General features: G+C 34.1%; 5 protein-coding genes across 12 annotated transcripts; 2 read left to right on the forward strand and 3 right to left on the reverse strand.

The window, feature by feature from the left end:
- Positions 1-10489: 10489 nt before the first annotated feature.
- On the reverse strand, positions 10490-17519 carry LOC128245641 (EF-hand domain-containing protein D2-like). Its single transcript, XM_052963845.1, has 4 exons — positions 17202-17519; positions 16753-16900; positions 16051-16188; positions 10490-15361 (listed from the first exon to the last, which is right to left on the reverse strand). Exons 1-4 carry the CDS (start codon positions 17363-17365, stop codon positions 15206-15208), a joined length of 606 nt encoding a protein of 201 aa, XP_052819805.1. The 5' UTR covers positions 17366-17519; the 3' UTR covers positions 10490-15205.
- An 85-nt stretch (positions 17520-17604) lies between these two features.
- LOC128245642 (uncharacterized) lies at positions 17605-55947 on the forward strand. 8 transcript variants are annotated; one of them, XM_052963849.1, is made up of 5 exons: positions 17605-17664; positions 33511-33643; positions 45003-45203; positions 46323-46489; positions 50943-55947. In XM_052963849.1, exons 3-5 carry the CDS (start codon positions 45034-45036, stop codon positions 52250-52252), a joined length of 1647 nt encoding a protein of 548 aa, XP_052819809.1. In that variant the 5' UTR covers positions 17605-17664; positions 33511-33643; positions 45003-45033; the 3' UTR covers positions 52253-55947. The 8 variants fall into 8 exon arrangements, with proteins under 8 accessions (XP_052819809.1, XP_052819812.1, XP_052819808.1 ...); XM_052963852.1 differs by lacking the exon at positions 17605-17664 and adding an exon at positions 23005-23023; XM_052963848.1 differs by lacking the exon at positions 17605-17664 and adding an exon at positions 23065-23161.
- Positions 55948-58433: 2486 nt separating this feature from the next.
- On the reverse strand, positions 58434-77011 carry LOC128246869 (CTD nuclear envelope phosphatase 1-like). Its single transcript, XM_052965369.1, has 7 exons — positions 76797-77011; positions 74222-74288; positions 73609-73727; positions 71258-71329; positions 70561-70677; positions 69189-69300; positions 58434-66738 (listed from the first exon to the last, which is right to left on the reverse strand). The coding sequence occupies exons 1-7, from the start codon at positions 76893-76895 to the stop codon at positions 66557-66559; spliced, it is 768 nt and encodes a 255-aa protein (XP_052821329.1). The 5' UTR covers positions 76896-77011; the 3' UTR covers positions 58434-66556.
- Positions 77012-77086: 75 nt separating this feature from the next.
- On the forward strand, positions 77087-92883 carry LOC128203438 (uncharacterized). The gene is made up of 6 exons (XM_052904851.1): positions 77087-77370; positions 78354-78573; positions 79656-79841; positions 82872-83021; positions 84527-84622; positions 84825-92883. Exons 2-6 carry the CDS (start codon positions 78381-78383, stop codon positions 87011-87013), a joined length of 2814 nt encoding a protein of 937 aa, XP_052760811.1. The 5' UTR covers positions 77087-77370; positions 78354-78380; the 3' UTR covers positions 87014-92883.
- Positions 92884-97214: 4331 nt separating this feature from the next.
- Positions 97215-108687, reverse strand: LOC128203735 (acetyl-coenzyme A transporter 1-like). The gene is made up of 9 exons (XM_052905262.1): positions 108555-108687; positions 105400-106030; positions 104648-104802; positions 103473-103657; positions 102429-102613; positions 101994-102114; positions 101496-101604; positions 99592-99698; positions 97215-98727 (listed from the first exon to the last, which is right to left on the reverse strand). Exons 2-9 carry the CDS (start codon positions 105978-105980, stop codon positions 98563-98565), a joined length of 1608 nt encoding a protein of 535 aa, XP_052761222.1. The 5' UTR covers positions 105981-106030; positions 108555-108687; the 3' UTR covers positions 97215-98562.
- Positions 108688-109717: the final 1030 nt, after the last annotated feature.

Here is a 109717-nt window from a genome sequence, read left to right on the forward strand (position 1 = left end):
GCTCTACATATGGTAAACATTAATACCAGGGGCGCTACATATGATAAACATTCATATCAGGGGCTCTACATGTGGTAAACATTCATATCAGGGGTTCTACATGTGTTAAACATTCATTCTAGGGGCTTTACATATGGCAAACATCAATACCAGGGGCTATACATATGGTAAACAATCATACCAGGACCCCTCTATATGATAGACATTAATACCAGGTGCTCTACATATGGTAAACATTCATACCAGGGGCTCTACATATGGTAAACATTCATACCGAGGGCTCGACATATGGTAAACATTCATACCACGGGCTCTACATATGGTAAACATCCATACTAGGGGCTCTACATATGGTAAACATTAACACCAAGGGCTCTACATATGGTAACCATTCATACTAGGGGCTCTACATATGGTTAACATTCATACTAGGGGCTCTACATATGGTAAACATTCATTCTAGGGGCTCTACATATGGTAAACATTCATTCTAGGGGCTCTACATATGGTAAACATTCATACCAGGGGCTCTACATGTGGTAAACATTCATTCTAGGGGCTCTACATATGGTAAACATTCATTCAAGGACCCCTCTATATGATAGACATTAATACCAGGTGCTCTACATATGGTAAACATTCATTCCAGGGGCTCTACATATGGTAAACATTCATACCAGGGGTTCTACATATGGTAAACATTCATACCGAGGGCTCAACATATGGTACATATTCATACAAAGGGCTTTACATATGGTACACATTCATGCAAAGGGTCTCTAAATATGGTAAACATTCATATCAAGGACTCTACATCTGGTAAACATTCATTCTAGGGGCTCTACATATGGTAAACATTGATATCAAGGACTCTACATTTGGTAAACAAACATTCTAGGGGCTCTACATGTGGTAAACAATCATTCTAGGGTCTCTAAATATGGTAAACATTGATATCAAGGAATATCAAGGACTATACATGTGGTAAACAATCATTCTAGGGGCTCTACATGTGGTAAACAATCATTCTAGGGGCTCTACATATGGTAAACATTGATATCAAACGATCTACATATGGTAAACATTGATATCAAGGACTCTACATGTGGTAAACAATCATTCTAGGGGCTCTACATGTGGTAAACAATCATTCTAGGGTCTCTAAATATGGTAAACATTGATATCAAGGAACATCATGGACTCTACATGTGGTAAACAATCATTCTAGGGGCTCTACATGTGGTAAACATTGATATCAAGAGATCTACATATGGTAAACATTGATATCAAGGACTCTACATGTGGTAAACATTCATTCTAGGGGCTCTACATATGGTAATTATTCATTCTAGGGGCTCTACATATGGTAAACATTCATTCTAGGGGCTCTACATATGGTAATTATTCATTCTAGGGGCTCTACATATGGTAAACATTCAAACTAGGGGCTCTACATATGGTAAACATTCATTCTAGGGGCTCTACATATGGTAAACATTCATACCAGGGGCTCTACATATGGTAAACATTCATTCTAGGTACTCTACATATGGTAACCATTCATACTAGGGGCTCTACATATGGTAACCATTCATACCAGGGGCTCTACATATGGTAAACATTCATACTAGGGGCTCTACATATGGTAACCATTCATACTAGGGGCTGTACATATCGTAAACATTCATACCAGGGGCTGTACATATGGTAAACATTCATACCAGGGGCTCTACATATCGTAAACATTCATACCAGGGGCTCTACATATGGTAAACATTCATACTAGGAGCTCTACATATCGTAAACATTCATACCAGGGGCTCTACATATAGTAAACATTCATACCAGGACCCCTCTATATGATAGACATTAATACCAGGTGCTCTACATATGGTAAACATTCATACTAGGGGCTTTACATATGGTAACCATTCATACTAGGGGCTCTACATATGGTAACCATTCATACTAGGGGCTCGACATATGGTAACCATTCATACTAGGGGCTCGACATATGGTAAACATTCATTCTAGGGGCTCTACATATGGTAACCATTCATACTAGGGGCTCGACATATGGTAAACATCAATACCATGGGCTCTACATATGGTAAACATTCATACCAAGGGCTCGACATATGGTGACCATTCATACTAGGGGCTCTACATATGGTAACCATTCATACTAGGGGCTCTACATATGGTAACCATCCATACTAGGGGCTCTACATATGGTAAACATTAATACCAAGGGCTCTACATATGGTAACATTCATACTAGGGGCTCTACATATGGTAAACATCCATACTAGGGGCTCTACATATGGTAAACATTCATACTAGGGGCTCTACATATGGTAACCATTCATACTAGGGGCTCTACATATGGTAACCATCCATACTAGGGGCTCTACATATGGTAAACATTAATACCAAGGGCTCTACATATGGTAACATTCTTACTAGGGGCTCTACATATGGTAAACATCCATACCAGGGGCTCTACATATGGTAAACATCCATACTAGGGGCTCTACATATGGTAAACATTAATACCAAGGGCTCGACATATGGTGACCATTCATACTAGGGGCTCTACATATGGTAACCATTCATACTAGGGGCTCTACATATGGTAACCATCCATACTAGGGGCTCTACATATGGTAAACATTAATACCAAGGGCTCTACATATGGTAACATTCATACTAGGGGCTCTACATATGGTAAACATCCATACTAGGGGCTCTACATATGGTAAACATCCATACTAGGGGCTCTACATATGGTAAACATTAACACCAAGGGCTCTACATATGGTAACATTCATACCAGGGGCTCTACATATGGTGACCATTCATACTAGGGGCTCTACATATGGTAAACATTCATACTAGGGGCTCTACATATGGTAAACATTCATACCAGGGGCTCTACATATGGTAACATTCATACCAGGGGCTCTACATATGGTAACATTTATATCAGGGGCTCTACATATAGTTATATTCATATAAGGAATACAACATATTGTTTAACATGAATACCATTCTAGGTTCTCTAAGTATGGTAAGAATTATGACCAAGGGCTCTACATAATTATGGTAAACATTCATTCCAAGGGCTCTACATATGGTAAACATTCATACCAGGGGCTCTATATATGGTAAACATTCATTCTAGGGGCTCTATATATGGTAACATTTATACTAGGGGCTCTACATATGGTAAACATCCATACTAGGGGCTCTACATATGGTAAACATTAACACCAAGGGCTCTACATATGGTAACATTCATACTAGGGGCTCTACATATGGTAAACATCCATACTAGGGGCTCTACATATGGTAAACATTAACACCAAGGGCTCTACATATGGTAACATTCATACCAGGGGCTCTACATATGGTGACCATTCATACTAGGGGCTCTACATATGGTAAACATTCATACTAGGGGCTCTACATATGGTAAACATTCATACCAGGGGCTCTACATATGGTAACATTTATATCAGGGGCTCTACATATAGTTATATTCATATAAGGAATACAACATATTGTTTAACATGAATACCATTCTACGTTCTCTAAGTATGGTAAGAATTATGACCAAGGGCTCTACATATGGTAAACATTCATTCCAAGGGCTCTACATATGGTAAACATTCATTCCAAGGGATCTACATATGGTAAACATCCATACTAGGGGCTCTACATATGGTAAACATTAATACCAAGGGCTCTACATATGGTAACATTCATACCAGGGGCTCTACATATGGTAACATTAATACCAAGGGCTCTACATATGGTAACATTTATATCAGGGGCTCTACATATAGTTATATTCATATTAGGAATACAACATATTGTTTAACATGAATACCATTCTAGGTTCTCTATGTATGGTAAGAATTATGACCAAGGGCTCTACATATGGTACACATTAATACCAAGGGCTCTACATATGGTAACATTTATATCAGGGGCTCTACATATAGTTATATTCATATTAGGAATACAACATATTGTTTAACATGAATACCATTCTAGGTTCTCTAAGTATGGTAAGAATTATGACCAAGGGTTCTACATAATTATGGTAAACATTCATTCCAAGGGCTCTACATATGGTAAACATTCATACCAGGGGCTCTATATATGGTAAACATTCATTCTAGGGGCTCTACATATGGTAAACATTAATACCAAGGGCTCTACATATGGTAACATTTATATCAGGGGCTCTACATATGGTAACATTTATATCAGGGGCTCTACATATGGTAAAATTCATACCAGGGGCTCTACATATGGTAACATTTATATCAGGGGCTCTGCATATGGTAACATTCATACCAGGGGCTCTACATATGGTAACATTTATACCAGGGGCTCTACATATGGTAACATTTATACCAGGGGCTCTACATATGGTAACATTTATACCAGGGGCTCTACATATGGTAACATTTATACCAGGGGCTCTACATATGGTAACATTCATACCAGGGGCACTACATATGGTAACATTTATATCAGGGGCTCTACATATGGTAACATTTATACCAGGGGCTCTACATATGGTAACATTCATACCAGGGGCTCTACATATGGTAACATTTATATCAGGGGCTCTACATATAGTTATATTCATATTAGGAATACAACATATTGTTTAACATGAATACCATTCTACGTTCTCTAAGTATGGTAAGAATTATGACCAAGGGCTCTACATATGGTAAACATTCAATCCAAGGGCTCTACATATGGTAAACATTCATACCAGGGGCTCTACATATGGTAAACATTCATACCAGGGGCTCTACATATGGTAAACATTAATACCACAGGCTCTACATATGGTAAACATTCAAAACAGGGGCTCGACATATGGTAAACATTCATACCAAGGGCTCTACATATGGTAAACATTCATATCAGGACCCCTCTATCTGATAGACATTAAGACCAGGTGCTCTACATATGGTAAACATTCAACCAAGGGCTCTACATATGGTTAACATTCATTCTATGGGCTCTACATGTGGTAAACATTAATACCAAGGGCTCTACATATGGTAAACATTCATATCAGGACCCCTCTATCTGATAGACATTAATACCAGGTGCTCTACATATGGTAAACATTCAACCAAGGGCTCTACATATGGTTAACATTCATTATATGGGCTCTACATGTGGTAAACATTAATACCAAGGGCTCGACATATGGTAAACATTCATACCAGGGGCTCTACATATGGTAAACATTCATACCAAGGGCTCTACATATGGTAAACATTCATTCTAGGGGCTCTACATGTGGTAAATATTAATACCAAGGGCTCGACATATGGTAAACATTAATACCAGGGGCTCTACATATGGTAAACATTCATTCTAGGAGCTCTACATATGGTAAACATTAATACCAGGGGCGCTACATATGATAAACATTCATATCAGGGGCTCTACATGTGGTAAACATTCATATCAGGGGTTCTACATGTGTTAAACATTCATTCTAGGGGCTTTACATATGGCAAACATCAATACCAGGGGCTATACATATGGTAAACAATCATACCAGGACCCCTCTATATGATAGACATTAATACCAGGTGATCTACATATGGTAAACATTCATACCAGGGGCTCTACATATGGTAAACATTCATACCGAGGGCTCGACATATGGTAAACATTCATACCACGGGCTCTACATATGGTAAACATCCATACTAGGGGCTCTACATATGGTAAACATTAACACCAAGGGCTCTACATATGGTAACCATTCATACTAGGGGCTCTACATATGGTTAACATTCATACTAGGGGCTCTACATATGGTAAACATTCATTCTAGGGGCTCTACATATGGTAAACATTCATTCTAGGGGCTCTACATATGGTAAACATTCATACCAGGGGCTCTACATGTGGTAAACATTCATTCTAGGGGCTCTACATATGGTAAACATTCATTCAAGGACCCCTCTATATGATAGACATTAATACCAGGTGCTCTACATATGGTAAACATTCATTCCAGGGGCTCTACATATGGTAAACATTCATACCAGGGGTTCTACATATGGTAAACATTCATACCGAGGGCTCAACATATGGTACATATTCATACAAAGGGCTTTACATATGGTACACATTCATGCAAAGGGTCTCTAAATATGGTAAACATTCATATCAAGGACTCTACATGTGGTAAACATTCATTCTAGGGGCTCTACATATGGTAAACATTGATATCAAGGACTCTACATGTGGTAAACAAACATTCTAGGGGCTCTACATGTGGTAAACAATCATTCTAGGGTCTCTAAATATGGTAAACATTGATATCAAGGAATATCAAGGACTATACATGTGGTAAACAATCATTCTAGGGGCTCTACATGTGGTAAACAATCATTCTAGGGGCTCTACATATGGTAAACATTGATATCAAGAGATCTACATATGGTAAACATTGATATCAAGGACTCTACATGTGGTAAACAATCATTCTAGGGGCTCTACATGTGGTAAACAATCATTCTAGGGTCTCTAAATATGGTAAACATTGATATCAAGGAACATCATGGACTCTACATGTGGTAAACAATCATTCTACGGGCTCTACATGTGGTAAACATTGATATCAAGAGATCTACATATGGTAAACATTGATATCAAGGACTCTACATGTGGTAAACATTCATTCTAGGGGCTCTACATATGGTAATTATTCATTCTAGGGGCTCTACATATGGTAAACATTCATTCTAGGGGCTCTACATATGGTAATTATTCATTCTAGGGGCTCTACATATGGTAAACATTCATACCAGGGGCTCTACATATGGTAAACATTCATTCTAGGGGCTCTACATATGGTAAACATTCATACCAGGGGCTCTACATATGGTAAACATTCATTCTAGGTACTCTACATATGGTAACCATTCATACTAGGGGCTCTACATATGGTAAACATTCATTCTAGGTACTCTACATATGGTAACCATTCATACTAGGGGCTCTACATATGGTAACCATTCATACCAGGGGCTCTACATATGGTAAACATTGATATCAAGGACTCTACATGTGGTAAACAATCATTCTAGTGGCTCTACATATGGTAAACAATCATTCTAGGGGCTCTACATATGGTAAACATTGATATCAAGGACTCTACATGTGGTAAACAATCATTCTAGGGGCTCTACATGTGGTAAACATTCATTCTAGGGGCTCTATATATGGTAAACATTCATTCTAGGGGCTCTACATGTGGTAAACAATCATTCTAGGGGCTATACATATGGTAAACAATCATTCTAGGGGCTGTACATGTGGTAAACATTCATTCTAGGGGCTCTATATATGGTAAACATTCATTCTAGTGGCTATACATGTGGTAAACAATCATTCTAGGGGCTATACATGTTGTAAACATTCATTCTAGGGGCTCTACATATGGTAAACAATCATTCTAGGGGCTCTACATATGGTAAACATTGATATCAAGGACTCTACATGTGGTAAACAATCATTCTAGGGGCTCTACATGTGGTAAACATTCATTCTAGGGGCTCTATATATGGTAAACATTCATTCTAGTGGCTCTACATGTGGTAAACAATCATTCTAGGGGCTAGACATATGGTAAACAATCATTCTAGGGGCTGTACATGTGGTAAACATTCATTCTAGGGGCTCTATATATGGTAAACATTCATTCTAGGGGCTATACATGTGGTAAACAATCATTCTAGGGGCTATACATGTTGTAAACATTCATTCTAGGGGCTCTACATATGGTAAACATTGATATCAAGAGATCTACATATGATAAACATTGATATCAAGGACTCTACATGTGGTAAACATTGATATCAAGAGATCTACATATGGTAAACATTGATATCAAGAGATCTACATATGGTAAACATTGATATCAAGGACTCTACATGTGGTAAACAATCATTCTAGGGGCTATACATGTGGTAAACATTCATTCTAGGGGCTCTACATATGGTAAACATTGATATCAAGAGATCTACATATGGTAAACATTGATATCAAGAGATCTACATATGGTAAACATTGATATCAAGAGATCTACATATGGTAAACATTGATATCAAGAGATCTACATATGGTAAACATTGATATCAAGGACTCTACATGTGGTAAACAATCATTCTAGGGGCTGTACATATGGTAAACATTGATATCAAGAGATCTACATATGGTATACATTAATACCAAGGGCTCTACATATGGTAAACATTCATACCAAGGGCTCTACATATGGTAACATTTATATCAGGGGGCTCTGCATATGGTAACATTCATACCAGGGGCTCTACATATGGTAACATTTATACCAGGGGCTCTACATATAGTTATATTCATTATATGGGCTCTACATGTGGTAAACATTAATACCAAGGGGTCTACATATGGTAAACATTCATACCAGGGGCTCTACATATGGTAAACATTGATATCAAGAGATCTACATATGGTAAACATTCATTCTAGGGGCTCTACATATGGTAAACATTGATATCAAGGAGTCTACATGTGGTAAGCATTCATTCTAGGGGCTGTACATATGGTAAACATTCATTCTAGGGGCTCTACATATGGTAAACAATCATTCTAGGGGCTCCATATATGGTAAACATTGATATCAAGGACTCTACATGTGGTAAACATTCATTCTAGGGGCTCTACATATGGTAAACATTGAAATCAAGGACTCTACATGTGGTAAACAATCATTCTAGGGGCTGTACATATGGTAAACATTCATTCTAGGGGCTCTACATATGGTAAACAATCATTCTAGGGGCTATACATGTGGTAAACATTCATTCTAGGGGCTCCATATATGGTAAACATTGATATCAAGGGCTCTACATATGGTAAACATTAATACCAAGGGCTCTACATATGGTAAACATTCATACCAAGGGCCCTACATATGGTAAACATTCAATACCAAGGGCTCTACATATGGTAAACATTCATTCTAGGGGCTCTTCATATGGTAAACATTCATTCTAGGGGCTCTACATATGGTAAACATTCATTATAGGGGCTCTTCATATGGTAAACATTCATTCCAGGGGCTCTTCATATGGTAAACATTGATATCAAGTGCTCTACATATGGTAAACATTAATACCAGGGGCTCTACATATGGTAAACATTTATTCTAGGTGCTCTACATATGGTAAACATTCATACCAGAGGCTTTATATATGTTAAACATGCAAACCAAGGGCTCTACATAGGTAAACATTAATACCAGGGGTTCTACATATGGTAAACATTTATTCTAGGGCCTCTACATATGGTAAACATTCATAAAAGAGGATACATATGGTAAACATTCATACCATGGGCTCTTTGTATGGTTAACATTAATACCTGGAGCTCTTTTTATGGTAAACTTTCATACCAGAGGCTCTACATGTGGTAAACATTTATACCAGATGCTTTACATGTGGTAAACATTGATATCAAGGGATCTACATATGGTAAACATTCATTCTAGGGGCTCTTCATATGGTAAACATTCATTCTAGGGGCTCTACATATGGTAAACATTGATATCAAGGGCTCTACATATGGTAAACATTAATACCAAGGGCTCTACATATGGTAAACATTCATACCAAGGGCTCTACATATGGTAAACATTCATTCTAGGGGCTCTTCATATCTCCTACACCAGGACAACGCCCCCGCCCACAAGGCTAACTCAACCCTGCTGGAAATCAGTCTCCTGGAGTTTGAGACCTTGGTGCATCTTCTTTACAGTCCTGACCTTGCCCTGATGGATTTCCAGGTATCCCCAGAAGTTAAACGGCAACTGAGGGGACAGCACTTTGACAATGTCGACAAACTTAAAATTGAAGCGCAGAGAATTGTTGGGTCATTTCCAGAAGACTGGTACATGGAAACATATGACAAATGGATCTCACGCCACAGAAAATCCATGCAACTAAATGGTGACTATGTAGAAAAGTAACACACGTTTATGTACTTTTTGACATCAAGATGTTTTTTTTTTCGACGTCGCGCTCCGGGTGTCGTTTATGTACTGTATTAATTCCATTGTTATTTGTAAACCATTTGATGTAACTTTAATTTGTTTTCTGTATTATATTTTATTGATGTTGATAATCATGCCCATATAAATTTCATAACGATATTCAGTTGTTTTTACCTTGAATAAACGTCGTCCGCGATCTTATCATACAGCCCTCGTATATCATTAATATTAATACAAAGGGCTCTCTCTACATATATGGTTAACTTTATTTCATATGTATGTCTGCATTTAAAATGCCCCAATACTATCCATGTAACACATTGCATGTAAGCCTGAAATTTGGATGCTTCCCTTGCAGTAATAGCCACTGATGTTGGGTTTGAAGATAACACAAGACAACAGTTAATGATACAAAACTTATTTATTAAATGGCCAAACTGGGCAACAGGAATTAACAGCAACAACATTGATGAGATGAGAATAGGCAACTAGGGTCAGTTTAATATGCGTAATGCTGATTAGATGCAACATTGATGCACACCTAAAGCTTTCTAACAGGGACTAGCACGTACAGCTAAAGCCTTCTATAAGGGACTAGCAAATACACTAATGATTAAAAACACTAAATATCTGTATCTGGAATTTGGGGGCCATCTCAACAACCTGCGTGTGATAAAATCAAGAAAAATAATTTTAACTTAAATATTATGTCAAAGTTTTTTGAACATTTAAATTGAATTGAATGTTTTAAATGCAAAAAGTTATTAACTATTTGAACTGATAAATTAAACTTTAACTCTGGAAAAAGATTATTCCACAAAAATATTGATTCAAAAAAAGTGATCATACGCTAAGATTGCTGGTAAGATGGCCACATTAAAAGTAATTTCCACATCAGATGTATAGCTGTAACAAGATATCACTGTGCATTTGAATCTTAGACAAAATATATGTGTATACAGTGCTCGCTGCTCTACTCTTGTGTGTGAAGGTTATAAACTTAAAACATACAGGCATCATTGATATTCATGTTTAAACATAAATATAGGTCAGACCGTGTACTAAACTGAATTCTAATATAGTCTATTGTACAAATGTTGTCAGCATACAGGGTAAGAATCTATTAGGGATAACATAATGATAATGAAGTGGATGACATGACATTTTTATACAATTGCATTCCAATAAAGAAAAATTACCCTCTTTAAAAAATTTAAGACTCAACAATATAGTTTATATATGCTACACAAATGTATTATCATGTGTATTTGATTCTTCTCAAGTAATTTACCAAGTATATACACACCAGATCACACCCTGAATCACGAAATGAAAGATTTAAGGTAAAATTATAATTATCATGAAATTCATCATATAACAATACTACATCAAAACCGATTGACTAAACGATGCTGATCTCCACTTTGTCCATTCAATATTAATCTTAACAAAGAACAGAAGCCTTTTACAATTATAATTGTATTTAGCAGGTTATACATAAGGCCTTATAACTAAACCTAGAATGCTGAGGACCATAAAATTAATGTTAATGCTTGCCAGTTGCTGGTTTTTCAGTCTAACAAGGTGCACAACTCATTATTATAAAAGCCAGAATTATGGGCCATCCTCAACATGTGCGTATTGTATCTGGCAACAAATGTACTAAGTTTCATTGAAATATATTCAAACAGTTTCTGAGTATTGTCCAAGGTTAAAGTTTTTGCACTTTGAAGCAACTGCTAACAACATCAATGCTATCAAAATACCCTGACTTCTTTTATTAAAAAAAACAACAAAACTGCTAAATACCAAATGTTCTGCAGCCACTCCTTATTGGTTGTTTGAGGTTTGATGTCTAAAGTTTTAAAGTCAATGGATTGGAGTATATAACAATGTGTATAATTCATTATTATTTTCCGCCTCAATTAATGATTGAAATTGAAGTCTCGGGCCTAGTTTCTCATACAATCTTAAGTCCTTTATAAAATGATCAAGCTAAATGTTGGTATAATTTGTGTAGCATTTGTTTCCTTACATCCTATATGTGCTTGTAATGGAGCACTCATTCTTTATAACTGCTTCTTATGGAGCTCCCTTTTTGGAGTTCTGAGGTTTTAAAAGAAAATATCTTATGTTGATCACAATGAGATATTTTTCATTTTGTTCAATCAAGTATTACTATTAAAGTAATCGACCAGAATGAATTCAACTTAAGCTTGTAAGGTTTAAGATTTTTCGAGAAAAAAAATCCTGGTTACTTTTTTAGAGGGGTGGGTATGAAAAAGTCAGACCACAAAAAATGTAGGCAAAATTTAAAAAAATATAACAACATGTCCAATTACAACAAACATAGCAGGAAAATAATGACTGAATTTAGATAGTTCTCCATGTATTATTATGGCAAGTGAAAACAAACCTTGTTATTAACAATTGACTAGCACCAGTTAGTAAAGAATACAACAAAAATATAAGAATCTAAACATAACTAACATAGGTATACATTACATGGGGGAAAAATGATAAATTTAACAGCAAAACGAAAACTAACAGCTAAAAGAAATTTAACAGTTTAATGAAATTCAACAGCTAAATAAAATCGAATAGAACCCCAAATTATAATAATGAATTGCAACTTAACAAGATAGTACAGTTATATTAACTTCACAAAAATCTCCCCCAATAGAGTTGGTTGCATATTTTTTTTAATTTACTGTGGACATTTCATTCTTAGCACCAAAATACCGACCAGAAACAGACAAAACCATAACCACAAACAGTTTTGCTAAAAACAACAACATAAATACAATTTAAAATATTTTGCTAAAATTGTATGCTTCAGATCTGATATGAGAGATACATTTATAAATATATTATAGAAATTATCAGAAAACTATCACCTAAATAACTGGAAAAAAGGTCTGCTAAAAAAGATGTAAATTCTGAGCAAGAAGTTGTTTTTGAAATGCGCAATAAAAAGTTAGGCCCTATACATTGAGTACCGATACATGAAAAATAAACTGAATTTAAGTGTCTTCACATAAAAAATACTAGCACTTCAGCACTTTCCAACCACCAATATAGCATGCATATACTGTTCTAGTAACAAAACTTCTGTGCACCAATGCCAATGCTGAATTCATTCAAACAATCATTGACTGTTATCCGAGTCTGTCTTGACAAATTGAGCATGCTTTTAAAGGAACAAGTTCACATTTTACAGGGTCCAACATCAAACAAAATAATTTTGTGAGTATCGTTGTTGTAGCAATGATAAAATATAATCATAAGCTTAAATTTGAGCTTTAAATTCTATTATTTTTTTTTAAATGGGTCAAAAGCACTAGTAATATGTTTCAATTGAAAGCGTTTAGGCTAGGAATTAAAAAAAGTCTGTTCAAATGAGTACATTGTATCTGTCAGTGGCTGTTTGGTGTTGGCCCATAAAAGTACATAAAGCAGGTCAATATCATCAAAGTTAAAAACAACAACCTTGTTGCCAACATTAAAACCATGAGGGAGTCCCTTTACGATAAAACAACAAAATAACTGAATACATTCATAGTTTTCAAGTTTCTTATACTACAACATTTACCACTGAAAGAGCAGTCTCCCCCCTTTAAATGCAAGACTTCTTCATACAACTGAATTCTTGAGCATGGCTTAAATAATGTTCATTTTCTGCTTACATTTACATGAACATGTATGCACAAATTAATACATGTTCAACAACAGTAAAATGGCATTCAAACTGAAATGTAAGGCTATGAAGTACACAGCATCATTTACTAGTCAGAACCATTGTTTAAAATGGGATAGGAAAACGTGAAGTAGATGAATGGAGATGGCGGATACAGAAATAACAGAAATAAAATAAAAGTTTAAAATAAAGAAATATTTAGAAAAAGGTATTAATATCATAAAAGGTGAGATAAGTCAGTGACAGTAAATCAAGCAATAAATTATAAACAACTTTTCATTTAAGAATGATAAGTATGAGATTTCTAGGAAGAAAAACAGTACATTTTCTATTAACAATTTGTAAACGAATTGCCCTTACAAGTCACAATAAAATGTACACGAGAGATAGTTATAGATGTGAAATACAAATTTAGGCTGTACATATCAGCATTGGAAAATCTCCTCATAACGAGTGTTACAGTGTAATGCACCATTTCTTTAAAAAGCTGTTAGGACAGAGTTACTAAGTGCTGACAATAATAAAAGTAAAGAAAGCCAGGGCCTGTATTCATAAACGATCTTAAGTCAGATTTTTAACATTTAAGTATGTGTTTTTCATAAGTTGATAAAAAATAATATATAAAAAAAAATTATGTATTTCAGAAATTATTAAGTATAAAATCATATCAATAAAGAATTGAATTAAAACAGTCAATTAAGTAAGGAAATGACTTAAAATGTGTAAAAACAATTATGTACAGACCCTAAAAAACTTTTTTCTGGATTATACAACATACATGGTATCCTGAGAAAGGGATTAGTTTGTTATGACACAAAAATGTAAGATCCATATATTTCCATGAAGTATAAACAACAAAACAATTTAAGAAAATGAAATCAGGAACAAAGTAAACTATTACATAATAACAAAAATTCTAACAAGATTTTAGTTTTGATCATTAACACACTGGCACAATTTTTGTTTAAACAATTCAACGTATTTATAATGTTATTTTTCGGACAAGAGCTACCGATGGCAAGTACACAGACTAAAGTGACTTACAATATCTTCGACCAATGTTAAAATTGTGAACTTAAAATATAAATAACTTAAACACAATATAAGGTTTATAAATAGTTGGGCTACAATATTAGGTCCATGATTTAAATCATGTTAAAACGGTGAATGTAACGAAGGTATACGCTTTTTAAAAGTACATTTCGAAATGTAAAAAGGTGGTTAAAACGGATAAACAATCCATGTTATAATGTAACAAGTTGAATCTCATATAGATGAAAATGAATGAATCTTTTAACCACATGGTAAGAAATAAAGGTAGTGAACTTTTACACAGTCAATCTCAAAAGAACATTGATCAAATAACCTCACTTTGACTCTTGACACCTCACATCATAAACAGATTAAACGGCACTACACAGCTATGATTTCTGGGCATCGGCCTGTTCTTTGAAGTAGGTTGCCTTGTTTTTAAATTCAGCTCTCCGCACTTTCTTCTCCTCTGCTTCTTTTTTACGCTCCTCCTGTTCTTCCCTAATCTCAGCCTCAAACTTGGTTGATGCAGATTGCTGCTCAATCTGGTGTGAAAAGGGAAAGCATGATTTTACAGTAATTAATTTGTGGAGACAGTAGAAACAAACTCTAGGAACATTGAAACCGAAGAAGTAATTTGCTCCATTATCCTTTCAATAAACAAAATTCCGAAAATGATTATTTAAGATTTAAGGCTCAACAATATCTTATACATAGTAACACTGTAAAAGACAGGAAGAATTGTCCTTAAAAGCAAAAATACAAGAATATCTGAAGACGATGTATGAAAGTAGCAGTCACAGCTCGTCCGATTGTGTATATTCAATTACATAGGGTTTAAGCCAGGTTTTAAAAAAGGCAGGATGCTGCAGAACAGAGAGAGGGGTCCAAGAGAGGGCACTTTTTTGTCAAGGGCCGCGAAGAACTTGGAACATCATGATTTTGAAGTAATTTAATATAAAAACATGATTACCATATGTATCTAAATCTATAAAGGCAGAAAGATGTACTTGCTGGTTTCCATGGAAAAGAATGGTACTACCAAAGAAGTACACATTGCAGCACCCTGCCATAACTGAACTTTTTAGCTCAAACCCTTATCAACAGCAATGACATTTGCAACATTGTCCAAACCTCAAGCAGCATTCCATTTTCATGAACACATTATAAACAATGATTCTGAAAATACCAGAAATAAATAACAACACTACAATATGTAAACAAAAAAGCTTGCCTTAGCCGTGAAGAAGTTTTTCGCTCCTTTCACTCCGACCTCATCAACATCAATTTCTGAAACATTATGATACAACTCTGCCAACCCGCTGTCTTCTGCAAGCTCGCCGGCAGCTGCCTTTCGGAAGATCAGTAGGAACTGAAATTATCATAGTAACTGTTTAATCAAGAACTAATTAATTATGAAGTTGGTAGTTTATTTATTAAGTCATTAGTTTATTAACAACTTCCGACACATTATGATACAAATTTGCAAGACCACTGTTTTTTCTCTTTTCTTTACTGAAATTCCTCAAAGTATGAACAAGCGCTGTATTATGTTTCTTCATACAATAAAAGTCTGGTTTGGCAAATTAACAATTTTAAATCTCTGAGTACCAGGCAGTATACATTACCCTGAAACAAAAGGGGGAAATATGTCGACCAGGAACAAAAACTTGTCAATAAGTCCATTTTTATGCTCATGTACCATTCAGGAAGCTACAAAGAATTGCAGACACTTCCTTCTACAACAAGAGGAAGATGACTGATATGTTGGATCTAGACTGGGAGTCAAGATATTAATCCCAGATCTTGATCAGAAAATGAGTCCTTATGCTGAGGGGTTTCTCTGAAGCTGTTTACTATCAGTATGCATGGTGTTGCTTAATTATGCCCAAAACGGCAATAAATTATTGATCTTATATACACTGATGCTTTATACCTCTCTGAAGCTGATTTTGCCATCGTTATCCTCATCGACCTGTCTAATCATGGCCTTGAGTGACAGGTGAGTCTGCGGGACTCCGAGCTTTTCCATCATGTGTTTTAGCTCTTCAAAGTCAATAAACTTATCCTTCCCTGTGTCATATCTGTCAACAAGCAAATTAGTCATACATGTAAAGGTGGTGATCAATTGGTAATAAAGATGTCCGGATTGTCAATCACTTGCCGAAGACAATAATTTCAATACTGTTAAAAATAACCTGGTATGTTCAAAATGTTAAATGTTGTATTAACAGTAATTTGAATTTAATATAATTAGGATTACAATTTCACTTAACCAGTTATTCACTTTGGTCATTCCCTTGATACTGTACTGTCAGTAAATTAAGCCAAGATATAACTTTATTTCCAATTAACTAAAATATAAACAATAAACCATTTACATACTTGTTAAATGTCTTCTGAAAGTCCTGAATTTGTTTTCTGCTGAACTCCTTAAACTCAGTGTATGGGTTGAACACTGTGCTTTGTGGAGAAAGTGAACCATCTTCCGCCCCTTCATTTAAGTTGCAGCGTCTCTCCAGTTTTTTTGCAAGCTCATCGGTAGCCATTTTTGCTTCTAGTTGTTGATAAAATAAGATGAATCTAGTTATTAACTAAAACCACTGACTTTCATGCGCAACGTGCTGTGGAAATTGTAAATTAGGCTGAGAGATAACTCATTTCCTGGTTTAGTTGGAAAATCCCTGGATCACGTGACTGCTGTAGTCTGCTGTTTGTAAAAACATGTGACCATGGTACAACGACTTTTGATTGGATGCTTAATAAGGGTGTCATGTGATACATAGTGATGATTATGGTTTGCCAAAATTGAGGTCAGTGTGTCGTTTTTGAAGTGGAAAGAAAGCCGGTAAGTTCAAATGTTTAAAATTATATATGATACATTTCAAATAATAATTTGCGTGCCTTGTAGTTTGAAATACAGGTTTATGTTTGTGTAAGAATGACTTATTTTTAATCTGTTAATTAATATAAAATAACAATTAACTGACTTAGTGACTACTGTAGTGTAAATGTACATATGTTCTGCACCTGTGTTCTGCACCAGTCCAGTTGTAACCACGGCCCACAGGTCCGGGGATTAGCGGGGATTTTGATTTTCGGTCCAGCCGACCCCGGCTAAAATCTCCACCTGCGGGGACGAACAAATGTAAAAATCCCTGCCAAATGCCCATGCACCCACACCTCAGGGACCCTAGGTAAGGCCCATTCCCCGCTATATTTAAAGCGAAGACAAAGCCACCGCATTCATCCGGCACTGCAGGGCCACCTGAAAGGTAAAAACACGGCCCATTTCCCCGACCATCCCCGGTAGACCCCCGGACCTGGGGGGGCCGTGGTTACAATTGACTGGTGCATTAGTGATTAACTCACCAGAAAGCATCCACAACCAAATTCAATGCTGTATTTAAACCAGCCCTACACTGTGCTTATGGAGGAAAGTGTGATGTGTGACTTGCACTCATGACCACAGAACTGCACTACTGCTAACATTTGTTTTGAGAAGTGGTTGCAAACTCTTGGGGTTGAAAAGTCCGGCACCCCTGCGAACAGATACATAGGGACAGAGTCTTTTGACGATTTCTTCTACTATGGCAGATTTGAGACATAAGAAATGTCAAAATAATAAAAAAGTATCCCTGATCGCTCATTATTGCAGCTAAGAGACAGGGTCGCTAACCTACACACATTCATACTAAAGTTAACAGGGGCGGCCCTGGATTTACGTAAGTTGGGGCATTACCTTTTGACTTGCGCCTCACCCTCAGAACCGATATTGATTTGGTTCAAAGTTTTGGAAGGGGTTTGGGGGGGGGGCAGGTGCACCCCCTGGATCTGCTAGTGGTTAATAATTATAATCATCACCTTTTTTGAATTCTGATTTTGTTGCATCAACATACAGATCAGAGAAAGAAGTAATAAAGTAATAAATAAGACCTGTTAGCTGACCTACTGGAGACACTACAATTATTTCAATTTTCAAGGAATTATTGTTAATCACACGGATGGCATAGACATTATAACTTTTAAAGTAGTGGTAGAGCATCTACCACTGGTGGGGGAAGTTGCATGTTAAACCTCTTGCTGCAGCGATATAAAAGTTGAATAAAAAACAGAACCTTTTGCTCCTTACCCTGGGGCACTCAACTTAAGGGGGTAGTTCTAGGAAAACTGGAGTACTCACTATTGAGTACAAGTTGAACCAATGAACCTCTTGTATGGCATACCTGCTCTGACAAGTGTCTCTTCCATACGACTTTGGACCTAATTGAACCATTTGCTTCATACCCTTGCACTCGACTTAAGAGGGTAGTCCTAGGAAAACCGTAGTACTCACTACAGAGTACGAGTTGAACCCATGAAAGTTCTATCCCATGTATGGCATACCACCTAGACTCAAGAACTGCTAACTGTTTCTTCTGCTCTGCCCTGCATCTCTTCAATAACAACTAAAGGACTCTATTGGAAACAGGTGATTTCATTATGTCTCCCCCTCTCTGGGGGAGACATATTGTTTTTGCCCTGTCCGTCAGTCCGGTAGTCCGTCAGTCCGTCCGTACGTCACACTTCGTTTCCGATCGATAACTGGAAAACCGGATGACCTAGGATCACCAAACTTGGTAGGGAGGTTGGTCGTGAGGTGTAGAGGATCCCTATTGTTTTTGGGGTCACTAGGTCAAAGGTCAAGGTCGCGGCGACCCCAATATAAAAAACATTTCTGCTCAAAATCTTGAGAACGGTTTGACCTAGGTTCACCAAACTTGGTAGGGAGGTTGGTCATGAGGTGTAGAAGATCCCTATTGTTTTTGGGGTCACTAGGTCAAAGGTCAAGGTCGCGGCGACCCCCAATGTAAAAAAACATTTCCGCTCAATATCTTGAGAATGGTTTGACCTAGGTTCACCAAACTTGGTAGGGAGGTTGATCATGAGGTTTAGAAAACTCCTATATTTTGGGGGGTCACAAGGTCAAAGGTCAACGTCGCTGTGACCTCTAATGTAGAAAAATATTTCCGTGCAATATCAGGAGAATGCTTTGATCTAGGTTCACCAAACTTTGAAGTGAGGTTGGTCATGATGTCTAGATGATCCCAATTGTTTTGGGGGTAACAAGGTCAATAGTCAAGGTCGTGGTGACCTTCCATGTAAAAATCATTTGCGTGTAATATCTTTATGTCTCCCCCATTCATGGGGAGACATATTGTTTTTGCCCTGTCCGTCAGTCAGTCCATCAGTCTGTCAGTCAGTCAGTCAGTACGTCACACTTCGTTTCCGCCCAATAACTATAGAACTCTTAGACCCAGGAACTTCATACTTGGTATGCTAGTTGGTCATGACTAGTAGATGACCCCTATTGAATTTGGGGTCACTAGGTCAAAGATCAGGGTCAACGTGACCTTGAGGTGAAGAAACGGTTTCCACTCAATAACTAAAGATCCTTTGGGTCCAGGAACTTCATACTTGGTATGCTAGTTGTTCATGACTATTAGATGACTCCTATTGATTTTGAGATCAAAAGGTCAAAGGTCAAGGTTACCTTCAGGTAAAAAATGTTATGTTGGCAGTGACCTTAAGCTTAAAAATGGTTTCTGCTCAATAACTAAAGAAAGCTTGTACCCATGAACTTCATAGTTGTTCATGACTAGTAGATGACTCCTATTGATTTTGAGATCAGTAGGTCAATGGTCAAGGTCACCGTGACCTTGAGGTGAAGAAACTGTTTCCGCTCAATAACTAGAGAACGCTTGCAACCAGGAATTTCATACTTGGTATGCTAGTTGGTCATGACTAGAAGATGACCCATATTGATTTTGAGATCACTAGGTCAAAGGTCAAGGTTGCCATGACCTTGAAGTGAAGAAAAAGTTTCCGCTCAATAACTAAAGATCCTTTGGTTTCAGGAACTTCATACTTGGTAAGCTAGTTGTTCATGACTAGAAGATGACCCCTATTGATTTTCAGATCAAAAGGTCAAAGGTCAAGGTTACCTTCAGGTAAAAAATGATACGTTGGCGGTGACCTTAAGCTTAAAAATGGTTTCTGCTCAATAACTTAAGAACGCTTGTACCCAGGAACTTCATTCTTGGTACGCTAGTCGGTCATGACTAGTAGATGACCCCTATTGATTTTGAGATCAGTAGGTCAAAGGTCAAGGTTGCCATGACCTTGAGTTGAAGAAATGGTTACCGCTCAGTAACTAAAGAACACTTGCACCCAAGAACTTAATACTTGGTATGCAAGTTGGTTATGTAGATGATCCCTATTGATGTTGTGATCAGTAGGTAAAAGGTCATGGTCACGATGACTGTGAGCTGAAAAATGGTTTCCGATCAATAATTGAATAACGCTTGCGCCCAGGAACTTCATACAATGCAAACTTTGTTTACATTTTCCATGATTAATCAACAACACTTTCTTCTCTTCACTATTTAATATAATCGAATAAACCAAACTTCACTGTTGGTTTGTCTCCAGTCCAAAGTTACAAATTTCATGTCCATCATTTATTTTTTCTCAGCTACGACCACACAATAGGGGAGACAAGCGCTTTTTCAAAAAAGCAATCTCTAGTTGGTTATCATAGATAGGAGGATTTAGAAATATATACATGGTCATGTATACATTAATATCAAAGCAGATCACCAGATAAGATTTTGTGTGGAAGATTATTTTACCCCCAGATTTGTTATCCAAAGAGTTTGTTATGCTCTGTTGTTAATTTAGGGAGTTTTCATTGACATGCAGAGAATATTGACCAATTAAAACAGCAATTATCCAAAGAAATAAAGTCTTGTTTGAGTAATAATAAATTAATTTCTAAGGTAGCCATAAAACAGGTTGCAAAAATGACATCTTCCTATGCAGTGACCTCTCTCCATAAAACTGAATATAATATCAAAAGTTTACCCTTCACACTTGAATCTTGAAAATTTAATCAATTAATACCGTAAGCAATAAAGAAGGACGTTTTAATATGTACTGGTAAAAAATAAATTGTGTATTTAAGCATTTTTTGCATCTTATCTTGTGCTCCACAATGTTTGAGAACCCAAGCTTGCACATGGATTTGTGTGACAATGATTTATTGGTTGTAAGATATTTAGAAAAACCCTCATGAAGACAGAACTTTTCTATATTTATAATTTTCCTCATGCTTTTAAACAGTGCTTTAGCCATAATATCATGCAAGTACGAAACAAATAGTCTATAAAAAATCATATTGGACATGTTTCTAAAATGTCACAGATTCAGTAAAAACAACCAGCCAGTCTGGGTATCCAACCCTGCTTGCAAATCAGGTACTCTGTGAGATGAGCTTACCAGTCTGGATATCTCACATCTTTTCTGACCATAGTGTGATTCTGCAGGCGCGCACGAGTATGCGACTGAATCCACATGGTTCTGACAAAAAAAAATCAGCCAAAGTTGCAATATGCATACTTGACTACATTATCTTAAAACTGTCCATTTTCCTGTACTAAATAAAGCAAAAAAAACCTAAATATTTTCCGAGGGGGCATGCCCTGAACCCTGCGAGCACAATCATGAATCCACATGAATAGAGGGCTAGCTACGCCTCTGTTCTGTACTGTAACATTACTTTTGTAGAATCATTAGAGGATTTGTAAGAGAAGATTCTTGATGTAAATCTACAGTGAGCTGCATCTCTGATTCATTTAAAAGTCATACCTACATCATAATGATTCAATTTCTGTTGTCAGTCATCCGTTTTCATAAACAGTTTGATACATTTGTTCTCTATAATGTTTTTTTCCTCGAACATTTTTTGGAATGGGGCCAAGGCTTTTCTGATAAAATGTCTTAAATCAGCTTGATTTTGCAGGTTTGTGGTTGCAATTGTTTTATGAATCATGAAAGAACCACTACAATAATGGGGAATGTTATTTTTAAATTTTGGAAAAAAAATGGACATGATTTATCAATTTCGTAATGGGGCTTCATTTCATCCCAAATTTGGTCAGAAACAAAAAAGGGTGCTTCAATTTTGATATAAATTTTCAAATGTTCACTCCTAGCACTTTTTTTTCAAGAAGATCCATGTAAAACATTTTTGCTTTTTTAGGTCAACGAATTGCAAAAACCGGAATTTAAAAGAAGAACTGAGGAATCATATGATTGTGAAGTGTTTTCAGCATCCCCCATCAGCTGCTACTCCCGGTTTCCAATACTGGTGCCCCTCACATGTTATTGTATGTGCCACCTTCGCTACATATCTCAACATTCTCCATGTTTCCAATCAATACTATGACTCGTAACTGCCGCAAAATCTTACAGGGAATATGCCACACATGATTTGTTTTGTGTTTTTTTGGATTAAGATAATATTGGTATGGACTTGTTTTTCATGATTTAGATGACAGAATTATGACATGTTTGTTGTGAAATATATAAAACTATATCTCTTGTTTCTTAGACCACAGTCAAGGTATAAGAAAGAATTTGGTTAATTGTTGATGACAGCTATTTTTATGACAGATTTTTTTTATAGAATTTTTGTATGTTTTATTTGACTAATAATTGTGTTTTACGTTCAATTACATGTTTAATTTCAATTTGTGTATTCAGTGTCAGAAAATGGGAAAGCAAGAATGAATAGTGATTACAATTGCATAATTAATTGTCTGGCAGATCTAATTATGATAGATAATTATTGCACATGTAGCCATCATTAAAGTCTCGATTTTTGTTTTATTTTCAACTTCTTGCATAATCATGATACAATTCTGTTTATCTCATTTTCATCAGACTCAACTGCGTAATTGAAAATCATTGGCCAAGGACACGTTCAGATCTTTTGTTGGCAAAATACTGTACAAATTGCCTTAAAATGTCTCGTGAATAATAAAGGGAAGCCATTTCACATGTTGCTGTAAAATGTCTTGTAATTAAGTAACATTTACAATTACAAATTTTTACTCCTTTAATTCAAATTACTGCTTTATCTAACATTTATGATAAGTGCTGTGTTGGCTGGATTGAGTTAATTAACTGTTTTTTGGGGGGACAGAAAATATTTCCAAATAAGATGCAGGATCAAATGAAGTTTATTTGCTATCACAAATATGTTTTAAAGTAGTTTTTTTTAAAAGCTTTCTGTACAAAACTACAGCGATCACTAATGTCCACAGGAAAAGCGTTGTTAAGTACGTATATTAACGTGCTTGCGATAAATAGATGTTATATCCTTAGTTAACAACCTGTTTTTGAGAGTATTAAGAATGGGTTGCTAGATTCAGTGGCTTTCAGCTTTAGTGTTAGTTTAAACATGATATATTTTACAAAGATTGTGAAGAAAGTTATGATAACTTATACTAAGTCACTCTCGTAGGCACGATGTTGCAAGAGAGTGTGGTCTGGTGTTGTTGGGAAACCGGAGTACCTGAAGAAAACCCACTTGTCCCGCTTGGTGACCACTAACCAAAATCATAGCCCCCATGCTGGGAATCAAACCTGGGTCGCCTTTATGAGAAGCGAGAGTGCTTACCACTGCGCTGATTGGACAACTAGTTTAAGTGTTGCAAAAGGGTGCTGCACCCTGCCCTTTTCTGGTAGCAACCTTCTGTCATCATGGTGACCAGCATGTTTACACTTCTGACTTCATAGAATTAAATGCTTGAGATATTCAAAATACCTTTGTTTTGATTAAACCTAATGCAATTATCAAAACATACAAACTTAACATACTTTGCAGTTGAAACCAAATTTTACCTCACTTAAACACAATTTCTAGCATTTTCTGTCATAATTCATAATATGTTCTAAATTCGATATAGCAAGAAACAATGTGCTCTTTTTCCTTATAGCATCATCTTAAAACCTTGCTAAAAGTCAGTCTCATGTTGTCATAGGTGGGAGTTCTTTTGTTACTTTGTTACTAAAACTTCATGAAAAATCTTGTCTTCAGTTTGATTGGAAAATAAAAGCATAAATCCAACATTTTTCAATTTGTGATATTCAAAATTTTATGATTCAATTAGGTTACATAAATTCACAAAAAAATTATATCAGAATAATGAAATTATGGCACTTATTTTATGTCAACTTACAAAATTACATAATAGTTAGATGATATGAATTAAAATCTTAATGATTAAGAATGGGCGGAATGAACGAATCATTAAATATAATTCAGGTCATCCTACTGACTTAGAACACAACCTAATTGGCTGACACATTAATTGTCAACGCAAAATCTGATGCAAGGAGTGTGTATCCGATGCGTAAGTCTAAGTAGGCAGACCTTAAAACTCCTGCGAAAGTTGAAAATTTTAATGATTAGGCCCAGTACTAATTATTGCCTATCTGCAATTTTATTGGCTGTAAATGTAGGTTGTATTCTTATACAAATAAGATCATTAATGAAACCAGCCCCAGGTCCTAAGTCAATGATCAGAACAATCTAGAATAAAATGCAGTATTTCTGAAAGAAGGAATCATTTCTATAATACTGTCAGACTGGCCGAGAATAATTATTGTACATGTTCATCATATTTCAAGGACTCGAATTGTTTTACAGGAATTCTAAGAACATATGAGCTGTAAGCATTCATATTTGAGTCAATAGCAGCAATAATGAGTAAATAGAACTCAGTGTTTTTTCTGGTAGACCGAATTGTTTTACCTGCTGTTCTGATTATCATTGTATCAGCCTTGATGGGCCTCTTGAGAGTTGTTTGTGAGGTGAAGTAGCGATAACCTTGGAAATGGGGGCTGACTGATTTACTCACAAACCATGGGAAATCTTGTAAAACATATGGTCCAGGAATGCTGGGGAAAAGTGCCTACTAAACTAAACTTCTTTCAGTTTTTCATGTTTCTTGGTTTGGCAGTGTTAAGCTTGGCAACCTTAAACCATGAATATTGTTGTTCAGAAAATTAATGTTGTTGTAATGTCTACTGGGCTAAACTTCAGAGTTCTCTCTTTCTCAAGTTTCTTTGAAAGTTAATAAAAACATGAAGTACGGGTAGTGAAAGTTGGAAACTGCCATTGTAAGGCCAACTTCGGAGTTTCGATTACTTTGGAGTTTTTTAAGAATGTGAAGTAGTGATATTTTTGGACATGGTGACTGACTGATTTATTTACAAACCATTCGAAAATGTTGTAAAACATATGGTCTTTGAACACCTTGTAATATTTATACTAGCATAAACTTCTATTTGTTCAATCTTTATTAACTCGTCTAACTCAATTATATGTCTTAAAGGATTGTTTGCAGTGCTAAGGAGTTTATTTCAATGTTTTTGTTTTGAACATAGTTAACTGTATTTTTTTTTTACTTTGCGAGTCTGAAGTCACTGCTACCCTCACCAAAGTTGTACAATAAAACATAGCGTAATTCCATTCATCTACATGTGTCTATTGTAAAAGAAGTTGCTTTGCAGTTTGTATTACCTATTTTTGTGTTCATTCAAGATCTATATTTTTAATGTGCCCCTTTTAATATTCAATTTTTATTGTAAAGAAAAGATCATACTGAATGGTCTTCCCTCTCATTAAGTTTGAGTAGCAAACTGTTGCATGCAGTAGTCCTATATACTTAGATGTAAAAATGCCATTAGTCATGGTGATTATGCTGCTCCTATAGCCAATTGTTATCTTGGAGGCTATGAATGTAAGCTGAGTAGAAAACTTTGGCATCCTTAGTAGTTCACTTTAGCTCATGTATATTATCTGCATTCAAATAATGTTGATTCTCTATTTCAGTAATGTCACCTTAAAGCCTGGAAGTTTTGTAGAGTAGAAAGCTATGGCCACGTTTGTAGTTCATGGCTGTAAGAATTGCATAACTTATGCCTGTTGTCTGCTGCAAGAACTCTATTGTTTCCCCAGGCAGTTGTCATGTGAAGGACCAGAAGTTTAGTACAGTAGAGAACTGTCGCCACCATTGTAGTTCATGGCTGTCAGAATTCCATAACTCATGCCTGTTGTCTGCTGCAAGAACTCTGTTGTTTTCCAGGCAGTTGCCATGTGGCAGACTGTAAGTTTGGTACAGTAGAGAGATATGGCTTCCATGCAGTAGCCCTGGTAGTAGTTCATGACTGTAAGAATGCCATAACTCATGCAGATTATCATTGCCTGCTACATTATCGCCTGTCTCTGGTATGTAGAATGTATCTGTCAATTACTGCAGCCAGTTTATTGTTCCCAAGGAATAGTTTTGTGTTTGGATATGCATGAGTGAGTTTTATGGCTATTTAGTAAGTTTTTACTTGTAATGGCTTTGAAAATAAAAGCTTTAAAACACAGCAGATGTAAGGAAATCTATATTCATAATAAAAGAAGACATTTTTACAGAAACATTCTGAAGTTTAAAAGCTTCAATTTTGTATAGCCACGATTGTTTTCCCATACTCTGATTTCATTTGCACATAGATCCATTTAATGTTGCTGTGCTTTTGGGTGAAGGCAGTGGGGGGGGGGGGGGGGGGGGGGGGGGGAAGTTGTATTTAATTGAGGGACAGAAACTCTATTTATTTTAACCATAATATAATACTATACAATTATAAAAAGTTCTTAAACTGAAGTTGTCAGGGTTTTCTTAATGTGAAAAGAATGATGTAACAAAATTATAATCGTCGCAATTGAAATAGTGGAAATTCTTCTTGTAATATTTATAATATTTACATATATATAGGATTAAAATTATATAATATTTTGCTGTAAAAGTTGAAATACTTACGTGCGATTTATGTCTTGTCCATTTGTCTATTTGGTGAACCCAGGATAGCTCTTAGCTGACCAAATTATGATCCAAAAATTATAGAAGTGTTAATATTTACTCAAGTTATAAATCCACTGGCTTTATTTAATTTTGGGGTGGAGGAGTCGACATTAAGCTGGCGTTATGGGCTTTGCTAGTTTTATTATTTTAAATCTGAGATCCATAGTATTTAGTTAATTGTCATGGCTTGAACCACTCTGGCATTGCTGTTTCTGGTTTGCAGTCTGATTATCTATATGTTATTGAATAATAATTGCTTGTGGTGGATGTTTTTTAGTTGAAAAAATGTGATTAAAGTTTGATTGTGAAGGCAGTAATATTAAAATTTAATATGGATAATTTTTGAGTCCCTTTAGTACTATAGAGAGGCGATGTGAAATTTCTAGTTCCACAGGGCCAGTTTTCCTGACGGTAGTTGATTGCCTAAAAATTTCATATTCAAATGTTTAAGGAAAAGTACAAGAATTATTGACTAGTAAGTATGTATTTTACTTAAAAGACATGAATTAAGTGATTTTTGATCCTATTACCTTATTACCTTTGGAAAATGACTAAGTTTGGAGATGTTTTATTAACAGCAGCCCTGGTTGGTGGACCCTCATACAATCAACAAGACTTCTATCAGCTGCAATAAGTCTATAGTTTGCAATATGTTCAGTTTCATTCTGGCCTGATTGTGACCAATACATTAAACCGTGTCCAATATAAAACCTTAATTAAGCTACACTCTCACAGATCTTCTGACTTTTTTGTCGTTTGTCTTTAAATGAGTCAATTTTTGTGTAAATGTCTAGAAAGCAGTGATATAAGACTGCTGACAAAAGATCAGATAGTAGTGTATCATATTAATGTTTAAAATTGTTTTTTTATGGCTTAAAGTGTTACTAAACGACATTAAGGGTATGAACTTTTGGCAGTTTTACCAACATTTGAGATTTTTGTCATCAAAGGCTTTGAAGCCCAAATCAGCAGATTCTGAGACATTTAAGTGTCAAAACTGACAATCTGTGAGAGTTATTCTGAAGCAGCTTCAAACAGAATTACAGTGAATATCTTAATAGAAGCGGAAACCCTGATTGACGCACAGGGGGACTTTCTGTGGGTTTATTTTCCAATTCTGCAATGCTTACCCTACTCTCAACCTAAAAACAAATGTAATTTGCGTATCTTCATTCTAAAAAAATTAATGGGAATTTAATTTCAGTTTGGTAAACATACCCAATGAAATCATTAAGTGTTTCTTGAGTAACAATATATTGTGCAAAAAATGGTAAAGCATAGACGGTTCTGGTAAGGTATAGACGGTTCTTAGGTAATTGTTATGATAATGTTAGATAATATTGGATCAGAGACATTTCCCTAAAACAATTTCATACAATAGTGGGGCCATCTTTTTGACAAGCTCATGACAAATTAAAGTAAAAGATGAAGTTGCAAAATCAAATTAATTATACTCCAGACAAACGAAGTTTGAAGGGGGTACATTGGAGTCACCCTTTGGTCAGTCTGTCGGTCGGTTGGTCGGTCGGTTGGTCAGTTTGTCGGTCGGTCCGTTGCAATTTACTGTGTCCAGAGGATAACTTAAAAACTACTGGATGGAAATGGATTTAACTTCATACAATGGTAGAGCATAATGAGAGGAAGTGCAGTGTACAATAACCATAACTCTATTCTTGCTTATTACTGAGTTATTGCCTTTTGTTACTTTTTTTTGTCCGGAGTATAACTTGAAAAGAACTGGATGGAATTCATTGTTACTTCATACAATGGTAAAGCACAGTGAGAGGAAGTGCAGTGTTCAAGAACCATAACTCTTCCTAAACTAATTACTGAGTTATTGCCCTTCATTTGTTTTTTTTTGCTGTCAATTTTTTTTCCAGACATTAACTTGCAAACTACTTGATGGAATTTATTAAAACTTCATACAATGGTAAAGCACAATGAGAGGAAATGCAGCGCACAAGAACCATAACTTTATTTCAGCTAATTACAGAGTTACTGCCCTTTGTTACTTTTTTCTTGTCCGGAGCATAACTTGAAAACTATTGGATGGAATTTGATTAAACTTGATACAGTGATAGATCATAATGAGAGGGAGTGCAGTGTACAGGAACCGCAATTCTATTTCTGCTAATTACAGAGTTACTGCCCTTTGTTACTTTTTCTTGCCTGCAGCATAACTTGAAAACTATTGGATGGAATTTAATAAAACTTCATACAGTGATAGATCATAATGAGAGGGAGTGCAGTGTACAGGAACCGCAATTCTATTTCAGCTTATTGCAGAGTTACTGCCCTTTGTTACTTTTTTCTTGTCTTGAGCATAACTTGAAAACTATTGGATGGAATTGAATAAAACTTCATACAGTGATAGATCATAATGAGAGGGAGTGCAGTGTACAGGAACCGCAATTCTATCTCAGCTAATTACAGAGTTACTGCCCTTTGTTACTTTTTCTTGTCCGGAGCATAACTTGAAAACTATTGGATGGATTTTAATAAATCTTCTCAAGTGATAGATCATAATGATAGGAAGTGCAGTGTACAGGAACTGCAATTCTATTTCAGATAATTACAGAGTTACTGCCATTATTACTTTTTCTTGTCCGCAGCATAACTTGAAAACTATTGGATAGTATTTAATAAAACTTCATACAGTGATAGATCATAATGAGAGAAAGTGTAATGTACAGGAACTGCAATTCTCTTTCAGCCAATTACAGAGTTATTGCCCTTTGTTAGTTTTTTCATGTCTGGAGCATAACTTGAAAACTACCGGATGGAATGTAATAAAACTTTATACAATGGTACAGCACAATGAGAAGGAGTTCAGTGTACATGAATCACTACACTATTTTAGCAAATTACAGAGTTATTGCCTTTTTCTGTGCTTTTTAGTGAAAACTACTAGATGGAATAGCATAAAACTTCATACAATGATAAATCATAATGAGAGGCGGCGTTCAGGGGTATTAATCACCTTCAGTGATAGCTCTAGTTTTGTCTAAAATGACCAGTAAAGTTATAGGTTTTGAAATATATATATTATAATTGCCCAGAAATATTGATTGAAAAAAGTGATTGTATGATATTTTGTGTTGATCGATGTCCCCTGTATATAGAGTAAAGATCAAAACATATCTAAATACTGAAACATTTCGTATATCAATGTACTGTATACACACAACAAACTTCATTTACTTTTCACTCCTAAAAGTAATAATTTCATCAAGTCGTTCTTTGAATAAATCAAGTCCAAATATTTGTTTAGTGATACTAATATCTTAAGTGTGAGGGGGATTTAATAAATTTATACAACGTTTTATAGCCAGCTTTGGCTTAGGCGATTTAATAACTGCGGCAAGTCATATTAGTAACTTTCCTACTATATCTGCATTGACTTGTTAATAACTACTACAAATTTTCTTAGCGTATTAAATTCAAATTAAAAACTTTTGACAAAAAGGGCTTCGATACTTGACAATTTGTGTTTATGGATAGGCATCACATCGCTGTTTCCTGGTATGTTTTAAATTAAATAATTTAATTCCATATGATTTATGTAAGGTATTGCGAAATGAGTATTAATGTTGATGCTGTAATAGGCTTTTAATGGATATAGATCTGATCAATTAAATCAATATCCCATTAGTAAATACAGCCTTTGTTAAATGCTCAAATAGATTTATTTACATATTTGTATGCAACCAGATACGATATAATTGATCTTTTGTGGAACTGATGTTCACATCGACTTTCGTTACGTGGATTTAGAGATTTATTTTTCTGTATAATAAAAAAACGTCTTAAGTCATGCTATATATCTCCTTGTCAACTTGTGGATATCAGTGATACAGCTAACTGCATTGTTTGTAAAACCGATTGCTCACCGATTGTTCGTTCAGCTTGTACATTGTCAGAGGAAAGTTATCAATGTTATTATCTTGAACAATTTGCATTGTTTTGTAATGTCAAAGATAAAAAACCCAGCCTTAGGGTGCAAAGTCAGTGATTTTGTTTCAATTGTTTTGTTTAAGTGAGACAGTCAGACAGTTCCATTTGTGAAAAAGTGAAAAAAGTCAATTAAGGACTATCTGTTTGTGTTTTATTTCTTTATGGACTTCATTAGTGGACAAGTGGGATGGAATGTTAATTTGTTTTTACTGGATTTCAGATATTGGTATGTATTAGATCTTGTTTTGTTAATTCTCTGTTTGAATGTTGTTCAGATGTTTAAGTTGCGAAAATAAATGTTTAAGGACATCTTATACAAATTCATTAAATCTCACATTTTCTATTTACGATACCTTAGGTTGAGGTATTACAATGCCTTGTAACTTTTGAAGTATTGCTTTATAACATGGATCTCTGTCTTAAAAATAATCAATCTTATGAATATTTTACATGAAAAGAAAACATGAATAGTTCAGGGAAGACTCATTATTCTGTTTTCTTCTGTTTTTTTACAAACTTAAGCATCTTTAGTCATTCTTAACTTAAAAATCATTTTCCTGAGTTAGGTATCTCATTGCATGGTCATTTTATGTAATTACTTAATAATATCTGTTCACTATCAAAAGTACTTTTAATATTTGGATGGATTGTATTAAATATACAAACTTATAATGTTAATTTGAATTTAATAATTTGAGTTAGGAAATGACTTAACATTGTGTATGAATACCGACCCAGTTCTGTTTTAAAAATATACTTGTTATGTAATGCAGATTTTGTTTGCAATTGTTTATCTCTTCTAAAGTTCTGTGGTACATCATAAATCCTACATGATCGCCAAATAGGAAATAATTTTATAAAGATTTATCAAAATACATGGCAAGATTTTATTTTACTTCTCAAATGGCCTGCAGAAATGTCTAGGTGATCAATTTGATAAGCAATTTTCATTAATTATACACATACATGATACAGATATTGATTGCTTGAGTTTGTTTTTACAGTAATTAGAATAACATTTGTAATGGATCGGTGAAAAAAGTATCGCTTTCAAATGGGAAACGATATCAATCTTTTATGGTCTTGAGTACGTTTTGGGGGGTTCAATGTCATGGCTAAACTGAGACCTTTGTTACAAGAATTGAGGCCAGGACCGAGACAGAAGCAGACACTATCTCCTATTAATCTATCTGGACAGTAAAAGCTTGTCAACCCCCCCCCCCCAAAAAAAAAAGTGTAATGCATACTGTTTGTGTATGTCTGAGATGAAGAAACAAACTTTCATTTCCTTTTGTATCTTTGTTTATTTTTTAAAGCATTCATGTTTGATTTTTTCATTTCATTGTGATGATTTTCCCCCATTCTGAACTTGATTGGTTATATATTCATGGTTGTTGTTGTTATATTCTGCCATCTGATATTCTCGTACAGGCAAACATTGTATAATATACAATGTCCCACACCAAGTTTCAAGGTTGTTATCCATGTACAAAAATGTAGTTATTAGATGAGAGATCATTAGGGTTATCAGCATTGATCACCATTGATTGCAATAAATTCTAGAAGTGTATCCAGTCAGCATCATGGAAGCTGTGTATTAATTAGTGCCCATCCAATAAGTTATTAACTTATTGATTGATTTGTGACTTTCCAACAATATGTCAGATTGCTGATGTGTCTCAGTGCTTGCTGTAATAGATTTCATGTGAATTCAGGTGGATGTTGCTTTGTTCTGGGGTAAAGGGTAAACTTTCAATGGCATTGCCAATAAAAAGAATGCATGCAAATTTTATTGATACAGCCACGTAGGAAGAAGTTTACAAAGTCAGCTGTTTTTTGTTTGTATTAAGGATGTTTTGATCATATTACAGATGTTTTGCTAACAAACTGTTAATTGATACAGGTATTGGAATACTGCTTTCAGTTCTACTAAGTCTTGTAAGTAAACAATTAGACATGTCACTCTGTCTTAAACATGTGTTCTCTTTGCTATGTTTCAGAGATGGGAGTGACCTTGAACACCCAGATGACCTTGACCTTTGGAAACACCAGTTGGGCCCAACAATGATGCATGCAGTGTGACCTCTGAACCCTTAACCTTTTACAGAAGGGGCCATTACTGGGACCAATCAGGTTTGTTTGGCAGATATTTCATCAAAATATTCAGGGTAATAGATTGGCACAAATTGGGTGGGGTGGTGAGCGGGTTGGCAATTTGGTGTCGATATGAGTTGGTGTTTTTTTCTGTGTCTCGAACGGTTTTTATCTGATCAGAATGATACTTGGACAGAATGATCCTTTTACTTCATAGAGAAGTGGCCACGTGTACAATGGCCACCTCCAGTTAATTCCCCCTTTTTATAACTAATTAGAGTTAAAGGGCATATCTATGAGGCTTTGGATAGAGGAGTAAAAAGGCATACCTATGAAGGAAAGGATAAAGACGAGTGTGAAAATGGGTCATATCTGGTAAAAAAAACTAGGTCACTAGGTCAAATATGAAGACAATTTTTATGTTAATGTTTCTTATTCCTGTCATTAATTCAACAGTGTTTATCCAGTCTCAAGAAACTCTCAGCATGATATTTAGCAGCAGTGTGAATATGTTTCAGCGGCATTTACTTTTTCCCCTATAAACATACATTCTGCTACAAAACATGTGTACATGCATTCGTCCTAAAGCAGTCTTGAAATGTAAGATCTGAATTTACAAACAAGTCAGGCTAGTCATTTACAAATCTAACTCACTGGGAATTGAATTAAACATGCCTTATGATGTTTGTGAGATTTGTTTTCAAATCACTGAACTAATTAATGGGAACGATCCTTAGTCTAAGGCTTTTCCAAAATCTTATTATTGTTTATTATATAAGTATGATATTTTAACTTGCACATCATGCTTGTTTTATTTTTATAAATAATTGAGTTTTCTTAACTCTTAGACAAGTGCCAATTTCTTCCACTGCTAAAGGTACTGCTGTTGCAGAAGGAAAGTTGCGCCAACATTTCTCAACACCATTCAGAACTCCGCTGCCATTTTCCATCGAAAACAACCTTGGATGTATATGACAGGGTTACAATGTCAGAAATCTGCAAGTAGATTGCCTAGTGATAATTTCATTTAGCAGTTAAACTTAAGAATCTTAATTATTTATGCAGTAACATACTTCACAGGCAATCGTTAAACTTAGATATACAGTAACAAAATCCACATTAAAACACTATAATAAATAAATACTATTTAAATTTTACGAACTACTTCTACTGATTTACCGGCATACATCTGAGGTTGGTTTTGATGGAAAATGGCCAAGGAGTTCTGAATGTTGTCAACACTTGCCTAATATCTTGAAAAATAGTAACAGCAAACAGTAATTTATACTACTGGGACATTTTCTTGTTAGTCTGGCATAGACATGAAATGGAATGTATTGTCATGGTTTAAGTCTAGCCTAGGTGTCTCTAACAAGATGTAGCTAATCATTGTTCATACATTAAGATTGCACCTACCTACTCTGCCTCCTGTATGCTTGACCTGTAAGTTGATTGGTAAATCAGTGATTACTGATAGCCAGCATGTACATTATGGTAGATAGGCATCAGATTTGTCAGCCATATATTGAGACCATGTGGTCTGGGGTGACTTCGGGTAAAGGTCAGAGTGCTGCAGGTACCTGTCATGTCGGCTGTGTTATAACATGGACATGCCAGAGATATTTATCATTATGGTAATTACTTACATCTATTGTTTATGACAATAAACTCAATAAGTGCTTGTAACTTGCTTAACATGTTGTTTTAGTCAGGTTATTTAGTTTTTTTCCCAAGGTTTTATTTGAAAATGACAAATACTTTGAATTTGTCATTTTTCACAGAATTTGGAATTCTTCATGAATAATTAATTATGTAGGCTGCTCTTTTTTACCTGTTATTTGTTGGCTTGAATAACTTATATAATTACAAACTTTTTTTCTCAAACAAAACTTTTTCTAAAAAAAATGTTTTAAATTTTTTGATTTGGATTTTTATTAAACATTTAGTACCCCCACCCCCCATACTTTTTAAAGTTGGGAATGTTAAAATTGCTGAAAATCTTCTACAAACAAGTTCAGACAAATTTTTTGTTAAAAGTCAACAGTAAATGCATGTATCACAAATGTATTTTGCAAAACTGTTCTATATTTTCCAAATGCAATGTACCATTTAGTAGACATTATAATTTGGAAGGTTAATATATATCCATGACAAAAATGTTTTCTCTGTTCTGTGTATTTTCTGAAGTGATGAGTTTTATAGTTTTATAGTGTCAAAGGTCCTTAGTATGATAATGAAACTCTCCGTTTCATGGTTGACCTTGAGGGGAAAACATGTTTGTAATGTACACTTCGCGTGGTAAAAGCGTAAAGGTTCTAACTAGTGCTTTATTTAACATCAATTAGAACATTTTCGCTTTCTTCAGTTGTTTTGTACATGGCATAAATTGTTATAGGATTTTATTGCTTGTACTTAGAAAACCAACCATCATAAACATTGTTACAAGGCAGCTAGGCTGTGTGTTTGACCCCAGACAAAACATGCATTTTTCTTTGGCTTTGAACTGGGAGCTGCTTGTATATATCATAAAGTTATAAAGGGGGGTTTGATGTTAGATGTTTTCCTTTTTGTATAATCATGAAGTATTAAGAGATGTTTGATGGATGAATTGTTTAATGTAATTTTTGTTGATTAAAAATAAGGATTTGCATCTCCCAATGTATGTATATTTTCATTCTTATGTAAACATATTGTTTGAATGCTGCTTTCTAGTTGCAAATATTTAAATAAATGGTTGTCATGAAATGTAATTTTTGCGTTGCGCAAACAGAAATTTCATTCGTGTCTGACAGCTGTCTTATAGTTCACAACTGAGCTCTGGCCAATCAGAGCTGAGTATATTTTGCACTCTATTTTAGTAATTGGTGTATGTGACTCATATATTGGGCCGTGACATCGTTTATAATAAGCTACTAACCTGAGTTTCAAGGTCAGTTATAGTTTATGATTTACAAAGTAATTCATTAATTAAATTTATTCCCTGGGAGAAACAGCCTATACTTGCAAGCTTGATATATTTCTGTTCTTCATGCATTATGCTTGTCTTTAGCTGACCTCACACTGCGATTGCTCGTGGACGTCGGGTACTGAGCTAAAACCTTGAATGATCTTATGTTTCGAACGTCCCAAGTTTCCATTTTAGTCTATGTGAAATGATGACCTCAAGTTAGTTATAAGGTTTTGCGTTTGAAAATAGAAGGAATAATGGTCGGGACTAAGCCTTGACTGACTGCTGGTTTTCGAACGCCAGCCTGTACGATCGACCACAGTTTTACTGTAGTACTACTTATACTTAACTTAACTTATACCTTTCTTTAAATCGTATGCCAATGAAAGATGATGTTTAGTTCTGTGGTAACTTGTGTTGCATTCTTCTCAGAAACAGTAACTTCATAAATGACATTAAAAACTGAGAACATGCCAATTATTAATACAGTATTTTGCTTGAATTTTACATGGTGCATTTACATGAGCGAAACTCAGCTGCAAAATTCATTAGAATATCAAGTTGACTGGCGGAAAATGTATTTTCCCAGCAGATGATGCTCGATGATAGGCTGTTTTATTGGAGAAGGTAGAAACCACTTAAATCCAGGTTTGCATATCTAATGCATGTCTAATTTACAGTAACAAGTGGTTAGCTGTCTTCAGGAGAGAAACATGTGAAATTGATGCAAATTTGAAACGTGCCACATTGTTGGCTTATTGTAGCCTTGAGATCTTGTTGAAATGAAGCAATGATCATGATGTTCTTCATATAAAATTTATGCACATAGTATTCGGTGACAGTATACACTTGTGTAGCAAGGTCCTTAACTGAATTTAAATCATTGCTAAATTACATCCCTTGATTGTCTTACAAAAATGTATAACTTTGTGCAATCATTGTCATATTATGTCCCTTGATTGTCTTACAAGGATGGAAGTATTTCTGCAACTTTTGTCAAATTATGTCCCTTGATTGTCTTACAAAAGATGGATGTGTTTCTGCAATTGTTGTTAAATTACCTCCCTTGATTGTCCTAAAAAAAGATGGATGGTTTCAGCAATTATTGTCAAATTACCTCCCTTGATTGTCCTGAAAAGATGGAAGAGTTCCTGCAATTATTGTCAACTTACCTCCCTTGATTGTCCCAAAAAGATGGATGAGTTGCTGCAATTATTGTCAAATTACCTCCCTTGATTGTCCTGAAAAGATGGATGAGTTGCTGCAATTATTGTCAAATTACCTCCCTTGATTGTCCTGAAAAGATGGATGAGTTGCTGCAATTATTGTAAAATTACCTCCCTTAATTGTCTGAAAAGATGGATGAGTTGCTGCAATTATTGTAAAATTACCTCCCTTAATTGTCTGAAAAGATGGATGAGTTGCTGCAATTATTGTCAAATTACCTCCCTTGATTGTCCTGAAAAGATGGATGAGTTGCTGCAATTATTGTCAAATTACCTCCCTTGATTGTCCTGAAAAGATGGATGAGTTTCTGCAATAATTGTTCCCTTGATTGCCCAACAAAACTAAAACTAAAACTAAAATTTGAAACGGACCTGAGTCTATCCTTTGAGTGTTACAGCAAAGCAAAAACAATTTAGGGAGACTGCTTAAGAATTCATTACAATCTTAAACAGATGTTGTGCAATAATTAGGGAGTTTCACTGTTTGTAATTGTTCCTGAGATATGTTATCACAACATGCCAGTCTGGTATTGTTTTGGGTGAAAAAAATCCCTCTGATGCAGAATAAGATTTTTAGACATTGGTATTCTTTCTACATACATTTTTATTGGAGATGATAAAGTTCAGGATCGATCCTGACCTGGAATTTAGAGCTGGCTGCATAGTTGTAAAGTTGTTTTTTTTTGCTGCATTAGAAACGTTAAGTTGTTTCTTAAAATGGATATGAATGGCTTTTTTAAACCTGACTCTTAGCCTCTTAAACGTGCTTGGCCTTGGGGGGTCTGAATCTTGCATACTCAAACCCAATTTTCCTGATTGCAAGACAGTTATCATCCATCCTTGCATTATGTTAAAGCTGATCTTTATAGCTATGCTTTTAAATGTTTGTATGCTATCTTGTTTGAGTCTTGTATGTTTAGTCTTAAGTCTGATAGCCATATGGTCGAGGCGCCGTACACTAAATCTAGGTAATATTATGTTACTGGGTTTTGCCCTGTGATGCTCAGAATGTTATACATTTATACAGTTTAGGTAGGCTGGTTACATCAGGCTCCATATTCATACATGTAAGTCATATATTCTTACATCCATATTCCCTAACGTCCTCAGGCTCAGAAAACTAAATACTTAAATGTTTCAAAACATCTATAATATAATAAAAGATGTTTGATTGGTTGTAGAACAGATTAATTTAATGTGTACAACAAATTTCAGCATGTTTGCTCCTGTAATAGCATTTTTACAACACAATGAAGATTTTGCCTTTCTGAGTCTGAAAGCCGAACTCAGACTCAAGACATTAGTAAATACAGGCCCAGATTATCACTACATCCAGTCTGTATGTTTTGTCCAAGTAATCTCATTGCACTGGAATACCACTGCCCTATACTTATTGGGATCACCTTATCAACAAGACTGCCACAAAATATTGTTAGATCAAGTATTACAAGTTTACAATTGCCGGTGACTACTTGAATTGCATGTTAGATTCGCCAGTAACTACTTGTATTGCATGTTTGATTTGCTGGGTTAAACTAACTGTGACCAAACAAACAATCTGCTTGAAACAAATGATATCACTACTTGAGTTACCAATGAAAAAAGTGACTGTACAATACAATTGTTAAATAGAAGGTCTCTGTATTCCTTTAAAAGGTTGTGAATGAACAACTGGAGCATTATGCCTGAATTAAAGGGAAATGTCTGAGCTATTTGAAAGACTAGGACAGTCTCATGGATAAGCTGTATTTAACCCCTAACTGATGCAAATGTTTGAGGCTTTCATGTTTGATTTATTCAGGTATATGTTTTTATTAATCAATGGTCAAAGCTTATTTCCAATGACTTTCTAAGAAGGTAATATACATATACATTTTATCGAAGCCTCACAAAATTTTCCGCAGTTACAACTGTTGAGCTTGTACATTACCAGTGAAAACCATGTAACAATGTTTCATTAGATAGACAACAGCCAGTCGCAGGGATATTTCCCTTTGAAAAAACATTCACCCTGTTTTTGCCTGTTTTATTTCTCTTAGTAATGAAAATACTTCAAAAAAACAGAATGAGCAAAGAAATACAATACTTGTCTGTTTTTGCGCAACGCTGCAATTCAGACATTAAAAACAATAAAAAGACCTCTTTGTTCCATGTGCAGAAATAATCTGGTTACATAACACCATATTGTTTAACCATGTTGCATGTTGGGTTACGTTACACCATACTGTTTACCAAAGTTTCATATTTGTGTAGTGTTTGCACTTGGCTGACATTTCAGACTTGACATTCAGTGGATAACATCTTTTCTTCCTTTGTATTTCAGGTTTTTGTGGTTTAACAAAGTGCCACTTGATCCATTTCCTCATTTTTCTTGACTTTCTTGTGCATCATCGTTACGTGCAAAACAATATACTTATCTGTGGCAATTGCAGAGTGGTTGTTAGAACTTCTTTTAATTAATTGGTTCCAGGTTAAATCCTTGGTGAGAACTTTTCAGTTTTGCTTATTTTCTAAAAAAAATACATGAATATAGATGATTTTGAAGCTCTGTTTAATTATTTGTTGCTTTTTGAAGGCTTATCTTATTGTACAATGCTTTCATTTTGTGACATTCTTTGTTTGCTATTTTACTGTTTGCAAGATTTTAAATGTATGACGTCATAAATAAATCATCTAAAAAGAATTTAAAATTGAATAATTTGCTATATATTACAAAATAACAAAGTGATACCTTTACGAAAAAAAAACTCACAAAATTAAAGCAATCTACATTATATGTTTCAAGTCCCTGATCTTAGGGACCCGAAAGTTTTCTCACTTTTTTGCTTATTCTGGATTAAATATTGAAATAGGGAAAAAATAAGCCCCCTTAAAGTATAAAACAATAAACAGTACTTGTTTATAGTGAGGATCCTAGGGTCACCCCAAGATTTGCTCACCTTTTTGGTTATACAGGATTTATATAATGTTAGACTTAGGGGGAAAAAAACAACCTCAAAAGTTAAAACAACCTACAGTACTTGTTTATAGTCCGGATCCTAGGGACCCATAGGGACCCACAGACTTCAAGACCCTGGAAGGCTTATCTTTTGGTTTATTCTGGATTAAATGTTAAAAGGGGGGGGGGATAAAACCCCTCAAATTTAAAAACAACCTACAGCATATGTTTATAGTCCGGATCCTTGGGACCCCAAGACTTCAAGACCTCGGGGAAAGCTTATCTTTATGTTTATTCTGGATTAAATGTTAAAAGTGTGTGTGTGTGGGGACGGAACCCCTCAAATTTTAAAAACAACCTTCAGTAAATGTTTATAAGCTGTGGATCCTAGGGACCCCAAGGTTGACTCACCTTTTTGCTTACTGGATTAAATGTTAAAATTGGGAAAATATAAACCAAATCAAAATTAAAAACAACATACAGTTTTTGTTTAGAGTCCGGATCCTAGGGACCCAAAGACTTCCAGACCCCAGAAAGCTTATCTTTATGTTTATTCCGGATTAAATGTTAATACCTTGTTACTGACATGTTTGTCTTTTATGTTTCCTAACGGTTTTGTAATAAGAAGTTTGTTGGCATAGCACCATGTTATATGTGAAATAAACACTCGGAAGCATGGATGAAACAAACAAGACAGCCATAGACATCTTTGATGCTATCTCAAAGAACCATCTGTTAGTTGTTGTAAATAAATCTTACCTCAAATATTTATTATATCCACAAACATTATAGGCAAAGCTATTACCGGATGGCTTTAGTGAACATTTGATGGCAATAATTTGGCATATATCAGTCTTAAATCATCTCATATTTTCTACAAATCAAGTTTTAATTGACAAGTGTTATTTCATATGTAAACAATTTTTGTATTGAATCTGTATTTATTTGTATTTTGATATAAAACTAAAACATTTGATTGAACTGTTTACGAAATTTGTTTGAATTCATTTTGTGTGTTAGTTATTGAAATAACTATACTATATTTTGTGACATTTTTCTAGTAGAATGTTGATGAAATTATGTACTCTCTAATGCACCAGTCAATTGTAACTACACCCCCCCCCCCCAAAAAAAAATGGGCCATGTTTTTACCTTCCAGGTGGCCCAGCAGTGCCGGGTGAATGCGGTGTTTTTGTCTTCGCACCAAAAATAGCGGGGAATGGGCCTTTCCTTAGGGTTCCTGGGGTGCGGGGGCATTTGGCAGTGATTTTACCTGCAGTTCGTCCCCGCAGGACGGGGATTTTACTATAGATAAGAGTTTTAGTCAGGTTGTAGTACTGCTGGGACTACTGGAAAGTAACAGGCTCCTGAGGGTTAAAAGAGCACATTATATCAGGCTGTGAAGGGGTTAAATTATTATAGATTTGATCAAAATCTTATTAGTATTTAGTTGAAGTAGTTTTAGGTTTCAACTGCCAGGTTTATTAAGTTTGTATGTATTTATAATCATATAATTAACTTGTAAACAAAATAAAGGAAAATTTGATTATCTATAGCACTCAATTCTTAAACAAGCCAAAGAGCAGGGGTGCAACTATAAAAAGGACAGGGTGGAGTACCCTGCTATAATTCATTTTGCCTAAAAAATATATCTGTGTAGAGACATTAAACTCAGGTAGGGATGAAGTCTAAAGTCCAGTCCAAACAGCGTGACATTTCAGTATTCCAGTGTGTGTATACCATGTGATAAATTACGTCATATATGCTACGTCAGAAGGCAACATTTTGCTTAAAATGAAGAATTAAATCAAAGATAACTTTTATTTTACTTCACCATTTTAAATGAAACAAAGGGCAGTCTATGCCGCTTACAAAGCTACACCTTTGTTTTATTACCAGAGTTTGATAAGGTGTTTAATTTCATCAAACACTTCGACAAACCTGTTTTCAATATAATGTTTTGACCTTGCTCCGTCAGACGGCCGTATTGTGAAATGGTTTGTCGAAGTGTTTTAAGAAACTACACTCTCAATCAAACTCTGGTAAAAGACTGAAAGAGGGGCTCTGTACGTGGCGTAGACTGCACTAAGTTTTGTTTAAAATGGTGAAGAAATAGGAAAGTTATCTTTGTTTAAAGTCTTCATTCCCAGCATTTATGACGTAATTTGTCACGTGATATACACACACTGTATTCTGTGATTACATAATTACAACTTTTATTTTTAATAGTAACCAACACTTGAGGAGTTATGCCCCTTTACACTGAAATACACAAGTCGAAGTTCAAGAAGCACAATATAGGTTTACACTTGATAGAATGTAAATGCGAATTATTTTTATTTTATTTTAATGCATATTAATGTTTAAATTATTTAACTTTAATGATTAAAGCAAAAAAGATTATAATTTGTGTACAGATAAAATAATATATTAGCAATATTTTGGCACTTTTTTAACTGGGGAAGTCAAATGAATTTAATATTATAATGCATTAAAAATCAATGAATTTATTTTTTGCTTTCTTCCATTCTTTTTTCGCTCAAATCTTGATGACATTATCATGTTATTCCTATCAGATAGCAATTTGCTCACAAATCTTTCCAAGACAGGTAGATTGAAGTGATAACAAGGTATTAAATGTAAAACTAAGATTTCCCAGATTTTGCTCAGGCAGAATGAAATAACAAATAAGTTTTTTGAGACGTCAGAGATTGAAGGATAGATCGTGCAGTAGATGTTCATGCTGTTTCTATCTTGTTCAGAGAGGTGTCAGGTGCTTTTTCTTTGATATTTCCTATTCTTGAATGGTGCAACAAAGTAATGATTCTTTATATAGGATTTTAATAGTATTTAAGATGATTTGTTTGAGTTTAATGTTTTTGTTTTTGATTAACTCCAACAAGGTGTTTCGATTGTTGCAGTGGAGTTGTTTAACTGTGTTGGAGATATTTTTTCTTATGGATAGTTCATGTTCAAAAAAACAGGTAGCTTTTTTTTAAATGTTGACTATTTGTAAAACAGTTATGTTTTATTTATTATCTTATTATTAAATTTTAAATTATTAAGCCAGTATTGATGGAAACTTATGGTAATTCTTTCAAGCCAACATTTGTTTCTTCAGTGTTTGAAATTATATTTTGTCTAATTCAATGGCAGTATTTTTCGTTTTGTTTTTACACTTTTTTTCAGTAAATACTATCTAGTTTGACATTATTAAACAATATATTTTTTGAAATTGAACTGTCTAAATGTCCACAAAAGAAGACAAGTTTACAGATAACTAATTTTAAAATATAATTGTGGCACATATTGAAGACTCTGGATGCTGAGTGTGCCTCTTACGTCATTTTAATTCGCAGTAATGAAAAAAAAAGTTGTCGATATCACACTTATAGCTTGAAGCCCCGATTATAAATCTAGATATACGTTATTGTTCAAGAGTATCCGTTGAATGTTGACCCACTGTATAGATGCATTAAGCAAATAAAACATAAAACTGTTTCACTATTTGACGTCTGACCGCTTCCCGACAGCCACAGTTATTTACGATCGCAGTCGTTCTTGTTAGAAATGCCGCAGAACTCAATGAGAAACTCATTTGAATTAAGCTTGTATCAATGACTATCTGAATCGGCTATGCGGCTCTAGAACCCTTTTAGAAATTGCGATATCGCGAAAAATATTGACAGAAAAGACGTCGCGAAAATGTGTGACATTTTTAAATAATCGGACTTTTGAACAGGCCTTTCTTTTTTTGGGGGGGGGGGGTTGTCGCCGGATCTTGACCGATTGTGGCCGGGTCTGCACCGATTGAGGTTCCAAAATTTTAGAAGCCCTGTTGAAGAGCCCAATCGGTTCATTCCACATCTGTAACTTTATAGCTGCACTCTCACAGATTGACAGTTTTGACCTTTTTTTTATTGTTTTTGTCTCAGAATCAGCTGATTTTGGTATTGATGTTTTCAATGTAGACATATAAGATAACTCACAATAGAACAGATCTCACTTGTTTCGTAACTGCCAAAAATCTCATTTTTCTTAAAGCATTAGTGGCGCTTTTAGCCATAAAACATATAAAACAATTCTTGAATGTAAATATGAAATAAAAAAATACTGCCCCTGTCAGGGTGTCATTGGTTTCAAGACATTTACGCAAAAATTTGCTCATTCAAAGTAAAAAAACAAAAAAACGTAGAATGTTAGAATGTAGTTTTAAAAATCATTCAAATGCAAAACAAATTACCGAAAATTATGTGCACTTAAATTCCTATCTATTAAATGTTTCAGATGGGACACTAGGTAACAGTGTTGTGTTGCCATGACGGCCGGGGAGGAGGATGTTGTCGAGGTGGCGGGGGAACATGTTACCATGGCAACCCGGCAACTTACCACGCAGACAGAGCTGGTCAACCAGCTTGACCCGGAGCGTGTGTTCGACTACCTGCTGCAACACCGCACACTCGACCAGGAAACTGTTGACACTATCAGGTAATACTATGGTTATCTATGGTTAAGTTCATTAACATTTTAATACATCATGTAAGGGCATCACCAAAGATTCAAAAAAATGTTGCACCTATCTGGCAATTAATAAGGTCATTAGCATTAAAATTTGTGTGAATATAATGTGCTTTGACTTAGAACTATAAAATGGCGCAAGCCCTTGACCAGTAGATGTCTCGTATTAGTTGTCCGATCAGCCGGTCAAGAGTTTCAGTGGATGTACACTTTCCTTTTGTCTGTCTGTTTTTGGTTTGTGTTAGGGTTGTTATTTCTTCATTTGTCTTTGATATAACCTGGCACAGATGTAAGGAACATAAAGGTTACATTTTGTGAACATTGACCATCGTCCCTACCCTGAAGGTCAAGGTCACATTTAAGATTTAATCAATATGGAATGCTGCATATATTTACATAGAGTATAGATGGTTGTGTCCAGGCTGTATCTTTGTCATTCAAGGATGGATTTTGAAATAATATGGCACAAATGTCCAAATAAAGGCAGCATGTCCAATGCAACACACAGGTCCTTAATGCTGGATTTATTGTGCCCAAGTCCAATATCCCTTACTCTTAGTTCATCACTTTCCCACACTTGAAATCAACAATCAATGAGTCATGCATCTATGCTTAAAGTTTATGTTAGCTCTTATTGAATATAGGCATATTCTATTGATCTGATTGCCAAGTCAGGGGCATTCATCACTCACAGTGACAGCTCTGGTTCAAAACGTCTCAATGATATATGTAATAACTTGATGATAGTTTGACTCAATTGAAACTCCATGAGTATATGTTGCCCTTATATGGTAGATGACCCCTATTGATTTGGGGGTCGTTGGGTCATAGTCCAGGTCAATTTCTGTGTGTATATTTTTAAAGCACCTTCACACAGTCTTGCAAATGTTTCAGAGGAAGCAGTGCTCAGTAAGCACAATGTTCAACAAATTTGTCTGATTCAGGCTTTTTCAGTTCCACCTTAACAAACAGGCAGAAATCACCTTCCACAGCTTCATGAGGACAGTAAAATAGTTATTTTAATAATTTATTAGTTTAATGTAACCATATCATTTAATTGAATATTTCAAAAAATCTAAATATTTTAAGGACTGAGGAGAAGCTTGCAGACCGAAACATCATGCTCCTGAGTCACTTGGAGTTGCTAGGCAACCCAGCAGTGGAACTTCTTATCAACGCCCTGCGCCAATCCGGACAACTACATCTAGCCAGCACACTCGATGTCGAGCACAGGATTAAACCTGTCATTGGGAAAGGTGGGTTCAGTGTTGTAACTGGCTTTACTGGCAAATTTGGTTAATTGATTGAATCAAAATCCTTTAAGCAATCTGTTTTAATTTAGAGTTATTGTCATAGCATTGGATTGGTCCCCATTGACAACAGCAGCAGTGTCATGCAAACACTCTTACCTTTGGCGTAAATTAAAATGTTGAAGATTTTCCAATGAAATTTGGTACTCATGTCGCCTATGGCAATAAGGCTATGTGTAGCAAAGCTTATTCAAGATATTCCCATGGAATTTGGTACTCATGTTGCCTTTGGCTATAAGGCTATGTGTAGCAAGGCTTAATCAAGATATTCCCATGGAACTTGGTACTCAAGTTGCCAACGGCAATAAGACTATGTGAAGCAAGCCTTATTCAAGATATTCCCATTGAACTTGGTACTCATGTTGGCAATGGCAATACGACTGTGTGTAGCAAGGCTTATTCAAGATATTCCCATTGAACTTGGTACTCATGTTGGCAATGGCAATGCAACTATGTGTAGCAAGGCTTATTTGAGATATTACCATGGAACTTGGTACTCATGTTGGCAATGGCAATGCAACTATGTGTAGCAAGGCTTATTTGAGATATTACCATGGAACTTGGTACTCATGTTGGCAATGGCAATGCAACTTTGTGTAGCAAGGCTTATTTGAGATATTACCATGGAATTTGGTACTCATGTTGGCAATGGCAATGCAACTATGTGAAGCAAGGCTTTTTTGTAGGGATGCAAACGAATATTCGAATATTCGAATATTCGATCAAACGTTTGGTATTCGAATGGCAAAATCGGTATTCGAATATTCGAAAAAAAAGTTGAATAAATAAAATAAAAAAACCTTTGACCTACAAGGCTGCAATTGTGTATTTAGTTCTTTTGTCATGTTTTTACAATGATTGGCCCCTAATGCCAGAGGTGTGAATGTGATGACAACACACTAAACACGCGTCATATGTCATTTAGGGACATATCGCCGGGTACTTTAAAAAGTCCCCGTAATTTTACAACCTGCTATTGGACAAGTGACACCAATGCCTTTGCCAATTAAGGATTTAAGGAAACGGCCTTCACACTAATGTGCTGTCTTGGTTGCAGATTAAGCTATGCAACATTGCTCAAATTGCCGTGATACTATGTATGGCATTTGCTACAATAATGCAGATGTATGTGCTGTTAAATGCTTTCCATGTTTCGATGCACTGTTCTTGCTTTGAAATGTTACTGTATAGTATAGCGTTTTAGGATATATTGCCTCTATTGATGTAGAAGAATCAAATTCATAAATGTTTCGTTTTATCATTTTACTAGTTCCCGAGTTGGTTTGGTATATAAGGTAGAGGTCTATCCCAGAACGAGACTGCTCATCCTACGGAAAGACCGTCCTTTGGCTCATTACGCCATATGATTAGGAATCCATCTAATTTCACATTGTTTCACAATATGAAGGCAGCGGAATTATTCGATTTTGATTTTCGATTGTTCATAATGAATTACCGTTTTCTATATAAAAATGGGGAATTTCAGAGGCTCATATGGGGAAATCAGGGTCCGCCGCGCGTAGTTGCTACGACAAAGAAGGATCAAAATGAATTGGCTATTACTTAAGCGAATGATAATAATAGTTTAATACAACTTCGAAAAGATGTATTTTGGTTATCGAATATTCGAATATTCGATCGAAAGAATTACCGAATATTCGAATATCAATTTTGCCATTCGTTTGCATCCCTACTTTTTTGAGATATATCCATGGAACTTGGAACTCATGTTGGCAATGGCAATGCAACTATGTGTAGCAAGGCTTATTTGAGATAATACCATGGAACTTGGTACTCATGTTGGCAATGGCAATACGACTGTGTGTAGCAAGGCTTATTCAAGATATTCCCATTGAACTTGGTACTCATGTTGGCAATGGCAATGCAACTATGTGTAGCAAGGCTTATTTGAGATATTCCCATTGAACTTGGTACTCATGTTGCTTATGGCAATAAGACTATGTGAAGCAAGGCTTGTTCAAGATATTCACATTGAACTTGGTACTCATGTTTCCAACGGCAATAAGACTATGTAAAGCAAGGCTTATTTAAGATATTCCCATTGAACTTGGTACTCACATTGCCAATGGCAATACGACTATGTGTAGCAAGGCTAATTCGAGATATTACCATGGAACTTGGTACTCATGTTAGCAATGGTAATATGACTATGTGTAGCAAGGATTATTCAAGATATTTCAATGGAACTTGGTACTTGTGTTGCCAATGGCAATAAGGCTATGTGTAGCAAGGCTTATTCAAGATATTACCATGGAACTTGGTACTCATGTTGGCAATGGTAATATGACTATGTGTAGCAAGGATAATTCAAGATATTACCATGGAACTTGGTACTCATGTTAGCAATGGCAATATGACTATGTGTAGCATGTCTTATTCAAGATATTACCATGGAACTTGGTACTCATGTTGGCAATGGCAATATGACTATGTGTAGCATGTCTTATTCAAGATATTACCATGGAACTTGGTACTCATGTTAGCAATGGTAATATGACTATGTGTAGCAAGGATTATTTGAGATATTACCGTGGAACTTGGTACTCATGTTGGCAATGGTAATATGACTATGTGTAGCAAGGATTATTCAAGATATTACCATGGAACTTGGTACTCATGTTAGCAATGGTAATATGACTATGTGTAGCAAGGATTATTTGAGATATTACCATGGAACTTGGTACTCATGTTGGCAATGGTAATATGACTATGTGTAGCAAGGATTATTCAAGATATTACCATGGAACTTGGTACTCATGTTGGCAATGGCAATGCAACTATGTGTAGCAAGGATTATTCAAGATATTACCATGGAACTTGGTACTCATGTTGGCAATGGCAATGCAACTATGTGTAGCAAGGATTATTCAAGATATTACCATGGAACTTGGTACTCATGTTGGCAATGGCAATGCAACTATGTGTAGCAAGGATTATTCAAGATATTACCATGGAACTTGGTACTCATGTTGGCAATGGTAATATGACTATGTGTAGCAAGGCTTGTTCAAGATATTACCATGGAACTTGGTACTCATGTTGGCAATGGCAATATGACTATGTGTAGCAAGGCTTATTTGAGATATTACCATGGAACTTGGTACTCATGTTGGCAATGGCAATATGACTATGTGTAGCAAGGCTTATTTGAGATATTACCATGGAACTTGGTACTCATGTTGGCAATGGCAATATGACTATGTGTAGCAAGGATTATTCAAGATATTACCATGGAACTTGGTACTCATGTTGGCAATGGTTATATGACTATGTGTAGCATGACTATGTGTAGCAAGGCCTATTCAAGATAATCCCATGGAACTTGGTACTCGTGTAGAAAAATACAGAGTTTATACAATGACAGTGGGAAGGGTAACAACATCGATATATTTGTAAACAACAGCAGTTTATGTGTAATCAGAAGCAGTGAGAGGGGTAACAATGGCATAGTAGGGTATTGACAGTCAACAATGGTGTATGAATTATCAATAGAATACAGATAATAAACTTCATTGTTCATTGTACATATTCAAAATAATTAAGGTTTTGCGACAGGCATATAAATCAAAATCTGAAAATCAGACATGGAATTTAAAAATTCTTGAAATTGGGTCTTATTGAAACCCCTGACTCATGTTGCTATTGCCAATACTTCTATGTGTAGTAGGACCCATGTGGGTAAAATGATTTTGGCATGAAACTCTGGCTGATGTAGAAAAATACAGATAAGCATTGCCATTAGCCTTTGCTTGTTTTGTTTGTCAATAGTTTGCCCATTATTTCTTTTTCATCTTGCATTCAGCATTGAAATTATCATTCAGTCTGATCAGCTTCTGGATTATAAAAGGCAATGTTGTCCATTAAGTTCAGTCTGTAGTGTTAGCGTTTAAAAAAGATTTCTGTGTAGTTTATCCATAATCTTGTTTGTTGATTTGTGGAGAAAAAGATTCTTTCCAGCCTTAAAGTTTATACAGGAGTATGGTTTGTTGTGGAAAACTATGACGCACAGACACATTGATTAAAATGGCCATAGGCATTTAAATGACAATTTTGCTAAAAAAAAATTGAATGTACTTCGAATTTGATAATTTATTTAAAGATTTGATCAATAAACGATGTTGAGAAACAAAATCTTCACATGTTGGACTGTATTTTACAGTTTATTGACCATTTACCAAAGCAATCATTGAAAGTTGTTGAGAAAATTTGGTGGATGTTTTGTAGTTAATCTATAGGATAACGCAACCATGCGTTTCATTTAATTACAAGATGTAATCCTATTACTGTTAATGGTTAATTCACAGCTGATAACTGTTCAATTGATAATTGTCATTAAATGTATGTTTAATTGGACACTGATTGTTTTTCCTCCCTTCAGGTTACTGGGAGAAGCAGCGTTACAAGGGGCAGATAACTGTCTCATTCCAGCTCGTCGCTGCCAAGGTGATGGTGCGCAAGGATTCCGACGAGGACAAATCACCGAAAATTGTCGACATCAACGCCATGTTGACACCCTTCAAAGTAAAACATTCCTATGAGAACATGACATTGATTGAGGATGATGAGAATGGTCCAAAGGCGAGAAAGATTTTAGAATACTCTTACGAAGAAGATCCAGAAGACAAATCATGCTGTTGGTGCTGTATTCCATTTTTCTGTTGTTCGTCAAGGTCAAAAAAGAAACATAAGAGTTCAGTTAAAAGTGCTGTTGTGACTGTGATGGATTCTTCTCAACAAAATCATGGTGCTGAGGTGCAAAGAAGTAGTTCCGTGAAATCACTGAGTTTGTACGATGTTATGGTATCCTTGCCTTCACAGCCGTCTTCCCCAATTAAAAGTGGATCTACTTTTTTCAAAACGCGTAAATTGTCTCCAATGGTTGAGGTTAGTTCGGATTTAGAAAGCCCATCTAGTAAGTCTGACTCAAGTGTGTCTTTTGTAAATGCTCAGCAAACTGATGCTCTAAATGATATCAATGATAAAGAGGAACCAAATGTTGAAATCAGTGTTAGAAGTGACGAAGTCAGTTTTAAAAGTACTAAGTCAGAAAAAGTTGAGAAATCCAAAGGTAAAAAAGGTGGGAAGAAAAAGTCAAAAAGTGATTCTACTCTCGAAACAAAAAATAATTTAAATGGTAAGGTTGCTTACTGTAAGCCTTCGAAAAAGGATAAGTTTGACAACATTAAATTCGACAATAAGGAAAACACAGACCCATGTATCTGGGATCTACATAAGAATGGAGTTAGTAACGGCAAAAAGGCAAACAAATCATCTCCACCCAAGACCTTAGACACAACCCCCACAAGTGCAATGAAGCGTTCAGAAACTTATGAGCTTGTGGAACGGTGGAAAAGTGAAGGCAGGGGCTATCAGACTGCTCGAGACCAGTTCTTTTCTTTCTTTGATACTAATGTTCAGGGGCGAATAATTCGCTACTTTGAACAAGAAAGGAAAACATTAGTATTACAAGTGAATTTGGACGATAAAATGGTCGTGTGTACAATCAGTATGACAACTCGAGAAGTGAAGAAATTACGTGAGGATTACGAGATGGGAGTTTTGCATGAGGATCTAGTTCGATGTGTTCGTCCTCAAGACATTGTCGACAAATTGGAATGTTGTGCAATCCACTTACGAACTGTGATCGATGACGATGATTTTACGCTGTCCTTCCAGGAGTTGGCCTAGGGGTGTGCTTAATTTTATGTGAGAGGATATAAATAACCAGAAGTGTGCTTGATTTTTGTGGCATTATATAATTAGAGATATGCTTGATTCACAACACAGGGCTTAATCAGCAGTGTGCTTGATTTACAATACTGGGTATTACTGTGTTATTCTCAGTAAATATACATCTACTGCATCTAGGTATTAAACAGATAACATCTTTAAAAACATTTTTTTCTGTGAGTTGACTTGTTGACCAGGCCCAAATTTCCCGAAACTTCTGAAGCTTAACAGGCTTAAGTCTCTTATTTCAATTAGCGAAAATATGTATACTAATAATGGATTGTAATAAATGAAAAATGGTTTCTTCTAACTAGCATACAGATTTTTTTTATATAATTTATAAAAACTCCTAAAGAAGTAAATATAACGCATATTATAGAACAACAAAAATAGTGAGTTTAGCTTAATCCTGTTATAAAGGAGTTTCGAGAAATTGGGGCCTGTAGATTGGTTAAAGATGAAAAACAGCTTAAATTACACTAAAAGAGTATTAAAACATTTTGTATTTGCAAGATCATGAAGTCTACAGGACACTTCATTTGCATGTCTATTTCTAGAAATGACAATTACCATATTGAAATGAACAGTGTGTTATATCAGCCGGTGGTGTTGCTTTTGCCTTTTTGCGGAAAAAAGTGTTTTTTCCTGTCAATCATAGTGCCAACAATGCTTACACATATTCTATACTAAATGGTCAAGAATACAACTATTGAACTAATTTTATTCTATGTCCATATTTGAAGACTTGCCCAGAGTAATACAAGGTGATTTTAGTCAATGATGGAGTAAGTTGAATTTTTTTTATTGCTCTTCATACTCTCAAATTTTATTTCATATTTTCGGATATAATGAAACAGATATTGTCTTTTAATTTGTGCAATTTTACTGTGTGTTTCGCAAACCTTATTGTGTTATTGTAGATAATTTCAGGTATATTGCAAGTATTTCACTCTTATCGAGTATTTGTTTTATTGAACATTTATATATATATATATATGTATTCTGCCTTACATGCTTGAAACCTCTGAATGGTTGCATACGGTTTTATTCCATTTTTGTGTGAAGAATGGTAGACAAATATGGCTTACCTTGTCAGGCACTGTTGTCTGTGGCAGTATCACAATTTCATGACTTTTGAACAATTTTGTGTAAAGTCCTCAAACTTGGCTTTGCACATTGCTTATGGTTCTATTTGGGTCGAAGGTCAATGTCATAGTGACCTTTACTACAATCATTTCATTAGGTCAAAGGTCATAATGACTAAAGTTTATGAACTCTCCCAACAGGTGACACATCAAATTTGCAGAAGTCTTGTTTTGATAAAATAATTTTTAAACTTTTTTGATAAATCTTTCTATTTGGCATTACTCAGAAAATGTCAAAATCATAGTTCAAGGTCATGCAGATTACAAATTATAGAGTATAGCTTATTGTTTTTATGATGAAAAAGTTTTATTTTATTAGGAGATATTACTATTATCAGATTTATGAACATTACTTTTTCAGGTTTTTAACCATGGTATTTTTATCTTGCACTCTCAAGACTTTGTCCATGTCATTCAAAGTTTATTTGTAGAAAGTCCCTAGCCCAAAAAACGTATTCAGTTTCATTTATTTTTTACATTAATGGATTTTTAATGGCTGTTAACCATTTTTTGTAATTTTTACTTCACTTCTTTAATTTTTTGCTGATGTTTATTTTTATTCAGTTTCTTTATTTTAGTTTGCTTTTATTATTTCCGTGTTCGTTTAAAACTTTACTGTCATTCTGTGAATGGCCATTTTATTTTGCAGGAAATTTTATCAAGTGCAATTCACAGAAAAAATACATGTGTATGTTGTTTGCATATCGTTGTCAAAGCTCTGTGTTTTTTCCTACATTTTGGGGTGAGGGTCAGGGCCTTTCTGATCCTCTAAAATGTATCGTATTATGACTGAAAATTGGAATTCCACTTTTGCCTAGAAATGAACAAGAATGTTTTCAAAAAATTAAGAAAATAATAGAAATGATGCAATGTATTTCTGGTTGACCATTGTCTTGTGGAATAATTATATTTTTTCCGAAGAGAAAATCGGGAATTCCACTGTCAAATGTGTGAAAAAGAAGTTAATGTTTTAGCATTGTGAAATGCACTGCATTATGGACACAAATTCACTTAAAACACTGAAGCTTCAAATGCTACACCTATCATATAGCTTGAAACTGGCAATCAGCTCATAAAATGAAAGTGATTGTGTGTGTATTTGTGAATTATGCCTACCGTACATGTTCGTATTTCTTACATATTGACAATATTTGTTGATATTTGTTAATTTGCGGTGTATGATAGAGATTTATTTCACTAAGTGAACACAGACAGAAATGTTTTCACTCATGGCTGTGCCACTCATGAAAATATTATTTCTGTGTTCATGAAGGAAATAAATTTTGATCTTAACTAATTTATTAAGCAACAATGGAACCAAAACTTATAAGAGCAGTGAAAATATCACATTTTTTTATTTTATTTTACAGTGAATATAACAGCAGCAAAAATAACATCATATTTCATCAAAAAACTTAAAAACTTATCATGCAGAACTGATTTGATGCTAAATGAGTTTAGGACCACCCTCGATGTTTATCTTCTTTGTTTAACAAAGTAGTATATTGAATCCAAGTCCACATATACCGTGATTATTCTATTCATGGGGCAGGCGTTTATTAGAATTGTACCCAAGTTCAAAGTAGGAGATGGGCAATAATTAGAGACAATTGCTTTTAACCAAGATGAAAATCAGTCATTATAATATTTGGACGTAAAGACAAAAAAAGTGAAGTAAGATCATCAAGCTGAAATCAGGAAATTATTGTTAGAGTTATGCTTTTAAAAAAATATTTTTTTGGGGGGGGGGGGGGTTTAAAGGAGGCAATTTTTTTGCAAGATTTTGACCCAAAAATGGCCGTTTTCAGGCCAAAAACTGGGGGGGGGGGGATTAATAGAATAATTACGGTATTTGTTTGTCGGGTTTGGTTATCATGTGACAAGTGAATATCACAATTGGTGTAACAATTATAAATATGGTTCAATGTCGTGTTCTTATAAGTATTTCATACAAATTGATGAAATTAATACTTATGAACCATTGATGAAAAAAATGTGGAAATTTCAAAAACTTTTGACTCCTCAGAAGTAAATTTGACATTATTTATGCATTGGCAGCTTTTATGGAGTTAATATTATATTTGAATTATAATTTCTTAAATGAATTAGAACCATGTAGCACTAGAAGTTTTGATTCAGGCAAGTTGAAAAGCCAACCTAGGTCAATAAGAATTGTGCACTGAATATTAGTACGAGGTACATGTAAATTTTCAGATATTATTCAAGTTTTGTACTTACCGGTAGTATTTCCGAGAGGTTATTGTTAATTTTCTGGATGTTTATGTACATGTTTGAAGTGTTGTGTAATAAGTGTGCTAATGAAGTATTTCGTGATTATCTGCAATGTTTTGTACACTAACTGAGTTGCATATATATGTTACATGTATATATATTCTTACTGATATACATGTATTGCATTTGAAATGTATGTTTTTGAACATTTTGCATAACTATGATGGCAATGAAACTAAAAATATTGTAAAACATGAGAAATAAATATTTTCTTCATTCACTGTTTGTTTATTATTCATTTTCTGATTACCAAAAAAATAATATTTTAAGGAATGTGACCCACATATAAGCTAGTTCTATCATAGTCCCATTGACGTTAATGTTAAATTTTGGTGCCTAGTGACCTGATGTAAATTTGGTATAATTTGAATTGTATTTGCACGCCGATAAATAATATATGAAAAAAATGACCCAAGGCACATCATAGATAATGTATTACATTTTTTTTTTATTCTTTATTTCAACTAAATAGAACATAAAATGACCATGTTTTCAAACTTTGAAGGTCATGAAAATTGTGTTATAATATTATCTGTCATGTTTTTACAATGTTTATATAAAATCCTATTTGATACCAAAATAAACGTCAGTATGCATCCAAACATCTCACATTTGTGGGTGAAACTTCCTAACTTGTGCTCAAATGTATATTGATCCCAAAATAGGTTATCTGACCTTTAACCCTTAAGATTGAGCTTGACCTTGACCTTGCTTTCTACATTATCTTTGATGGTGAGCAATTGAATCCAGTTATTTTTAAGCCTTCAATGACTTAAGGTATTCAACAAACAGTAGATGCATGACTATCTTTTCAGTAAAACTTTGTGCCAAATTCTTTTGTTTTGTAGTTATAAGAAATTACCTGATCCCAATGAATAATAGTTACTGTGGTTGGATTGAAAATGGAGCGATGCTTAATCATTCCACTTAATCATTCCATTGACTAATCATGATGAATCTACATCTGATTATTTTTTTAAAAACTACCTAACTGATCATCAGCAAGTTATTCAGTATTGTGAAGATATATTAAATTGATAAAACATGAGCAATGAATCTGCCCATTTTCTGGTGGTTAACTTTTAAGTTATTTCTTCTTTTCAACTGATTACAGAAATAAAACTGGCTGTCTGACTTTTAGTCCATATAAATGGCTGCCTTAGTGGGTTTTTTTACAATTTTTTGCTGTTTTATAGGGGAACCACAAAACATCCAAATATTGAAAACAGTTTTCCAGAAGGCTCCACATGCATTATTGTGGCTTTATAACTTTGTCAATGACCCTGAATTTGTTAACACCTTTCAGTGTCAGTGACCTTGAACCCATGTACACCTTGCAGTGTCAGTGACCTTGAACCCATGTACACCTTAAAGTGTCAGTGACCTTGAACCCATGTTGACCTTACAGTGTCAGTGACCTTGAACCCATGTACACCTTAAAGTGTCAGTGACCTTGAACCCATGTACACCTTAAAGTGTCAGTGATCTTGAACCCATGTACACCTTACAGTGTCAGTGACCTTGAACCCATTTACACCTTTCAGTGTCAGTGACCTTGAACCCATGTACACCTTTCAGTGTCAGTGACCTTGAACCCATGAACACCTTTCAGTGTCAGTGACCTTGAACCAATGTACAGCTTACAGTGTCAATGACATTGAACCCATGTACTACTGAAGTGAACCTTTTCATAGCTTACAGTGTCAGTGACCTTGAACCTGTTGACTCCTTTAAATGATGTTTAAATCTTTGACTCCATAAAGTATCAATGACCTTAAACCCTTTGACTGCTTACAGTGTCTTTGACCCCGAATCTGTTGACCTCTTACAGTATCAGTGGCCTTGAACCTTTCACTCCTTAGAGTTACATTTAACCCTTGGACTCTTTTAAGTGCTAATTGACCACCCGCTCCAAACAGTGCCAGTGACCGTGAACCACTTACAGTGTCAGTGACCTTGCACTCTGTAAAGTGGTTGTCCTTTCAGTGTCAATAACCTTGAGCCCTTTTACCCCTTATAGTGCCAGTGAACTTTATCTTTGTGCTCCTAACAGTGTCAGTGACCTTGAACCCTTTGACTCCATATAGTGACAGTAGCCTAGAACTTTTTGACCCCTTACAGTGTGATTGACCTTAAATGCTTGGACCCCTGACAGAATGATGAGATGATGAGGTTAATATACCGAAACCTTGACCTTTAGCCATTACTCTATGGAGTGTGACCTACTGTTTATCTGTTTTGTGAGGTAAATCTTAGAATTATTTCAAAATTGCATCAGCTCATTATCCTTTGACTTTGTACAGTATGAGTGACCTTGAATCCTCTGACTCCTTACAGATACTTAAACACTTTGGCCCCATAAAGTGTCAGTGATCTTGAACCCTTTGACTCCATAATGTGTTAGTGACCTTAAAACTTTCGACTCTTAACAGTATCAGTGAGCTTGAACCCTTAGCACCTTACTCTAAGTGACCTTGTCTTGGACCCCTTACAGCGTCAGTGACCCTGAGCCCTTTGATTTCTTACAGTGTAGGATACATCCTTTACAGTGACTTTTAACCCTTGAACACCTTCAAAAGTCAGTGACCTTGAACCTTTGGACCCCTAACAGTGTCAGTGACCCTGAACCATCTGATTCCTAACAGAGTAAGATGCCTTGGATTCTTTACAGCGAGGGGATGGTTTAGAAAAAGACACAAAAGAAAACATCTCAGTGATTTTATTATTTTTTCACACATTCATTTGTTCAAATACCATTTAAATGTCATCACAAATATCCAAATTACCTAGAAAACTACTATAGCTAAGTTTCAAACAAAGTTTACTGTACAATCAAATCACATCTCGAGCAGGGTATGTCAACAATCAACAGTTTGCCCAAGGTTATAGAACACACTTCTCATGATTTCATATTAACAACAATTTACAAAATTAATGAACAACTTCTGTTTTGCTCATGGGTGATACATGATTAAAACAAGTCCTGCATTTTCGTAAAACTAAACACACAATAATCAATGATTTACAAAAGGACAATATCTCAAACTATAATATAATCCATTCATTATTTCAGTTTCTGTTTTAGAGTTCATTAGGGATGAGCAATTTTGACTTTGGCCATACAATATAACACTGATTAACAAGAGTGCTGTGGAGTGAACACCAATGCTAGTATGTGTTGTTTTTTCCTGTATAAAAGGGACATAACTCAACAAAGATTGAAGCAAGAATTATGGGACTTAATACACATGTGCTTATTGTTATTGACGACATGTGTACCAAGTTCAATGTGATTGTCTTCAATGGTTTCTTTTGTAAAACAGATGAGAAAACACCAGACAAGGCAAAAAAAGAGAGAATGCATTTGGACTTTACAGATTACCTGAAAGAGTTTGGTTAATTCCATGGCAATATATTGACTACATATTATTATCATTGAAAAATTTACTTGCATACCAGCAGCGAATATTTTGAACATCTTATTTAACATTCAACCAACTATTATATGAGCCAGCAATACACAAATGGAGTACACACGGGCTATTCTAAAATGCGAGCAACTAGTAGTATATTGGCACCAAAAATGCTCTATTCTTTGACAGAAATTCACACGAGGGGAAACATTTCAGATATCTCGGATGCATCTTATTCAGTAACCAGACATTTCATTTTTATCAAGCCTTTACAATATCAGTTTGATCTTGACTACAACTGTAGGAGAAAGTTTAATTTTTCAAAAATACAATGAATAAAAAATGCTAACACTTTGGACTATACGTGAATATCAATATCCTTTCTTTTAAGAACTAAAATGGTTTGTTTGAATATGCAATGTAATCCATTTTAGTTTCAATTTATAAATTGAATCTACTATTTTTTGTCTATAATTTGATTCCAACTTTTTTTCATCCATAATTCAATTCCCATAATTTCCATCCATATTCAATCATTCTATTTTCCTCACTATCCATAATCCTCCCAATTTTCCATCCAATCAGACTTTGATTCAATCCCCCTTGTTTACATCTGGCCCCAATTTCTCGAAACTTCTTAAGCTTAACAGGCTTAAGTAGCTTATTTTAACTAGCTTAAATACATACTTAAGGTGAGTTTTGATAAATGAAAAAAAGGTTTATTCTGATTGTCATAGAGATAATTCCTAACTAAAGTATAAAAACTCTTGTACAAGTAAATATTACCCTAGTTATTGAAAAAACAAAAATAATGAGCTGAGCTTAATCCCTTCATAAGGGTTCCATAAGAGGTTTTGAGAAATAAGGGCCAGTATTTCAAACCCCAGTTTGCACTCATAATTTTACTTCCCTATTTTCCATCCATAATTCAATTCCCCTTTCCATTCATAATTCAATTCCCCTTTCCAAGTTTCCATCCATAATTCAATTCCCCTTTACATCCATAATTCAATTCCCCTTTCCATCCATAATTAAATTCCCCTTTCCATCTATTTTCCAACCAGAATATCAATAGATTCCATAACTAAATGCCCCAGATTACCTAATCGCCTAATTTACATCCAGACTACAGTAGCATCAATCAAAGCCACACATCTCTACACACCTCTTTACTCATCTCTCTAAATCGCTACACATCTCTCTTAATCTTCACATCTCTCTAAATCTCTCCATATCTCTCAAAATCACTATACATCTCTCTCTAAATCTCTCAAAATAACTATACATCTCTCTTAATCTCTCCACACCTCTCAAAATCTCTCCACATCTCTCTAACTCTCTACACATCTCTCTAAATCTCTACACATCTCTCTAACTCTCTACACATCTCTCTAAATCTCTACACATCTTTTTTAGCCTCACTTCATATAAAAATGCCCTTACCTACTTAAACAACATTCTAGTTCATAACAACCTTCTCATAATTCAAATAATAAACAAAAAATAACATGTGCTAAATAACAGAACAGACTAAAGATTTATATAACAATAATTATTTGAGAAACAGACGTTTGTGTGTAAATCTACAACAAGGAATAGAAAATATACACCACAAGAAAATACAGCCAAAAGTTAGGTTAATTTGGTAATATGCCATCTGGAACTAGACTCAAGTACATGCACAATGTATTTCACAATTCAATGATATTTCAATCTATGGCAAAAACGTAACAAAATCAGAGAAAAACATGCTACCTAGTAGCAAGATTACTTAGCACTTATCAAGTAAAAATAATGACAACGATGATTTAAGGCATTCCACCACTCATTTTCTTATTAATTTTCATCCAAAAAGCAGTGAACGTTTCACGAGTCATAAAAATATAAAAAAGGTACTAAAACACCCATAAATCACCGTACAGGTCAGGATTGTTCATGTAACTTCTAGTTTATCATTCAATAGGTTTTTTTTTAAAAATAACAACTGAAATTTCAAAGGATGTTGTAATCAAAAGCCAAAATGGAAAGTCAATTATTCCTAAGTATACATGTACTAGATTTATTTGCAAAATGAGGGATACAAATATGAACTAACAAAATTATGATGGATGGAACTCCTTAAATCAGCTAGTCTAACATAACACAATATGTGTATCACATGATCGTATCTAACAGCGCTAGCTCGCTCGTAAACATTCAAACATAGTTTAATAATAAACTCGGCTTCAAGCACATATTCTTCAGTTGCAATGAAGAAAATCCAAAATCTGTATACAGAAAAAAATGTGCTGAATCTTAATTAAAAATGCTCATTAAGTTTTTATTTCAGGCCAATATTTTCTACTGAACATAACAACGAAAAATATCAATTATTCAAGTGCTAACTTTACACTAACAGACAAACATTGTCTTGGAAGATTTAATCATAAAAATCAACATGTCACCATTTGTAAATCTAAAACCTTATGAATTTTTTTTTAAAGTTTTATACCCTAATGTAAGAAAATATTACATGGACAGTTATTTACAATACCTGAGTTAATATAATCTACACAATTGAACAATGATAAACTGTTACACATGAAATTATTTCCTAAATACCCCCGAAGCATGAATAAGTACATCTCAACTCTATTACTGACAGACGGGGCCCCATTCTCTCTAAATATCTTAAGCATAAGAAGCATAGGTCTCTTATTCTATTTAGCCTAATGACTTGCTGAAATTCATTTTACAAATTAAACAATAGTTTATAATGATTATCCTAAACGTAATTTACAAGTCTCAGAGCTCCTCAAAATGAGATATGATTCAATGTGTTTTAGTTATTATGTCAATCATGAATAAATATTTTTGGTAAGAGTTTAATCCTTTACCAATTTATTTTAGCTTGATTGCAATGAAAGCCGATAGCTTATGTGGTCCTTATCCTGGGCTGAAACCTGAACAGTGTCCTCTTTGAGAGACAATGAGAAAGTACCTCTGGTGGAGATCGAACCCACAACCTCTTGGGTGAGAGGCCGACACCTGTTCAACTATTAAGGTGCAGCATAGCCTTGGGTCAGTGAATAATTATATGAATTAAACAAATCAATAAAGTTCAAAACATTAAAGTGACAACATGTAGTGAACAGAGACTATCAGGTATTGCACGAATTCTTAATTAATCCAAGTAATTGTGTTTCAAAATTGCAAATGCAAAAAGACACAAGGTCACAGAAATATAAAAAATGTTTGGCCAAAATTTTCCTTTTTCGACACCTGGAATTCCGTAAGGATATTTTTTTTAATATAATATATGCCCACTGGGCATTAAAGAGCTTTTCGGTCCAAGATATTCCTGTGAGTAGGCTGCTTACAGCCAAAAAACCTATTTTATTTATTGATTTAGGCCAAGCTCAATACTTTTTATCAAAGATGTTTAAGCATTTTATAATAAAAAATTATATATAAATTGTTAGCTCTTTCTTCTACAAAAAAAATCAATAATTAAAACTCTTATACTTATTTGAAATAAACTAATTACCCTGGACACAATTATGCAAATAGTTTTTGCCTTCTCGTTTTATTTTAGGTATATGTAGCTGTGTGTTTCATTATTAAAATTAAGAGGACAGTGTAAATGTCTGTTTACAGTAAGCCAAGCCTATAAATTAAAATCCCTTGTTCAGTGATAAGTTACAAATTCATAATGAGGCATGTTAATGATGGTATATTCTGACTATTTTGTATTCAAACTCTTATAATAAACTTAAAGCTGCACTCCCACCTATATAACATTTTTACAACTTTTTTATTTTTTGTCTTGGAAAAGGCAAATTATTGCATAAATTTCTGCAAACCAATGATTTAAGATCGATGACAAAAAACCAGATCGTAGATTTTTATATTTCCGTTCAAAAATTAATGTTTAATGGCTTAAACCATTTTACTGACGGTTTAAGAAAAATGCATAAAACATCATTTTTTGAACTTAAATATAAAAATCTGGAATTTATTTTTTGTCAGCAGTCTTATATAACTGGTTTCTATGGATTTTCGCAAAAATTGTCTCGTTCCAACACAAAAAATAAAAATGTTGTCAAAACGTTCAATCTGTGAGAGCGCAGCTTCAATATTATCTTAATCAAAGTATTGGTCAACATGTATGTATGGGAGCACGAAAATCAACCAGGAAAAAATGTAATCTACAATATTGCAGTTTTCTAGGTAATGAGGATAAAAAATTATCATTGTGTCAGAGTGAAAGCAAAAATGTTATAAATGCCGCTATATTCAACATCATTTAGAACTCTTTTGCGCTAATCCTTCAAAACACTTCAACAGGTGCCATCACAAAGAAAAATCAATACAAACTTTGGAAATGAGATGGTGTTTGTTAACATCATCAATTATGCCATCTGAACTCCGTTACAGTGCTTCAGTACTCTCCACTATGTGATAATTGACAAGCAGTCTTATTTTGTGCAGAGGAAAGCGAGGGTGAAGGTGGTTAACATTTTATCTGCTCACTGTATCTAAATAAGAAATATTACACACCACTGAGGGTCATATGACATTATAATTCATAAGGACAGGCCAGTCAGTCCCGAAGGTGTATAAGAACACTTCCGAAGATTGACAATGTGCACTGGCACCCTCAAGGCAGTCAATATTTATATAAAATTGTGCAATCCAAGATAGTGCTGTTTCTAGTGCCACTGAATTTCTAGTATTTTAATTGAAGATACAAGCTGTACCAAAACTTTCGAAAACTTGTGAACTTCATATCTGTTCAAAAAGGAAAATTTGTCAGTCAATTATCACATAGTAATTGTAGTGTTGAAGAAATGTAGACAAACAGTGCTGATTACGGCATTCTGACATTTTGGCAGGAGATATGGAAGTTCTTGTATAAATATACCTGAAACCGATCATAAATTAATGGTCAAATGGGGTGATAGAAATGAAAACTGACTATATTTCAATACCCATAGCTGCAAAAACATTTGAAATGAGGATTGTTGATACAACAAACAATTCTTATGACAGAAATGTTTCATTCACCGTCATCATTATGAAAAATGTTGATTGGGCACCACTTTTGTGACATACATCTATTATAACGATTTGTGATCAATATCATTGATATGAATAATCTTTTCTTAAGAGCCCAGGACTTAATACTGGCTTTACTGACTGCCGACGTAGGAAGCGATTAATAAGGAAGTCACACTAAAACCATGAGAAATTAAACAATGCAAATGATCTACAAAAAAAATAGCAATATAATTGTGAAATATTTTTTTCTTTTCAAGTAACAAAAAAGGCAACAAATATTTCCTTGTTCACACAATGTGACGCCTAATTACTTCATGAGAGCACTATGTACATGATGAGTATATAAAAGTCATGAAAACTGAAAAAAACTATTGCTGCACAATTTGGTACATTTCTATGGGCACTGGTTTCATGCCGAGTTAAACCAGGGCTTGTATCCACGAAGCATCTTTGAGTTAAGAGATTTATCCATTTAATATTCTTTAAAGTCGAAAAATTTCCTCCATTGTAAACACCAAATTTTCTACATTTTGTTAGTGAGTTTCCGAATTATAAAAGTAACAATCTTAATATAACAAGAAAACTTCAACAGCCAGATGTATAAAACAAGATAAAGTTGTCAATGGTAATCTTACGGCTAGATGGCACCTTCAATGATTTCATTGGTTAATAAAAATTGCTGTAAAATATTAACCAATCAAACAATTTTTTGGCTGGCTTTAACCCAATGGGAACACCTCAGCCATTCTTAATCGACAACAACCTCAGATGTATATGTACAGTTTACAATGTCAGAACTTTTTACACTAAACTACGCTGCAAGTAGATCGTAGAATTTCAATACAGCAGTTGAACCTCACGACTTTATTTTTGTGAATCTTAATTATTTATGCAACAATAGACTTCAGTGGCAATTAATTTGACATTATTAATACAAAATTCACATTTAAACACTACAGAAATTAATATTTAATATTTAATTTTTACAAACTATTTCTACTGATGTACCAGCATTCAATGGAGGTTGTTTTCGATCGAAAATGGCCAAGGTGTTCCGAATGACTTTTACCAAACCAAAGAATTAACTAGTATTATACAATTGATTGGTTGAGTAATATATTCAACTTAATATATCAGTGAAAAGAAATATTAAAACTGAAAAATGTCACATTGAGACCGCAACAAATGATAACTTATTAAACACCAGTCCAAGCAATGCATTGTGAATACAATCCCTGGGAGGACACTGTGGGCTACATTACGTAGTTAACCTAACAAATGTACAAAATATAACAGAATGAAACAAAGTCATAGCCTGCCATGATCTATGGAAAAAAACATATATAACGAATATGAGCTACAGAGTTTAAAGCTGCACTCTCACAGATTGGCTGATATGACAACTTTTTCATTTTTGGTTACAGAATCAGCTGATTTTTGCACCATTGCTTTCAATTCAGTCATATAAGATAACTCACAATAGAGCAGATCTTCATTGTTTTCTTGAAGCGTTCCTTACTCAATTTGCAAATGTAAATATAAGAAACTTCGATCTGATCTTTTGTCAGCAGTCTTTTGTCAGCGGTTTCAGGCATTTATGCAAAATTTGTCTCATTCCAAGACAAAAAAATAAATACTTGTCACAACAGTTGATCTGTGAGAGTGCAGCTTTAAGGCTATCTTGTTTTTTTACTGCCATTGATATCATTCACAAAATACTAGTCATTCAGTGATTTTTGAAATTAATTACTGCCTTCACCTTTCAAGTGGGAAATAATTGTGCCGAAATTAGGGAAAATTGAGCATGGTTATTTCTGACAGTTATAAATGATATAATTTTCTAATTTTGCTAAATGTATTTAATAATGCCTTCTTCCTCACAACCTGACCCCTTATTTTCCAGAAATGTACTAAGCAGGATTTTTTATATTTTAATAATTCAGAAGAATGATTTTTGTAGGAGAATTGGACATATTATTAAGAGGGAAGGCAGTCCATATTCAGCAGTAAAATTAACCAAAAAACAACACAGCTATCATTTAACCATCTTTTTGGTTTAAATTGAAAACGATGGTCATATTCTTACCCTAAATCACTCGCATACAATTGAATCATAAAAAATAATGTTGCTTCTATTTTGCAATAGGATATTTTTCAGAATACAGCACTTTTTGTCTTACGTTTTTTCCAAAACACACACCTATGATAAACTCACTAGTAACCGTCAACATTCAAAAACCATTTGACAAATATATGACATGTAATTTATTTATATAAAAGGAAAAAAAAATAACTACAAATATTTATTGTCCTAAATGTAGGGGGTGACTCCAATGAAGAATTTGATGATCACACAAATACATAGTTGACTCCTATGGTTTGAAAGGCAGATAATATTTGTTTTTCGTGACGGGATCTATCGACTTGTGCAGGTTTCTGCTGAGTACCGATCGTACATCGTTACAGAAGCGGAGAGCGTCCAGCAGCGGCAACAAGCACAACAATGCAGTGTCCGTCGCTTCACTGAACCATGAGGTTATTGGTATGGCATTATCTGAAACATTCAAAAACATGACATAATGTGGAATATATAAAAACATGGCATTATCAGGAATATTTAGAACATAGCATTATCAGGAACATATAAAAACATGGCATTATCTGGAACAATGAAACATGCCATAATCTGGAACATATAAAAAAATGGCATTATCTGGAACATTTAGAAACATGGCATTATCTGAAACAAATAGAAACATGGCATTACTTATCTGGAACATAAAGAAACATGGCATTATCTGGATATTATAAAAACATTGAATACTCTTTCACAAATATACACATGGCAACATCAAGAAAATTAATTACCATGGTAGTTTAAAAACATGGCAGAGTAATAAAAACAAAGTAACATGTAAGAGTGCAGAGCACATCTGTTTCTCTCAGGCAATCAAGGGGCATAATTCTTCTTCAAATATTTTACCAAGTGATCAGACATCGCGACCTGACCAGCAAATATGGACTTTATCTGACCAAATTTGAAAAGGGTTTGGTACGTCTTAATGTCATTTTTCACATTCAGATGTAATAAAATAATGAAGATGTATTGTTCGCCAATTATTAAACACTGCTTAAAAGTGAGAATAACTGAATTTTATTTCAAAAGTAGACTTTTTTATCATTAATATTGTCAATTAACTATTTGTTTACTATCCTTATGTCATATTCTGTACAGTGTAATGTCTAAATGTGTAACACACTTGTCAAACATTACGCAACATTTACCTCCCTTAGAAGTATATAACCAATTTACTACTGTAAATTGCGCAATGAATTTGAGATGCTAACAAAAATATCTTTATATTGTAATAAGCACTAAGTAAATGACATAAAATAAATTTTCAAAAGTCCAAACTCCAATCTTATCTTTTGGAACATGGTATGCAATTACTAAGAAACCTGTACTGGTGCAGGCCAAGACATGAACATTGCCACAGGATCAAACAATCACAATTTTATAACGAGTCACCCAGGCCAAGACATGGACATTGCCACAGGATCAAACAATCACAATTTTATAACGAGTCACCCAGGCCAAGACATGGACATTGCCACAGGATCAAACAATCACAATTTTATAACGAGTCACCCAGGCCAAGACATGGACATTGCCACAGGATCAAACAATCACAATTTTATAACGAGTCACCCAGGCCAAGACATGGACATTGCCACAGGATCAAACAATCACAATTTTATAACGAGTCACCCAGGCCAAGACATGGACATTGCCACAGGATCAAACAATCACAATTTTATAACGAGTCACCCAGGCCAAGACATGGACATTGCCACAGGATCAAACAATCACAATTTTATAACGAGTCACCCAGGCCAAGACATGGACATTGCCACAGGATCAAACAATCACAATTTTATAACGAGTCACCCAGGCCAAGACATGGACATTGCCACAGGATCAAACAATCACAATTTTATAACGAGTCACCCAGGCCAAGACATGGACATTGCCACAGGATCAAACAATCACAATTTTATAACGAGTCACCCAGGCCAAGACATGGACATTGCCACAGGATCAAACAATCACAATTTTATAACGAGTCACCCAGGCCAAGACATGGACATTGCCACAGGATCAAACAATCACAATTTTATAACGAGTCACCCAGGCCAAGACATGGACATTGCCACAGGATCAAACAATCACAATTTTATAACGAGTCACCCAGGCCAAGACATGGACATTGCCACAGGATCAAACAATCACAATATTATAACGAGTCACCCAGGCCAAGACATGGACATTGCCACAGGATCAAACAATCACAATTTTATAACGAGTCACCCAGGCCAAGACATGGACATTGCCACAGGATCAAACAATCACAATTTTATAACAAGTCAGTGAGGGTTTTTAAAATAATTGCAATGTTTCAATTCTATTTAGACCAACAAGTTTTCTATCGGACTGACAAAATTCCAGAGGCTGTTAGACCGAATGACTGTCACTTTTTTAACTTGCACGATGTCTGACTGATGAAACTTGCTCCATGCATTAGACGGTGTATTGCAACTGAACGTAGGTGTTCAAAAGTTCATTGGAATATCTTGATTTCTTTTTTCATTTATGGCCAAAATTTTCATGAAAATAATGCCTGCCTACAGCCAAACCACTAGCTATAATATCTCAACTTGAAAACTCCCATAGAATTCTCACTTATTTTCATTTGGACTCGCTCATATATACTTAGTCTCACTTATTTACTGTATAACTCATACCTTTGCTGTATAACTCACACTTTTACTTCATGGCTCACATTTTTACTGGTGGTTTCACACTTTTAGAATTTTTAAAATGAAACCAAGAAGTATGGTCACCCCTTTACTGAAATACAACATGTATGCCTTTGGAACTCACATCAGAAATAGGTAAGAACCTCATCTTTATAATAATGGACAAATATTGAAATGCATACATACCAGGATATGACCTATATGCGACTGGAGAATTGTCAAGGATAAATATACTGGAAAGATCGCGGTTAATGGCAGAGAGATCTTTGGTGTAACTGCCTGCATCTAGGTTGCAATGCTGAAAATAAAAACACAGCTCATGAAAGAAACTATTGGATGGCAGACATCGAAATTAGACTTTTGGATGAACAAGCCCGAATTCTTATATTATTGCTTGGCAAGCCCTGCTATATAAAATTCAGAATTTGAGCAAGCCTGGAAGACATTTTACCAGTGCAGGCTTGCAGGCTTGCGCTAATTTGGATCACTGGGCTGGGATGGTTATAATATATATTACAATGGACAACTTTTGGAATATTGTTTGGTTGTAAATTTGTAGATTTAAAACAATTATAAATGTAAGTAAAAGAGGGCAGCAATTTTGAAATATTTTAACAACAATAAAAGCTTACTCGTATTGTTCATTCAATGCTGAAAGTAACAACACAGCTCATGAAATAAACTATTGGAAACTATTGGACGTTTTCATATAGATTACAATGGACAAGTTTGTGGAGCATCGTTTGCTTGTTAATATAAACATTTGAAACAAATATGAATAATTTAAGCCTAGTCAAGGCTCTGCCAAACAAAAGGTCCAATTTTTTTTTAAAGAATGTGTTGTCGTTATGGTGTTGCATCACAAGATTATCCACAAAAAAGAGATACTTAATTTGTTGATTATGCATCATTGATAGGTTCAATTCATTCCAAGTGCAATAGTGATTTCATTTTCAAAATCGCGGTTCCTTTGCTGGGCCAAAACTCATGCGATGTGACAACAATTTGGCGGATTGTTCAGAATTTTGTTTAAGTTTTTTAAAACAGTGTGTTTAATGACATTTTTGTACAGTTTTAAACATGCACACTTGATGATGTGCTTATATATCTAAATATAACTAATACAGAATAAACAGTTGTCCCAAGTCTTGTGAGAACACATGAGAATACAAGAGTATCCATTCAACATCATGGGCAAAAATAATTAGTTTAAATGCTATTTATTTAACAATGATTGTGAATAAAGCTACGATAGGTTATTCTTAGTCACTTTCGTTGGCACGATATTGCGGGAGAGTATGGTCTTGTGTTCTGGGGGAAACCGGAGTACCTGGAGAAAACCCACTTGTCCGGCTTGGTGACCACTAAATAAACTCACATGCGCCAAGAGTCAAACCTGGGTCACCTTGGTGAGAAGCAAGTACGCTAACCACTGCGCTTACCAACCGCAAAAATATTTGAAGTTTACAACAATGTAATTAACAACATTGTTAATTTTTAAAAACTTCTTTCGAACCCATCCAATGTAACTAAAAACTTAACGCCTGTACTACCATACCTGCCTATAGTAACGCCTTTTAAGAATTCCTCGACTGTTATCAAGGCGATCAGCGACAGCAGCGCCGTAAATCTCCATGCTAGCAGTGAATACTACAAGCTCATACCATTGGCTCACCTGAAAGACAAAAACACAATCATATATAAAGCAAAACAGAAATTAACTAAATTTTCAAAATAAGCCTAGGCTCAAAAGCAACATACTAGTGAAAGATTGTTTTCTTCATTTTTCAAAGCCCTTCAATATTGTTATAGCTCAGTATAGGGAGAGAAATTTTTAAACAAACATAATTAAAATAAAAAAAATAATTTAAATTTACATCATATCAGTAGAAGTCAATTTAACTCAAGAGTTTTCTTTATTGCTATATCAATTGTACAGAAATTAGGAAAAAAAAAAGATTTTTGGTTAAGGTTCCTTTCTTTACAAAAGGTAGGGTAGGTAGGCTTTTTATTTTATTTTTTTAAAAGGCTCTTTGTAAGAACATTATTGTCATCATTGGAGAATGGTGTTTAAATAATCTACTGTAAAAAGCTTTTAAGGTTTTAAAGTACATATTTAAACACACCCTAAAAAATATAACTTGGTTTAAAAAAAATCCAACCCACTATAAAAATAGTAGGGTCGGCGCCTATTTCGTAGGTAGGGCTGGGTAACCTCATTTGAATATATGGCAACAATGCACATGTATACTTACAACTTCTAGAAAATAATCTACATGAGGTCTTTTATGGACAAAAAATCTGACTGGGTGTCTATCTATCATCACCTGAAAAATAGAAAAAATTTGGTTTCAAAATAACACAGATTGTCATCACAGCTGGTCCTTGTTTGACCATCTCCTCCCACCCACACCCTCAACGTTTGTAAAAAAGTATATTAGCCATCACAGGAAGTAATTGAAGATTTGCTCTTTTTTTAACACCCCACGTGTTCAAAGTCCTTTTTTTTAATCCGGATTTTGATTTTAGAAATTATCTTTCTCTGTCTTAATTTTTTTTCACACAGATGAATTTACTTACGTTACCATGGTTTAAGACATCAATACTATACTGGGCTTACTTAATATGTGCACATTATAAATAAGTTGGTATGTTATATATTGCTGTATCAAATTACAAAAAAATGAAAACCTGAGACCCTACTACAAAAGATTAAGTTATAATAGGAAGCAGCTGCACCAGGGTTCTCAATAACTTTTCAGTGAACAGGCCGTTTATAAAAAGTAACAGACCCAAATTGGCGGGGGGTCCGGGGGTCCTCCCCCGAAAAAAAAATTATGTGAGCGCGTCATTTCCTGCATTCTGGGGTTATTTGAATGCCTTTTAAATCACCCCTTTCAAGTGCAATTTTATAAGTAATATCCCCTAAATATGCAGATACAAGTACTGCAGAGCAGTAGTTGTATCAGGATCTATATCATAATGCAATTATATTTATTTACCAAATTTCAACAACAAAATATCCATTTGAAAATTGTATTTTCAACACCATATACAATGTATTAACAAAACTACAATGCAATTGTACTGTGAAAATACATAAGGCACATTGAATTAATAAGAACAGTATTCATTACGCTTAACCCTGTTATTAACACATGTCACTGTCCTCATCTGATGAACTGGACGAGTAGTAGTCCCCCTCCCCCTCAACAAGTATCTCCTTGAGGACTGCCCGAATTTCCTCCCTACAAGGTGTGACTGTGTCCAGTGCCATGCATGTGTCAGTCTGAACACCTACCGTCACTGGACATCTTAATATTTCTGGTGTTGGAGCACCCAACTTCCGCCTTGGTTTCTCTAACCACTTGGCCACAGCCCTTTTGATGACTGGTTTACTGTGAAGTTTAAGCAAAAATTTAAAAATTCACCTTACCCAACCCACTTTATATTTGGTGAGTCTTTAATATTGCTACGATTTTTTCATACAGAATAATGATAATGATAATAGAGTAAACTTACCTCCTTATTAAATCTTCGTAATAATGCATCTTGTACGGAATAAACAACGATCAAAACTTCAAACAAAATAAACGGTGGAAATCGAACGTGAAACAATAAACAGAACACAAAATAAACGGTGGAAATCGAACGTGAAACAATAAACAGAACACAAAATAAACGGTGGAAATCAAACGTGAAACAATAAACAGAACAAGAAATTCATAAATGCAACTGTTTTATTTCATTTTTATCTTATACTCACTCGACACAGGGTGAAAGAAATCGTGTATTTTTCTTTTCTTCATTTTTACTAGAATGAGACGCTTGCTTCCAAGCGTTTTATCAATCGTCTATCTACACAGACTAGTGAAGTTTATTAAACGGCGCCGTAAAGAAATATGCGGGACCGGGCGAACGCTAATCAAGTCGTCGTATTTAAAAGGCAAGAACTTTTTTATTCGTTGACGGATTTTAAAAATTTAAATTGTAAACGATTTGGGAACTTTTAATTTTTGTTACTAGGCGATTTTGAACCGGCCCAAATGCCATTTGAACCGGTCATTTTGGCCGGCGGCCGGTTCTTATTGAGAACCCTGTGCACACTGTCCTTTTTTGGTAGCACCCTTCTGCCCTCATGTGGACCAGCATACATGCACCCTTCTGCCTTCTTAAATTGAATGCTTTAGATGATCAAATATATTTTGAACTAGATTACTTTATCATTACAAATACATACAAAAATAATGTATCTGGCAGTTGAAACCTTAAACTACCCCATACTTAAATTTGACACTTTCTATTATTTTAGGTCAAATATATCATATTTAAGTTCTTCATAGCCCGATACAAAGTGCCCGTTTAATCTTAAGTACCCATAGCCCGATACTAAGTGCCTGTTTAATCTTAAGTACCCTGTCCATTATTTTTACAGTATCCTGCCCTTTTTAAAAACCCTAGTGTTACATCTTTAAGTGTGTGTTTTTAGTAAATATGACATTTCCTGAAGAGTTATGTTCATTGTATAGAATTAAATTCAACACAAACATGTTGATTTTTCTGACTTTCAATTTCACTATGACATGTTTGATAACAGCTAGCTAACCTTTAGTACAAAATCAGGGGGCGTCCCTGGTTTGACAGTCTGTCGTATTACACCGTCGTGGTGCGAGTGTATCAAGGTTTCATCTAAATCAAGGACTAGAGTTTTCCGTCGTAACATACCTGAAAACCAATATAAAAGGTTAATAGGCAAATAATACTGATCAGTCAAAATAATATCATACATACAACATGTATATATCCCTACCTAACAGTACATGTACATTTATCACCAAAATTATTTTAATTAACCAGTCTTTAAACTTAACTTATAGCTGATGAATTTCCCTGAAGCAATTTTAATGAAATCTTATACATGGTTTTATTATATACCAATTTAAAATTACTTTTCTTACTGATTGGGAAAAAATGTGGACTAGATTACTTTTGGAATGGTTCTGTTATAGCAATAGACGGACTCTTCAAATGGGCTGAAAGTAGTTGCTTTTGTAGAAATCAGAGTATTTAAAAAAGGTACTTGTTCAGCTTGGTGACCACGAACTAAACTCAATTACAACCACATGTTGGGAAGTGAACCCAGAGAGGCCTTAGTGAGGAAAAAGTAAAGTAAGCTAACCAGACAACAATTGGTTAATTCCAGTGAGTGTTAAACTTACTAAGCCTGTGTTTAGACAGTGGTGAGAGTGGTATAACTTCATACTTCACAGTCTGGTGCTGAATGGTCTGAAAACAAGAATAACAAGAGTGACCAACTGTCACAAGATACACAGTTGAAATAATGACTTTTTTTCATTACAGCTTGTGTAATTTAAGCAATTGAAGGGTCAAACCTTTAAGCGACTGGGGCAACATGGCTGGTTATTCAACTTGGCAATCATTAATGAGATACAACACATTTCAACCAATGATTGATAGTCCTTTGATTATTTATTAAGAGATTGAGATATAAACTAACTCTTTTTTACTTAAATACAACTTATTTATTTGATTGAACATTTGTTTTGTTCTCTATCACAATGATGTTTTTTGCATCATTATTAATATATAGGAGAGCTCTGCTTTTTATGTATCATTAATACAAGTTTTTGGCAGGCCAATATAATTATTTTCCTGTTTTCTTTTTCTTTCATTATTCTGCATTTTTGATTGAAAAAAATTTTTTTTTTGAGTTTAGAAGGGAAAAAAAGTACTATAAGTGAGAAGCTTACAGATTAAAGCTATAGTAAGCTGTTATCACCGATAAACAATTTGGCCCTGTTTCAATAAGATATCTTTGAAGTAAACCTAATATGCTGCTGAAGCAGCATCCTCTCAGATTTACCGTTTTGACAACTCTTTTTTTTGTTAAGAAATGAGCCAATTTTTGCATAAATATCTTCAATCCAGTGATATAAGAGTGCTGACAAAAGATCAGGTCGCAGATTTCCCTATTTCCGTTCAAAAAATAATGTTTTATGGCTAAAAGTGTTACTAACGGTTTAAGAAAAATGCATAAATCATAAATTTTTGAGCTTAAATATGAATCTGAAATCTGATCTTTTGACTGCAGTCTTTTATCAGGGCTCTCGCGAGGGGGCAACTTGGGCGAAGTGGTCGCCTAAAATTCCCAGACTTCGCCCATTTGTATCATCAAAGCGACATTGACTTCGCCGAAATTATAACACAACGAAATTTGGCCACTGTCCCATTAGTCAAGACATCACAATTAGCCATTCATAAAATTTGGTAATCTCCTAATCCGATAATTGGGCGGTGTTATCCAATTACCAAAACATCGCCGATAGGCTGAGCTATTGAAAGTTAACCAATCAGAATGTACATTGAGAAGACCGTAATAAAATGATATATGTTCGTTAAAATGAGATAGAAAAGGCAACATAATTATGAAAAATCGTGTCAAGCATTAATGAAGTTAAAAAGTAATTGATATATGTATTGAACAAACAATGCAAGACATTTTCAACATTGTTGCTTTTGAAGCAGACGGTCATAGCCATCTCGGGCCATCGGCAAGGTGGCGCTGAGAAAATCAATAACATGATGTATCACAAAATATTTGATTGGTTTTAGTGAAATGTTCATAATAAAAAATTGATTTCTAAACACAAAAAAATATTTTATTTTTTTTGCGTTTTGTAGAGTTTTAATACTTACAGTATTTTTCTCCTGTTTCTGATGTCAAAAAAATCGGCGAGATCGCCATTTTGTCAGAACAATTTTCCGAGTTAATTTCTCAACCTCGCATTATGTATTGGTTAAGTTTTCATCAAGGACAGTGATTTAAATGTCATTTGGTTCTTAAATGTCAGCATATTTAAAATAATTTAGCCAGAGACAAGTAAATAACAGCCTAGCTGAATGTGACATTCGTACCCTATCCCGAACGTACCAAAATTTGATTCGTCCCCCTACTATATTGACAGTTAATTTATTAGTCATTTTGATTGTTTCAAATCCTTAGCTGTCTTGGTTTTTGTTTCATTTTCAATGCTATTTGGAGATAAACTATGTGACATTGATAAATACACTTTTGCTGAGCCAAAAATGATACATTATTTTATGAACATTTTATATAGTTATAGTAATCAATTTGAATGTGGATATAAACTGACGTGTGTGGTATGGCATAGTTTTTGTATCAGGTGTTACGAAAAGTATCACTTCTCCCTAAAGTCTCCCCACTTCTCCCTAAATTGACTGAAGGGAGAAGTCACTTCTCCCAAAATTTTCAGCCTAGTGAGAGCCCTGTTATATCACTGGTTTCCATGCATTTTCGCATATACTGACTCGTTCAAAAGACAAAAAATAAAACAGTTGTCAAAACATTCAATCTTTAAGAGTGCAACTTTAACAGTGCTCATGGACACCCATAACATAAAAAATGGAAACACAGTTTTTGCCAAAATTGGTATTATACCTTGAAATATCTAAAATCTTGTGATCTTAATTAAATCACAGCCATAAGTGGTTGTGTAATTTATATTACTATTTTTTAAATCAGTCATTTTTAAATTCAGTCATCGAAGCTGGGCAGCTACTCTACAACTGGAATTCCCAATAAACATGATCATATCTATTTATGGAAATATGTAATATTCAACTAGAAATCATTTCTTTCAAGTTTTTGGATTTCAAATCAATTCAGGTAATAATTGTTGGTTCAGATCATAAATGGCTTGGGTTGACAACATTGTGGTATGTATTAAAACAGGTTTATTTACAAATACTGACCGATCGAATTTGACGTTTGAAACAGTAGCATATGAAACTCCAAATCTTTGCCGCTAGCACAAAAAATCCACGCAAGCCCATAACAATATACTTGATCATGGGTGCAATTAAACCATTTGAATGCAAAGACGCAAGTCAGAATGGAAGCAGTAAACGTTTTCCTGTAGATTGACTCAAATATTTACAAATTCAGAACAGCAAGTTGCACAAGGCGGCCATTGATCCCCCACAATTCTTAGTTCTCGCGAGATTTAGACACGAGACCACAACGATATGGCGTCTGTGACAACAAGTGCGAATAGAGAAACCAAGTCATGGTATCGATTATTTCTCAATGAACTTTAGTCTCTATGAACTTTGTATGGCATTAACTGGAATACAAAGTTGGAATAAGAGAGTGATATTTTTAAAACTCGCGACGAAGAGATTAAATAGGTGTCTTATTCTTAACTTTGTTGCATAGAATTGTCTTTAATTGGATTTTAATATTAATTAATAAATAGTTTTGTTTGTTTACATTCAAACAAGTGGGTTTATAGCCCATAGGTAAATATGTGGGAGTAAACGTAACAAGGTAATAAACTTTATTTTGCTATACTGATAGATGTAGTTGTTACAATACTGCTGTACTTATATATATATTAATAATCATTTTATATTTTTAAACATATATTTATGATTTAGAATAATATTTATAATAATACAACATTTACTTGGTTTGACAATCACTGGCGAAAACGACACTTAGATAACAATAGACCAGAAGATGTATTGAATAAGGGAACCAAATCCAATCACTGGTAGAGCATGTTTGTCAGTATATATCCACACTAATATGCTTTAAGGCAGACCTTTTTATAATTTGGACATTTTTATGTTTTCCTCTATCTTTTAACAGTTAATCTCTTGCCAAAAATATTGAGTATTATGTAAGCTTTAATTCCATTTAAATTTCACAAACAGTAATCATTTATTTACAAAACACGTTTTATTTTAATTTTAATTCAAATGTTTTCTTTCCTGAAAAACATTCAGCCAAAATAAAGTGATTGATATCAATTTAATCTTTGAATACCTTCTGATATTGTAAAAATTGGGACCAATAGCAGCTCTTTAATTCACTGCACTTTATTTGTATTTGCATTATCAGCATGAGTCTGCGAATACCAAAACACATTAAAAACCTCATGGGCATATGAACTATATATACAGATTGTTAGTCGTTCAAGTTAGCATTTTTTTTCTTCGGATTTCTTCCTCTTAAATAAAATTCTGTCAATAATGATATATACTATTTTCTTATATAAATATATTTTCATAAACCATCTGTATGGCACATTACTGTGACTATGCTTTAATAATCCAGCAATAATCCATATTTTCAATTAAAATCATTATGATTAAGTTTTTTTTTTATGTTTTTGCACTTGAACAATACTGTACAAAAGCATTGATTGTTATATATTCATCTATCTTCTCTACATTCTCCAGCACCATAGGGGTATATTTTGAGTGTTATAGAATTTATTTAGAATTTTTATGTTATTTTCCATTCAGGAATGAAATGTGAAAGATAACAAGGCCATGAGTGACCTAGAGGGTCAGTTTGACACGAAACTCCATGAGGCCGTGAGATATGGTGACCTTGAGGAGGTCAAGGTTGCACTGCAGCAAGGTTACGACCCCAACCTGATCGGCTTGTACCAGTGGAATTCTCTACATGAGGCAGCTCACAATGGAGAGAAGGAAATTCTTGAGTTGCTGCTGCAAAAGAAAGGTAACTTAAGTTACTCCCAAATAAGATATACCACAATGAATACAATTGTTTTAATTTACCAAAATGGATGAATAACTATCCAAAACAACTAATGAAGGATACCGTGTTTACCTTAAAAGAAGATGCAGAAAACATGTTTTATCTACCTAATGAGATGATAGTTGATCACTGTAAATCTTTTAGGACCCACCAGCCAGTTAATATTTGTGCATTTTCAGCTATCGATTATGCTCTTATACAATCTTGTTATCAGTTATTGATATTTTCCATAAAATGCATTATTAAGAAAGAAGTTAAAAGTTTATCACTGAAAATTCATTTTTATTAATCATGTGTATGTATTGATTTTAAATACGAGTGTCACTTAAGTTTTTTTCTTGTTGCATATTTAATTTGGAAAAATAACAATTATTAAATTTCTCACTGATCTACAGTAGAATATCACTATTGTTGTGGACAATGTCAGTTAATTAGTTTTATGTTTTAGAGTTTGGAGAAATCTGAGTACTGTCCATACCCAGTGTGTTCATAATGATTTAGTTTATTTTTTATGGCCAAAGTACAAAGCTGGGTAGACATTGTTCTTGTCAAATGGCAAAATTTGAGATAAAAAACACATTTGTACCTTTTTATTTTAAAGAAAAAAACATTGTTCAACAGTTTTACTTTCAAACTTGTCAATGCAAATTGTAAATCCTAATTATATATGGTTATAGGTATCCTGATAACAAGTTAAACATTTTGTTAAAATCAGTAAGGCCTTAAAAATACATGTGGTTCGGGTTACCCGACCCAACCAACCTTAACCCTACTGTTATATAGTCTGTTAGTAAGAAATAAATAAATATTTTTTTAAGTGTGCGTTTTAATATGTAGTTTAAAACTTTATACAGAAGACTTAACTTAAACACCATTGTCCAATTATGACAATAACATTATTACATAAAGATTAACAATATACCTACTCTACCTGTTTTTGACAAGGATATACCACTAACCAAACCATTTATTTATTTTGTTTTTGGTGAGGCAGAAATAAATCTATAATATTTTTATAAATAATAATTTTATTTTTTTCACAGGTGATCCAAACAAGCAGGACTACCTGCGGTCCCGCACTGCAATGCACTACGCCGCCGAGAATGGACACGTGGTCTGTCTTCAGATGCTGGTTGATGCTGGTGGGAAATACCATATCAAAGATTCCAGTGGAAAAGATTGCCTGGACGTTGTCACCCCTGGCGGGAGAAAGATCCTTGAAAAACTCAGTATGTGAATTTTGTATTAAATGATATGGCAACTGCAGCAATTTACCAATGGCACTGTTTCAATTGCTGTATATGTTTTGACCAGCTTAGACTTGTTTAATATTAACAACAAATTTAATTCTGGATGTTGATGATTGAATACTTTTCTGTTATTATTGGAGACAGTAAATCTTACAATTGTCCTTTAAAAAAATTGCCATTGTTTACTGTAAAGCATGTTATGACTTTTCAATTCCCTCTAGACAAATTTTCATGACAAATAAGCCAATATTAGGATTAACAGATTAACTTTTTTTAGACAAACAAAACCAATGGACAGAAATTTTACTAGTTTCTTTTGTTCATATTATTATTTTTATGTCAGGTTAACTGTTTGTCTGTGGTTAAGCTTTATCTTATATATACTATGATAATAGAGCTATTAAAGTATTTGAAGAATGTGAAAAGATTTGCATCATTTCTTATTAAATTTGGTTACCGGGGTAACCTTTCTATCGCAATTCTTGCATACATGCCATATTTCTGAGAGGCTTCCCAGGGGATTTTGGTCTGAATTCCAGGGGATTTTTATATTACACCAGGGGATTTTTACGCGACGAAATTTGCGCAATATCTGCAGTTATAATATAAGAAGAAATACACTCAAATTACAATAATTTTTGGACTTAGTCATCATGGTCCTTCATGGAATTTCACACTCATAATATTATTGATGCTTTCCATTGTCAACCTTAAGCAAGTTTTGAAAAAAAAAATTTTTTGGGATATGGCATGTATGTTCATGAATGCTATAAGAATTAAAGTTGCTGGCAGAAATGAATTGTGCATATGTTTGTAGGAATACCCTGCTTAACTCATTTCAGTAATAGTTACTTTTAGATGCCAATCTAATCCCAGCTGAAACTATTGGGAAAAGTCTAAGAAATATATAAATATATATAACCATGGTGTTTATATAGGGATATTTCATTCATGGTCAGTCAATACAGACTTTCTAAAAGTTTTCTAAAATTGATAAAAATGAGCTATGGCAAGATTCTTATACTTTTTAGTTAACAATAATTATATGCATTCTGTATTGAATGACCACAAATGTGATTGTCTATTTATATCGTAAGTATTAATTTGATGATTTACAGCGCTATAATCATAAAACCTCGCAATAATGTACTTTTGTTTTCAATGCTTTTCATTTTATGAGATGAGTCAGGTCACATCAAAAGTAACTACTCTAGCTACATGTATAATATATAAAACTATATAATGATATTATTTCAAGATGGTGATTTTTTTATGATATTATTTGTGTAGATTTTTATTCCCTTTCCATAAATGTAATCTGTAATGGGTTTTATACCAATAATAAAGAAGTTATTAGTGTTTCTACATTAATACAAGGGTCATACACGATCAGATGGCTTATCAGTTATTGGAAAATGCCAAGATATTCAAGGTATCTCATCTGACTGGGTCTCAGAATGAAATGGGTTAATAGTGATCCTTTTCAGAATTCAAATTTCAATTGACATGTTTGTGTCAGTAATGAAAGAAGTCATTTGAAGTTAGTGCCCAAGATTTACAGCCAATAAAAGCTTTACTCCTGCTAATCTGTGTTGCTTTTGTTACCAATTATTGGTAAGGATTTGGAACTTTTATATCTTAGCAACATGAAGGAAATTAAGCATGTGTATTTGACAGTTTCAGTGTATTTTTCTTGTGCAAAATAATAGTTTTATGAATAAATGTAAATAACCTCGATGTGTCTGACTGACAAAACAATAATAATGTCCCAACATGGGTGCAACCCAACTTTCATGACTGAAATAAATTCTGACTTCTTATTCACAATTTACTTCAATTTTATAATAACACCTATTTGTGAATGACATTTGTATAATAAGATTATATATAATAAGGCACCAATTTTCCATACTCAGTCAAGGTTAGTAGAAGCTTACAAAAGATCTCATAGTTTCTCTCCCAAAGAAGTAAAGGTGCAAATTATATACCAACTTTAACAGCAATAGAAATTTATACATGAGTAATTATTGCATTGAAGCAAGTTCAGTATGTTGATATAATAATAGATATGTAACTATATATAGAAACAAAGTTATGTTGATTTTTTTCCATGTCCCTGAAAAGTTGTGTCCTCAGCACACCATTGGGGCATATTTCGAGTTATACAAATAATTGGCTTTTATTGGCTGATTGGCCTTCAGAGATTATCTTAACACAGGGGCAATTATCAATCAAAGCACCCACTAACCAATATTTTATTCTCCAGTTAACGACCTTATGAAGCTATAACAACCAGGGACATACATGCTCAAGGTTAAATGCCATCATTTATTAATAATCATGAGACTATTTGTAATCCAATCTGAATATAAGAACCAACCTTATTTGATAACATTGCCTCTTCTATCCCCGGGGCTAACCTGCTACTGAAAGACTAAGACAGAAACATTGTAGTAATGAAGTAATCATAGCTAAACCACTCTCATGTCTTTCCCAGGGGCTCCCAGCCTGCTACTGAACGACGTAGACAATAAAATGGTAGTAATTTACTAATCTTAGCTAAATAACTCTCTTCCTTTTCCTATGAGCTCTCGGCCTGCTACTGAAAAACGTGAACAGTCACATATGGTAGTAATGTAGTTATCATAGCTAAACCACTCTTCTCTTTCCCAGGGGGTCTTGGCCTGCTACTGAAGGACGTAGACGTTTGCATGGAAGTTGTGTAGTAATCATAGCTAAACAACTTTTCTCTCTACCAGGGGCCCGCGACCTGCTACCGAAAGACCAGGATATGCAAACAATATCTGAAGGCTTCTCTAGCGACCAGTCACATGACATAGTTATGTAGTAATTATAGCTAAATAACTCTCTTCTCTCTACCAGGGGCTTGTGACCTGCTACTGAATGACAGGGAAATCAACACGGTGTCTGACGAAGGCATCTCCAACAACAAATCACATGACATAGTTATGTAGTAATTATAGTTAAATAGCTCTTTTCTCTCATCAGGGGCTCGTGACCTGCTACTGAAGGAAGGGGACATCACCACAGTATCTGATGAAGGCATCTCCAGTGACCAGTCACAGGACGCGAGTTCACTGATCTGCAGTAGAAAATCATCCATTGACTCCGTAGACTCTCTGAGGGACAAAGGGCCTGGTACGTAGATTTTACACTGTTTTTAGCTCGACTATTCGAGTAAGAGCTATAGTAAGGAGAGCTATACTACTCACGGCGTCGGCGTTGGCATCACACCTTTAAGTCATTATCTCAGTAAATACATCAGTTATTGCATTGAAACTTTGGATATGTATTCCCAACTATCTTACATACTAAATTAATGAAGTTAGATAACAATTATTTGAATATTATGCTAATAATAGGCCTCTATTATTCGACTTAGAAATTCTGGACAGGTTAAGGTTTTGCGTGTAAGCAAACATAGGTTAATATCTCAGCAACTACATGAGGTATTGCATTGAGACTTTATACAATGGTAGTCCAACCTACTTAATTAACCAAGTTAGATAACTCTAGTTAATGCAAAATAATTGCCCTTTATTATTCGACTTAAATTCTGGTTAAGGTTTTGCATGTAACCACATTTAAGTCAATATCTCAGGAAATATATCATGTATTGCATTGAAACATTAGATATGTATTCCCAGATAACACTTTTTTGAATATAATGCAAATTATGGGCCTTTATTATTTGACTTAGACATTCTGATTAAGGTTTTGCATTTAAGCACACATAGGTTAATATCTCAGCAATTACTTGATGGACTGCATTGAGACTTTATACAATGGTACTCAACCATCCAATCTACTTAAATAAACAAGTAAGATAACTCCAGTTTGCATTAAATTAAAATAATGGCCCCTTTTTTATTCCACATAGAAATTCTGGTTAAGGTTTTGCATGTAACCACTTTTAAGTCAGTACCTCAGCGAATACATCATGTATTGCATTGAAACTTTACACACAGGCTCCAATCTATTTAACCTTCTTATTTAATCAAGTAAGATAACTCTATCTTTTATAATATATAATTTTTGCCCCTTTATTATGCGACTTAGAAATTCTGGTTAAGGTCTTGCATGTTAGCACAAATATCAGATAAAAAAAGATAATATCTCAGCAACTATTTGATGTATTGCATTGAGACTTTATACAATGGTATTCAACCACCCAACTTAATTGAATAACCAAGTTAGATAACTGTACTTTGCAAATAATGGCCCTTTATTATTAGACTTAGAAATTCTCGTTAAATTTTGCATGGAACCACATTTATGTTAATATCTCAACACACCATGTATTGCATTGAAATCTAATCTAACAGTGATCCATGCATGTTTCGCCTAAACATTTCAATTCTTACATTGAAAAGCGACAGAATAGTCGAGAGCGCTGTCTCTGTGACAGCTCTTGTTATATTCTAAAGTTGTTTTAATAAAAAATGAAAAATATGAGTTTTATGGAAATTTGTTTTCAAATCAGTAATTTTGATAGATCGCATGATTATACAGTTAGAGTTAGTCCAGTGTGAAATTAATATTATTGTATAAGAAAATGGTGTGTTTTTGTCATATAATATACATGTATTTACAAAAAAATCAGCATGCCAATTGTATAAAACTGGTTAAATCTTTTGTTTCAGGCCTTGGTAATTTGCATGTTACCGTGGAGTACCATTCTGGGAAGGCGACGCTCAAAGTCCGTATCTGGCAGATATCAGACCTGCTTCTTCCACCTCGTAAGTAGACAGTTATCTGATTTATAAACAGTATTGTACATACATATGAATTATTAATTTTGTATAATTGTGTAATTACTCACAGCTAATATGCCCAAATTATGATGTAGAAATTAATATTGCTTTCTGGTCTTATTGTAATTAAATCTTAAAGCTTGCATAAAACTACAATTGGTAACATAAAGCATTGTTGTGTTTCCAGCAAGCACTTCAATGATCCATTCCATCTATGTAAAAAGTTACCTCCAGCCTGATAAGAAGAAGGATTCCAAACGCAAAACAGAGGAAGTCAAGGTCGACTCCTCTGAAGGTCATATCCATTGGCGACGCCGGAAAACTGTTGCTGTGCAGCATGTGTTTACTCCAGCATGTTTCAAGTTTGACAGGGCTCTTGAATACTCCGGCATCACTAATGAACATATCAAAGAAAAAAGCATTCAAATTGAAGTGTGCATTACGCAAAGGTATTCCCATAGGAGTTTTCTTGTTGGAATGGTTCGGATGTCACTAAGGTCAGCAGTGAAAAAGCTAGTTAAGGAGAAAATACCTTTAATTCCTTGTATGAATCACACAATTCCAACAAATATGAAGGTCTACAGTGCCTCAGAGTTGAGTGTAATGAATAACACGCCTGGTGGGGATATTTTCTTTAGTTATCCGAATGTGAGAATAGTGCTTCCAGAAGACTCGGATGATCGTAGCGATAAAGCTGCTAGTAACCCAGATCTTCAAAGATCACCTTTGCAACTGAACTCTCCCACAGTGGAGGTAGATATGGATAGTCACTATAGATTTGTGCAACAAGTCCCAAAATTAGACCTTAGTAATATGGCCCTTGATGAGAGTGGCTATTCAAGTGAGTTCCATGTGTCTATTCCAAGTGAAATAGAGAGCCCTGATTCTAACAGCTCGCAAAGTAACATCTCAGGTCCTATTCATGCTTTTGAGTCAAGTATAACTCAAACACAAGCAACTGTTGTAAAAAAGACTAAAGCTACTCCTAATTTAGAGGATATTTCTGAAGACAGAGTGCCAAGAGGAATCAAAAACAACGAAGCATCTATTGAGATAACTGATCTTGATGAGGATAATTTAGACTCTGTTACTATTGACACAAATTTAGATATCAAGAAGAAAAGCTCAAAGAAAAATGCTGTGAAAACATCCACAAAAGAACAGCAAGAAACTACAGAAAACATTGAAATTAAGGTCGAACCAAAGAGTCATCTTGATAAAAAAGATAAGAAGAGAAGGTCAAGAAAATCTGGCAAAAGATCTGATGAAAATTCTGGTGGATCATCAAGGTCCCGGTCTCAATCACCAGAGTGGGACTTTTATGACATTCCAACTGAAGTGGTCACTCAAACTAATGAACCCAGTGTGTCCCCTTGGAAAGAAGGGGCAGCCCCAGTGATTTTGCCTATGGAAACTCAAATGGGAATACCTAATGCAAAGGAGCAGCAAAGTTTACTTGCACAGGAGAAAGATAAGAGTATCAGGCGGTCTAAGAAAAAGAGCAGTCAGCCTATACCGGGCAAGGCTGTACCTGTACATGTAGTTCCTGCCATTATTGTTACTCAACCTTCAATCAAGGACAAAAAAGGGAAAAAGTCCTCCAAAGTCCTTCAAGAATCTGCTGTTGTGAATATGCCTGAATCTAAAGAAGTAGTGGATGAAATTGAGATGAGAGAAATTGTGATTCATAACAAAGGTAAAGATGAATACAAGATAAATGCTGAAAAAACAGGACTAAAGAAAATAGAACGGAAAGCTTTTGTTAATGTTGGAAAAGCTTTGAGTTTGAAAACAAAACCTGAATCAGTTAAACCTAAAGAAAATGAGACAAAAGATAAGGCTACTGATAAAACTGAAAATGAATCTAAAGTCTCAAAGTTTAAGTTAAAGTTGCGGAAACTGAGAAAAGGAAAGGACCCAGAACCAAAAATTACTATAGATAAGAATGTGCCTAGGATAAGTGATATTGTAACAGAGACAGACTTGACTAGTGTAATAGTGGATAAATCAAGTGTATCAGATTTGAACCAGTCTGGAACAGGAAATGAACAGGAGACTGGTTCTTCTGTAGTCTTAGACATGGAGAAGCTTGTATATCAATCTTCTGGAGCACATGTTGTGGAACTGATTGAAGATGACATCAGCATTACTGAACTTGGTGATAACGGTCAACTTTTCACAGACCGATCAGAGGCGCCATCTTTAATGGCTTTTTCTGACCTAGAGAGTGGATTTGGGGACTACCATTTACCTGAATGTAAGTCTCCAACCAATTACATGGTCCCAATGCAGGTTTATGACCCTGATGATACAAGTTGTGATGAATCCCTCGCTTTTGAGCATGAAAACTGCCGTATTCCTACAACTGAATTGTAGCAGTATTTCCATAACATCAAAATGTGTTGTTTGTAAGACAAAAACTAAGTTTTTTTAAAGTTACTACAAAGTTTATAAATAATTTGTATGCAAGGTTTATTTTTTGTGAATTAAATGTTAAGGTTTGAAAAGATTATGCAAAATGTATGGTAATTTTTTTAAATTTAATTACATTGATATATTTTCTCAGGATTTCTGAGGTGCATAACAATGCTTAAGACAATCAAATTAAATGGCAGGGAAAGCTGTCTCTGTATGTTTTATATGTATGTGTCTGTTAACTTTTATATGGGGAATGGCAGTTATATCCTCTACATAATATATATCAATGTTTTCATCATTTATGAAGCATAGCTCTCTTATAAGGATACATGTAGCTGTAAAACTGAATAACCAAATGACTTGTTTGCTATCAGCTCTTGAGAGAATGGTTCTAACTAACTTGTATTAACTAAATCATAGTGAAATACTGTTGGATATATAGTTATATATTTGATATTTGTTTAAGCATTAATATAATTTTTTAACCTGTGGATAGTATCCTTTATTATTAATATACTTTTCCGTAGATCGGAACGTAGGCCATAGATTACTACTACTACAATGTATGTTATTTTTTTACTTAATGCATTTAGATTGCATTTCATTTAATTGATTACTTACTATTCCGCTAATTGTATGTTAATTGTTTTTGCGGAAGTGTTCTGAATATTTCAAAAATAAGAAATAGGTTCTAATTTTGGTCTGCTTTTTGGAATCTCTGTCAAAATAAAAACCCTCTGGCTTGTTTATAGAATAATCTATCTATTGATAATGTTCCAATTGTTGTTTAAGTATTCGAGGTCTCTCACAGAGCCAAGATCTTAAAGACTAGTGGTACAATTATCGGTTATAAGGTCACCCAACTGTACAATAGTCTTTATAACTTCTTGCCAATATTATGTTATCATTTCTATTTATCCACTATCCTATATATCTCACATTTTTGTGGCTAAGGCCTTAAAAAAATAAACCTGGTTTTTGGGTAACCAGACCCTGAGTGGGGTTTTTTGATAAAAAATAATCTGATTTTCCAATTTTCAGTTGTTGTTGACCATTTGTGTTGAATACAATTAAAAGCATAAAGTATTAATTATTTATACATAATATACCGAAATGACATGGTTAGCATTCATGACTAGCTTTGCTTTTTATTGGACTTAAAAACAAAACAAAAAAAACCTGGTTCCCCAACCATATCTAGCATTTTTGAGACCATTGCCCAAAACTCAGATATATTTTTGTGTTGAGGCCTTACAATTGAATCTAGATTGCATTTGAAATCTTGTCAAGGAATTTTGTAATTTTCCCTTTGTGTAAAAGTAATTATTGTGAATTGAATTGTTCGGTTTAAACTGATTAAACTGGTAAACAGGATTGGCTTTAATAAATGATTAAGGAACTTAATATATCCATTCTCTTCTTTAGAAACCAATATATTCAGCATACACTTCAGTCAATTTATTGAATATAAATTTTAGATTATTTTCAAACTTGTTTGAGAAGAGATTTGTTTTATTTGAATACTGCTGTTGAATATTTCTGTTAGATACATTATTTATAGGGTAGAAATTGATTTGGCATTAAGTTTCTCGTGCGATGTCATATTTACATTATTCTCATGCCTCAATTATTAGAGATTATGACATAGAAATAGTAATTTGAGTATTTTAATAGCGCTATATAAAAGTGTGGTCATATTACATGTGTGTTTGCACTGTTTACAAATGTCATGGTGACTTCAAAATACAGACAGTGTACATAAAACATTATTTATTTATTTATTTACATTTAGCTTAGATTCAGACTGAAGTCCTTTTTTGTATAAAATTGCAGCTTATGATCTTTTCTTAAGTATAAATTTTAAAGGGACTAGACACCATTGTCCAATAATCAGAAAATACAGTATTTCCCAGGACAAGCCTAGAATTGTCAATATGAGCTAGTATGATGCTGATAATGCATCATTTTACATGATTAAAAGAATATTTTGTCACTGTCTATCTGAGTTTACCTGTGAAAAAAATGTCAAGTGATTAGTAAAGATGAATAAACTGATACTATTTCTTAATTTATTTGATTTGTGTAGATGACAGACCCAGTAAAATTGAAAAATACGCAAAAACTGTGAAAGATGCCTGTGTCGTAAACGATGTGATACATCAGTAAGTAAGATTCAATGCGATGTACACAGGGATGTCAATTTTATCTAAGTTTCTTACTATTTTCCTATTATTTTACAGTGGCATCATCTGGTGTCTAATCCCTTTAAAATTTAAAGTTTCCTGAAATATAAAGATTTTCTTTAAACAAAAATATGTGTATCTTGTTTGAACTCTTCACAGGGTCACAATAAAATAATTCTAATTTAGTACTTAGAATTTATGTTTTAAGGAACATTAATTTCCATGTATAACATGGTCGCATGCATTTTTCATAAACCATGGCTCATTTCAGAATTGATCATTTCAGATCTGACCTACGTGTAATTAAGAGCAGTCCTCTGTTTTGCTACGTTAACACTTTTACTTATCAGTTGTTTTAATTATGCATAGAGATATTTCTTTGTAATGTGATTTACTGCAGAATATTTGAACACTCCGTGTATTCATTGGCCGCATATTTCCAGACTAACTTATTACTGTGATAAATGGGTAATTTTTCAAATTCCAGAGGACTGCTGATATCAAGAGAGTAGTTAAATATAGCTGACAAGTTTATACAGTGCAATTATATATAGCTTAAAGTACTTCCCTATAACAAATGTCAATTTAAAAGATCTATGATTCAAGTAAGTTCTATGACCAAAATAATTTTTTGAGTCCCAACAAATGAATGCAATTATATGTATTTAGGATTTATCAATAATAATGTAAGCTTGTGCTGCTTTTAAAGCTTTACTCTCACAGATTGACCATTTTGACAACTTGGAATGAGTCAATTTAGCTTAATTGTCTTGGAACAAGTGATATAAGACTGCTGACAATTAAAAGATCAGATTGCAGTTTTTCAAATTTTAATATTGAAAACGAGTTTTAAGGCAGCTTTCCAAACAGTTTAGATCTGTTCTATTAGGAGTTATCTTATATGACTGAATTGAAGGTGTTGATGAAAAAATGCAATGATTCTGAGTCAAAAATTGAAATAAAAGTCATAACTGTCAATCTGTGAGAGTGCAGCTTTAAGAAAAACAGTACTGGTACAGCATTGTATAATTATGTTTGGTGGCATAATTATAGATGTCATTCAAAAATACAAATGTTGACTTCACCATGAAAATTGTTCAAGATGTTCTCATCAAACTTGGTCCCCATAGTTACAACGACAAAACACATCTGTGTGGCAAGTCACATCATTATTGGTGAAATATCTGTTGAGTTGTGGTCCCTGATCAAACGAAAAATACAAGCATGCCTTCAATTTAGAACATAATCAAACTAAAGCAACATTTACTTTTGTACCGGTATTCATAATTTTTATACATCTTCAAAACAAATCAAAAGTGGAAAGTCATGTTTTTACTAGAATGTAGGAAGTGAATTTCTGTTTTAAAATGGCTGTAATAATATATCAGGATTAATATATTGACATTTTACTTTTTCATGTGTATTAATGTAGTTAAATTAATATAAGTAAAACCATATTTACAGGGATAATGCTTTTGTTTAACCCTTGGCATGCTGGGTAAATTGTCGTCTGCTCAAAAATGTCGTCTGGTTTATTCTAAATTTCTTTCAATTTACTTAAAACTTTGGGGATATATTGACTGAGTGGCAAACAGCTTGGAACCTGTCCAGGCGCCGAGTTACTCGGTGTCTGGTCTGGTTCCAAGCTGTTTGCAAAGCCTTTAAAATCGCCATCAGCAGCCTAAGGGTTAATTTTACCTTGAAAAATTCCTGCTCCTAACAGTTTGAAATATTGTGATGTTGAATTAGCGTTTGTTATCATCGAAGGGTATTTTTTATGTCCATGTTATGTTTTTCTACCTCAATGTAAATTAAGAAAGGTGTATAGTTGTAAGATACCTCTTTTGTACAGATGTAACTAACACACAGTTTTTGTGGCACAATTAATTATCATAATATAAGGTTAGTTAGTACATTTGATTTTTTCACATTATATTATACTAATTTCTATTACTAGCTTTATTTATATGATTCTCCTATGAATATATTGAATTTTACTTCTAAATTGTATGCATATTGTTTTATCTTTATTAATGAAATGTCCTGCAATTCGTATAATGTCAATTTGTGTACATTGCAAAACTATTTTTGAGATTTATTATCATGTCTTCCAAGAGAATAATATTATGAGGCCCATCCAAGAAAAATAATATGACAAAATCAGAGAGGGCAAATATTTTTTTGCAATTTGTTAATATTCTTAGTATCCTACTCCCCAAACTATAGAATGCTTGTCAAAGTACAAATAAATTCTAATTTCAAGTAAAGATATTGTGCATATGGTGGCAATATTTTTTGTCAAATTTATCAAGTCAATATCATTGTCTATTTTACTGATCCTGGATGGGCTGTTTTATGATGCAAATTATTATTACGGTAGTGACCCTGTTTCATAAATCATGTGCTATCAGAAATCTTCTTTTTTATTGAAAGAACCTGCATTTAATATGTGTTGTGTGTTAACCAAAGACTATTCATTCTGTCTATGTCTCCATTTTCAATTGCTCATTCTCTGGGTGCCATCAATTTATTCATTCTCCGTCTTAAATGGTAGTCTGTATTGATTTAATAATTACAGCAAGTTTTGTTGATAACGGTTTATGGCACTTGTCTGTTCCTTAACAGAGAAACACTGAAAGAAAGAAATTCTTCAATATTTTAAGAAGAATGTTATCTTTATAGACCAGACTTTCACTTTATGCATGTTTCTTCCTAGATATACGTTTATTTAAAGGTATCTACAATTATGTGGATTTTAGATGCCTTGTGATCCCATATTATTTTTGTATCATTTGAAAGGATTTTGTGAGTAGAAAAAGAATGTGTAAAACTCATACAGAAGTCAATTATATAACACATTGATAACTTATCCATAGGTTATTTTTTGGTTAGTAAAATTGGCAAATTTACGTCATTTGATTGGTGCATAGTGATAAAGGGATACATATTGACCAAATGGCAAATAGGAGATATTACAAATGAACCTTTTTGGCTCTTAAAGATTGTAAAATAGGTAATTTTCATAATGTCTGCTTTCTGAGTGAGTTGACATAACATTTGAAATACAAACTGCAATTAAATTTATATGTAATGTAGTTATTTTTTTTAGTGTATCATTTTACATATTACGAAACAGGAAGCGTTGAAATGATAACAAACCCTGACCCTATGATAACAAAATTATATGTGGTAACCTGGCATCAAAATTTAACATTACTGCCATTGCAAAATGGCATGATTAAATAAAAAACTTATTTGTATAATGAATACCTGTCCCTAATATAATTGAAATAATTAGATAATTCATTTTCAATGCTTTTTCCTTCAATATCTAAATGAAGAGTCTGGAATGTGAAACTGAAGGAAGTGAAAATGAAGGTTTTCACAGTTTCATTGGACTGTTAATTGTTTTCCTTGCTTCCGATAATTTCTTTTGTAAGGTGTTGATGAAATAGGATGTTTCTGCTAATAGACATCTCTCAGTTTTTGCTCAAACAACAATGTTCGATAATTGAACTACACAGACTTATTAACATTCTGCCGTTAACTTAAATTGTAACTTATCATGTTAGTTCATGCTTTGGGATCATGCTGTAGATCGGAACTCAAGAGGGTGGTTCACAGTATGCAGTATGCACAATATAATTTTTTTTAGCATTACTAGTACTCCTTACACAGACTATGGATAGATTTTTTGGCCAATTTTGTATGGTTTGAAATTTGTAAGACCAGGTTTTTTTGGCAAACATGTTACAACGTTTTATTTCACATCATCATTGATTCGCAAAAAAATCTAGAATATTAAAACTGTCAGAGCGAAATCAAAACGCTACATATTTTTTATGCATTTTACATGTTGTGCTTTTGACGTAGAGATTATTTACTGCTGATGTTGATATATATATCTTGCCGTTACAATGCTTAGTGCTTCAATTTGTTAGCAAACATCATTTGTGTGTGTCTGATGTTATCATATAATGCTTATATGGCTTGCCAAGTTTACGATATTTTTCATTACTACAGAGTAAACATCCAACAGCGATATATACATAATAAATTTCAATTTTTCATTCAACATTTCACTTGTAATGATAATTATGGATAATGATTTTTGGTAATGATAAAATAGATTACGGCAGATTCTTTCTACTGCAGCTCTGCTGAAAATTGACATTCTTAGCATGTTCAGACTCAAATTAGGATATTTTTTTTCTGCTGTTTCTCTCAAATAAATTTATTTGCAGTATAAATATATATCAGTATATATATATGGCTCATTTAAATCCGCCCAAGAATCAACTTAGGGCCATATAAACCATTAATAAGTAGATTTATATATGTAATAAATACAGCTTCAACAAAGTACATGTATTTTAAATTCACTTGTATCAAATATATATATATACTGTCATACTATATATACTGTCATACTATATATACTGTCATACTATATATACTGTCATACTATATATACTATCATACTATATATACTGTCATACTATATATACTGTCATACTATATATACTGTCATACTATATATACTATCATACTATATATACTATCATACTATATATACTGTCATACTATATATACTGTCATACTATATATACTGTCATACTATATATACTGTCATACTATATATACTGTCATACTATATATACTGTCATACTATATATACTATCATACTATATATACTATCATACTATATATACTGTCATACTATATATACTGTCATACTATATATACTGTCATACTATATATACTGTCATACTATATATACTGTCATACTATATATACTGTCATACTATATATACTGTCATACTATATATACTGTCATACTATATATACTGTCATACTATATATACTGTCATACTATATATACTGTCATACTATATATACTGTCATACTATATATACTGTCATACTATATATACTGTCATACTATATATACTGTCATACTATATATACTGTCATACTATATATACTGTCATACTATATATACTGTCATACTATATATACTGTCATACTATATATACTATCATACTATATATACTGTCATACTATATATACTATCAGGGTTGATTTCAAGTACCGAATGTTCTGCCCTCATTTGCGTTTAAAGCAAAGCAGCAAATTTTGTACCTTAAATCTCCAGTAACAAGTGAATGAAAGAAACGGATTCATAAATATTTTTAGATATATTATAATGACACTTTATAACACAAAGGTGCCTGTATAAACAAAATCTTCAAGTCAAATTATTGACGGTGATTCCATTAGTTACGACCTTATGGGATTTTATACCAGGTTAAAAGTACAGAAAATACAGTACGACACTGAAAGGTTTTCTGATTTTACCAAAATAATACTTTTAATTTTATTGTCAATGTCGGGCTGTAAAATGTCTCAATTTCTTTGAAGCACTTTTGAAATAAATTGTCAATTAAAATCAAAGAACGCTGGATGTTGAAAATTGGGAGAAATGAACAATTTTAATCAGCAATAAAACATCTCATTGTAAAGTGTGTTTAAAGGGTATTCTTAAAGAACTAAAATTCAACTCTGTAAGCTTAAAGTTATATAAAAGTTACGTGTATATATATATGTATAGAAAAAATTTAGGTATTGTCCCTGAGCATGGGTACACTGTTAACTGCCAAGATTTCAGCAGCCATTTATAAACCTGTGAGAGGTTGTCTGTAGGTTTTAGTTAACTTTTGGCTAATTTGCATATTAAAAAATTTGTTTGGCTAATAGTAAGTTTTGGATAAATATTGACCAATCAATGAACATTTTGGCTAACCTAACCACAGAATTTACCATTTTCATACAATTGGCTGCAGGTTGAAACCAATTCTTGTAAATACTTGATATCCAAAGCCTGTAATAATTAACTTAGCAAGGCATACTCGCCAAGCTGGTCATAAAATCATGTTCACAATGTATTTTTGCATTGTCATGCCCCATATTTGGTTTCAAATAGTGAGTTTTCAGCACTCAAAGATATTTTTTGCAGGGGTATGTGCAAAATTCCCCCCCCCCATGGTTTATGGAGATTTATGATTTTTTATGATCCAGTGAGGTTTCATTAACAGTTTCACATACATGTATATAGACACAATTTACCACAACTAATATATTTCAAAACATCCAGGTGTCTGTTTCAATGAAGTTTAAGTTGAGTTGAGTCGTAAATTGAAATAATCTTAAGGGAGTGTACTATTTTCATCATATGGCTACGGTACATATTTTTTGTGCATTGAAATTGGGCCAGTTGTGGAAAAAGAAAAAAACAACTTGTTGCCATTTATGATGTTTATACAGATTTATAACTAAGGGGACCATCTTGTCAAAGATTTTATCGTAGGATTGAAATTTTTCATAAATTGTTATCGGATTAAATGAGATATATTTTCAACCAGAGAGTTTGGCTTGAAATATGACACTATGCTTATTTCTATATAGAAGTTAAATATTGTTTCTTACGTACACTCCGGAATAAGGTCCCAAATTATCTTGAATGGACTCGGCGCCAGAATCATATATTTGTGCATAACGTGAGTTGAAAGATGAAAATGTTAACATTGTATCATATTTATCTTGCTTATTACCTTACCTGAACTAACAATTCTATGCATTTATTTTTGTTATCTCCTATAAACATGCTTTATGTGATATTATAGGTATTAGTGTTAATGACTAAATAATCTTGTTATTCATGAAAAACAATAAAATCAAACTGATATTTTGTAATTGTTTGTTTATTCTCCAACTCCATTGCCAACAGGTTACCTGTAACAGGGGAGTTTTTAAGGTTCGCCCACCCTTATTGGCTGCTATATGGCTTGACCCCAACTTATCCCTCTTGCAGTATAAAGGGGAATTTGCAAGACTTGGACGGAAATTAGCCTCATCCTTGAATGAGGTATAATACACCAAAGAATATCTTGAACAAACAAAGTAGTTACTATAGATCAAATAATGGCATCTTAACATGATCAAACTAAAGATGGATCAGCTTTGGTTAAATGGGAACTGACCAGGATCTCTTTTTGTTTTTGAACACATATTTTTGTGACATGCCTCATTGAAGAGACATATTTGTGTGACATGCCACATTGAAGTGGCCATTTGTGTGACATGCCACATTGAAGCGACACACATTGAAGAGACATATTTGTGTGACATGCCTCATTGAAGCGACACACATTGAAGAGACATATTTGTGTGACATGCCACACTGAAGTGGCCATTTGTGTGACATTCCATATCGAAGCAACATATTTGTGTGACATGCCTCATTTTAGCGACATATTTGTGTGACATGCCTCATTGTAGCAACATATTTGTGTGACATGCCACATTGAAGTGGCCATTTGTGTGACATTCCTCATCGAAGCGACATATTTGTGTGACATGCCTCATTGAAGCAACCTATTTGAATGACATGCCTCATTGTAGCAACATATTTGTGTGACATGCCTCATTGAAGTGACCTATTTGAATGACATGCGTCATTGTAGAGACATATTTGTGTGACATGCTTCATTAAAGCGACACGCATTGAAGAGACATATTTGTGTGACATGCCACATTGAAGTGGCCGTGTGACATTCCTCATCGAAGCGACATATTTGTGTGACATGCCTCATTGAAGCAACATATTTGTGTGACATGCCTCATTGAAGCAACATATTTGTGTGACGTGCCACATTGAAGTGACATATTTGTGTGACGTGCCACATTGAAGTGACATATTTGTGTGATGTGACTCATTGAAACAACCATGTGTGACATGCCTCATTGAAGCAACATATTTCTGTGACCTATTCCTCCAAATCACAAACAAATCTACTCTCTGAACTCCAAGGTGTAAATGTCTTAATGTGACCTTTACCTTTGTGGTAAAGAACACAAATCTAGCCTCAATATGGTAAGGAACAATCAATATTTCAAAAAAACAATAAGAAAGGAAAATATGTTTCTTTTGTTTATTTGGAATGAGTTGCATGTTAATTCACATGAAAAGAGCTTGAAACACATAGTTTAAAGATTGCATTTGAAATAACATTGAACACACAGATAAACACTCATTGAAGAAAAATTCCATAACAAAACTTTTTTAAATATATGTTACTGTGCTACCAACAACAAAAGGATTCAACTGTTTTGATTAAATCACTTATATAACCCTGTTGCTCAGAACTAGATAAACGTTATGAATTTACACAAAATAAGCTTATTTTGTACCTATAATCAAGAAACAAGTCATTTTTGTCATAAAAAAGGCACACTTGTTACATAAATAAAAAAGTGAACACTTGTTCACAGTTATCTTTCTTTAAAATTTGATAAAATCTATGAATTTCTCAATGCCGCTTGGTACTTAAATAGCACTTTATGACCTCATCTATAAAACATACCGATGCCCATTTGAATTTAAAGAAATTTGCTCAAGATAGAATGGTCCCATTGAAATTCACACAAACTTGCTTACTGCAAGAGCGTATGATGAAAGAACACTTTTCTGTCGTTCTGTATCATGTTGAGCTTGGTGTGTAAACAGGTTTCCATCATGACTGAGCAGTGATTGCATCTTTATTCACTAAATGAGACATTATACAGGTTGTCAGAAAAACTTCCTATCCTAATATTCATTTCAATTATAGCCCTCCATTGATAAATTCCATGATTTAATGCACTGTTTGTAGTTTTTAAGAAAATTGCAGCACATAATGATCACACAATATTTCCTGGAATTTTCAATCCAGAAATAACGTCAAAAATTGATCACTTTTTTATTTTATTTTCTTGAATATAAACAAAATAAAGCAGTTAGATTTTTTATAAAATTATTATGCATTCTATAATATGATTTTTCCCCTGAATCCTTCTATAATCAATTCATTATCAATTATTAAAATAAACTGCAGTACTCCGCAATGACAGTGGCATGACAATAGTATGATCTGTATATGTCAGAACTGCTACTGTATTTTCATTATCCGATATCAAAAAATATATTGATGATCATATAATCAAAATAAATATTAATTGCACAGACATGTTCAGCAAAATGTATATCAACAATGAACTTGTTTTTTATACGGAAAAAACAACATACAACCAATTCATGTTTTTTGGCTGAGCAATATTTGAATGAATAAAAATGAATGACGCCCTATATTGGCACACAGATTCAGGACTCCTAAATGTTTCTTTCAACATAAAAAAGAATGCCTACAAATAAATAAAGAAGTTTATATATTTATTTAAATCTGATAAAATTAATAACATTTCATACCCTATAAACAACTATTTAACATTATGAATTAGTCACTTTCCAAGCTTTTAAATCTAGAGCGTCCAATTCTTGTACTCGTCTCTTTCTCCACATTAGCCAGAGAAATCCTATAAATACGCATACAAATGACTCGATGTAAAATCCGTCCAATGTTGTTTCACAGTGGCCTCCTGCCTCCTTGCACAACTGAAAAAAATACACACAAAATTAATGCCAAGCAATAGTTGATGTAAACGAGTCTTAAAACTTACCCCAAAGGCAAATCTTGCCACATAAATGGGGCATAAGTGTTGGCGCAAATGTTTTACCACCCGTAATGCATGTTCAAACAGCTAAATAACCAACTTTATCAACTTTATGGATAAGAAAACATGATTTATGCAGATATTTCCCTCAGAGGCCCTCTAAAAACAATTAATTAATTTATAATGCGATCCTACTGGCAGAAAACATGTGTACAAACACTCCTTATGTCAAATTTTTTTTTAATGAACCTGTATAATTTATGTGGTGAAGTTAAAATGGTTATCTGTGAAAGGTTAGGGCAAACAAGAGGTTGAAAATGACAGTAGCTGGAAGTGTATGGAATATTGCATATTTTTACTATCAATTTTCGAGAATGATTTCAATACGAATATAAATACGTGCAAATTTCATACATGCCATATTTTGGAAATCTTCTCCCTGGATTTTGCTCAAGAAAGGAAAGGATTCTGCCTTGAATTTTATGTTCTGCATTTATAAGCATTTTATTTGAACTAGCATTTTTTCACATTGAAAAGAACTGTAATTATTATGTATGTGTAGGTAGGGAGAATGTATTATATAAGCATACAATGTAATATTATACCTGGTAATCTACATTTTTCCCAATCACACACACAATCATTTTTTATATTTCAAAAAAATAGGTAAGATTGGAGTTAAAAACAACCAAGAGATATAACATGTATGCCCTATGTCCTTATCATATCATATACGAAACATAATCCAATGAGTATATTTGTTTCATTTGAAATTCATTTAAATGTAAGGTATAGTTATAATTACATGAGAAGCATCGGATGTATGGCAGGACTGTCCGACAGCGCCCTCGCATGACTTCCATGTTATAGAGTCTACTACCCACAAGGCCACAGTGGCTGGCCAGTTGCCCCCTGAATAATATAAAGAAAAGGGTTAAAATGATAAACAAATGAATAGACATTGGGTTTTTTACGTACAGTAGAATAGAAAACTTATAGGCCATCTTATCATAAAAATATCGAAGACAATCCATTTTTTGAACGAGAGTGTCAAAAATGTCATTAAAATATTTAAATTTTCCTTACATGTAAGTACTTTTTCCCAGCCAAAAATACTTAATATACAAGAAGCTCAGAATAACAAAGATTAAAGAAATAAAAAAAATAATCATTAATCAATTCACCCTTAAAGGCAACAAAGTTAATCTACAAAAATACAATCATTTTATCACTAATTTGTGTTTTAGTAGGTTAAAAGAAGCATCCGCACTTGAGTTTGGAGGTGTTGAATTTCTGTAACTCAAAATACTTTCTCAGTACATATTTTACTGATATTTTCACATGTAATAAAAGCATACCGTAAATGACTGGGTATTAGACGCACTTTTTTCCCTCAGATTTTGATGCAAAAAAATGCCTGCGTATAATACCCAGTAACAATTTTTTGAACTTTTTTTCTGATGTCAATTTCAAGCCGAGAGTTTGTTTAGATTTATGTAGAAAGGGATGTTACTCGCGTTTATAATTTCAACAAAAATATTTTATATTTGGACACCCATAATTATTTCCCAAAATAATTTATTTTGCATACCTAATTTTCGGACACCCAAAGGACATCAATCATAACTTTCATAGTTACCAAGTTTCACAGACGAAGAATATTGATTTTTATCTTTACACTGCCTGGCTAGATTACCTAACTGTATACAACACTGTGACAATTTAATTAGTTACTACCCATCCTAAACGATTTATTGCCTGTTGAAAAGGAAGTGTGATATATTTATTTGAGGATTAAACAAACAACAAGGGCAATCAAGGGATTAAGAAAACATCGACATGGCATGTTTGTAAAACGATCTGCCAATAAGCTTTCAAACTTGTACCACACTTATAGACTATATGAAGCAATAATCGTACAGTTATACATTAATCCTGCACAGCAATGTCCATGCTCTCCACGAGATCCTCGTGGGCATAACTGTAAGTTATGTGACGTCACACAGTGTGACTCTTTGATCTGAAGCCGATAGAATGTGTTTATTCAGTTCAGTGCATGTATAAAATGGTGTTTTAATTAACTTCATGAAGGATTTACACTTATATGCGTAATAAATAAGTTTATGACCATTGATTACTACGGATAAATTAATAAGTGGTAAAAAGCAAACATGAAGAAAAAAGGCAGGTTAAACAAACATGTAAATAAAATGTAAAAATGATAATTTTCTATGTATTCGGAGAGCGAAAAAAATAATTAATTTATGGTGTCCGAACTCTTGTGAATTACGGTATTCAATATTATTTTGAATAATAAATTGAATTAAACAATAATCAAACTTACATATAAAAAAGCAAAGTTGGGCACTGTCAAAATATTTTTTGCTTAACATAACTTTTCAATCTCGACAGTATGGTTTTAAAGATAACCATCGCCATTTTCACGAAAAAAAATATTTTTTGTCACTGTCAACAAACATGGTGGCTGAAAATGCCGGACGATTTTGACATTTTTTCTATGCGTCTTTTAACCAAAAACATAGATTAAAAGTTTTTTTCTCGGATTTTTCACAGATTTTTTTCCCTGCGTCTAATACCCCCTATCGTCTTATAACCAGTCATTTACGGTAAGATATGTGTTGGGTTTTTTAAGTTGGAGAGCAGATAACTCATATTTACTATTTAAACCAAGTTTGACTGGGTGGTTACCTAGGTTAGCAACTGTATTGAGGAGGGTCATGTATGTGCCACCGATGACCGGGTCACTGACTTTAGCATGAAACCCCATCTGTGATACAAACATGCAGTACACGAACACCTGCAAATAGAAAAGTACACACAGTATTACTTTAAATTCCAAATCAAAATACAATGTACAATGAATTTAGAATAATACAAACCTTAGACTCATTTCAACATCTCACAAATCCACATATAAAGGGGAAATGACATCAATGTCACAAATAAAATGACCAGCTTATTTAATAATAAAATACTTCTATATAAATTTAAATCATGCACTTGCGTTCATTATTATGGTACAAAACATTGGCTTACGGTAAGCCGAAAGGTTTTATTTTACACATAATTGCTGTCATTTAAATAAAAAGCTCAAAACTCATGATCAGTTATATATCCGAAATCAAATTGCCATTTCTTCAAATCATATTTCATTTCAAAATGAATCTGAGGATATTAAACTCTTACCTGGTGAACCATATAACTGGCCAGAATGAGTAGATAGAAGTACATGGGAAATTCTCCTGGAGCTGTCTGAACTGAGTGAGCCAGGTACACTATATAGGCGTACACCAGTCCTATAAGTATCCTGAAATACAGAGAATGAGTGGATAGAAGTACATGTATTTATGTTACTTGGGCTTGTCTGAACTGAGTGTTCGAGATAAACAACATGCACACAAGTAAATCCAAATGAATATGTGCTTAGACTGGCTACCTTATTGACTGAGAACGTTACTTATCAACACTTTTGGCAAATTTTAAGGTGCATTTTGATATCACGATAGGACAATTTTTGTACAGAATGAAGTGTGTGACTGCATCAATAACTTCAAAGCAATTGACATCATTCTTTGTTTCTTAACAAGCAGAAACATTGCCATTTACTATAATATTCCTTACCTCGGGGGGATAGCCCATAGGAATAGGTTCATAGGCCGAGGTCCAGAGGTGTATCTGGAGATTATGAGGGGAAGGATGATTTGAACAGGCACCAACGGAACTGCAAACATCGCCAGTGTGGTTTTGGGCATCCCAGCTTCAATCAATTTTAGCCCAGACAGGGAATCTGCAGCCGCAAAGGCCACCTTTGGAAATACACAGTAATGTTATTAGATGCATGATAATGTCTGTCTTGTTACTCATTTTGGCAAACATTTCCTTGCGTGCCAATATCTGTGACTTGACATCGCGAGAATTAGATTGAACAGGTAATCCACATGATTTGATGAGTTGCCTGTTTGGAGCACCCATCATGGTCAAACCAATACAAATTTAAAGAAAAAAGGGGAAAAATGTTGTTATTTCATAAATTTGTCTGCTAGTTATAGTACCCTAATAATAAGTAAGCCAACAGTTTACTAGATCTTAATATTAAAGGGGCATAAACCCTGATAATAAATACTGGAAAACGATGGACAAGACATATAATGTACCTACAAATTTTTAATAAAAAGGAGGAATGATTCTGCGGTTACTGAGGCAATTTACACCCTGGATGAACTTGACACAGACATTATATCCACAAATTTTGTCACTGAGTTTCCCTACGATGCCGACTATTGATGTAATTCCCCCTACTTTATGATCAAACTTGACCGATACATTATACTGGTACTCACACTCTCACCAAGTTTCACCATAATTGGATAATACATACTCCGATATTGTCTACTCAAGGTTTTGTTGACGTCAACCTTGTTTACAAGTAATACCTGTATGTCGCCTTTTCAGGCCAGGCAACACAAGAAGAGAAACTTTTCATTAAACATTGATTCTTGATTCGCAATCATCAAGAAATTTTGTGACCTTTTTGTGGATGGAAACCTTTTAAACATATGACTAAGTGCCAAGCATCTGGAGTTCCTGCTGTGTGATTAACTTTTACAAATCTTCCTTAAGGGAGACAGAACAAGGAAATATGTCTTTCAACTGTTTAAGCCATACCTTTGCAGTAAGAAGCACAATGCAGTGTGAGATAACCGGCTTCAGTTTGATGACCTGATATAGGTGCTTGTATGTGTCAATTATTCCTGTGTCCGGGTCAACTTCCGGGTCAACCTTTTCCGATTTAAAAATCCACACCAAAGTTGTTGTTATGAAGAATACGATGCCCCAAAAGTACAGGAAACCTGTGAAATAAAGTGAGATACATGTATGTATAATCATCTTTAAATTAATAATACTATAAAAAAAAAGCCTTTATGACATGACAGACCAGACATTTTAGTCATTTAAAACTTGTTCTAATTACAACCAAGCTTATATACATTCTAGGAAATATATTTAATTATAAATATGAAGAACTTAACCTCAATCATGAAGAGTCATGTCAAATCAAGTTTGTTTTTTTTTAAAAAGTCAACGCTCATCTAATTTTCAGTTTAAACATATATTTTACAACGATTGTGAAGAAAGTTATGATAAATTATACTAAGTCACTCTCTTCGACATGATAAGGCGTGAGAGTGTGGTCTTGGGTTGTGGGGAAACCGGAGTACCCGGAGAAAACCCGCTTGACTGGCTTGGTGACCACTAACCAAACTCACATGCGCCCAGGCCGGAAACCAAGCCTGGGTTGCCTCGGTGAGAAGCAATATGCACTAACCACTGCGCTAACCAGACAATGTCTATTTTTTGTTTGTAGTAGAACAAGGGGGATAATTCTTCAATTATCAAAGTTACCAGCCTTGCTATACATGAGCTTATTGTTTCTTGCAACATGTGTACCAGCTTTCATTTAGAAATAATATCTAAAGAAAATGTGAGTCATGGCTAAGGCTAAAGATTTTGCATGATGATGATGCTGAAGATGACACTTAAGCTAGCATTATACCCATCTTTGTAAACCAGACAAGCTGAACAATACCCAAGAAATTAAAACAGGAGTAACATCCTGAATGCAATAATGAGGCTCTGACAGTATCGCATTCAGGATGGTACACTTGTTTTAATTGCAGTGAACTAGTATCATAAGCACAAATCAAGTGATAACTTTTTCTCTCTCAAAATATCAAGTCACTAACATACCTGTACGCAAAACAAATTATTTTTAATAAAAATGTTCTATTTATGAAAACTAGGATCTCTTTGTATGATATAGTGTCTTTCCCATGACTTACTAGCGAGAGTAACCATGCCCACATCCTGTGGCTCGGAGCGGAGATACTTGTTACAGAAGTCAGCAGACTCAAGGGCCATAAATAGCACATTGCCAAGGAAAAATCCCGCTGTTTGTCCCACTGTGTTACAGGTACTGGCCCAGCCAACATTCCGCCTGAAATAGCACATAATTTAACAGACCTAACTTTCTATTTAGAATACAACCTACATTTTCAGCCAATGAAATAACAGTTATAGGCAATCATTAACTTAAGTACTAAGATAAATCATAAAGAATTTCAACTTTCGCGTGTTTAAGGATCCACCTACTGCCACTCATCTTATACACACAACACCCATTCTTAATAATTAAGATTCTACTTCATGTCATCTAACTACTACAAATCATAAATGATTTATTTAAAAAAATGTATAAGGTAAAATTGTGATACTATATTATACCCTTACAATACTTGTTGATAAATTTATACAAAGGCACAAAGTAAGCCATAGGAATAACATTAATGGTTAATTAAAGATGGTACAGTTTGGTAGGATGGTATAGTTTTTTGTTTAATTCACAGCAAACTGATATACATGTAAATGAATGATCAGTCTGTTTTTTATTATAAGAAATCTGCAATGATACTGCATTGAATATGTCAGATTTTGCTACTATTGGTTTATCTGCACAAGATTATTTTGTTTCCAAAGGCACCAAGGACCAGTGTAGTAATTTATGGGTATGAAGATCTGATGTTTTTCCTCTTACCTTTTAAGCATAGTGAGAGCCCAGCCGTCGACAGCAATATCCTGAGTAGCTGCTAGAAAATTCAGACAGAAGAACACAGCTGTTAGTGTAAGTATATCAACGTGTGCTTCCGCTTCGGCTTCCAGGCCGAGAAGTCCATCTATCCTTGTAGACAACACTAGCATGAAGATTCCTATCAGGTACTGGGTGGGAACTAACCAAGTCTTTCTGCGCCCAAACCAATGAAGGTAAAGAGAGTCAACCAAAGGTGCCCAAAGCAGCTTTATGCTGAACGGCCAATATATAAAGCTGAATTTTGCTTGGTCTTTATAGCTGACTTTACGGCTCTGCAGCAACATGGGTATACTGCCGCCAAGTCCCAGTGGAATGCCTTGGAGCACATAGAGAAATGTTAACAGAGCGACATTCCCATAATCCCCCTGTAATCCTCTTCTGTCTATTTTCCCGTACTTGTCCATACCATCATCAGTCTCAACCGTAAATTTCCTGTCGTTTGTTACATTTAGGCCATCTTCAGACTTTTCCTTTCCACGTTTAGCATTCAGTCTTGTTTGTGGACGACGTGAAGATTTTTCTGACATCTTACATGTGTTCCTTCACAACAGTTTTTCCTCACCTCTTACCAAAATCTCTGAAAACATTAAGCAAAAAGTTAATATTTCTAACAAATAATGTAACATCAGCCAAGACTTCCATGCATAATGTGCATGTAGGCCCAGTTATGAATATTTTTATAAAACTTTACATAGTTCACTGTCGAGGCCTAAATATGATTCCACAGTAACAATGGCTGTTTAAAGTCAACAGTTTAACAACCAAGGACGCATTTTAGTAAAATTTATGCTCAAGTTGATCAACATGTTATAAAACTTACAGCTCATATCTTGAACAAAGAAACAGTCATAAATATCTCAAGTATAATTTTCTTTTGTTCACCATTAAATATAACTAAAAAAAAAATTCTTTAGTGCAAATCAGCTGAATGCATGGGACTTGACGGGCCACATACTGATGACTTTGATATAATCATGGACATGAAAAGCATTAGGTACAAAAGCAAAATGTTTTTCAATAATTATTCGATAGTTTCAAGTTTGAAAATCCCCACAAACACTGCTAATAATCCTGCAGAGATTGGCGATAACATAGTTTTTATACAGCTTGTCCTTGGTTAAGCTGTTTAGGGTCTGCAGTCCACCAAGTATTGGTTAAGGTGGCAACCCACTTATAACATTAAGTCATAATTGAACACTTCTGGGGACCTCCGAACTTATCAGTCTCATTATCACAAAGCTAATCAAGAGTGTGGTCTTGTGTTGTGGGGGGGGGGAGGGGGACTGGAGATGTGTAGTGTGAATGGTTAAGAACCAGTCGCACTGTTAGCTCAGTTGGTTAGAGTGGGGTCCGTTAATATATTGACTTAGTTAGGAATATATCTGACTTTGCTAGGCTTTGCTAGACCATGCTTCGGCTCGACCTTGCTCAACGTAGATTGAATTTGATATTGTAGCATACAAGTATGCTTAATGTTCGTTCCCATAACAACAATTACTCAATAAAGACAACTTTTTTTAGATTTAAATCTTACTTATGAGTGTTAATTCATTGACTTTGTTCAAAATATCCCTGACTTTGCTAGAATTTGCTTGACCTTGCTCGATGTAGCTTGAATTAGAAATTGTATCGGGCAAGTATGCCTAATTTTTGATTCATAAAGTCATTTATTCAACAAAGACATCTGAATTTGCTAGGCTTTGCTCTAGGCTTTGCTAGACCTTGCTCGACGTAACTTGATATTGTAGCATGCAAGTATGCCAAATTTTCGTTCCAATAACGTCAATTATTCAACAAAGACATCCTTTTTTATTTGAATATTACTTAAAAATGTTAATATATTGACTTTGTTCAGAATAAATCTGAATTTGCTAGGCTTTGCTAGACTTTGCTCGACGTAGCTTGAATTTGATATTGTAGCATGCAAGTACATGTATGCCAAATTTTCATTCCAATAACGTCAATTATTCAACAAAGACATCCTTTTGTATTTGAATATTACTTAAAAATGTTTATATATTGACTTTGTTCAGAATAAATCTGAATTTGCTAGGCTTTGCTAGACTTTGCTTGACGTAGCTTGAATATGATATTGTAGCATGCAAGTGTGCCAAATTTTCGTTCCAATAACGTCAATTATTCAACAAAGACATCCTTTTGTATTCTGTATTTGAATATTACTTCTGAGTGTTAATATATTGACTTTGTTCAGAATAAATTGAACTTTGTTCAGAATATATCTGACTTTGCTAGGCTTTGCTTCGGCTTGACCTTGCTCGACGTAGCTTGAATAAGTTATAGTAGCATGCATGTATGCATATATTTTGTTCTCATAAGAACAATTATCCAACAAAGACATTTTTTTTTAACATTTATATCTTGCTATGAGTGTTAATTCATTGACTAGGTTCAAAATATCTCTGACTTTACTAGGCTTTGCTTGACTTTGCTAGACGTAGCTTGGATTAGAAATTGTAACGTGAAAGTATACGGTATTTTATTTCTCATAAAGTCATTTATTCAACAAAGACATCTTTTTGTATTTTAATATTACTTATGCATGTTAAGTCATTGAATTTGTACAAAATAAAACTGACTTTGCTTCAATTTACTCGACTTTGCTTGACTCAGATATTGTATCATGCAGATATCATGCAAATATGCCTTATTCTCGTTCACAATGAGTCATTAATACGATAAAGTCATCTTTGGATTAAATAACGATTATAAGTCCTACTAAACTTACTTTGTTAAAAAAATAATGACTTTGCTTGACTTTGCTAGGCTTTGCTTGACTTTGCTAGGCTTTGCAGTGTTTAGTACTAGTAGGACGGACGTGCTAGTTGAACCACTTTTCCTGTCAGGTTTTCTTTAGAAATCAGAACCCGGAGAAAACCATATAAGATTGTGAAAACAAACCAATTTAACATAACATATATTATTTAAACATCATTACTTCGCATTGATTGTTTAACAGCTGTACTGGTACCTGTAGAAGTGTTTGTTTACATGATTTTGACAGTGAAACTGGACGCAAGTAAACAAATATTTTACACATAGAATCGAACAATACTAGGTAATTCTACTAAAAAAAGACTTGCCTGAATGGAATAATTTCGATGTAAAGCTAATAACTGCGTAGTGAATGAGGAAAATCAAGTAAATATAACTTGACGTGTCCTAAACTATACAAACATATGCCGGTGTTCTACAAAACATGCATCTTACTTTTATCGGTTACACTCTACTAATTTATTGAAGACTAATAATTATGTCTGGATTACCTGCCCTTCCATTGGATACATAGCTTATTTGAAATCATTAAATAGAACTCAGGGTATTACTAATTGGAATTTACAATCTATAGTTAAATCCTAGAATTCTCATCAGTGCTGACTGGGAGTAGGATGTAATTATTGGTCCCAGGTGCTGAGAAGCCATTATTTTATCTCTAAAATCACCATGCTTGAGGCAATAATGGGTTGGTTTTGTTAACAGACATCATGTAGCCAATTAAATTATGATTACCAGCTGTATAGTTAGGATTCAGATAAACATTTAACAGTGTAATACAGCTTGTTTTTTTTATCGCATATAAAAACACATCTGTATTTTACCTTCTAAGGTACATTCAATATATTTTTACTTCTAAGGTACATTTAATATTTTTACTTCTACGGTACATTCAAATGTTAAGTGGGCACACATTGGGTAAACACTTGCATGATGAGAAGCAAAATAATAATATAAAGTAATATTAATGCATTATTATATTTCACTTCTTTGACTTTAATGATCAAAACAAAAACAGCATATGATATGTTTACATATAAAAAAACATTAGCCTTTATAAATGGGTTTTTCAATTAATAGCTATGAACTTACAAATGAGCCATTTCTATAACACTAATAATTATTTTTCTTACAAGGAATAAGGGCAGTGTCATAGATTAGCTGTATTTCATTCACCACTGATTTAAAATACTTGGAAACACTTATAGATGATTTATCCAGATATCTTTCTAGAAGTAAATGGAAACAGCTTATTGCAAATAACAATAACTGTAAAAACTATACATACACTGTTTTCACTTAATATAGACAAACAACCAAGCACAGGGTCACATGTACTTCAGTTTATATGTAACAAATTCTTCATAGTACCATGTGGAGGATTAAAGGGAGAAGAAATTAATAAAACATGAGTGAGTCTAAATACATGTATGCTGTCGCTGGTTGGTTTCATCACTGAGAACAATGTCTT

The sequence above is a fragment of the Mya arenaria genome, chromosome 9 (genome assembly GCF_026914265.1).
Source record: "Mya arenaria isolate MELC-2E11 chromosome 9, ASM2691426v1".
In the NCBI taxonomy this organism is placed as follows: Eukaryota; Metazoa; Mollusca; class Bivalvia; order Myida; family Myidae; genus Mya; species Mya arenaria.

Coding starts and splice junctions, on each gene's coding strand:
- LOC128245641 (XM_052963845.1), bottom strand. CDS start 17,365: ATGGCTACCGATGAGCTTGCAAAAAAACTGGAGAGACGCTGCAACTTA. Junction 16,901..17,201: donor TTTCAGAAGACATTTAACAA/GTATGTAAATGG, acceptor GCTTGTTGACAG/ATATGACACAGGGAAGGATA. Junction 16,189..16,752: donor GCAAAATCAGCTTCAGAGAG/GTATAAAGCATC, acceptor TGATAATTTCAG/TTCCTACTGATCTTCCGAAA.
- LOC128245642 (XM_052963849.1), top strand. CDS start 45,034: ATGACGGCCGGGGAGGAGGATGTTGTCGAGGTGGCGGGGGAACATGTT. Junction 45,204..46,322: donor GAAACTGTTGACACTATCAG/GTAATACTATGG, acceptor AAATATTTTAAG/GACTGAGGAGAAGCTTGCAG. Junction 46,490..50,942: donor TAAACCTGTCATTGGGAAAG/GTGGGTTCAGTG, acceptor TCCTCCCTTCAG/GTTACTGGGAGAAGCAGCGT.
- LOC128246869 (XM_052965369.1), bottom strand. CDS start 76,895: ATGATCAAGTATATTGTTATGGGCTTGCGTGGATTTTTTGTGCTAGCG. Junction 74,289..76,796: donor TCAAACGTCAAATTCGATCG/GTCAGTATTTGT, acceptor TCTTGTTTTCAG/ACCATTCAGCACCAGACTGT. Junction 69,301..70,560: donor AAAGGCGTTACTATAGGCAG/GTATGGTAGTAC, acceptor TTTTATTTTCAG/CATTGCAACCTAGATGCAGG.
- LOC128203438 (XM_052904851.1), top strand. CDS start 78,381: ATGAGTGACCTAGAGGGTCAGTTTGACACGAAACTCCATGAGGCCGTG. Junction 78,574..79,655: donor GTTGCTGCTGCAAAAGAAAG/GTAACTTAAGTT, acceptor TTTTTTTCACAG/GTGATCCAAACAAGCAGGAC. Junction 84,623..84,824: donor AGACCTGCTTCTTCCACCTC/GTAAGTAGACAG, acceptor TTGTGTTTCCAG/CAAGCACTTCAATGATCCAT.
- LOC128203735 (XM_052905262.1), bottom strand. CDS start 105,980: ATGTCAGAAAAATCTTCACGTCGTCCACAAACAAGACTGAATGCTAAA. Junction 99,699..101,495: donor CAATACAGTTGCTAACCTAG/GTAACCACCCAG, acceptor TATATTATTCAG/GGGGCAACTGGCCAGCCACT. Junction 98,728..99,591: donor ATACATCCGATGCTTCTCAT/GTAATTATAACT, acceptor TATTTTTTTCAG/TTGTGCAAGGAGGCAGGAGG.